The 144,179-nt window shown below is 44.8% G+C and overlaps 1 protein-coding gene across 1 annotated transcript; it reads right to left on the bottom strand.

Annotated features, from left to right (window-relative positions):
- Window positions 1-30,190: 30,190 nt before the first annotated feature.
- On the bottom strand, window positions 30,191-109,071 carry LOC146854032 (snaclec coagulation factor IX/factor X-binding protein subunit A-like). Its single transcript, XM_085650481.1, has 5 exons — window positions 108,922-109,071; window positions 69,851-69,991; window positions 63,105-63,219; window positions 53,173-53,248; window positions 30,191-30,343 (listed from the first exon to the last, which is right to left on the bottom strand). The coding sequence occupies exons 1-5, from the start codon at window positions 109,057-109,059 to the stop codon at window positions 30,319-30,321; spliced, it is 495 nt and encodes a 164-aa protein (XP_085506607.1). The 5' UTR covers window positions 109,060-109,071; the 3' UTR covers window positions 30,191-30,318.
- Between the last annotated feature and the right edge of the window lie 35,108 nt (window positions 109,072-144,179).

Genomic DNA, 144,179 nt, shown 5'->3' with positions numbered 1-144,179 from the left:
GATCTTCTGGTTGTTCACGGTTACATTTTTCCTGAAGGTTTTATGTGGGTTAACTGCCATATATTTCGTTTTGCCAGAGTTTATTTCTAGCCCCTTAGCTTTGCAGTATACCCCAAATAGATTTATTAAATTTTGCAAACCTTTCGGAGTTTGGGAGATTAAAATCGTATCGTCAGCAAAGAGGAGTGCCAGTACAGGCACCCCCCCCTAGCTTGGGAGAATCATGATCGCAACCCAGAAGATATTCAGGGATGTCATTGACATATAGTGACAATAAAGTGGGAGCTAAAACGCACCTGTCTTACACCCCTGTTAACCCTGATCGGTTCAATAAGTTCACCTAGTGGACCCCATCTGACCCTTGCCCAATTGTCTTCATGTGCTACAAGTAATTCTACCCAAATGTTATCCTCCCATTCTTTTCTGGTAGAGGCTAGTAGTTGCTTATTTTCAGCCCTTTTTTCCCTTAAGGCCACTATATTTTTGTTTTTTGAAGCCGAAATAAGCTCGTTTTCTACAGTACGGCATTCTTTGTTGTACCACCGGCTTTTCAACTCTGCAGCGGCTGTAATCCCATTTTTAGATTTCTTCGGGATTTTACTCAATATGGGTATCACGTCTTTGACTAGTTTGCAATGAATTTCCACAATCGGAATTTCTAAAGCAGGTCGGTCTACATACGGGGAGACCCTGTGTGCAAAAATATCATAGGTCTGCTTGATTGCCGCTACATTTCCCCTATCGAGGGCCATTTTCAAGTTCTCCGGTTATGACATAATAGTGGGGCTATGTTGTCGCTATTAAGTTATTTGGGCCTTCAGGTAACCAGCTGAAAAAGATGTACCGCCAATGTCAAGTGTAATGGGTAATGGTCACTCTCAATTCTGTCATCGACTACTTAGTCAAGAGCCATCAACCACAGCTCAATCGAAACTAATATATAATCTATGTGCCTCTCTAGATTACTTCTAGTAAATGTGGGGGCTTTTGGACTATCGGAGGGCAAACGGCCATTACAAGCTCGTAAGCAGTACCCCGAGATGAGTCTTGGCAAATGTGCAACTGCTATTGTACAGGGCACTACCGGGGTGCTTTCCAAGGGCGGGATATTATTAGCCAGATCTTCTTCCTCAAAGATATTTTGTAGTCCAACCGTAGGTTCATATTTACGGTTGAAATCGCCCCCCAAGATAATCAGGGCCCTTGAGTCAATCGAGCTTAGGAGATTATCTAACTGCTCAATGACCTTCGATTGCTTGCTTGTTGGATATGGCCTAGAGTATATATTCAGGGGCAGATTTACAATAACTGGCGCATCCCTGCATATCAGCAGGGATGCGCCAGTTATTGTGCGTTACGGGTCCGCCACCATGGATGCGCCGCATTGTAAATGCGGCGCACCATGGGGCAAAAATGGACAGATGCGTGACGCATCTGCTGCCGTAAAGGTGGCGCATTGCTGGAGTTGCGTCGCAAGCGCGACGCAGCTCCAGCAAGGCTCGGGGGTGCCCTGTCTTTAAAATGCTGCATCAATCCTTACGCCTGCTTCAAGCAGGCGCAGGGTTTTGACGCAGCATGGCCTTAAAAGTGGCTGAGTGAAATCTTGTAGATTACACTCAGCCACTTTTAGGAGGCGTTCCTGCACCGGAACGCCCCCCCCCCTGCGCCGGGACGCCTACATGTGGCGCAGGGCTTTACAACGTGACGCATCTCCCAGATGCGTCACATTGTAAGTACCCCGCACCATGGTGCTGGCTTTGTGCCGCCGCTGCGTCACAAAAGTGACGCAACGGCAGCGTAAAAGAGGCGCAAGGGGCTTGTTAATCTGCCCCTTAGTATGTAAACTTCCCTTTTGTCGAGTGAGAAGAATTTTACTCCCAAGATATCCTGCGAGCAAGTTTCAACTAGTTTGACATCAATGCCTAGAGTCACCTTTATCCAGATTGAGAGGCCTCCTGAGGGCCTCCCTGTAACTGAGGGGATAGCATATTTACTAAAGGTTTTGTAGCCTACTTTATAAGGAGATTCTAACGCCCAAGTTTCTTGAAACAAAATAATGTCATTCTGCCCAATATATTCCTGCCACACAACATTTTCTATGTGCCTTTTAAGCCCTGCAATATTCCAGGAGATCAGTTTTATCTCTCCTTGACAGTCCACCTCACTTTGTTCCTTATGCCCATCTTCTGTACCAAAATTATAATTAGTGTGGTGATTTCCGATGTCCCCTCTATTCCTCTTAGGTAGATTAGCTGCCTCAATATTCAACTTAGTGGCCTTGACCAGAACAAACCCCTTCTCGTCCGCCATATGTGGCCTCTGCTGGTCATTATTACCTTGTACTCTAGCTCTCTCTACATCAACTTGAGCCCTACTCGTTGGTAGCTTATTTTCATTTTCAGAAATCTTAAATATGGGAGCTTGTATTCCAACTACCTATAATCCTGGTACGTGGGGTGTAAATAATTGTCATTCTTGGGCATCCAAATCTGAAAGTGCGTGGTATCTATTTATCGATGGTACAGGGAATAACCTAGTGTTTGAATGCCATGGCTGCGGTCTATAGAAAAACCCCAACAGGAGTGTACAAATGTTAGTATTCGTCAAGTGAGCTGTCTCAGTTTTATTCAAAATATGGTGGACCAGCTGAGGCCTACGAAAATTAACCACTATGCAATCTCTATTTATATTTTTAATGGAGTGTCCAATCCAGCCTACCCTACGGACCATTAATATCTCCTTAGTATCTGCTAATTGGAAACTTTTGTGTTTAGCTAACCAATCTATGGTTTTGTTCCGTAGGTCTTCCCAGCTTTCTCTCTCGTTTACTCTAAGTGCGGGGACACCAGCTAGTATTAATGTATATGGGCATGAAGCAGGGGGCAGGTTTAGGATATCTACATTAGCCTTTGGTTGATCATTAGTTGAAGTTTTGCTAGGATTCAGGGTAGGGGTAGGGGTCAGGATATCTAGCCCTCTGTCTGCGTTGAGGCGTACTGTACAATTGCTCTGTGTGCCTAAAGGTTTAGGGCCAATTAATACCTCCTGGGGCCTATCTCCCGTGCTAACGTGCGTGGGTTTAGTGAAAATACCATCCGGAACTTCCCTATCGTGGTGTATAATTCTATCCGCCCTCTCATAATTTCCCCTGCTTAGCTCATCTATTATTCTGCCCTCCTTATTATGGCCTAAGTTTTTTATTGCTTTTTCTAAAAGATTCAATTTATCCCAAAGCTGTGTAAAGACCTTATTGAAAAGGTCTTGAACATTAACCATTACACCAGTGATTATACCATAAGTGGCAGTGTCAGTTCCTGTGGCAACTTCCTTGGTGTTGCTGCAGCTAGAATCAAGGAACGCATGGACCATATCTGTTTGTGTACCAACGGAAATGCTTTTAGATTGACGTAGTTATATCGTGTTCTATATTTGAGCCATCCGTTGCTTGGAGGCCCATCATAAGTTTAGATTTCTTTGTAGGTGCCCCCCATTTTCTTTTTGCAGGCAAAACTTCGGTTTTTCGTACTGTCACATTTTTCAATACCCTAGTCCTGGTGACTCTGCCCGCAGCCACCTTTGGCGTGGTTTCTAGGGTTGAAACAATGAGAGGAGCACAGGACGGGGATGAAGTATTAGTGGGGGAATTAGTAGTCAGGCCGTCGTCCACACTGACTCCTATGCCAGCTACCTGAGTGTCCACTAGATGGTTGTCTTGTTGGGTTGATGGATCCAGAGAGAGACGTTGCTCAGTTAATTCAATCTCGTGGATCAGTAATGATTCTGCCCTTACCAAGAAAGCGTCTAGTGTCCCCGCCACACCCTTGCGTTTCTCCATATTATAATAAGTCTCAGTAGGTCTCAGTTGATAATACGAACAGCAGGAAACAAAACAGGAAACAGAGCAACAATGTGTAAGGGATCCACAATAAACAGTACCTTCATTTGGCAGCAATTTTCCGATCTGTGGCTCTCAAAGGCAAGATGTTAGGAGTTTGTTATGTTAAAGATGGATGTGAGGTGTGTGGCTATCACCTCTGGAACCAAATGAATTATTCTGGCTTGACATGGGTCCAATGGGGAGCCTGATTTGATCTGGATTAATATCTTTTGTATCTGATCACTGTCAGAGGGCCAAAATGGGATAGAGTGCTAACATTGTGAGTGCAATTAGGCAATCTACTTTTTAAATCAACAGTTTGACTAGCATTTAGGAAGGACTCATAGACTGGCTTGACTTTCTCTTGGAAATGGAGTGCTATCTTGCTACAGAATTGTTGGTTAATATTAGGGTTTTGATTCGGGATGTTTTAATAATTTTTTAACTGTTGCAACTAATTCCTTGGCGGAATTCATAGTTGCCTCTATTTTCGCCCCATATAAGTTCTTTTTCTCAGTTTGAATAACTTTTTTGCAGGTCTGCAGATGGATTTTGTAAGTCTCTTTGTCTACTGATTTTACTTGAGTCTCGATTTGCGTTCTTATCTCCAAAATTCCTGTTTTTTCCATCTGAGATTGTCGTTGAATCAAGGTTCAGGAGGGTTAATTTTGCGACTATGAGAGTTTTTTGCTGGAGCTAACTGGGCTAGCGATGCTTCCAGCCTTTGACATAATTACGAGCAGCTGTGTCCAAATCTGGACAAACCGACTGAGTTGATTGAATAAGGGGTGATCTGAACTAACCTGCATCAATAGTGCTCTACAGGCGTCTGGGGGTACTTCCAATTCACGGGCAGAATTTAACTACCCCGGATAACCCATTTATCTCAAACATGATAGCTATGTAGTCAGACCATGTCAAGGGGAGAGAGGATGTCCAATCAAGTGGTAGACTGTCTGTAAAAATGCAATCGAAAAGATGACCAGCGTCATGTATCGGGCTCTGAACGATCTGTGTTAAACCTGCACTTCACATAAGAACCAGTAAATTTAGAGAATCTGGCTCAAGCAAGTTTTCCAAATGGATGTTAAAGTCACCTAGAACAGTGAAATTGAGTCAACTTTTAGTTCTATAAGACTACCAACAGATTGCATTAAAGCTGCTCTAGACCCGGGCGGTCGGATAATTAGAAGTCCGTTGAAAGAATAGTGACTGTTGAGTTCAATTTTAAAATGTATGGACTCACAAGAAAGCAAGTTAGGAAGAATATAAAAAACTGATTTAAAATGATCTCTGAATATAATTGCGAGGCCTCTGCCCTTTTTCAGTGGGCAGTCGTGTCTAAATATCCTGAAACCTGCAGGTCTGGGTCGGATGTTGAATCTGCCCAGGTTTCACTGATAAAGGCCAGGTCAATATTCTGGCTCTCCATAAAGGCCACAAACCCTAATGCATTTTTGAGAAGCGATCTGGCATTGATAAGTGTACAACTACATATTATGTTGGATTTGAGGTGGCCCATCGTAGTGCATCAACTGCAGCCACGCATGCAGGTGGAGCCGGATCACCGGGAGCTGGCCACTATGATATCTTCCCCCTCTTCGTGCCACGGGCTGCCAGGCATGTCCTGAGGACAACAGAAGCTGCCTGTTACCCCAGACAAAATGTACAATACCCCTGACATCAGACCCCGAGATCCCGCTCGCCTTTCTGCGCACTTTCCTGTGGCTGGGCTCCATTTAAGTTTCCCTGTCCTGGAGGACAAGCTCTGTTTTGTGACAAAGAAGTGGTGAACTGGGGAGACGAAGTTCTCTGGCCTCCCCATTGTTTGTTCTGGGGTGGGACCACTGTGGAGGACCACAGCGGAGGCGCGGGACTACCTCCAGAGACTAAATTGCCTTATGTGACTACTATTGTGGGTATTTCACAGAATTACCATGACGAATCTAATAAGAGCACAGGTGCTTCAGTTCCCTATTGTTAAATGATGCGATGTGATATGTCCTTTAAGCCTGCAAACTGCTTATTTGATTTATGTTGTTTTGGTTGTGGTAATATAGAAGCCTATTTTTATAAACCTTTTTGGAAACCTTATGTTGTGTATTAATTGTGTTACTGTGAGTGTGCTGCACAAATGCTTTACACATTACCTCTGTAGCTAAGACTGTCTGTTGTGCGCCAAGCTACCAAATGTTGACCACAGTTTATCTTTAGCGTGCATCTAGCTTACCCTGACTAGAGTGGTGGGTTCTGCCTTTCTTGGGTGCACACTTTAGCCAACCAGCAACCCCGTTTCTAACATGGTGAAGGTAGCAAAGAAGCATGGAATGTTCGTTCAGGTATGATGGCTCAATATAGCGGCAGGCGCCTCCCATCAAATAACATTTAGGAGTTAGTACTTTCTGGCTCCCAACCCACTGCTCAGGCAGTGGGACATTTGCTTCAGTTTGCTCGTGCCAGACAATAATTGTAACAGTGGATGTGGAAACTAAGGAATTCTTTGATCAGGAACATTCAGACAAGTTCTTGAACTTTCCTGAACCAACAGACATTAAAACTACCAAGAACATAAACATAACTCCACCCTGAGGTCAAGACCCCATTCAGAGCGACAGACAAAACATTTGCCTCCCCAAACCATAGAAGCGTCCTTCATGCCACAAATCCATCAAGGATTTCTCAGTAGTGGGCCATTGAGATGGTGTCAATTTTTGTTTCCGAATAAAGTAATGGTAAACATAGTGAATACCCTTTCATGGACATTGACCGGAGGAATGCCGATGATATATCTGAAACCGCTCCCAGGATGCTTGTTTCTGGTCCAGGGAGGACCTGGCTTGGCAGTGCGGGCTGGACTGTTACCAACAGGGTCAAGACTGATTCGCATATGGCTGGGTCCAAACTGGTGTGGTGTGGTGAGCAAAAGAATGATGTATTAAACCCAGATCCTTGTGACTGGGGGTGAATGTTTGCATTGTCCAGCATTCCGCCCATCAATTGTTTCTTTTGCATATGTTGCCCTAAGTGAGAAGGGTATGCCTGGATGTTGGTCCCGTGCTCACTGGACTCAAGCTAGCCTGGCTGATGAAGGGTGATGCCCTAAAACCGGTCCCAGGATGCTTGTCTCTGGTCCAGGGAGGTCCTGTCTTGGCAGTTCGGGCTGGACTGTTCCTATAGGGAACAGGCTCAAGACCAATTTGCATATGGCTGGGTCCAAACTGGGGTGGTATGGTGGGCAAAAGAATGATGGATTAAAGCCAGATCCTTGTGACTCGGGGTGAATGCTTGCATTGTCCAGCACCTGTCTATCAATTGTTTCTTTTGCATATATCAGTGACACGCTTCTACCTCCCGAGGCACAATTACTATATGAAATATTCTGTCTCATTCATTTCTACTTACTTGTGGGAAGTTTGCTTCAAAGACTATACATCTCAGCTATTACCTATCCCACCTCACACTACACTCCCAGCATGTTTCACCACATAGAGTTATAGTTGTTGATGTATCTGATTAAACCATGTTAGGAATGTTTCACACTGTCTCTGCTCTGCTCCACATTAATTACCCCTGTCAGCTGTAGAGCCAATTGCTGGTTGAGTTCACTATATGTGATCAACTCAAGACCCCTTCCTTCAGACCCCACTAGACTTAGTAATTATAAGTACACAAAATTCATGGGGTGCATTAGTTGCTGGTACCAAGTCTCCTACAGACTACAGACCTCATATCCCAAATGATTTTGCTTTCTATTTCATTGCTGCATGAAGATTGAAATGAGCATGAAGTCTAGGAGTATAGACCACCTCTGAAGGTATTTCAAGTGCCACATGGAATACTTATGTTTTCTTCTTCTACAGAGATTAATTTCCATCCTAACAGGAATTGAGACCACACAAATAACTACTTACCACCGATTCCATTCCGTATGTGCATTATTTCCATTCTATATACTATATTTACCCTCAAAATGCTGCCCACTTACTAACCATAGGACAGAGGTTACATCTTTTTGATTCAGTATGCATATTCCACTTGATTGTGCCTTCTGTGGTCATGCTTTTCTTCTCCTCTATTTATTCCCTCACTGTTAATTGTTCACAATTCGCACTTAGTATGTCTATCGTGACTTCTCTGGTGAGTTGCCCAAAGACTCTCAACATACTATCTATAAGTGTTAATTGACTATCACAATATATCACATGGAAAAAATATGTAACTACTTGACCACCATGAGCCCACTCACATAGCAACAATAAATACACAATACAGCACTGATGATAGGGATCAGCAGTAGCAGATCCTCTCTAACCCAAATCGGCCAATTTGGGAACTTCTTCTGGACACTATGAATGTCGGAGACCCTTGTTCTTCAGGATGTCCCCTCCTGTAAGAATGCTGACAACATAGACAAGCCCAGGAGGCAGATTTTGTATTTCCAGAAATCGACTCCTAGTGTTCTAAGCTGTTGATATGCAGCCCCAAAGTCAATATCCAAATATTTGTTGCGCTCTTAAGACTTCTTCTAGATTTTGGGAGATCCAACACAGAGTTGAAAGGGTACACAGAAAGAAATACTGGAGTTCCATCCATTGCTGGTACCCTGGAGACTAGCAGATTCGAGTTACAAGTCTTTCTCAGGTTCCATAGAACAGTTTCTCTTGGTTTTGGGTTCCCTAATACCTGACACTTCATATGCTTTATGCTTGAAGAGGTGCATTTCTTCAGAACCTTGGGTGGTGCTTTCTAATTATGAATGCAGTGGCCTTACTAAGATGCACTCATTAGAGATCGCAGAATCATTTGCCACTTCCTTTTATAACCTCAAGCCTTCTGATTGCCAAACACTACTGTCACCAAAGATTCTTATAGCACCTGTATATACCAAAGTTATCCAAAGAGGCTATGTAAACTCGCAACAATGACATTGTGGATGAAGTAACTGCAAAGGCCCTTGAGGATATGGTGCCAGGAAAGGATCCGGTTGGGAACTGAACAGGCGCTTCAATATGTGGTAGGTTAATTTTGTTGACCACGTGGCTCAGTGCAGGAAGCAGAAAGCAGCCACAGTTTGACAGCTAACCAGAAGGAAATGCGTTGTATTTTCTGGATAAAAACTTGCAAAGACTTTACATTTTGCACATGTTATATAAGATACAGGATCAACCTCATATGTGATTCATAATATTAAAAATGTATTAAGCAGACTTTATGCCTTAAATGATTACCAATTTCCCTGTTAAATCTATCAAAATGTGTGGTGGTCAGGTGTCTGTGAGTTAATCTGGTATAATTCCCCATCCAGGTGCATCCAGGAAGGGCTACCTCAGTCATGCTCACCCAGACGTACCAAATTTGGGCAATTGAGAACTATTCAGGTTTAGCACCTGCTATGGGTCTACACACATGTAAGCTACACACATGTGGCTTAGAAGTACTTAAGTCAAATGTCCAAGCCACAATCAACAAGAAGTCAATAGCTTAGACAGGTCCATCAAGATGTAAGATTCAGAGTCAGAGCAAAACACCAAATATCTTAGGTTAACGTAGATGATATATGCAGTGGTAGTGTAGAGTTACTCAGGTCGATTACTATATCCTTGTCCAGCCCAATAAAACATGTATATGTGGCAGAGAATGTCCCATGCCTAAAACCCATTTCTGGTAAAGGCATATGTAGTAAGCAGAAGACAAAATAATGGTCAAGCAAGCTGACAAAGGGGTGGGAGACATTGTTATAATGGATAAAAGAATTAAAATGAAATCATTCATCTTCTTCAATAGGAATCCCATTACATAAAAATCTCAGGGTGTCCTTCACTGTCTATTATGTATGAGGTAAAAATATATAATGAGACAAGATCAAATGGTGGCTGGCTCCAAAGAAAGAAAAAAACATTTCTTATATATAAACACCCAAGGACACCGGTATTATAAATACTACTGATGATTCTCAAAACTCCTTTATGTCCACGAGCAGTCCAATTATATCCAGTGTCAATTCAATATAAGAACCTCTATTAAAATATGTAGACATCTTCCTAAAACCTTCAATCCTCCAGAAACCCAGCTATCTAAAAGACACTATGGATATTTGAACAAAGTGGACCAAATGGAATTTGACGCTGCAAATGATTTGTTTGCCCCCTTAGACATTACTAGTCTCAAGTCAAGTCAAAAAGTCTTTATTTCGAATATTCCATCATAAAAGACATATTAACAATTCATCAAGTACAGTTGATTAAAAATTGGAATAAAAATTGGCACAATAAACATAGTGAACCAGTTAATAAATAACACATTAAGAACAGTAATAAAAAGATATTAAATATACAATTTTACAACGACTTGAATCTGATTAAGACCTACACCATAATAGACTCTGCATTATTTGGGGCCATGAAGTTTGTGGCTAATTCGCCGGTTCCGTAGAAGCCATGCCCAACTAATAAATTTGGCCACACCAATAACCACAAGTGTTGATGTGTCAGACTTTAATATTCTGCTGGCAGCCTGTGCTGATCTAACACCCAATTCACGGCATACAGGGCGCAACCACAATCGTCTAGGTTGGTGGTACTCTCGGCAAACAAATAAAAAATGGTCGACTGTTTCAATCTGATCCTCACATATGGGACATATATCATTACCAGTTGTATTCCAACTTTTTGTAAAGCAGCGTAACGGAAGGGTGCCAAGTCTGAATTGATTATATAATTTCCGATCTTGCTGCTTTGTTATTACGTCCCAATACACCTCAAGGGAGGAATCATCCTTGACAGCCAAGTATGTTATAGACAAAGAGCTGCCAGTCAGGGAAGCATGGCGCTTACCTTTGATCCATTGCCAATAGGTGTCCCTAAAGATCTTTTTTGGGGGGAAGACTGCCGTCACAGGATCAGTCCATAGTTCACCCATGCCCATGTCAATCAAAATAGATTTGATTTCAGACAGCCAGCTAATTCTATGGGAGCCCCCAAGGGCTTTAACTTTTAGCAGTGCCTTAGCATACAGGGACAGTTCTGGGGTAGTCCATAGGCGTCGCCAAAACGCCAGTGGCCTATACCGCACCATGTCCTCAACAGGCTGACAACCTAAGTCATATAGGAGGGGAATACGTGGAGATGATTGAGGTAGCCCTACTGTAGACCTAAGAAATTTATTTTGTGCCACCCTTAGGGAATCCAAATTGCTAAACCCCCATAGTTCAGCACCATACATTACAGCTGGGAGAATTTTAGACCCAGACATTTTGAACAGGGGAGCCATAGGTTTAGTTATAGATTGCCTATGTTCTTTAAGTAAGGCTCCACCTAATTATAAATGCTTAAGGCTGAAAAGGTCAATCTGGGGCTTCCAACTTAGATTGTCACTAAACGTGACCCCCAAGATGGTAAAGGTGGATGTCTGTTCCAGAGTAGCTCCACCCATTTCAACCCTGGCTTTTACTGGACGGGTGCCACGAAGGACCATAAACTTGGTCTTCCCCACATTTACCTCAAGCTCATGATCGCGGCAGAACAACTCAAACCGGGACAGTGCTACCTGTAGCCCCTGTCGTGTTTTCGAAATTAAGAGTGTCATCCGCGAACATGAGCAGGGGAACTTTCATACCAGCTATGGAGGGTGCATCTGTCGGGAAGTTTAGAAAATAGTTAATTACTCCATTAATAAACTAGGAAAACAGGGTGGGGGCCAATACACATCCTTGTCTAACCCCTTTGGACACCTCAAATCTTGCTGTCACCACCCCTGGTTTTCCCCAGCGAACCTGGGCGTATGTGTGTGCATGCAGATTGATCAACAACCGCAATAATTCTAGCAGCATAGCCATCTCCCTAAGAACTTCCCACAATTTGGACCTTGGCACCGAATCAAATGCAGACCGTAGGTCCACGAAGGCTGCAAAAAGCATGCCACCCCCAAGATAAACTTCCTTCCAGTATAAAAGCATATACCTGAAGGCTTGGTCAATAGTTCCGACATGCGTCCGAAAACCCGCCTGTAAGGGCGTTAATATATCAGATTCAGAAATCCAACTCGTAATACGACCCAATAACAAGCGAGCTGTAATTTTTTGAACAGCGTCTATGAGGCTAATCGGCCGATCGTTGGCCGGGGCAGAGCGATCACCTTTCTTGTAGATCGGCAATATCTCTGCCCCGAACCAAGAATCCGGAACCGATGCTCCACTAGCCAAAGCATTTGCTAGAGTGGTCAGATAAGGGACCCATAAGTCATGCTCCTGCTTAAATAAATCTGCGGGAATGCAGTCAGGTCCCGGAGCTTTGCCACTCGGGAGAGATTTCAGGATTGTCTCTACCTCACTGGGAGCAAACTGTAAAACTTCAGCGCCGCTATATGACCATGAATCAACTTCTAACCCGTCCCTGGACTTAAACTGGTTTTCAAAAAAGCTAACCCACTGTTCAGGTTCGACGTGGTTGACCGGGGTCATGTCCTGCGGATTCCTACCCCATTTGAGGAGGTGCCAAAATTGACACATATTTCTACCCTCACACGCCTCATATAACTCACTCCAACGTGTTTCATCCCAATTTTTCTTTGCTTTTCTTTGGGCAGATTTATACGCAGCTCTACAGTTCCTAATGGTTTCTGGTAGCCTAGTTTAATAGCTAATATTAAAGCGTTGCGAGACTATCTACAGCCTGCATCAAACCACAAATTTTCCCTCAAACATTTGATCTTACCAGTAGCAAGGATGCTTTTAGTAAAAAAGTTTTTGAGCCCGTCAAATAGTTCTCTATAGATACCCGGGATGCTGCGCTTAATCCCTTCCTCAGACTCACATCTGGTCAATTTGCACATAGCTGAATTGACCAAATTCCTAATATTAGCCCGAACGGGTGCATTGGAAACAATCTTTGGCCAACGAACCCTTCTCAGGTCATTAGTCAGGGTAACTTGCGCGTACACAGAACTACCATCATCAGTGCGGGGGCCAGTAAAACTACTATCAGATAAAGACAGCGTCAGAGGGTTATGGTCACTTTCTAACCTATCAGTCACCACCATATCTATAACGGCCGGCCACAGCTCACAATTAACCAGGATATAATCTATTCTACTCCCACTTCTACCGTTGTTAAAAGTCAACTTCCCAGACCTGTCCGATATCGTTCTGCCATTAACAGCCCTCAACCCCTTTTCAAGGCACAGGCCCTTTACATAAAGGGCTGCTTGGGTCCATTTCCTAATGGGATTTAATTCCAGTTGAGGAATTCCCCACACGGAATCCTCGGCCTCAGACAATTTTCCATCATCATCCCCCAGGGGTTCGAAACAAGTGTTAAAATCACCTGCCACCACCTTATGACCATCTCTGGGTGCAGTACAAAGTAGTTGTTCCAGAAGATAGACTGACGGGGAGCATTTGCCTCCTGGTAGACCCCTCACGTAGATATTAATAATGAGGATATTAAGGCCCCTTGTGGAGGTGACCCTGATGGCCAAAATGTCAGGGTTGTCAGTCGGGACTTCCACGACTGTAATGCCCCCACATTGGCGTACACAAGTAGACAGACCTCCCACCGGTCTACCTCTAGGGCCCTTAATGGCTGGTTTGGAATAATTCACAAACCTTACTCGAAGTTTAGGATCAACCGCCCAGGTCTCCTGGAAACACCATATATCCGCCTGGTCGGCAAAGGCCACCCAATCTGGTACAACCAATCTGGATTGCAAACCAGCTATGTTCCAGGAGGAGATCATTAGATTATGGCGATCAGATGTTTTATTCACCACCTGGTTGGCAAGTTTGGAATGGTAAACAGGGCAGGCACTAGGTGGACTTTCAAGTGCGGGATTTAAGGTTGTAGCGGATTCCTCTCCTTGGGCCAATTAATTCATTTGAACATGTAGCTCCCGACAGGATGGCAATAAACTCCCAGTTACTCCAGACCAGGGGAAGTCAATACCATCCCTCAGTCAGTCATTATCCTCCAGGGAAGATAAGACAGAAAAACGGTTGTGTGACATAATAGGCTGCAGACCCTGCTGGGGAGCACTGTGCAGGACACGGTGCTGCTTGTGGGTCAAGACCCTCGCTGGCCTGTAAAAGTAGCCTAGGGGTAAAATCATAATCTCATTTGGGGAGGGAGCATAATGGGAGGCCATCTCCAATATATGTTCTACCAATAGAGGGGACCTAATGCTCAGCACCACTCAATCCCCTACCATGGCCTTTTGGGAATGGCCAACCCAGGTTACCCGCCTAACCATTTTGAATTCCTCAAATAGTGTTTTACTAACCCCAAGTTTGTTCCCAAGATAGTACAGGGCTTTATTTTTAAGATTAGACCAGTGCTCTCTAGACCCTTCTGGCAGTGTTGGAACATTAGCTAAAATAACTGTGTAGGGTGTAGCTTCCGGGGGAAGATGTAAACTTATTAACGCATCAGAGACCTCTGTGTCTTGGGCGACAGGCCTTAATATATTCCCCATTGGCTGTTGTTTGGTCAGCGGTCTACTAACAGTATTAAGTGGGTTCATGGGCCGATTAGTGTGAGCCCTAGACACTATGGGAACATGGGGGTTATCTACATGAGATCTTCAGTCATAGTGACAAATAGTAGCCCCTTCACCAGCATGACTAACCGCTTCCTTGGAATTCTGCTCGGGTAGTGATGCGGCTAACAATTGTGTACTTTTCAGATTTGCTTCAATACAATTAAGCCTTACCACCACAGATTCTAACTTTTCCAGGACAGGTTGTATAAGAGACACTAGCTGTTCCCTAAGTAAAGAGCATAGAAGCTCAAAACTCTGCTGAGCCATAGGTTGCAAAGGGGTAATACTTGCAGAGGCAGTAGAGTTCCTATGGGTTTGAGCCCCTATGGTGCCGGGGACAACCCTAGGAGCATTTATCTTACTGGGTCCCCGACCTTTCCTTTTCTTACAGGGTGGTTCTCTGGCTTTGGTTCCAGTTACCCTTTGATTCGCCCGTGTGGTTACCATAGCTGGACTAGGGGGGCAACTTACAGTTAAAGAAGGATCTGTGAGCCCGGACCTAGATGTTAAACTTACAGGACCCACCAGGGAGCAATTACCAGACCGAGTGTTCTTTGGGTTGTCATGTACAGCTGTGGGCTGAACACAAGGTAAAACTGAGGCAGGTTCCAAAGATAGCCTACGTTCCACAGCTAATATCTTATCATTAATTACTGTTTCTGCCCTTGTTAGGTAGTCATCAAGGGTCCCCAGCAACCTACCCTCGGCCTTCCTCTTACTCATATTAATGAATATATTAACACCTAACAAACCTGTAATGAGAATCAATATGAACAGAAACAAATACCCCCCAGTTAATGCTAAATTGATCAGTGAGACCCTACAACGGCCAGACTAGTCATCAGGTCCAGAAGACAAGAGAGTGGGCCCAGCCCAGCCTCAACCGGCTACTGACGGGCAAGGACGGGCCCGCCCTTGGCCCGGGCTTAGCCCGGGCGCAGCCCGCGCGCGTCCCGCGCTGCCGGGCACAGTGGGCGACTTTATGCACCTCCGGCGCTGCCTGGTGTCGTCAGAGGCACACACAGTGGGGCAGCTGGGAGATGGAGTCTCGCTGGCCATTCCCCTCACGGCGAGAAGCGGAATGCGGGAGAGATGCTGGAGAGCCCCCTTGCTGGCCGTTCCCCTCACGGCTGTGAACAGGTAGGTGTACAGCAAAAGTATCAAGAACTAGCGTATCCCGCGCTGCGGGGCACAGTGGGCGACTTTATGCACCTCCGGCGCTGCTTGGTGTCGTCAGAGGCACGCGCCGTGGGGCAGCTGGGAGATGGAGTCTCGCTGGCCGTTCCCCTCACGGCGAGAAGCGGAATGCGGGAGAGATGCTGGAGAGCCCCCTTGCTGGCCGTTCCCCTCACGGCTGTGAACAGGTAGGTGTACAGCAAAAGTATCAAGAACTAGCGCGTCCCGCGCTGCGGGGCACAGTGGGCGACTTTATGCACCTCCGGCGCTGCCTGGTGTCGTCAGAGGCACGTGCCGTGGGGCAGCTGGGAGATGGAGTCTCGCTGGGCGTTCCCCTCACGGCGAGAAGCAGAATGCGGGAGAGATGCTGGAGAGCCCCGTTGCTGGCCGTTCCCCTCACGGCTGTGAACAGGTAGGTGTACAGCAAAAGTATCAAGAACTAGCGCGTCCATATCAATAAAACATCATACTGGCAATATGATATTGATTTGCTCTAACGGAAACTCCAGATTTTGAAGCAATATTCCGAATAAGCTCCGGCTCTAAAGGCCTAAAGCCGGGGCATTGCGTAAATGGCCTTCCCAGTAGAGTCGTCTCGGGATTACTAGTCTCTATACCAGCTTTCCACAAGATGCCGGCATCAAATCAAAGGAGTGTTTCTCGAGAACAGACAAAGACCAGAAGAATTGACACAAATCTGGTTGAAATAGAATTTGTTGTTTCAGTCTTGTGTGAGGCTGACCATGAACAGATTAAAGAAGTAAGGAGCATGTTTTAATCCTTCCACATTTTCTGTGATATTCTGTCTTCGACTGCCAAATTTTATTCTGTTTCATGTCCTTGTGTAGAGAACCTAGATTGTATTAAGAAGTGGCCTGGTATATCCCACTTGTACAACTTGGCCCAGAGGATGTTCCAAACAACTGTGTCAAACGCACAATTGTAGTCTTCCCCATATTTCGGCACACATTGATTTACCTTGTAAGGTTGATTGTCATGGCTGATCAGTGAAATCTGGTTTCTGAAAAATTAAATAATTACTGACAGACAAAAGGACATTTTGATTCACACCATTTTCTAAGGATGTATGTGTAGACCTTCCCATTTGACGTTTTTCAACTTCAGTAAAGCTTTCAATACTTGCAAGAGGGGCTTTTAAACAGCAGCCACCAACCCGGCAAAGAAAGGATTTCTTGTCCCAATGTAATGAATCTTCAGGAATATTGCTGCCACTGGTGGTATCGTCTTTGATGTTATTCTTCTTTGATTGTTAGTTTTGTTTGTATCATAACCACTTGCTTGACTGCTTTTGGGATTAAAGCTAAATCCAGCTCATCAAGTGGTTGCTTAGCGGCTAGCTGCTCAGATTCTAGGCTTTGGAGAGGTCAGGAAAATATCTCCTACAGTGTGCATGCTCTGTATGTAAGACCTGCTGTAATCACTATTCGGAGTGTAATCCCTCCTGCTACTTGCAATTGGTTCACTCCTCCGTCGATTTTATTTCCTCGCTCCTTATTGGTTGGTGCTCCCCATACATTGCTTGCGGATTTAGGTGAGGAGCACCAGGCAGCTACAGTTCTCTTACACTTCTATGTGTTAAGTGTTTCTTTGGAGACTATTTGTTTACTTTATTTACTGGTAGTGTTCCTGTGTGCCTGTTCGTAGTACCTTGCCCTGTTTATGTTTTCAATTCAGCGCACACTTTACGTGCCGCTATGCGCATAACTTGTATGCATTTGGGAGACGCGGTTTATATTTAGCACGGTGGCCGCTTTTATGTTTTTTATTAATTTGCAGCCCACTCGGGCTTCACAGGCTGCCATGCGCATACATTTTATGTAAACAGGAGCTGTGCTTTGTTTCACAACGGCACCTGTTTTCATGTTTATTGGCTCCATAGTCTTTCTTTGGCTGCAGCCTCCAGTCCTTGCACTCTCAGCACCCACGCTGTTGCGCGTTATGCATTGGCGCCGTGCTATAAGTTTTAGCACGGCGTCCTCTTCTATGGCTCAATCCTGCTCTCCCATGACCGCCTTCAGCTGCAACAATGGCAACAACGCCTCCGTGTCGGCTCCTCCAGTGATGCCTCCAGTGAGCAAGGTTGGATTCTGCAGTGCCAAATTGACAGATAATTTTACCATGCACGGGTGCCACGCTGCATGATTTAGCACAGCGCCCTCTTTTGTGCGACACCAGGCTCCATACTGGTGTCGGCCTGCGGCTACTCTCCCTTGGCCACGACTGCCCTGTCATCCAGGAACACTAGCGGAGACAGCTCCACGTAGGATGGACTCTGCCCGCGGCACTCCAGCCTCCTTCTCCTGTTCCTCAAGTTTCGCCTTTGATGGTGCAAGCTTGCATTCTGCATTGCCAAATTAGGGGAAGGCTAGTAGCATTTAGAGTGCTTTATCCCACATGGCACAACACATCAATCTGCTTGTAAGTAGCTTTATTTGTTTTTATTTTATAAGAATGTGTTGGCATAACGCACACCTCCGAATGGTATGTGTCCCAACACGGTATATGACATGTGCCTTAAACATCAATTTGAAACGAGTCCCACTTTCTTGGGCCTAGTTTGGTGGCATAGCAGCGTGCAATTATTGAAAACACACGCAGATTGGGCTTGTGCCTCGCCATGACATGCATTGTATGCAGAAAGCAATCCCGTTTCTGTTTTTTTCCTAGGGCAGCAGACTTTTTCAATGTTGGGAATTTATGTGCGTATTACAAATGCACGTACAGGTTGCCACAGGCATGCTTGCATGCATAAATCAGCAACTTAAAAAAAAAAACATTGGTAATAAGTCTAAGGCCTCTTTGTGAAGATGGATGGTTGAGAACAGATATCATAGTCAATTAGTCAGACATTAGGGCCTCTACAGCTGAGCAATGCAACTGTCTAAAAAGAAAGCTATGTCTAATGTTTTACCATCACCAGTTTGCAGTCCTAGTTACAGATGAGCTTCAAATGATCCTACCCACGTAACTGGTGCTGCTCAGGGTATGACCGCAGGTTGTATCCTGGTTGTGTCCGATTTATTTTCAGTACCCCAAACCAAGCCTTGAGTTTACTTTTACAGGAAATGAACCTATCTTCATTAGCACACTGTGATCTTGGACAACTTCATCAGTATCAGTTCTAGGGGAGCGATAAGTCATGGTGCGTGTCTGTGTGTCCAGGCTCACATTCTAGCTGTGCGGTTGACTGTGCAGCGGACATAGCTATTTCTGATCCTCTATGGCACAAATGCATTTCAATTTCAATTATAATCTTTATTCGGTTCTTAAAAAGACACCATAAAAGCGCAAATACAATATATATACACAAATTAAAAACACAGCAAGTGATATTCAGTTTAAAAAGTATAAATGTTAAGATTTTCTGTACTCAGGGAGAGGGCCAGGGGATTTAAAGAGTTTAAATGTTCAAATCACGTTAGGGGCCAATGTCTCTGGTGTTCCTCAGTCTTGTTGCAATTCGAATAAAGTTTATCGTGCAAAACAGGGTATAAGCGTCCTCCGCTTCCTGTAGGAATCTCAGCGCCAGTTTTGCGTGTTTAAATTTTAGCTCTTTCAGGATTCCCACCAGGAACTTGCGTCTTGGCATCGTGTAAAATGGACACAGTAAAACAAAGTGGAGGGTGCATTTGTTTATTGATGTTTGTGAAATTATAATAACCACATTTTCTTTCACAATATTAGTTGAATTATGGCACACGCATAACTATTTGACAAAAGCTGCATGATGATTAAATATTTTATAGGTTAAGATATGGTTTGAACCAGTGCTATGTTTAAGTGCAAAGTTAAGAACTGGAATAAAACCACATTTAACAGCAAATAATTTGTCAAGCAATGTGTGATAAAGCCTGCATTCCAACATTCATTCCATATATAATGGGGTTGCTGTAGGCCTTTATTTACTCCTTGCAAACTATACACTTCGTATGTGCTCTTCTGAAGTTTGAAAAAATGCACATTCTCCTGCAGAAACCTTTTGGCTCACTCCGTAAGGACTGCTGACCGGATTGTGTTCACCATGAAGCAATAGCGCTGTCTCATGCTGAATGAAGATTTAGCTTCGATTTCTGTGGTGGTTCTTACCCGCGCTACTGTTGCGCTTATTGACAAGCCCCTTGCACCACTGTTGCGTCATTTTTAACATGGGAAAAGTGTCATACGGGGCTTGTAAGGAAGCTCCTGTATGTTTATGACGCAGTCCCCAATCATAAACGCCATGAGGGCGTTTTTGGCGTACTTATGTGCATATCCCAGACCATCCTTTCTGTGTAAAGTACTTGCTGTAGAATGAGTCTTTCATTCTCTGTTCAGTTGACAAACCCAGGTTCGGAGTGGTTGCTCGAGTTGCAAAAAATGTTGCATCTGTTTTAGGTGGACATTCATAGTGATGGTGGAGCTGTGGATAGTGGTGTGAAAAATGGACAGTCTGCAGACAGATGTGAACATTGTGAGTTGGCAAGGAAGCCCCTATGAGGATTTCTGGTAGGATGAGAAGAAACTCTTCAAGTACTACGACAACCACTGCCTTTACCAGCTCACTGCCCAGCAGATTCTGGTGCAATAATTGCCCCGGGGGTTAAGAGATTAAAACCCTCCTAATAACATCGTTTTATTTTGCAGATTGATTCACGGCACACAAGACATGTTTCATGGGTTATTATAGCCTGTCTTGGTTTGCTATTATTTATTCTATCAATGAATTGGGTTACATCCCCTTTGGCAGAGCCATAAAGCTACATTTACAAGTTAGTAAGAGGCACTGGCCTCTTCGCAAGTTGCTATCTCCAGAGTTACTGAGACAAGTGCCTAACATATTCAGTACAGCTGTCAGCACTATCTGATCTGTAAACCACATAATTCCAGAACACAAATACCTTTAACACCACAAAATTCAACCTCACAACTAGTTATTACAATAAAACCAAAATAATACCTTTACCATCTATACCTCACATGCCCACCATCCCCTAACATCTCATAACTCCACTACCCCCTAACATCATGTACCGTCCTACAAATAGTAAAACGAAGTTCAAATCCATCTCTCACCTCCACCACTCTCTAGTTAACACTTACACTACTCCATCTCTGTCACACAACACTATCTAGCCTCACATACACTAATCCATCCTTCTCATATTTCTTCACTTCTTGTCATTCGGCACAGTCTCATAAACACACTTTTTATACAAATTAACACACACTAGCATACTCTGCTTTTTGTGTCTTTTACCTACACATACATGGCCTCTTTATAAGTCTTCAACATTCTCTACCCTTCTTTCATTCTTTACCATACAGTTTTTCTACTACTCTCTCGTGTTTACTCACCACTTCTAACATGCACTATCCATGTTACTTTCAATATATTCAATACAACGCTCACCAATATCTATTCACCGTACCACATAATTCCAAAACACAAATACACTAAATACCACACAATTATTATTATTATTATTGAAGCTTGTAGAGCACACGGCTACCTCCAACGGAAGTGTCCCGGCGCTAGCATCCTACCTTAAGGGAAGAAGAGACCAGAGAAGACCATCGTATCTAGGGCAGGCCAAAAAGCCATGTCTCCAATGCTCTCCTGAACAGGATTTCCGCATCTATTTTTCTCAGGTGATTGGGCATAGTATTCCACAGGGTAGCAGTTTTTACAGAAAATGCATGGCCACCGGTCATTGCCTTCACAAAACGAGGAATGACCAAAAAGTTACGACTATTAGATCTAAGTGCCCTAGCTTGGTTGTATTTCTGAAGTCTCCGCTTCAGATATTGAGGTCCAGTCCCTCTGATTGCTCTGTGTGCAAGTACTAGAGCTTTAAACTGCACTCTTCTCCTAACTGGGAGCCAATGTAGGCTGCGTAAATGGGGGGTAATATGATGTCGCAGTGGCACATTCCTGATCAACCTAGCTGCCGCATTTTGAATAAGCTGTAGTCTCCTCATCAAGTACTCAGGAAGACCAATATAAAGGCTATTGACATAGTCGAGTTGTGAAGTAATTAAAGCATGCACTATTGACTTCCTGCACTCCATCGGCAGGAAGTGAAGAAATCTGCGCAAAGCCTTAAGTTTCCAAAACCACCTCACACAATTCAACAATAAAAAATTCCAAAACAAACAACATATTACCATTATAAACAACATACATCCACTCCACTACAAACAAATAAACTTACGTAAAAAACATTATCGGTTGAAATACTAATAGCTCTAACTTTCACAAATGCGAGACCTACTGCATTGCAAATGCTTGTTTCTATCCCCATGGTCTTTTTGTTGCAGGATTTATGCTTTCTTTTCCTTTGTATTTTTGTTATTGCTTGACTCATAGTAGATTGGACCACAGACCACTCAGCTACATTCGCCGTATGTTGAGTATATTTTACTACAGAGAGCACAATATCACTTTTTTAAACTGTTCTCTAGAGGTTGTGACTGTGCATGTTCTCCCATTCGGTTATCCTATTAGCAGGTTTAGGTGCTGTAATTATAGGCGCCATGCATTGTTCCTCTAAAGATTGCAGGTTCTCTCACTGGTGCAGCTGTTTAGTATCCCCGGAGTTTGGCGAATAGAGCAATGCTGTATCCCTAGGTTCCATAACAATATCATTTTCAGTACCGTAGCGTGGATCTGAGGGAAGTAATTACAGTGGCGGTTGGTGACATACAAAAATGGTGTGTGCTATACGAACATACATTAAAATAAACATTTAACACAGAAAAAAATAAACGTTTCACTTACCTTAGCCTGCAGCATGTCCTCGATGTTCTTTAGTCTCTGGCTCCAGACTCCTTTGAGCGCGAGGTACCTCGGCCAACTACCTTATCCAATCCAGATGCTGCTCTCATGCTGTTAACAATGATAAGCAGCATGAGTAAAGCACCTGGATTAACTGGAGAAGGCTGGCTCACCACTCTGAAAGGCACTGGAGGCCTGTGCCTGCTCTGTTCAAGGCAGCTGGGTTGGAGAGGTTTGAATTGCACATGTCGGACTGGCCATAGCAAGACAGTCAGCCAAACTGACATGTGCACTTCAAACTGAAGTGGCCATTCCTCATTGCTGCGAATCAGCAGCAATGAAACACTAGCTCCGCCCTGATATTTTGGGGGATATTTACAAGAGAAGTGGCGGAGTGTGTCGTTAGCCTCCTTGGCTTAACGACACGCTCCGCCACTTCGGAAATGCAGGGCTGCACCATATCTAATAGGATATGCTGCAGCCCTGCGTTTCCCCCTGCGCTGGTGGTATGCTTAGCAGTGTAGCACCAACGCAGGCACCCTTGCACCAAAGTGCAAGGGTGTCTGTGTGCACATAAACAATCTTGTAATGCCATTTTGTCACTTCTGTGCAGCACACATGGAAGTTGCAAAGTGTCATTTTTTTAAAGATTGTTTATGTGCAGGAAGGATCACGTTCCTGAACATGAACAATACAAGGCGTTTTGCTTTTTCCATGTGTACTGCACAAGGCAGCACACATGGAAAAAAGCAAAAAAAAAAGGGGAAATAAAGGATTTCTCCTCATTTCACCAAGTTAAGACCAGGTTCTCCCTGGTCTTAATTTTGGCGCTGCCTCCTATTTACGCTGCCATTGTAAATAGGGGGCAGCGTCAAAATCAAAGGGTGTTGCTGTGGAACGTCCACAGCAACACCCACTGCCCACCCCTTTCACGCTAAGCATAGCGTGAAAGGGGGCCTTATTTACAAGCCAGTCTTAAGCCATGTTAATCGGCTTAATGCTGCCTTGTAAATAAGGTGAAGCCCCTATCGCCGTGGGAACATCGCAAAAAGTGAGGTTCCTGTGGCAATAGGGCTTGTAAAAATGCTGCTTTGTTCTGCAGCGAGGTGAAAAATACAATGGTAATAAAATATTTCTATTCTATTTTTCACGCTTTCTGAAGCGGTATGGGAGGGGCAATGCTCCTCTGCTCCTATGGAGGAACCACTGATGAGTAATTATCATATGAGACATGTGCATAACCAGCAACTGTAATGCGCCAAAAAAAAACTTATTTCACCATCAGGGAGAAGGAAACTACACTTCCCAAGAGCCCACAGATCTATCAAGTCCCGCACAATTTCTGTTGCCAGATAAATATGACCAGTGGGCGTCCCATCATCAATCGGTTTTCTGCAGCAGTCATCCCCAAGAAGGAAGACGACCGCCATCCTTTAAAAAAAAAGAAAAATCAAGCAGTAAGTGAGCAGCAATGAAATTGTCAGACCCCCGAAGTACAGAAAATATATCTTGGTAAAAAACAATCAAAAGGATACTTGCATCTGTTAGATCTGGGGGTCTCTAGTTGGCAGGGTACATACCACTGTCCAAGTAGGGACCCTTGCTTCTAGTCAGGCAAAGGGGGATACACTGTTAAGATAACCCCTGCTCACCCTCTAGGTAGCTTGGCCTGAGCAGTCTAGGCTATCAAAGGCAATGTGTAAAGTATTTGTACCAACACTCACAGTAACACAGTGAAAACACCACAGATTTACTCCACACCAGTTTTAGAAAAATAAGGTATCTTTACTAAAAACTTCACAAGACCAAATACTACAGACAAACCAACATACAATTCAAAAAGGTTACTTTAAAGATAGTTCAAGAGTTTGCAGAAAGTACTCCAGGATGTAAAAGTCAGTGTCCTGCACAATGCGACTCTCAATGCACAAAATGCGACACTTTCGTGCCCAACAGTACCTGTAGTTGCGATAAGGTTCCCAAAAGCTATAACAAGGAAGATGGCAAAGGCGATCCGATACTCCTGAGATCCTGGGGAGGCTTTGCAGCAGCCCTGCTTCACGCAGCAGAGGTGGATGCGCCGGCTCCGATCTGTAGGGGGAGGATGCGATGACTTTGGCTTTCGTTGCGTAGGTTTCTTAGGGGGAAGCTTCACGCACAGGTTCGATGCGACACGCTTCGATGTGGCACGATGCGCGGCGAAGTGTTGACTTCCGGCGCCGCAACTCTCGATGCGCTACGGAACGGGACTCTGCGTCGACGTACACGATGACTGGAGACTTTCACGCACCGGCAGTGGTGCGGCTCGCAAACTGGTTCTGCGACGACCCTCGCAATGTCAGGAATCTTCCCGCTTCGGGACGATGCTCGACGCACTCGGCGATGCGGGGACCCTGCGTGTTGCGATGGTGCCGCGATGAAATTTTCCACGCACTCTCGTTCTTGCGACACGCAATCGGATGATGCGTTGGGTACCAGTTACTCTTTTCACGCTTCTGCTTCCCAGCTCCCAAAACACAGCAAAACGACCTCCTGAGGCCCCAAGACTGGGCAAGCACTCAAAGGCAGGTCAGAACTCCTTCAGCAGAGTTCCAGGGGAGCTGGTGGTGAAGTCCTTTTGTTCCTGGGACTTCTTAACAGGGAGCCAGCTCTTCTCAGGCCCTTGGAGATCAGAATCAAAAGAAGGGGACACAGCAAAGTCCTTACCCTCTCCTTGGCAGCAAAGCAAAACAGCAAGCAGGCAGTCTTCTCCTCTTCAGTCCTTTTCAGCTTTCTCCTTGGCAGAGGTTTCTTCTTAGTTCCAAAGTGATCTAAAGTTTAGGTGTCTGGGGTCCTCTTCTTATACCCCTCCAAGTCTTTGTCTCTCTTTGTTCCAGTGGGGGGATTCCCCTGCTCAAACCGGTTCCTGGGTGTGCTCTGCTCTGGAGCACCTGGTTCCTTTCAGAGTGAGGGGCAGGGTCGTTAGACGCTCAGCAGGAGGTGGAGCCTTCTTTGTGCCAGCAGAGGCAGAGTCCTCAGCCTGGCCAGCAGGGGGTGGAGCCAGCATTGTGCTGGCAGGGGCAGCCCTATTCAAACCCAGGGACTACTCCTCCCACCCATCTAAAGCAGATCTCCCTATTCACCCTGCTGCTGACTCATCCAGGCTCCTGGAGCCACCTAGCCCATCACATGACACCAGTCAGCCAACCAGCACACAGGCACACAGGAAGGTTAAACAGGAGAATAGCTACTTTCTAAAAAGTGCTATTCTCACACAGTGAATTTAAAAACCATCTTGCTAAAAAGATGTATAATTAAATTCTGAACACAGAGATACCAAACTTGGATTTTCTATCTTGCCCTTATGGGAAGATAGGCATGTAAACAGCCTTCCCCATTCTATCCTATGGGCAAGATAGCCTCTCAGCAGTGAAAAACGAAAATGGCTGTAATTCACTACCAGGGCATGTTACACACCTCAGTACATGCCCTACCTTTCAGATACACTGCACCCAGCCCAGGGGGGTACCTAGGGCCACCATATTGATGCCTGACATGTACAGAAAGGGAAGGAGAAGGCCTGGTCAGTGGGTGCACTGGCCAGGTCGACATGGCAGTCCTGGACTGCACATAGGCACTGCAAGCAGGCCTAAGACATCATTTTAGCGCTACTCCTGTGGGTGGCACAATCAGTGCTGCAGCCAACTAGTAGCATTTGAATCACCAGCCCTGGCACACTCAGTGCACTTTACTAGGGGCTAACAGGTGAAACAAATATACCAATCATGGATAACCAATCAATATAACAATTTATACAGATTTATATGCACTTTAGCACTGATCAGCAGTGGTAAAGTGCTCAGAGTCCTATTGCCAACAACCAGAGGTCAGAAAAAATAAAGGAGGAAGAAGCAAAAAGTTTGGGGATAACCCTGCAAAAAGGGCCGTTTCCAACAGCATCTTTTAGAACCATGAGAATGCTACACTGGAGCAGTTGCCGAACATGACCCTAAAAGGCACTTTCCTTTTCTGCAAGACAACCCTTTATGAAAAAAAATGTGAGTACATGAGTTCCCTTTATTAACCCCTTGTATGCGCCCGATGGCTCCCGGCCGTCATGCATCACGGTGGGTGTGTGCGCACGACAGCCGGGAGCCGCCGTAATCCCGCCCACCGTTTATTTCTCCCGCACAGCGTGGGAAATAAACCCGCACCCAAGGGGTTAAACTGTCAATAGATTTCCTTCTTTTTGTCTTTCAGGTCAACTGCAAACTATTCCATTTTGTGTTAGCCCCCTGAAGTATATTTCCCAGGTGATGGGATACAATGGGTCAGTCTCTACATTTTACTTATGCACAACCATCTATATCCCTTCCCCCTCACACTCTGGCACATGCATCAAGCTAGGATTTTGCGAGTCCTTAATTGCGAATATTAAGGATTCGCAATTAAGGACTCGCAAAATCCTATGCATGTAGGAATCGCTATAATAATAGCGATTCCTACACATTCCTTATTTGCAACTCGCAAATTGCGAGTCACAAATAAGGAATAGCTTCCCATTCATTCCTATGGGCCTACAGGCCTATAGGAATGAATGTGAAATTGCAAGCACAATTTGCGAGTACCAATAGGTACTCGCAAATTGCTCAAGCAATTACCACCAACTTGAAGTTGGTGGTAATTTGCGATTTCTTAAGGAGAAATCGCACAACTTGGGTTCTTTTTACATCGCATTTAAGGAATCGCGATTTGCGATTCCTTAAATGCTTTTGCAAAATAAGGAATCGCAAATTTTGTGATTCCCTATTTTGCGAGGGCCTTTTTGGATGATACATCCCAAAAGGCTTTTTCCCATTCGCAAACGGGCCGATTCTGAGAATCGGCCTGTTAGCGAACGGGAAATGGACCTCATACATATGCCCTTTAGTCTTTGAAATACATGATTGTTTTTGGGCAATGACCCCTATTACTCGAGTGGGTATGTTCTAATTAACACATCAAAAAATCTCTTAAAGAGAAGATTATTGCAACTTCTTTTTTCAAATGTATTTGTTTTTGTCAATTTAGAGTCCAGTCTAAAATAGACTCTAAATTGACAATTATAAACAAACAAATTCATGAGGAGGAACAGAGATTGAATGAATTTATATATTTCTGAGGTCAAATCAGACTTTCTAATAAACCTCCGCCTCTCCGCCTGTGGGATACCATTGCCATGAAAATAAGGACACCAGCAAAACTCTCCTTTCTCCTTTATAGTCAATATTCTGGATGCATTTTGATTAGAATTGTAATTGTCTGTCACTTTGATATATTCAAGTGCATGGTCTTCTGTAAAGATTGTCTTTTTGTGTATTATTGTATAGAAATGTAGCATGTCATAATTGTGTGTCTTTTGTTTCAAAAGCCCTATCTTGAGAGCTTAAAACTCACTAAATATATTTGAATCTCTATAGATAATTTAAAGATACACATAACTTCGTGATGTGTTAAATTATTCATTATTGGATTCATGGCGAGTAAGGTTTCCCTTTGTTAATCGCTTTACTGGATTCCTCCCCATAAGCCTTATAGGATCAAATCCCGTGGCTATTAAGGATGTAGGAAGCATAAGGGGCTGAGAAATATATGAGTCTAATATTGCAATCAGGCCCTCTCTCATGCAAATCATAGACATCTCTAAGCATTACTGAGGCCTCATACCCCTGTTAGGATCATCCAAATATAAGGTGTAGAAATTGCTCAGATGTATTCTAGCCTAACCCCAGGCAAGTTCCCTGAATGGTGAATATCTCAGTCAGGCCCACCCTGATGTAGGTTGAAGATGGGGCTGAGAATTGCTCAGCCTAATACTCAGTTAAATACTACCATTCCAATGCTTTATTCGACAGTTTTGTCATAAAAGCAACACATACATACAATATTTTAAGACAATAAATATTCTGAATTCTAAAACATTAAAAACAAATTAAACATGATAGCTGTCGAATGTGTTCCACAGAATAAATAAAAGGAAACTTTCCCTTCCCAATTATTAGTTAAAAACCCAATATTCAATCAAGTAACCTGATCCAATTACAATAGAAGGTGACTTGCCCATGTTACCAGGGCCATGGCGGTCAAACAATCTGAGACAATGCCCTAGATCTAATGGACCAAGCCCAACCTAGGAACTTAGCCATGGCTATTGCAATAGGCTGTGATGGGTCCGTGGTGAGTATTCTTAGGGCCTCATCATGTTTCCTAAAACCCAAAATCTTACATATAGGTATAACCCACATAGCACGAGGTTTCTTGTATAGTGGGCAAAAGAACAGAAAATGGCTGATTGTTTCTTCTTTATCAGAGCATATTGGGCAAGCTTTCTTGTTGCCCCCAACCCAATTGCCATTAAATGATCTAACTGGTAGGGTGCTAATCCTCAGTTGGAAGTATAACTTCCTGTCAAATGGTTTCTCAATGAAGTCCCAATAGCTTTCTAAAGCAGGCTTAGACTTCAAATCAAGAAACCGACCAGACAGTTCTTTTAAAGCACCCTTAGTACGCATTGATGCCATTACCAAATCCCAATACAACTCTTTTAAAACCTTCTTAGGGGGAAAGGAAGCATTTTGGGGGTCCTCCCATAATTCACTCAAGCCTAAATTCCCCAGCAGTGACCTTATTTCCCCCAACCATTTGATCCTATGGTGGTGATCTAAGTCCATCACGTCTTTTAAACCTTTTGCATAGTGAGACAATTCGGCCGTGCACCACAATCTTCTCCAATATAAGAGAGGGCGGAGTTTGGCCAAGTCCCTTATAGGTTTCCTACCCATATCAAGTAGTAATGGGCATGTGGGAGTGCTTTGAGGGACACCAACAACCTTTTGCAGAAAAGAATTTTCAGCAACTGTTAAGGTGGATACATTCTGAAACCCCCAGAGTTCGGCACCATAAAGCGTAGAACTTAGAACTTTAAGACCATATATCTCCATTAGTGGGCTTATTGGCTTGGTGAGGGAGGTATTAAAATTAGCTGCAAGGATCCCGGCCTGTTGCTTATGCTTCAGAGTAGCTGTATTAATTTGCTTAGACCAGCTCATGTCTGCCTGAAGCACAACCCCCAGGTAAGTGAAAGCATCTACTTTCTCTAGAGGTACATTGTTCAAAAAAACCTTACCCCGAAAGGACTTATGTTCAATAAATGTCATAAATTTTGTCTTATCTGTGTTTATTATGAGACCACGAGATAGACAGAAGGCCTCAAATCTACTCAGGGCCTTTTGTAGTCCGCTAGGGGTTTTGGACACTAATAAGGTATCATCCGCAAACATGAGGACTGGCATGCGTTCATTAGCCAACACGGGAGCATCGGTGGGGAACTCCTGGAGGAAGTCGGCCACCCCATTCACAAAGAGCGAAAACAGGGTGGGTGCAAGCACACAACCCTGACGTACACTACTACCTAGAGGTAAGATCCAAAGGTGGCTAACACTTAGCCAGACTAGTGAATAGTCAATGACCCAGACTGTGAGAGTAATGTAGTGAGAGGGTAGGACTAGGAGGGATAGAGTAAGTAGAGTTGAGTATTAGGCTAGGTGGAGCAAGCTGGCAATGTGATAGAGAAATCGGTACAACTAGTGCAAGTGGTAGATAAAGAAGGCAGCATGCATGAGATTTTGTGATTTTTTTTAATATATTCAAATTTCCGAGAGAAGATATAAATATATTGACTATGATTATTTTAAGAAGGAGCTCACAGCATTTAGAACACGTTGAAATAAATAAGGTAAAAGATGTAATTACAGACTAGAGACACAACATTCGCTTAGCAAGGCTTTTCTTAGTGCTAAAGGTGTACCGAAAAGGAAACATGACATTTCTGAATACAGCATACATTTCATTTCCAGTTGCCTGCATATTTCAATAACAGATGTACTTCGAAGAGAATCTTGAGTGATTGTTACTTCGTTCTTTGATATGGATCATGGACATATCAACGCTTACCACTTCCGCAGGGTCTATAATAAAAAAAGAACATAGAAAGATGGATTATTTCTGTAGAACATCAAACAAGGGACCGTCATTTTCAAGCTATGGTGAAAATAAGACCTGTTACCCTCACCTAAAATGACTCAATTTAATAACTGTATTGGTATTATTATTTATTTTTACTTATTTGCAAAATGCCTTGAATGCAATGAGCCCTAAAGGTCAGTATGAATAGTGGACTACTTTCAGTAAATTATCTAAACCCTGTAAGATCCTTATGTAGGCAACTTCAGAAGCAGCCTTTCAGAAGCTAGGGAACTGCAGCCAAAAGGAAAAGTATTTCTCAACCTCCAGTCTCTTGCTTCGAAATAAATAGCTAAAACAGCTCATTGTAAAATATGGCTAATGGGGATGAGATAAGGGGATAACTTTTAACAGATGCTCCCTATAGGTTTTTTGAATGAATAATATTTCTGGGAGACTGGATTTAGCGAACAGAGACTTTTCATTTATTTGCATATTTAAACTGTGATTATGAAATGGTGAGAATTATTAAACTTTGAGAAATTGGCTTCATGATTGTATAAAACTTTCCATTGTTTCCCTATGAAATGTGGGCAAATTACTCATATCTCTTCAGCTGTTATCGTTCGATAAAATGGGGAATCACCCCTCCCTACCTGCTTTGTCAGATCTGAAAAACTGCTGCAAAGACGGTGTAATACTCCACTAAAGTGATGGAGACATTTTCTGAATTGAATTTTATATGAGTAAATCTTGCCATTTGAACCATCCACAAGGCATATGATAAGGTGGAACAAACCTCTCAAGCCAACAAACACAGAATTAGAGAAACAAATGAAATATACAGACATGTGTTGGAAGCATTGCAATTAACCTGAGCGCAGGACAGCCTATTTACGTGCAGCTGTTGAGATCCTCACTGTAGGCAAAATTAATAATAAATCCATAGGAACTGCTAAATATGTTGAGGTTACTCTCATGGTTTGTGGTGGATATTCTTATTGAAACTGATTTTTATTGTTTTTCCTAATTTTTCCAATTTAGTTTAGCTTTTTTATTTTAATATTTATTTTTTCAGTTATGCAAGCAATATCATAGTTGCTTCTGGAGGTGGAATCTTCAGAAATGAAATTACAGAGAAGCTTTAGTTGCTAGGGATGTAAATATATATATTTTTTACTGCTATTAACACACACCGAGGGCTATATTTATCATAGGTTGTATCACTTTTGTACAATTTTTGCACCATGGAATGGGGTGCGAATGTGATTGAACCCTTAAGATGCAATTTGTCAAGCCACGCAAGGCCACCTTGCGTGGCCCAGAGTGGCTTGAGAAATCCAGAGTAACGCAATGCAGCGCAAATCGCTGTGTTGTATTACTCTGCCATGAAGAGTTATTCCATGGGTGGTGTGTGGGAGCTCTCACGCAAAACCCATGGATTTTGGCGCAATTCCATATTTACCATAAATGGTAGACCTGGGATCGTACCAAGAAGAAGTATATTTATTTCTCCTCATTTTTCCTCTTTCTACGTGTGCTGCATTCTGCCACACACCTAGACAGAGGAAAATGCCTCCGAGGGTTGCTTTTTGTGCAGGAAGCAGCCCTTCCTGCACATAAACAATCCTGCTAAGAACACAGGTACCCTTGCACCATGGTGCAAGAGAGTCCAAGCGTTGGCTCTAGGAAAAACATCAGATGCCAGCACTGGGAGAAGGCGGGAATGTGCCGTAGAGTGTTAAGTAGAGTGCATTCCTGCCCTTTCCTAGTCACGCAGCCCAGACCTGCAAGGTGAATTGCTGCGCTGCATGATACAGTGATAAATATCCCCCCAAGTCTGCAAGCCACAGTAAAAGATGTCATAATTCATGTTGGACAGTTTTAAAACTGTCTGAAACAATATGCTACCATGCCCAACACCACTGGACTTTATTGATAGGCTCTTGTACAACAGGATTTATGGGATGCAGAAAAAGAATCAATAACCAGAGCGTTCAACAAATGGGTGTCAGACTGTACTAAAGGTGTCAGCTCAGTGACCATCTTAGATACAGAGTGAACACTATCAACTAAATATATTTTTAGGCTACATAAAGCGATTTCCTGCACCCAGAGACATAACAATACTTATGCTGATAACGTAACCATGTTAAAAGTGTCCTTATTATAACTTTTCATGACAAGTGCTTTGTAATAATAAACTCCTGGAGGTACTAGCCACATGGGCTTCATAGAAGAAATATCAGACCTTATCACATCGCACTCCACCTTCTTTGGAGAGTTCAATGTGCCCAGCACCTCCAGCACCAAAACCATAGAAGATGCCCCTAATTCTGTATTCAACATATTGGAAGCGAAACAGCACATTCTTGCCTCCCGAACTTCTGAAAACAGTAACCATGGCATTAGTTCTCTCAAGGATTGCCTGATAGTCTCTACCTCACTCTCGCATCAGGTCTCTGGAAGAGACTTCAGACACTGCAATATGCTGCTTCTCGTTTCCTTTTTAAAATTCCCAAATATAAGTCGGCCAGAGGATCCATCAAGAAGCTACACTGGCTGCTAGTGCTGCATATTCAAGGCCCTCTGTCTGGCGTTTAAATCTTTGCACGGACTTGGGCCAGACCACTTTAAGAATAATCTCAAATGATATGTCCCTGCAAGGACGCTTTGCTCTGGCTCTGCTAGGAATCTGACAGTCCCCCCATTCAGGAGGGCAACCTGGGGTAGAAAACTTTTTTCAGGACCACTGCGATGCCTTTGAACAAACTGCCCCCTCCTTACTCACCTTCAGAAAAAGCCTTAAAGATCTGGCTCTTCACTCAGGATTAGAAGGCACTTGCAGACCTGCTTGACCCGTTGCTGTCATTGCTGCTGCCCTAATCGGATTTCTATAGCGCCAAACGCCGTGGGCATGAGTTTCCACTTTAAAAATTACATTAACATCACATTACATCAGCAAGTCCTAATCCTCTCTATATCCATCCACTGCCAGTCCCCTCTACTCCTTGACTGAACTGATCATCTTGCTATCCCCTTGTCTGAGTCACTCAAAGCCACATCCTATAAAGATGATGGACTTCCATCCCCCATCATCAATTCACTAGAGGGAGAAGCTATCACTCTTACTTATATTGTTAACACCTCAATATCCAATCACACCTTCCCAGACAGCCTCAAGACCGGACAGATCCTCTTCTTGCTGAAAAAAGCCCACTCTTTATTCAGCCGACCTTGCCAACTTAAGTCGTACAACCCAACTCCTGTCTGTTAAGCAAATCTTTGAGAAGGCATTTGCCACCCAGCTACAGAAGCATATCAGAAAGAATAACCGAGTTCAAGACCACCAGTAGGGTCTCAGACCATGTTGCAGCATTAAAACAGCCATGCTCCAAGTAGTCAACAATGTCCTTTTCCTCTGAGTCCAAAGGATGTTCCTTGTCTCATTATCCTACTCAACCTTTCCACATCTTTTAACAATGCATGACCTTATACAGCATGATCATGCAATCATTTATATCGTACCTCACTGACCAGTAGCCAGTCATCTAAATAGACGCTGCCAAATGTCAGACTTCCCCCATTTCCTGCAGAGTCCCTCAACACTCAATCCTTTCACATGATCAACCTATATTGGGAACGCTTTGAGAGCCATCCTTCCAGACATCAACAACAGGATCCATCAGTGCTCTATCTCAAAATCTCATCAACTAATAACATACAAAGATTCATACTCTATCTCCATCTCATCCAGACCTGTATGTCAACAGACTACCTGATGGTAAGCTCTGCAAAGGCGACATTCCTCCTATTTGTCCACAGCTTCAAACATTCTCTGATAAACTCAGGACTCTCTAACTTAAACCTGATGGGCTTCACACCCTAACTGACAGAACAGGTCCCTTGGAGTCACATTTGACCGCTCACTCAAAGAACTCATTTGCAAGAATTCCAAAATAGTCTGGTCCCAACTCTCTCTCTCTTGAAAAAAGTGAAACATTTTCTCCCAGGTCCTCCCACTTCAGAATGACTGTTCAAGCCTTACTCCTCTCTCACCTAATTGATGACACACAACTGCTTCCCATTAACCACCCTCGCTCACCGGAAAGGCATCCTTCACAGTGCTTACTCATTGCGCTATGAAGAAACCAAGTCACTTCACCCCCAGCCTCGATCACCAATAGGATCATCTGCAACAAGTATACGACCATCTACATCAAGATGCTGTCTATCTAGTTAACAAGATGTATCTGGAGTTATATATGGAGAATATATGGAGGTCAACACCAGCACAGGATATCCCTCGACCATTTACATGCTAGAGCTGCAAAGTTTTGCCAATGTCACTGTTTTTTTTAAAACTTATGGTTCAGTATACTGCCAGTAACTATACTGTCCACTTTTAAATAATAATATATATTTTATAATAAAATGTATGCACATTTTAACACTGTATGGCTATCATTTCTAAATGATGTAAATTATGCTACTCAATTTATCTTCCTCTGAAGGATGGAGGTTGAATATGCCTTTCCTGATATTGGAGCTCATGGGCACACTAGGAACACAGCAGGGGTTAATTAGCAACATTTTGCACTGATGAGTCCATGGTGCAATGCAACACAACTAATTGCAATTATCATTGAAAAGGCCCACTGACTTCTTGGAAGTTGAATAAGCACAATTAATTTGAATGCCTTTGTAAATATTACATGCCCTTTTGTTGTGCCGGAGCTGATCTAGAGCTCTGTTCCACCGCCTTGCTGTACAAGCTTTCAAGGACTCTAACTTCTCAAGATTTTTTAAATTTGAAAATGCCATAAGAGTGGCTGCTCCCAATCCAAGGTTTTGCCCAGTCACATAAATGAGGAGTGTCCCTCTTGACCAGCTTCCTGGAGGACTAATTAAAAGAGCTTACTCTCAAACCATGAAACCAGGCAGTGGGGTAGAGGTGCAAGACAAAATGCTACAATGTGCTGTACTCCTGTGGTGCCGACTATGAAGATCGGGTCCAGAGTGTGTCCAGCTATGTGCGTGGGGTCGGTGACGATTTGGGTGAGGCCGAGGTTGTTTATGCTCTCTAATAAGTTAGTCATATTGGCATCACTTGGGTTGTTGATGTGGAAGTTAAGCTCTCTGAGGAAGGTGAAGTTCTCAGAGCAGATATCCAGGGGAGCTAGGAAGTCAGAGATGTCCTTGTAGAAGGCAGGGCATGTTGCTAGTGGTCTGTATGCCCGAGTGCCCCTGATGGTGGACTGTGATCAGTTTGAAATTGAGGTGTTCCATAATGGGGGTGGTGTCATTGATGGCTGCTGTGCATTTGAGGGACCCTTTGTGGATGATGGTTATACCACCTCCGTGTTTGTTGACTCTGTTTCAGTGTATGATCTTGTAGCCGCTGGGAGTTGGGGTGGCAATGTCCAGTGCAGAAGCACGGTTGAGCCATGTCTCGTTGAAAAGCTGAAGTTGGGGTGAGGAAGGTGATTATGACCCAGATTTCTGAGGCATGTTTGTGGAGTGATTGGGTGTTGATCAAGAGGCATTGGATTTCTCTGGATTCAGTGTGTATGGGCTGTGTTCTGAGGGTGGTTGGATCAATGCTGCAGGAGAGTTGGCAGTGTCAGCAGGAGAAGGGTCCTACCGTTGATCGAGGGGAGTTGAGGCTGCAGAGGTCGCTGTGAGGTCCTGGGATCAGGGCAGTTAACTCAGCTCTGGATTAGCTGTGGGTGGTTAGAGATCCAGGGGTACTGGCGCAGGGTGCAGTCCAGGCGCTTATGCGCACAGACTGGCTTGCCTTTGGTACACCTTCAACACACATGTAGAAGCTGAGGGCAGCAGCGAGGTGTCTGGCTGACTCCAAGTACAGGCTTGAGCAGGAGCTCAGCCTGCAGCAGCAGTGGGGGGAGCTGTCCCAGGGACCTGCTCAATGGGGTCGTGAAGGTGATTCTAGCCTCGATGGGGAGCCAGTGGAGTGTGTGCAGGTGCTCAGGGATATGGCAGTGTCTTTGCAGATTGAGGACCAGTCTTGTGGCGGAGTTCTGGACATTTTGTAGTTTGCGGGTGAGGTTTTCGTTTATTCCGGCGTACAGTGCGTTGCCGTAGTTGAGTCTCCTGGTGACGAGGGCATGAGTGACGGTCTTTCTGCGCTCGACAGGGATCCATTTGAAGGTCTTACTTAGGAGGTGGAGGGAGTGGAAGCAGGAGGATGATATGAAGTTGATCTGGCGGTCCATTTTGAGTTCGGAGTCCCGGATGATTCCAAGGTTGCGTGCGTGATCCGTGGGGGTGGGTGGGCTTCTGAGGGCAGGGGGCCACCAGGTGTTGTTCTAGTAGTCGGGGTGTGGGCCCATGATGAGTACTTCTGTTTTGTCAGTGTTTAGTTGGAGGCAGCTGCTTTTCATCCATTTGGCAACAGCTTCCATGCCTTCTTGATAGTTGTGTTTAGCTGCGTTGGGTTTGTTGGATAGGGAGAGGATGAGTTGGGTGTCGTCTGCTTATGAAACAATGTTGAGTTTGTGGGTTCTGATGAAGGGGGCGAGCGGAGCCATGTAGATGTTGAAGAGCATGGGGCTGAGGGAGGATCCCTGGGGGACACCGAAGGTGGTTGGTTTAGGGTCCGAGAGGAAAGGAGGGAGTTTGACCTGCTGCGTTCTGCCAGGGAGGCAAAAGATTACGTTTAAATGAGGAGGCAACAAGGTTATGTGGAGAAGCTGAGAGAAGTGGCAAGGTGTCTGACTGACAGCAGTTCTAGGCTTGAGCGGGAGCTGGCCCAGGACCTCCTCAATTGGGTTGCACTGCGGCCTCCATTAAGTGGGTTTCTAGGAGGGGCAAGGTGCTGGGAGGAGTTAAGAGAAGGCGGGAAGTGGGAGGGTAAGGAGGTTACTTTAGGCTGAAATCAGGAAAAACACAATTTGGAAAAAGATGCAATGATTCAAAACAGGGGAAAAAGAGTCACAATTGGTGGGAGAGAAGGTCACGAATAGGTGGGTGAAAAAGAAGGGAATTGAGGCAAAATGGAGGCAAACGTTTTATTAGGAGGGAGAAAAACAAGGTTGAAGGAGGCAAAAAGGTCATGTTTAGACTGGAAAAAAGACTATTTATAGAGGCAAAAAGGGAGGCAAAAGGTTAAATTTAGGCAGGAAAAAATAATATTTCTGGAGATGAAAAGGAGGCAAAAGGTTGCGTTTAGGCTGGAAAAGAGTGTTTATGAGGGCAAAAACGAGGCAAAAGGTTCATGTCTGAGCCGGAAAAAAGACTGTTTATGGAGGCAAAAAGGTTAAAGTTAGGTGGAAGGATAACATTGTTATGGGGAAAGGCTGAGAGCAGTGGTGAGGTAACTAGCTGACAACAGTTACAGGCTTTAGAGGGAGCTCAGCCTGCAGCACAAGGAGCTGGCCCAGGGACCTGCTCAATGGGGAAGTGTGTCGCCTCAATTAGGCCAGTTCCTGGGAGGGGTGTGGTACTGGGCAGAGTTAGGAGAAGGTGGGAAGTGTGTGGGGGAAGAAGTTACGTTAAGGTGGAAATCAGAAAATTATTAGGAAAAAGATGCAATGTTACAAAGCAGGGGAGAAAGAGTCACAATTTGCTGGAGAGAAGTTCACAAATAGAAGGGAGAAAAAGAGGTTTATGGAGGGAAAAGCAAGGCATAATGTTTTAATAGCCGGGAGGAAGACAAGGCTTATAGAGGCAAAAAGGAGTCAGAAAGATTGCATTTAGGTGGAAAACAAAGCATCAGTATTAGTGACTGCATTCATTCCTTTGTAGTACACACAGAACCTTAACCCTTCTTTATCCCCGGTGATTAGATTTGGGCACCAGCACTACTGGGCTGGCCCATGGACTGTCAGAAGGCTCAATTATCCCCAACTCCAGCATCCCAGCCACCTTTGAATAGATGCTGGTTCTAACCTGGTTACACAACATCTACAATTAATTTTTGACAGGTAGACTGTCACCAGTGGCAATGTGGTGCACACACCAATCATTGATGCCTGGGTTCAAAAAGAACAGACCAGCAAACTGCCCCAGAAGCCTGAATGTAGTCTCTGTGCTGCAGGCCTGTCAATTTGGGGGAGAGTTCAAAACCCTCCACTGACCGATCTTGCACATTTTTGGAAAGGAGGTCAGGCACTGGTTCAATCTCATCTTCTTCTCTCTCATCTCTGACCAATAACATGGTCATGTCTGCCCTGTCATGGTAGGGTTTCAATTTATTGACATGCAGGACCCTAAGAGGGTTCCTGGGGTTGTGTAAGTCTACCAGATAGGTAACCTCACACTTATTTTTAAAGATTGCATATGGCCCAGTCCACTTGTCAAGGAGGGCCCTAGAAGCTACAGGTTCCAACACTCACAAAAACTGTCCTGAAGTTTACTCAGGCATTGCAGCTTTTTGATCATACCAGTGCTTCATGAGCTCCTAGCTGGCCTCCAGTTTACTGCCTGCCATGTTCCAGTACTCTGACATGCCTAGAACATAGTCAAGTACATTTTCCTTTACTTTCTTGAGAGGCTTTTCCAAAGACTCTCCCAGCAGGCACAATGGCGCCCTCAAAGGGTACCCAAACAACAGCTCAAAGGGACTTAAACAACCCCTATTTGTGTGACCTCCCTTTAGGCAAATAGTAGGCATGGGATGATAACATCCCATCTCCTCCTGAGTTTATTAGATAACCCATTGATCATGCCCCTCAGTGGCTTGTTGAACCTTTCCTCCAGATAATTATTCTGGGGGCGATATGATGTGGTGAACTTGTATTTATTTATTTATTTTTGGCATTTATAGAGCGCGAACGAATACCCGTAGGCGTCTCGGCGCTTGACTGGGCAGCTGACTCTCCCCAACATTGGAGAGACCGAAAAGATTTACTGGTTAAACAGCCAGGTTTTCAGGCTCTTGCGAAACTGGAGTAGTGATTTACTGGATCTGATTTGTTGTGGCAGAGTATTCCAGATCTTGGGTGCTGCTACCGCAAAATGGCGATCACCCCAGGAAACTGTTTTATTGCGTGGAACCACTAGTTGATTGAGGGTCGTGGATCTAAGTTGTCTAGTCGGTCTTTAGAGTTTGATCTGGTCCTTAAGAGGGCGTGGACCTTGATCATGTAGTACCTTATAGACAATACAGAGAGATTTAAACTTGATCCTATTTTTGATCGTTAACCAGTGGAATGTCCTGATGGTATCAGCAATGGGTGCAAACTTGGGTGTTCTGGACAGAAGACGGGCTGCCGCATTCTGTATAGTTTGTAGTTTCTTTGTAACTCTGGTTTGGCTATTTAGGAAAAGCGCGTTACAGTAATCCAAGGATGAAAGGACCAAGGAATTAACCAATGTTTTGGCAGCCGCATTTGGGAGGAATGGGATGATTTTCCTTATCATCTTGAATTTGTAGTGGGCTGTCGCTGCTACTTTATTAGCATGTGCCATGAAGTTGAGATGATCATCAAAGATAACTCCCAGATTCCTGACCTTTGAAGTCGGGCTGGGTGGAGTGCCGAAAGCTGGAGGCCACCAAGGAGCGGGCCAAGTCGGAGAAAGGGATCCAAAGATGACCACCTCCGTTTTATCGGAGTTAAGCTTTAGACAGTTACCTGCCATCCACTCTCCTATCAAGCTCATGGCATTTTGGAAGCGCTCTGCCACTTCCGTCCCTTCACCCTTGATGGCCAGCACCAGTTGCGTGTCGTCTGCGTTTGAGATTAGGCACATCCCAAATGCCTTGATTAAACCAGGAAGGTCCGACACATATATATTGAATAGCGTCGGACTCAGGGACGAGCCTTGAGGAACGCCACACTGGAGTGACAGCTTGGCTGATTGATATGGCCCCAAAGTGACCACCTGTGTTCTGTTGGCCAGGAAGGAGGAGAGTAAATCTCTTGCCGTATGGTCAATACCCATCTTCCCGACATGGTCCACAAAGATCTTATGGTCGACCGTGTCGAAGGCTGTCGAGAGATCAAGCAATACAAGCAGCGCTGTCATGCCCTGATCACAAATGATTCTAATATCATCGGCTGCCTTGAGGAGGGCAGTTTCCGTGCCATGGTATTTGCGGAAGCCATACTGTATCGTCCAGGAGCTGATATGTCTCTAAATGCTCTGAAAGCAGCTGGTTCATCGCTTTTTTTGCCACTTTAGCTAGGAAAGGAAGACTAGCTATGGGCCTGTAGTTCTTAAGCTCTTCTTTGTTTAAGCAAGGTTTCTTTAGCAAGAGTTTAATCAGAGTATTTTTGAGACAGTCTGGGTAGCTCCCGGAGGTCAGTATGGTGTTACAGACATGTGTGATGACTGGGACAGTAGTGGCCATGACCATGGAAAATACTGAAGAGGGGCAAGGGTCCAAAGCCAAACCTGATTTAATATATTTCATGATAGTTGTTATTTGGTCAGTAGAGAGGGTCCTAAAGCTGGTCAAAGTATTACTGGAGACAGTGTGGGCAGGGGAGACTTTGCTGATGTTGTTTTTAGAGGAGAAAGCTTGGTAGATGTCGTTAACCTTTGAATAGAAGAATTCAGACAACGCGTCACAGAGTAATTCAGACGGGGGGGATTTAGGTCTGGCGCATTTCCAGTCAGTGTTTTAGTTATGGTGAATAATTGTCTACTGGAGTTTTAGGCGGTTTCAATTTGCTCCGAAAAATATATTTTTTTGGTTGCGACAATCATTGATTTATAGGTGGCCAGTGATTCTTTGTATATGGTCTTAATTTTGGCGTCATAACTTCTGCGCCATTGCCTTTCTTTTTTCCTGCTTATTTGTTTTTGGGCTCTTAGTTCTTCAGTAAACCATGGAGCAGTAGGTGTGCTTCTATTCCTAGAATAGCGCTTGGTGGGTACCAGGAGATTTGAGGCCTTGCCGAACCAATCATGAAATTTGTTGGTGGCGGTAATGGGGTCATCAGATAAGATAGGGCAAGTTTTATCCAGTAGAGTTTAGAATTTATTCAGGTCTAAACTCTTCCATACTTTGAAGGGATGTGGCTTCGTAGATATAACCTTATTCCTCAGTGGTTCCTTAATTTTCAGACCGCTGAGTATGGCAAAATGATCTGTCCAAGGCATGGGCAAAATATTTAATATATGCAGGCCCTCTACGTTGGAGAAAATTCCATCCAGCGTATGTCCTGCCTTGTGAGTGGAGACGGTGACCAGTTGTCTAAGACCCATTATTTCTAGGTCTGAGATGAGGGCAACGGTGTCCCTGTCATTCAATTGTTCTAAATGAAAGTTCACATCACCCATCATTGTGGCTGACTCTTCGGTGGCTATACATTCAGTAATTGCGCTAAGGTTGGTTAGGAAGCCTGCTTTAGTCCCAGGGGAACGATATAGAAGCACTCCCTTGAAGTTAAAGAGGGCTGTAAACTTTATATTAAAGTGCATGGCTTCACATGCGGTGGCAGGGATAAGTGCTGTTCGAACTTCGAACCGCTCTCTAATTATGATAGCTAAGCCCCCTCCCTTTTTACCAACCCTATCCTGGCGATAGGCTTTGTAACCAGGAGGGACTGCCACAGCAAGGTCGGGGCCCGAAGAGTCATCTGTCCAGGTTTCCGTGATGTACAGTACATCTAAGTTGTTGTCGGTGATGAGGTCCGCAATTTCTTGGCTGTGTTTGCCCAAAGAGCGCGCATTAATGAGGGCCATAAGGATGACCACTTCGTTAGGATCATTTTGCAAATTAAGGAGCACCTTAGTGTTGTTAATCCGAATCATGGTGTTGCAGTGTGGACAGATCAGGTTGGCAGCCTTAGTTAGCTGTACAAAATCGTGTTTGATGCATTGAGGGGAGTGGGTGGGTTGAAGCCTCATTAGAGTCGAACGTGAATAAGTTTGCTTGAGTTGTGAGACGGATGAATCAGGGGTCATGGCCCTGGGCACGGGCCAGGCGCAGACGGGCTTGCCTTTGGCGCGCCGCTGGCGCGCCCGCCGCGCTCGCCCGCTGCGCTCACCCGCTACGCTCGCCCGCTGCGCTCGCCCGCTGCGCGGACGGATGTACATTCTCTTATATCCGCGTGAGGAGGGCGTGAGGCGTCGAGCAGCTGCAGCGCTACCCCTCCCTCACCCAAGATGGCCGAACCCTTCCTCCACAGCGCGAGGATGTAACAGAACGCGCGAGGATTGAGGGCAAGAAGGCGTGCAAGTGAGTAGCAGCAATATGTGGTTTAAAAGGTTTAAAAAGAAAAGTATAAAACAATGTTTCAAAAACAAAGCCTTAAAATTGCAAGCAACTAAATAAAACCCCCGGCTTCCGCCTCAGGGGAGAGACCAGTGCAAAGTCAGCGCGCTGCGCTACTTGGCTAGTTAAGTACTCTGGGAGGGCGGGAGGCGTCGAGCAGCTGCAGCGCTACCCCTCCCTCACCCAAGATGGCCGGACCCTTCCTCCACAGCGCGAGGATGTAACAGAACACGCGAGGATTGAGGGCAAGAAGGCGTGCAAGTGAGTAGCAGCAATATGTGGTTTAAAAGGTTTAAAAAGCAAAGTATAAAACAATGTTTCAAAAACAAAGCCTTAAAATAGGTACACCACATTCATCCCACATCGCTTTCAGATTGCTGGAGAGTAAGTGTGTGCCCCTATCTGCAACAACCTTCTTTGGGAAGCCCACTCTGGTGAATACACCAAGTAGGGCCCTAGCAACTGACTGTTCTGAGGGGTATTGCCTCAGAGTATCTTGTGGCATGGTCCACTACCACCAGAATATGCTTATTGAGGGTTTTGGGGGAGCAGCAATGTTAACCCCACCCTCTCAAAGGGAGTCCCAACCACTGGCAGTGGTATCAATGGAGCCTTTGACATGCCCTCTGTCTTGCTACTGGCCTGACAGGTGACATAGGAGCTACAAAACTCCTTAACCTTCTCAGACATATGGGACCAGTAGAACTGATTTACCAACCAGTTCCATGTCTTGTTCTGCCCCAAATGTCCTGCCAAGGGGATATCATGACTTAAAGTCAGGATGAACTCTCTGTGCTTCTTGGACACCACCAACCTCCTTTTGGACCCTTTCTTGAGGTTTCTTGCCTCAGCGTAGAGCAGTCCATCTTCCCAGTAGATTCTGTGGAACTCACTGTCATCTCCTTATTCTTGCTTTAAGGCGATCTACCTCAAGCCCTCAAGCGTGGGACAGTCTTTCTGACCCTGCCAAAACTCCTCTTGGGAGGGTCCACCTACTCCTGTCAGGTCTGCCAAGTCTGCCATCTCAGGCAGGAATGGAGACCCATCATCAGAGGCCAGATCCTCTACTCAGGGCCAGATTTCTGCTGTACCTCTGGAGTTCCATAGGCTGGCTTACCAGACCCAGTGCCCTTGTCCATTGAAGCTTGGCCCATTGTTCCATGGTCCAAGCAGGGGCGGCTCCTCTATTATGGCAGAAGAGCATTGCCCCACTGCTGGAAGCAGCAGGTAAATAGGTAAAATACAATGATAAAAAAGCAATTATTACAACTGCTTTATTATCATTTTGTTTTACCTGTAGGAGCTGGTTAGAACACCGCAAACATCATCCAAGTCCTGGGGGCAGGGCCATCAGCAGCTAAAGTGGTGTGCACTGGGCACTGCTGTCAGTGCGCACTGACCTCCCCCTAACCCAATCTGCATTGCTGCGTGGTGAGAACAGCAGGCGCAGGTTTCCGGTCCCCTTTGGAGCAGAAAGCAAGCATGTTCAGGCCAATCACAGCACTTCTCGAGAAGTGCTAGGATTGGCCATAGAGGAGTCTGGGACAACAAACATGGGAACTGCAGTTTGCAGTTCCTGGAGCAGAGAGAGCACGAGATGAGGTGTGGGAGAAGAGGATCCTAGAGGCCATGGACAGCAGCAGGTAGGTAGGTGTACTTTTTTTTTTCTTTTTTTTCTTGTTCTTTTCCTGTCTGCCCCTCTCCCCTGCCCCCGCCCCCACCCTTTTCATGTCAACTGCAGCCGCCACTGGGTCAAAGTGTCCATCATTTCCCTTCTGGCTATCCTTTGACTGGATTACAGCACATGCCAACTCAGGAAGCCCCAATATTTTCATATGGATCCCTCTGTCCACCTCTGAACATTCAGATGCTTTGAGATCATTTCCCAGTAAACACTGTACTGTTAGTTCAAGAGACACAACTACCTTCATAGGGCCTGTCACGCCTCGCCATTCCAAATCAACCATAGCCATTGCATGGAGTTTGGTCCTACTGTCTGCATAGGTCACCTGGTGACACTCAGCAGGTAAGATCTGCTCTTTAGACACCATTGTGTCCATAACCATAGTCATCCTGGCTCCTGTGTCTCCCAGAGTCTCAACCTCAGTTCTATTGATGGTAGGCGTCTGCCTGTACTTATTTATTCTTGTAGGTAAGGCTGTCAGGGTTGCAATATCCATCCCACCCAGGGACACCAAGGTTGGCTCTGTCACTTCCTTACCCTTCTCTAGGGCACTCTACACCTCCACACTTACACTAGCAATCCTTGCGGATTGCCCACCCATCGGGGGGCTTCTTGTGCCCTGGTTCTTTCCAGTCAAAGTGCTTTTCCACCTTTGAGGGATCAAAGAACCTACCATTCTTTCCTTGTTTCCTTGATACCCCTTCCCATTGAACTTGGATTGGCTCGCCCCCCCTCCCCTCCTGGTTAAGGTTTTCATAGGTCTCCGGATGGCTCCTTCTGTTTTTGACCTTCTTTCCCCTGGGCTTTTCCCTTGGGGAGACCTGTCCTCCCTTCTCCTGATTACCCCCTGGTACTGATTGGAAACCCGGGTTCTCACCCACTCATCGGTTAACTCCCCCAGCCTTTTAGGGCTAGTCAGTTTAGAGTCTATTGGATACTGGCGCAACTTCTCAATGAGTTAAAATGTGTTCTTTCAAAAACAACATACGCAATCCCTCATATGGTTTTACTTGGTTACCACCAATTCAGCCTTCTAGTGCCTTCACTGAGATGTCAACATAGTCCACCCAGGACTGGGTGTTTACCTTCTGGGTTTCCCTGGACTTTACCCTGTATTGTTCTGGGGTCAGACCAAACGTCTTAACTAAGCATTGTCTCATGCGGGAGTAAGATTTCGCCTCATCCTCCTGCAGGGTCAGGATCCCTCTTAGCGACTGGGAACAGTTCCCACAAAAATAAGCCCCAGTGCTTGGGGTGAACCTCCCTCATCTTAAAGGGACCTTTCAAATGCAGTCAGCTCCAAAGCTATTAAAGCTAGTTGAGCCTTCAGCGGCCTCTCTGCATGGGACAGCAGTAGTTCCTGTGTGGGGTAACCTGCCCTCCTCTCACCATCTAGAATTATGTACCTAGTGTTGTATGCAATGGAGGTGACATCATTATCACCCTCCTCCTGGGTGACGTTGGGGAGGAGGTCAGCCTCCCCCTGCCATTCAAGTTCTTGGGCTGACCCAGGCCCTGGATTTCTGTGACCTAACCAACTCTGCCTTCTTCATTTTGTTAATAGCAGGTAGTCCCCTAGCCTTACATAGAACCCTATGTTCCGCCACTTTGAACGTAGTAAGTAAAGCCAGATCCAGCTCTATGGTATCCCTTGTTTTGGGTCTCAGCAACTACAATCAGAATAAGACAAAACGTAGAAAAAGCATAACAATGGATTAAAAATCAATTTAGTCGCCCATGATTAGGGGAACAGACATTAGCTATCGCACAGGGGAGAAATAGAATTGCCTGACACAGATACGGTACCTGGAGGACCGTCAGATCCATCTGCAATCTCGAGTGGTGGAGGGCTCGGACCCCACTGCCCGTCGTAATATGCTGCATGTTCAGCAGCAGCTCCATCAGCTGCTTACGGATAGTGCTAAAGAGGGCTGGTTGGCAACCCAATACAGACTATATCAATGGGGCGATAAGTTCAGCCAGATGCTCCATAGGCTTTGCCAGGCCAGGGCGTCCCCGACTCTGGTCCCCCTACTGAGGTCTCCGGACGGCGACATGTGCGCCTCCCCTGAGGCTGTGGTTCAGGCCTTTGCCGACTTTTACGTGGCGCTTTATGAGGAACGCGAGGTAATTGTTGAATCCCATATAGATGATTTTTTTACAGCTATTCCTCCCAGTCGCCTTTCAGATGCGCAGCGCGACGCCCAGGACGCACCCATATCCCTCGACGAGCTGCGGGCGGCATTATCCAATACCCACCCCAGGCCCCAACGGGTTCCCGTGTGACTTCTTGCGCCCACACGTGGGTACTCTTGGACCTTATTTGCTTAAGGCGCTACACAAGGCCGCGGAGCAGTGTATCCTGCCCCCAAACTGGCGACACACCGAAATCATAGTCTTCCTCAAACCGGGCCACCCTCTGGAAGACCCAGGTTCGTATCGCCCCATCTCCTTGTTGAATTTTGAGCCTAAACTGCTAGGGAAGGTTCTGGCCGACCGCCTCTGCACGTGTATCCAAGATCTGGCGCATCCAGATCAGGCTGGCTTTATGCCACAACGCTCCACCAGACACAATATCAGACGGACAGTGGCGGAAGCTCATCGTCTGAGACGTCCAGCAGCGGTCCTGCTGGCGGACATAGATAAGGCATTTGACTCGTTGAGCTGGACCTATCTTTTTAAACTCTTGGAGGTTGTCAACCTGGGACCCCGCTTCAGGGCCTATGTGAAGTTAATATATACAGACCTAAGTGCATCGGTTCATACAGATGTACACTGCTCGCCCCCTTTCCCCACTTGCCTTGGCGATCGAGCCATTAGCCACGTGGGTGCGCCTAGATGCTGTCCTCCGGGGACTGGACTGGTCATCGGAGTGTTCGGACAGAATTGCGCTATATGCTAACAACGTCCTGTTCTTTATCTCGGATCCCTGGGCCTCCGGGCCCCGTGTGCTCCAAATCCTGTGGATTTCTGGTTAGACTTCCGGGCTCTGCGCTAACCTGTCCAAATCTATTCTGTTCCCCATATATGGTGAGCAGAGGAGTCAGGCTTGGGCCTCACAACTAATCATTGTGGATGCGAGCTTCAAGTACCTCGGGGTCTATATCACACGATGTCCTAACGAGGCTTGGTCACGCAATGTCGCCCCGCTGCTCCCTGCTTTCCATGACGAGACGACCGTGTGGTCCCATCTACCCCTAACGCTATACAGTAGGTCCGCAATTTTCAAAATGGTGTCTTTACTGCGCATATTACATCGGCTGCAGAATTATCCGTATCCTATCTCCCTGTCGTGGTTCCTCCAAATGAAGGCACTCCTGAATAGGTTCCTCTGGCAGGGAGGTGCTATCCGGGTGGCGCTTGCGACGTGTGTCCAGTCTACATACTGCGGTGGGATTGCAGCGGCCGATGTAAGGACATATTACTGGGCTTCGCAGCTCCTGGTCATTAATGAATGGTGGTATGGTTCCCAAGGTGACCCAGCCTATTCCGTGGAGCGGCTCTTCATGGCGGACACCCTGCTGCTCCACCTCCTGTACAGCAGCTCGTCCTTAGAGGCGCTTCCCAGTTATGGAGGCGGGTTGTCCGGTCTATGGGATGGTGGGATATGCTGACCCGGGCTACTCCCCTCTGGCAGGGATCACACCTCCGGCCTGTCTCGTCACTAGTGGGCTTTCGTAGGTGAGACGATTTTGGGATATCCACACTTTGGGATGTTGTGCAGGGGTCCACACCTATGTCCTTCCAGAGGTTGCAGGAAGATTACGACCTTCACAAATCACAGTTCCATAGGTATTCACAGCTTCGCCATGCTCTGTTCCCCCTGATACGGCATCTCACTTCTATACCTGAGTTTCTTCCGTTGCAGGGTCAACTGTTGATGGGTGGTTTGGGGGCCCACAAATTTCGGCAAATATATCAAACGCTCACCACACACTCCAAGACCACTATACATTAGACCCGAGCCGCATGGGAGGCTGACTTGCCGGCTCTGACAGATGACAAATGGGTTGATGCGCTGGCTAGCCCCAGGTACTATGCAGTCTCCACTAGATACAGGCTGATCCAATTTAAATATCTCCACAGGATATATTACACATGCCTCTGCCTCTGGAAGATGGGGTCTATTCAGTTCCCCGGCTGCCTCTGCTGTGACTCATATCTTCATACGGTATGGAGCTGTGGGGCACTGCAACACTTCTGGTCGGGCGTCCTGTCTTGCATGGGGTGGGCATTGGTATGGGACATTCCTGCAGACCCTAGCCTGACACTCCTTCACAGTACGGAAGACATTGAGGGGAACAGATATAAAAGACACCTTCTGTTCTTGGGCCTTACATTGATAAAGCGGGACATTGCACAACACTGGAAGGATACATCCCCACCATGTGTAGCGAATTGGAAAAAGGCCATGGATAGGTGCCTGTCTGCGCAGATTGCTGTTTTTCAGACGAGGGGCTGTCCACAAAAACATGAGAAGATCTGGGCCAGGTGGGCCAAATTTCGGGTATCGATTTGTCCTTACTAACGCAGCTGGTAATCCGCGATCCTCTTGAACAGCTTGTGGTAAATGATTTACCGATTTAATGTGCTAGAAGCATTCAGACGTGGACGGGAACTCCTTCAAGGTGTTTGTATTACATTTTGGATGGTATGTATGGTGCGTGGTTGGGGGAGGGGGGCGGGGGGCTGTTTCGGGTCTGATGTTCTGCAGACCTGCTGGGGTGAAAATTTTCAGTACCTAAAGTCTATGCATTTCAACTGTATGTTGCTGGTCGGGTCTCGTCCATTTGGTACTACGAAAAATCAATAAAATCTGTAGTTAAAAAAAAATCAATTAGGTCCAAATTTCAAGAATTCAAAAATCAAACATTTTGTTCTGAGACAATTTAGATGACTTTTAAAGATCTTATCTAATTACTGTATGGTGTACTTTAAACACATGTCTGTATCCACACCTCTGAACACCAAATGTTGGAAAGTGGGTTTTTGGTAGGGGTAAGTATGCACCCACCACTAGAAATAAGGACACCAGCACGGTATAGGGTCCAGTAATGGTCTCAGTAAATTAGCCCCTGCTCAACCTTTGGGATCTCACAATTAGCAGCCATGCCTAACTTAAGGGACAGGAGTGTAAAGCATTTAAAAACGACAACACATCAAATAAGTAAGGTGCAATGCACAAAAAAAAAAACACATACCAATTTACGAAAATAGAAAATATTTTTATGAACAAATAGACACCAAAAAGGCAAACATCTAATGTTGCAAACCGGAGATATAAATTTCTAAATATTAACCATGTTATAGTGCTTAAAAACATTTAGCTCCATTCTGGGACATCTGGTTGCACTTGACAAGGACAAAGTCAAAGTTTGTGGTTGGCCGCAATGGTGCCCAGGTCAAATACACTACGCGGAGGCCCCGGTCGGAATGTAGAAACTTTTCTGGTGCTTTTCCTTCCGACGTCGCTTGACCCTCCACAGCAGGCCGGATTCAAAGAGTATTCGCCAGCTTGACTTGTCGCGAGGCCCCAGTCATATCCTGGAAGTCTGGAGCTCCGGAGCTTTCAGTGGGATGAACCTGAAATCCAGGTCCCTGTTGAAGGTAGTCAGCTTGACCGTTGAGGTCAGGCCGGTCACCTCATGAAGCTTTTTCACAAAAGTTCTCCAAACATCAGCAGGTGCTTCCTGAAGGCCTCCTTGTAGGTTCAAAGTGTCCAAATCACCAATACAAAGGTCTAGAATCTCCTAGAAAGTCTCTGGGTTGTCTGGATCCCAATTCTCATAGTGCACCTGGCCAAATCCTAACAAGTCCACTGGACGCACTCCAAGATAGGGAAAATTAATGGAGATGATGCAAATGGGCTCTGTTAACCTGTAGCTTGCAGGGAGTCCATTCCTTGATCATTCTTGAAGCAAAGCATAGTTCCCCGGTTGTAGTACCAGATTGTGCAGCAGGCGCAGCCATTGAGTTTAAATCCAGATTCCAGCAGCACAGTCCCTCTTTTCCTTAAAGTTTCAGGCAGCAGATCTGAGAGACTATGCAGCTCTAACACATTGATTCAGTGTTCTGTGGCATAAAGCAGGTGGGCACCTCCGCCCAATAAAATACTGAGCGCCACCCAAAAGCATGACAACTTCCTTCATAGTATAGCAACTTGTTGTCCCAAAAAGAACTGAACTTCCAAAATCCAACATGGATTATTTCTCTCCAGAGGAGTAAGGGCTATCTAAATCAACCCACTGTGTGGCTTATTTCTAGTAGCACTCCTCCCCCTGACCTCTACACATTTCTGTCCTAAACCTGCCATCTGGCTGGGGCACAGGTTGTGGGGGTAGGTACACCTGGCATTCCTTACTGGTCTGGTCTCTCTTTGAGCTCAGTTTGATTTACCAAGCCCCCTCTGCCAGACCTATCCTCCCCAGCTGCAGAGTTCTCTCCTTCACATAACTTTTTCTTATTGCCTTGATAATGTCCAGATTGGACTATTGTAATGCCCTTTATTTGGGCATTAATAAAGGTCTGGTGCAATGTCTGCAGTTGGTGCAGAATGCTGTGGCCAGGCTGGTGATGAGCCTACAGAAATACCATTCAGTCACAGCCTCTATATGACGCTGCACTGGCTTTCTCTGGACTCTAGGATCCTTTTCAAAACACTGTGCCTAACTCATAATGCCTATTATGGCTCAGGCCCTGATGGTATTAAGGCAATTTTCCATGCTCCCACCAGACAGCTCCGGTCCGCAGATAAAAATCTGTTAACAGTACTGAGGTTTAACAATGCAAAATTGGGAGGTAGAGCCTTCTCAACTGCTGCTGCTAAGTTGTGGAACTCCCTCCCGGAAGAGCTCTCTGGTCAGGTGTCACATCCTCTCTTCCGTAAAGTCTTGAAGACCTGGCTTTTTCACAGATTTCAGTTTGAGCATGTCATCTTGTCTGCACATTCAGTTCCGCAATAGCGCCTTGACGCCCTTGAGCAAAGTTTAGCGCTCTATAAGTTCAATATTCATTCATTCATTCTGTACTAGTTATGATAAATTCAACAGTGACAAATAGTTTCATTTATCAACACCAATCCTTGCTTATTTCCATTCCTTTCCTAGCAGTAGTTATATAGACATAAAGTATTGCTATGTGAGCCTATTGAGCTCGGAATCTACAGTGGGGAAAACATGAAATGGTTTTCCTCACCAGGGCATAAAAACATATTTTATAAGGTCCCTGATTAGTTACATGGCCTCTCACTCCTAGGACCGGTAGGGGAGACCCGGGGGTGCATAATATGTACACATAACGTAGATTATCACTCTTTAAGTGCCCATACAACCAAAGTCGAGTTTGCACAAAGTGTACTTTTAAAAACAGTCTGCTAAGCCAGGCTGCCTTTGAAATGACATCAAGCACACAGCAGTGCACACAAGCAAGTTCAGGATATCTGTTGGGCCTCTAACCTTCCATGCCCTATTACATGCTAGGGACTTATAGGAAGTTTTAACCCCATAGTCCTATTATATATTAAAAATGTATAGGGTCTGTCAATACCAATTGTAAGAATTTCCTTTTAAAGACAGGCTGCAAGGTAGGACTGCCTTTAAAAGGGCAGCAGGCACACAGCAGTGCACACATGTAAGCAAAGGAAATCTGCTGGGCCTCTAAACCTCCATGCCGCAATTTTTACGAGGGACTAATAGGTAGATTGCAGCCCTGGCCCTATTATCCACTAGGGACATATAGGGTCTGTCATTATCAATTGTAAGTGTACCCTATTACATGTACTTGTTTACACATAGCACTGACCCTGGGCCTGGTCGGCAGAGTACAGGATACAGTCAGAGTCAGTTTACATCAGTACAATTCAGCTGAAAATGGGGGTGACAGGGCAAAATGATACCTTTCGAACACTCCTCTATCATCAATTCATAGAGCTGCACTATTTCCATCATTACTAAGTGAAGCAACAAGCTTATCAGTGCTGATCCTAATGATTAAAGAATCCATAAGCTGGAGGGAGTGTTACAATTCAGTAAGAAAGATTTAAACTCGGTTTTAAGGGAGAAAAGGATAACTGACTGAGAAAAGATAGAATGTTCTAAATCAACTGTGTCTATGTAACTCTCAGGCCATATACAATTAAATGCTCAGAGCTACTTCATTTTAGTAACAAATATTCAACAAAGATTTTGGGCACATTGCACTTTTTGGTGGTTTTTCCGGAGATGGGTTGTTCCCAAAAGCTACCCAAATGTCTATTTTATTCCAATCGGACTACAACATATGTTTTACTTTTTTGTAACTTTTATATAGGGATTTTAGTAAACAAATGTAATGGCTATCATTTTTAAAATAGAAAATGATGTATAACAAAGATGCTTTTAATTTTTTTAGTAATCTGAATGATGTGAATTTATGTCAGTGAGTGTCATATGTCATTCAAAGAAGGAAATATCTGCTATATCTGGACATTTTAAGATATGAGAATGAATAGCCCTTTAATTATCCCTCATCTGATGCTTTTATAATGCCTTATAACCTGATGACCATTGAGTTATTGCCAGCTTGGTATCCGGCATCTTGCTTCAGTATAACTAACTGTCCATGATTCGTGATCACTTTTATGGATTTATATAGACTTTTAAGATCCTTTTGTCATTTTATCTGTGCGATTCGTTCATGAATATTTTTTTTTCAAATAAAGATTAATTTGATTTGATTTGATTACAGAATCCAAATCTTTATTGCAGAGGGTATACTCTTACCTATTAAATCCTCACTTGATATCAAATAATAAACCTTAAGTGAAACAGACCCCACAGCAGTTGATTTGAGTGTTGATTGTATTGCATTAGAGAAACATGATAAATTGCTATTGTAATGTAGAATGTTTTAATGTATTGGAAGTCCTATGCATTATAAGATTTAGCTTTTTTCCCAGAAAATGTTAGAATGTAGGGGAGCCTTACCGATTTTCCAGATAATATTTGCAGGGAAAAGGGAATACATATGGAGTCAGAGGGTAATCATTCCAGGTAACATGTCCTATTGAAAGGGAAAAATATGTTATTGAAATTGCAACCAAAAGCATGAAAAGTCCTGCATTGACACTTGCATTCATTTACTAAATTATTATGCTCAAGCTATATATTTTTGTTTATACAAGCTTGTTTGTTTTAAATACTTTTACATTTGCCTGTGTCATTATTAACCCTTTCACCGCGGCGGGAATTCCGCCGCGGTGCTGGGGGGTGCGGGGGGCAGCGCGGTGGCGCTGTGCTCATGACGGAGCCGCTCCGTCATGAGCCACGGTTGGGCTGTGCTCATGACGGAACGGTTCCGTCATGACTCCGCCCAGTTGCGTTGTCCCCCCGCACAGGCGGGGAAACAGCGCCGCGTAGGCGGAGCAGCCGCCAACGGGCGTGTCATGACGGAACCGTTCCGTCATGAGCACACGGCAACCGTGGCTCATGACGGAGCGGCTCCGTCATGAGCAGGGAAGGGGTTAAATTAATTTGTTTGTTTTCTACCACCATATATCCAATGTTTTAAAAAACCTTGCTAATGATAGATAGATAGATAGATAGATAGATAGATAGATAGATAGATAGATAGATAGATAGATAGATAGATAGATAGATAGATAGATAGATAGATAGATAGATAGATAGATAGATAGATAGAATGAATTTTGGACAGGCAAAGACACGGCAGGCAAAGACACAAGTGAGTCATATTGCCCCACCCCCTTCCTCAATAATGGTTAAAATTACATATTATACTGTTAAAATCACATTGAAGAGACCTTGTGAATATTAGTGGAGCTGTTTCCAAGGGTAAAGTCATTGTTACCTACAATCTGTGAAGAAGTAAAAAGTGATCTGTTTGTGTCAGTTTGCTGTACTGTGGTAATAAACCTCAAATGTGTTTTTTGCAGTGCAATAAAAACAAGTGAGTGCACATTTATTAGTGCAGTTTCTCAAGATAACATGGTATATATTCCATATGGATTTACACCGCCATGACACAAATATGTACATCTTGGTGCTTTTATTACATATGGCCTTGAGCAATTTCGCGTGCTTGCGTACCTAATACTCAATCGCTACACTGCGGCTATGGGCGCAGCACTGAAACAAGCAAACCTTATCTCACCTAAAGTTGGAAGCACCAAGGTCACAATATTACAATGTGCTGATGTCACCATCCTCCTGGACCATTCCAGAACTGGGCTACGGAGAGCCCTCAACACCATGCACAATTACAGCTTGGCCAACAGAAGAGTGGCAAATGACTTAAGACTAAGGAAGACTAAAGTGCTAGTCTTCAGGAATACAGTAAAAAAAAAAACATTATCTGGAGACTGGCTCCATTATAAATCGAATCTGCTGATGCGTATAATTACCTGGGTGCTTGGATAACAGCAAAAGGAGGAGCAAAAAAGTACATGCTGCACACTGTGGCAAAGGCAGAATCAATATTAATTTGACTGTGAAAACTAAGCTGCACCTGGGAAAGCCGGTTCTACCATCCTTCGAGTACTAGCAGCAACCTTCCTACCAAGGATTACGAGCATGGCCATGAAGCCTACCGTGGACAATGAGTTAACATCATGGATCAATACCAGCGCGAGGCATGCACAATAGCCTTCAGGCTACCATCACAAGCCTCGGAACAGCCTTGTAAGGCTGGTTCTGTCTGGAGGGCCAAACATGGGAAAGCCTGGCATCCTCTGTAAACAACTACTATGGGATTGGAAAAGCTCTGCTCAACACCATGAAAGCTGTCCTCCAGAAGATCTGTGCCCTACAAGGGAATTCCTGGTCGCAATACCTCAAAGATCAATCGCCGCTCCCCAAATTGATCAGATTGATACTGAATAACCTGCAGCTTTCGTGAGCCGCTATTAAAACCACCGCTAAAAAAACTAACAAAAACACTATAAAAGGCAAATTAAATGGATAATCTCATGAAATCAAAACAACTACAAGCGGTGGGGCTTTAGACCTCAACCTCGTCTCTGCTGTGCACTTCGCAAAGGCTGCCTTAAACAAATCATGCTTGCATGGCTAATAGGGCTGTAATACAAAGAAGTAAACCCCAAGTGTCAGTCTTTAATCAAAACAGTCAACTGTAGACTCAGATCCTCAAAGTATGAGTCTTTTAATAATGTATTATGCTGTTGCCCAGCACTTTTACTCCCACGCCGCACACTGCTAGAACCACTCTTGCTCACCAATGGCATACAGACGTGCAACAAGGCCACAAACTTGGGGCCAGGTGTATTGCTTACTCAGACAACTCAGTGCAGCAGCCACCAATGCAGCACTGCGCTGCAGGGGAAGAAGAGAGCAGGAGAGCGCCACATTTACTGAAATATGGCATTCTGTCCTCCACTCTCCCTAGCGCCGGCTCTGAGATCAGCTGCCGTGCGCCATGGAGACACCTTTGCGCCACAGTGCAAGGGGGCTCTCCTGAGTCTAGCATAGGTTTTTAATGGAAAGAGAGCCCTCCAGTAAACAGTACCATGCCTAGACTCATTTTAACCCTTTTGCCACCTTGCACGTGTGTTGTAAAGTGAAGAACACGTACAAAGTTGTAAAAAGAAGGAAAAATGTAAGCAGTTGTCCTTCATTGCATCTACTTCAAAAGGGCGCAGTTTTCTGATGCTAAACCCTGTCTGGTCTATTTAGTAAATAGGGTTTAGCATCAGAAACCTTGGGTGGCTGCATGCGAATGCCCATGCAGCACCCATGGTACGCTCCCTTGGCGCTAAGTAATGCAAGGCAGCACTATGCGATGATTCGTGTTACTTTTAGGTTATTTCCAGCGCAAAGTAAATTGGAAAAAACTAATGTTCCCCGATTTGCATCACTTTTATTGGGTAAACTCAGCGTAAAATCTTAGTAACTCTCTCCCCAGGTGTTCACTCTTACAGCACAGATTAAATTTGACAAATACATTAGCCTCTTGCATGTACCATAGTACCCAGCTTATTAAATAACTTTTTTACTACTGCCACTAGAGGTGAACGTTGCATCTCCAGAGCCAGTTCCCAGTCTAAGAACAAGCACTTCAAGCACTTGATTTCCCTGCAATGCAGAAGGCTCTGTGCCTCTAACCATGGTGGTCTACTCCAGTGTGCATGTACCATAGCAGCACAGTCTTGAAAGTATTGCACTACCCTGCCAGTGACTATGGTTCTGGATGCACTTAACTTTATACTGCTGTATGTTTTCTTTTTCTTCTGGCTACAGATTTTAACTTTGCATGGAATTACTTTATTTGTCTTAATGAGCCCTTTAGCACATGTTCACCTATGTTTTATTGAATTGTTGCCTCACTGATTTTATGTATTAGTGCTTGATATGTCAAATACTGCAAAGTTTTTTATATTTGTAAAGATTTTAATTAATTTGGTCAATAAAGTATAATTCAATTAATGAGCTACACATAAACAACCCCACTTTGAGGGTTTTAATATAAATGAAATACAAGCCCTTTGTGTATATTTTAATGACCTAACCACCTGACATATCCACAAATATCAGTGTTCCCTGCATCGCAAAGGCACCTTTCTTTCCATGTGTCAATGCTGTGACTTTTAACTACATCCCAGCCTTAGCACCCTAGTGGTCCTGGAAGCAATATATTCTTTTTCTAAATATCAATGTGATGTAATTACACAGTGCAGCCACAAATGACCTTAATGACCAGAAATAGCTTCTCCCCCAGATATAGCACATTTAGATTATTAATGCCTGCACAATAGCTTTTCAGATCTCAGACGGTAGTAGCCATAGCATTTTTTTAGAAGTATCTGAGCAGGACCAAATAACATGCAACTACCTTAGTGATTTGTTGATCAATAGTCAGCCTATCATTCAACCAAAAACTCAGATCCTTAATCACCTGCCTAGGGAAGGAAGGGCAAGTACCTAACTCCTCCTGCCAACAATAGAGACCCCACAACTGTGGAGAAGTGTGGCTCAATGATTAGAGCGGCAGAGGTCTATCCCGGGACCAGGGTTCAATTCCCCGCCTCGGTGGGTCTTGGGCTCAAAAATTCCACGGACCTGATAATTCTTGCCTCAGTGCCATTCCAATCATGGAGTCCCACTCTGCAACTCTGGGCAATAGCTTGCTTAATCTCCACAACGGCCAGAAGTGGACGCCTCACAGGGAAAGCGAGGATGGGTTCCACAGCGGTATTTGTACAAGCGCCTTGAGACCCTTGCGGGTGAGTAGTGCGCTATACAAGTATCAATTTACATTTAATTTACATTTACAACTGGGGCTCTCCACCCATTCATTGTACATCCGTCTTGTTTCCATTTAAATTCATGCAGTCAGGCCGCATCCAGTTCGCCACATTCTCCAGACAGCGAGCCATGTTGTGAAGTGCTGTTCTCCATCCTGGAAAGTGTTATAATGATTTGCCTGTCATCCACATAGGAGTTCAATGTGCAGACATATATGTTAAATATTATCGGCCTCAGAGAGGAGTCTTATGGAACTCCATTGGGTAACCTACACACAGAAGATTCCTGAAGTTTAGCAATAACCTGAAAGAAACACTCTTCCAAGAATGACTGAAGCCAGGAAAGAGAAAATCCACTAACACCAGCATCTGGTGTCAAACGCAACACTTAAATCCAAAAGAGTAAGAGCCTCAGTTCCTCCGCTGTCCAGAACTTGAGGCGCCTAAGACATCCTGTAATGCCTAACATACCAGTTTCAGTGCTGTCTCTTGATCAAAATCCAAATTGGGAAAAATGCAGCCCAATGTATGATTCCAAGAATGCAGACAGCTGGACATTATTGTGCTTCTCAAGTATCTTAGCATAAAAAGGCAACAGGGAAATAGGGAGCTAAATGGCCCATGTCGATACCTCCAAGTAAGGTTTTTTTAAATAGCGGTAGTACCAAAACATGTTTCCATCCCCTTGGGATAATGCCACAATATAAAGAGGTATTCACCAGGTCAACTAGGATGGGGAAGAGTGTAGTGATCATTATTTGTAGCTTGTCCAGTTGGCAGAATGTCTGAGGGAGAACATGACTTAATGGCATTTAATAAAGTCAGAAAGTAGGCAGTCTTCAAAGGCTGAAAGAATGTCAATCTTTCTTCAAGGACAATAGCTGCAGTAATTGTTTTACCTGGAAAGGCAGAATTGTCAAAGGGGGAATAGATGGTAGCTCCCTTATGCCAGAAAAATTCCACCAATTTGTTCCAATCAGTTTGTGAGGGAGAGGGATGGTGCAATACATTGGCACGATCTCATTAAAACTTTACAATCTGAAATATTTATTTGGGGGCGCTACTGGCTGTGGAATTGTGTACTTAATAATAAGTAGCACATGCCGGCCTACAAGCCCTATATTGGATTCCAGTATCCTCCTTCAGCATCATTTTATCTTCTGCTGAATTACGCTTATGCCAAGCACACTTCAGTTGCTTGCAGCTTTTCTTTAGGTTGAACACCACATTAGTTAACCATGGGTGCACAAAGGTGCTAGTTGACTTTACTGCTGGGTTGCAGCTAAAGTGATAGATCCAAATTGGATAGAAGCCACTGATCCCTAGTGCTAGTGCGGGAGTTCAGAGATTCCACTAACTTAAGCATAGCGTTTTGAAGACAAAGACAGAAGTCTGTGGGATCGAACTTCACACAGCATCTATAAAGGCTCATAGAGACCCATTGCCTTTCTTGCAATGCAGCATCCTTGACTATGATGATTAAAAATAAGAGCATCAGATATGTTTAAGGCAAAAACCTCTGATGGACAGCAGGAAGTAGGTCTAAAGAAGCTCTACAGGCGGGATTTCAATTGTCCTCTGGCTGGATGCAGAATATGTAGTGGTTTAGAGATGCAAGATGGTCAAATACCCTTTCACTTGAACCCAATTATAGTGCTGCGGTTTACAGATACCTCTACTAACTACTCTTGACCTTCTTATCTTACAGCATCTGTTATTTCAGAGTCAGGTTGTTAAGATGGCAGGATGGTACTAGGAAATGTCTTTGGGGGTAGGTCAGGCAACTAGCTCTACAGTTTGTATTCCTCTGATGGCATGCAACGCTTGAGCCAGACAGCTCTATGTTCTTCTGGAAGGCAACAGGGATTCCAGCTCTGAAGGCACAAATGTCATTGTCTTACTTTTTCATTTCATGACTGGTACTGATGTTCCAGACTTCATGAGGATTTACAAGAAAGCCATTGGTGGTTGTACCTAGACCATTCTTAAAAACAATACTACAGTTGTAGTTCCCTTTCCCTCTGTCTGAAGTATTTACTTATTTCCAGCTCTTGGAGAGTGGTTAGTGATTTGAAAAATGTCACTGAGACATTGGCCTTACAAATTTAGTAGTATGGATCTCTTTCTCATATGGGACATTCACAGATAAAGACTTGATAGATCTAGGGTGGACCTCAAACTGAAAAGAGAAATGTGTTACCAAGCAGCCTGGTGTTGGATTTTGGAGCTTAAAAAACATGCTTAATATTTCTATCCAAATAGGCATGATACAGGCTATTTTTCAATAGTTGGCACTAATTTGTTTTGAACAATTGTTTCTCGGTCTCCTTTCTTTAGAATTGCAAACATTCTTGATAGTTACACAGTGGATACAGATAAATATAATGTGTAGGAAATTGGGTTTTTGATTGAGGGGGGTGGAAGGTGCACTCAGGCAACCGCCACAATCCTTGTTGGGCAAACCACAAAAGTCACTAAATTGACCTATATTTAACCCTCTGATAGCTTGGCACAAATGCAGTTAGGGTAAACCTAAATGCAATGTGTGAAGTATTTATGCAGCACACAAACAGAAATAAAGAGAAAAAACACAATAAATATCCTCAAAACAGTTCCGAAATTAGAGTAAATGTCAATGATACTATAGCACCAAATATCCCGTCAGTAGAACTGAAGATATTGACTTTTAACATTTGAAGCAAAAATATTATCAAGAAGCTGGAAGCACAAACAATGGGTAAATAGTAGCGCTGAACTGGGACAATGTCCTAAGTTCAGGCTGACAACAATAGGGCGCAGGCCAGGCACAGGACCAAGTTTGGCCCACTGTGAGTTGCACATTATGTCATAGGTGTGAGGTCTGCACGGTGGGCCTTTTTTGAGGCTTTGCATTGGTCTGCGTCAGATCCGATGAAGCGCTCAGTCTAGTGGCGAGGCTTTGCAAAGTTTCATATTACTCTTTGTCACTTCAGAGAAAGCTCTCAGCTGTGTGAAGAGGCTTTGCAGAGCTTTGTGTCACTTTGTATCAGGTCAGAAGAAGCTCTCAGCTGTACGGCAAGGTATTGCAGGGCTTCACGTTGCTCTGTGCTGGTTCCAATGAAGCACTTAGCTGTATAGTGAGGCTTTGCATTGCTCTGCATTGGACGCGATGAAGCTCTTAGCTGTATGACAAGACTTTGTTGGGTTTCATGTCCCTCTGCTTTGTTTCTGATGAAGCTTTCAGCTGTGCTGCGAGGCGCGGCGAGGTACGTTGGCAGTCGACCAGCTGGAACCTTCAGCTAGGCAAGGAGGAGTTTTGTCTCATGCCAGCCAGGGTTACCTGAGGGACACCTATTAGGGATAAGAAACTCACTCCAGCAGAGGTTAGCAACAGGGTTCAGGCAGGTTCATTTGCAGGTCCAGGCAGGCCCGTTGCAGCAGGTCAGCTGGGCAGTTGCAGAGAGGCATTTGAAGCTTGCTGTGTCCCTTTAGCTCATAGAAGAGGTCATCCAACTGACCCTTGGAGTCACTTTGGGTAGCCTGGGATAAAGGCAGGCAGGTCCAATCTTCTTTCTTCAGCAGCAAGGCAGTCCTTCAAGCACCAGGGCTGTCTTCTGCCAACATGGTAGGCCTTTTTCTGTAACTTAAACAAGTCCAGGAGTGTTCTTAAGAGGGGCTTTGGAGGTCCAATATTTATACTAAGGGCCAGCCTTTGTGTAGGGGACTCCCTGGCCCACCCCTATATCTGGTAATGGACAGTTCTCTCACTCCTCTGTAAGGCTCTAAACCATCTGGGGTGACAACAGGCAGATGTCAGGTTATTTTTCGTGTGCAGTAGGAAATGCCCTTTGGAAGCTCTTTTGTCTTGAAGAAATACACAAAGCCCAACAGCAAGGCTGCTCAGATCTATATTACCCAGGACAGTGGCAGAATTCAAGGACAAATGGGTCAAGAAAATGCCACCTTTCTTCATTTTCAAGTGACTTTTTTGAAATCGTAACTTAAAATCCGGCTTCATCATTGAGAAGAGTTTTAAATTGCAATCCATTTGAAATTACTTTCATACACACAATGGCTGGGCTTGGAATTAAATTACAACAAAACAAGGGTAATCAGTTTTTCCGCAAATACCAGCCTTCTTACATTAAATTCGAGTGGAAAGCAGCAGGGAACAAACTAGATATAGTCAGATCTTATAAATGCCTAGGAGTGGTAATTGACTCCAGATTACCATACAAGGAGCACTTAGTTTAATGACGGGCTTTGGCAAAGAAAATGATTTTTGTTTTCAATATACTTCAGAAAAACCTTTGTTGTTTGTCTCACTCCTACCTGCTAAAAGTTATAGGAGCTAAGTTCCTCCCTTCACTTACATATGCCTCGGAACACATAAAGTGGAGGGATGCGACCATCCTAAACGAACTGCAGTTTATCATGTTTAACCGCATCTTTCGACTTCCACAACATACTGAAAATGATATCTGCTCCACCTGACTCACTAGCGTCCATGTGATGGTTAGAAATTAAGATCCAGTACACACATAAAATGACTGGGCTCCAGTGCTCCAGCAAGCATTAAAAAATTGTTATCAGAGCAGCCAAACTACATGCCTGGACAAGCGACAAATCCATTTGAGGGTATATCTCTATCTGCCCCCAGTCTAAAGTTAGCGCTTATTAAATATAATAAGGTAACTAAGTGTTATTCAATGGAGAGATAGGGCTTACAGTAGTGAAACGAAAACGTTAGAAGTTTTTCACTGCCAGGAAATGTAAAACATAGCTATACATGTCCTACTTTATAAATACAATGACCCTTGTCATAAGAGCCTTTAGGACCTACCTTAGGGATTAACTACAATTATTAGAAAGGAAAGGTTTAGGTCTGGTAAAAGTTTATTTTGCTAGGTCGAAATAGCAGTTTCCAAACTTTACTACAGGCTGCATTGAGAGTTCTGAGACATGTTTAAAAGTACTACTTTAATGGCACAAGAAGTACTGCAGGCCCACTGGTAGCATTTAATTTATAAGCCTCGGGTACATATAGTACAATATAGAAGGAACTTTCAAGTAAATTAAATGTACCAAATGTACTGCTACTTGTACCCCATTTTATGTAGAGACCACAAGCACATTCACACTGGTTGGCAGTGTTAAAGTGCTCAGAGTGCTAAATGTTAACAGAAAATGGCTTCAGCAAAGGAAGTGAGTGAAGGCATAACGTTTGGGGTGACCCTTCAGAGAGGACATGGTCCAAAATAGCTACATAAATAGAATCATGCAATTGTCTGTCGGTTAAACTTTCTGGTTTTGAAGTTGAAAATGACACTGATTAGGTGCACTGATTTCATGCAAACAATATTGCAAATTAAATCAGATCAGCATTTTCTCATGAATAATTTGTTGAACCTATTAACATTCCACTTTAAAAAAATCTCGGATCACAAAACATGATTTTTGAGGAGGCTTAGCCAACAGGCAAACACAATTCACAACGCTACATTAAATCAGTCTGATGTCCACACATAAAAAACATAGTTTATTTGAACTTATAACACTATATAACTAGAAAGTTTATTGAATTACCTCTTGCAGCCTTCACATGTTAAGCCTTGTCCATGTCTATCTGCGAATTTGAAAAAATATTAGGAACCTGCTTACCATTCTCAACAAACCAGGAACCAATGTAGTCTTCATTGTCAAGGTTGTCAGGTTGGCCTTTACCGAAAGACTGAATTGTCATTTTAGATCCATCGGAATTCATGTACTCTCCCTCCTTCAGGTAACAGAAAACTCAGAGTGATCAATCAAAAACATTGTAGCTAAAGACGTATAATACTGACTCAACTTCCCAAGTTAAAACAAGCTTGGTGGTATTATATTCCAGTAAACCCAGAGAGATGAAAAATTATATCAGACAGGGAAGATTCAATATAGCCTTATAGCCCACTGCTGCGGGCTACACCGGTTGTTAAAGGCCCTGAACCCGAGTTGTAGCCCGAGTCACAGGCAATGGCCTATAATAAGGGTGAGGGCCTTTAACAACAGATATTGCCCAAGGCTGACGGTCTATAAGGTTATTAGAACATTTCACCCACTAGAGGGTGGAAAATTCTAAATTATATTATGAGAACTAGAAAGAAAACCATTTGAATGTTGGAGCTCCAGGCTTACAGCAGCCATTATATGCTCACAGCCATGTCATTGTCTTTAATGGAGCTCTTAACATTCCACTGTTCTAATTATACATACAAGTTTATTCATGACATACATAATTTTAATATATTTAGTTGCATTACATTTTATGTTAGGCTTATTTCCTAAATTAGCTAACCATATTGAAAGAAATGGGTTTTCTGGGTGCAAGAGGTATGCACCCTGTCCAATCACAATCCTAGTCAGAGTATGTCAGTGAAATATTTGTGCAACACTTCAAACAATAACACAGTGAAAACTGACACAAAACAACTCCATACCAGTTTAGAAAAATAGATGATGATTATATAATACAACAAGACAAACATCCAATAAGTAGTGGTCAAGATAGGAATTTTTATAGAATAAATGCAAACATAGGGCTTAAAAGCTGTACGCGCCTAAAGAGTTAATTGGTTGTGCAGAACCTGGACAAAGTCAAGAGTTCAAGCTGACAGCAATAAAGCGCGGGCTGGATACAGAGCCCCTGATGCTGGCCCTCCTTTTGTGAGAAACCCTGCAAGTTTTATTCTTCACAGGGAGGCTTTCTGCTGCATCCACACCATGGATGTACAGGTGGGTGGTTTCAGAAGTGAAAGAAAAGAAAAGGAGAACCATCCTTCTCGTTGGAGGCCAAGAGGTCATGAAGAGGTTCACTGTCCTCTTCCGCACCTCCATCCGTTACCAGCAGCATGGTGACCTCAGACTCCTCGAAGTGTGGTTTGAGACAGTTGATAGGGAGTACCCTGTGAGGGGTTCTGGGGGACTTCAGGACCAACAGGTAGTTGACTTCCCCTTCCTCTCAACAATCTCATAAAGCCCATTCTAAGGGAATTGGGGGGCCCAGGGCTCTACAGGTTCCAACACCCATGCTGTTTTTCCAGGATGCAATTCCACAGGCGTAAACATCTGGTCGTACCACTGCTTCATCACCTCCTGACTGGCCTGTAAGTTATCAGAAGTTTGCTTCCACAACTTGACTATCTGGCTCCTCAAGGCCAGAATGTAGATAACTACATCTTGGGGAGGTTTCCTTGGCATTTGCTCCCACCCTCCTTTCACCAGACTAAGATGTCTCCTTACACAATGACCTTTCAGAAGTTCAAAGAGACTAAACCCAACTCCCTTCTGTGGTACCTCTCTGTAAGCAAAGAGAAGGCATGGCGAGAGGTTGTCCCACTGATACCTCAGGGCCTCAGGCAGGCCCTTGATCATGCCTTTGTGGGTTTTGTTGAATCTCTCAAAAAGCCCATTTGTTTGTGGATCAAGAGGGAGTGGAGAACTTGTAAGTAACTCCACACTGACTGCATAAAAGCAGACTTGAAGTTGGTGCCTCTGTCAGACACCACTTCTTTGGGGAAACCCACTCGGGTAAACATCCTCATGCAGGTGCAGGTGCAGCCCTCAGGGGCATTGCCTCTGGGTATCTTGTGGGTTGGTCCACCAGGAACAGGAAAAACCTGCAGCCAGAGGCTGTCTGGGGATCTATAAGCCCTAAAGTGAAATGCCCACCCTTTCAAAGGGGGTGCCAATGGATTAAGGAGGGATTTCAGCCTCTGCCCTGTCTTCCCGCTGGCCAGGCAAGTCAAGCAAGTCCTGCAGAAGGCATCTAAGGAAATCTTCATCTTAGGCTAATAAATGTGGGGGACAATCCTAGCAAAGGTCTTGTCTTGACTCAGATGTTCTTCAAGATGTATTTCGTGAGCCAGCTCCAGTAGGAAGGCCCCGTAGCATTGGGGGACCACTAGGGCCCTTGTTGCTCCAGGCACAGGTACCTTAGACTCAATACCAAGGAGATTGTCCTCCCAGTAAATGTGGTGCATCACCTGCCTCCTAGGCTTCAGCCTGTTGCCACATGCCCTCCAGGGTTGGGCACTCCTTCTGTTGTCACATGGGGACATTATTGTCTTCTCTAAGTTAGCATGAGCATGCTGCAAATAATTTACTGCTTTGCAAATGTTAAAACACAATTTTATTTTGCAAAGGCCTCTTTTGCCATTTTCACATGAGAACCTGTTGCTGTGTTCACACTCTGCAGGTCCCTGAGATTTAGTCTGAACACTGTGAGTAAGGTCGATCAACAATGTCCTTTGTTCGTAATTACTTGATGTGATATATGTTGAAACTATTTAATCAAAAGAATTATAAAAAGCAACAATGTCCTTTGTTATTTTGTTCCGGATAGGCCCTAGCACCTAGACAAAACATACCAATGCACCTGTTGTTTGAGAATAGGTACTTTGGTCTTAATGGAATACATAAATAGGTAGCACACACTTGGAGAGAGATCTTTCCAGGGAGAAGAGCCAGACAGCACCTGTGATGTGATCTACCATCTATAGACTGAGGTACGGAGTCTGCAGGTAGTGCCCAGAGATCTTCTGATATATAACCATTCTTCTTCTATACAAGGGGAGGCTACATTGTTGTTTTTAAATAACGATAGCTCCTTTCATGATTTACAGACTAGTTGCTATGCTTACCATATTTGTGCTATATATTTTCCTGCTTATTGTGGCACGTATACTGTATATTCGAGCACATTAGTTAAAATAAATATTTTAAACTGGTTCATGTCTCCGTCAGATCTTGTGGTGGACAAGTACAAGAGTGTGAGTGAAAGGGTATGTCTTGCAACAGTGATTTCTGGTAGAGTCAGGAGTGTTGTGTTCTGGGGTGTCTAATCATATGTCTCTCTGTGAGTGAGTAGGAGAGCAAGTGAGAAACTATAGCTAGTCAGTCCTGGGCTCATGGGTACTAAGGTGGTAGGATGACTCGTAATCCCATGCATAATTCTGTGCTTGTGCAGAATCCCTATAACACTGTACCTTGCAGAACTCCTTTCTGGTGGGTCTCCCTTCTAATTGCCATTCAGCAAGTTAAGTCAGGTTACCAAGGAAGGCAATGCCCTTTTCAGTGAGCTCCAGAGTGGACTCCTCTGGCACCCCATCCACCTCAGCTAGGAGGCATTCAGAGGCTGGTTTTCAACACCCCTTGTCCTTCTTTCTCTTTGCTGCTATCTGGGCAACTCTTCTAGGCTCCAGACCTTTTTTACACCTTTTCTAGGCAGCCATGGACTTGGTTGTAACACATATCCACTCAGGCAACCCTAACATCTCTAGGTGTGCCTTAAACTTTACATCCTTCTAGGTAATATGTTCAAGGTAATTCCCTAACTAACAGTCCACAGGCACGGCAGTGCTGATAGCAACTTTTAGACAACCTGAGACCCCCCCACTCATTCAAATGGAACATGGTTGAATGTATTGGGTATAACTTACTCTGGGGCCACCAGCTAACCCCTAATGACAGTCATACTGGTGCCTGTTTCCCTCTGAGCCTCAACACCTTGCCCATTGATGGCATCCCATTGCCTATTCTCTGCATTGTTAGATGGCACATATATTTTTGCAACTATCTCCATGTCATCCAGGGACACTTACTGGGACAAACTCCTCCTAAAGCACTATACTTGCCACCCCTGGAGGAAGGTGGTGCTCTAGGGCACTTGGGGCCCCCTTGTAGTGTGCATACTCAAAACATGAATAGCATTTGGGAGTTTTTGTTTTACTCTTCTCAGGAAAACTATGTTTCTGTTGGCCAGATTGTGAATGTGACCCTTTCCCTTGTGAATTATTTTGAAGGCCATGAGAAAACTCCCTTCTTTTTATCTCCACCCTCTTTCTTCCATTGGGAACCTTAACCACCCTTTTGGGAGCCCCTACAAAATACCTTCTTGGACACTGTGGTCCTGACCCAGATGTCTGCCTCCTAAGTAAGCTTCCTGGAGTCAGTCAACCAGGTGTTGGTGCAGATTTGGAAAACAATTATCAAACTTGTGCTCCTTCAAAATTAAGTTGTACAGCCCTGAATCATCAACCGTGCTGCCTCTCGCCTAGCCATTCAGTGCCTTGATGGCATAGTCAAGGAAATCTACCCAGGTATGTGATGAAGAGTTGTGGCTGCCCCTGAATCTCTGCCTATACCTCTCAGGGGTCAGCCCAAATTTGCTGACAATAATGGCCTTCATTGTAGTATAGTGTGTTTGCTCCTCTACTTCTAGTTTTAACAGTGTGCCCCTCCCCATTGTTGGCATGTATCGCCACAAGCTACCCCCAAGACTCCTCAGGAACCTTGTACACCCTTACAGCCTCTTCATAGGCTGAGCACCATTTATCTATATCATCCCTCACCACAGGTCTGGGCACCAAGTCTTTTGATATGCACACCCGTACTTCACCAGTGGACACTGTAGCTATGCTGCAACTATTACTGCTAGACTCTACCCATAAGTCGCTAATGTCCAGCTCTCTGAGGCTTACTTAGCTCATGCGCCATCTTCCATTCCTCCATGGCTACTCTCTTCTGCTCTACCAAATGTGCAAGCTGTTACATTTGCTCCAATTTTGAAAGCCTGTATTCTTGAAGACATAGATAGCATGAGAAGAGGTAGGTCGTAAAGAAGCACAGCCCAAATAGTATATATGCGCATGTGCATGACCTTGTTAGCCCATTAAAGCCATACCCGTTTGCTTTGCTAGTGTTATTTGTGTATTTGATGGGGAGGGGATACAGGCGTGCAAAGCTTAGTTTTATAAATAAGAAAGGCAATAAAGCAACATAGCATTTGAGAAAGAGAAATAATTTGTGTGTATGTTTGTATGAGAGAAAGATAATGAGAGTAAAACAATGATATAGGAATGGGGAAACCAAGTCAAGCAAGAGAGAGAGTCACAGTAACTGGGAGAACTGGAATGGCCCACAGTGTCAAATATAGTCTGTGAATTAATCTAGTAAAATATATGGAAATCCTAATGTGTCAGCCCATCCTTTCACAAAATTATATAACCTCCTTAGAAAAGAGTCACCTGATGCTTTAAGTATATATTCATGACATTCAATAAAGGCACGGTAGGCAAGAAGTTGATTGGCTCACGGTTATTTTAGGGGTACATCTGACGTAAACAAAATAAGAGTTTGGACCAGATGTACAACATTATGGTTGAGAAAAGAAGTCACAATTTTCAACCATTGACCCAAAATTTATTTTGCAAACTGATCCATGTACCTATATGTATGTTTACTAAATAAACAAGTGGAGTTGGCTGCAGTCCGAACCACCTAATTATATTTATATTTATAAGGTAGTTTGCAAATTTCAACTCACTCCGATTGTTGGCCTGCAAGGTTCAGCAGACCCCCAAGCAGCAGGATTCACTTCAGGGAAGCAAGGATGCTTTACTATGGGAGTTAGTAGTACAGATCCGCGATTGTAAAGAACATGCCCAACATGTTCCTTTCAAATGGTGAATTGCTATCCAGTCTCAAACCCATTACATGAATTGGTAAAACCTGGTCCTAAAATGAGTAAAGTATATATGAAATACCCTTTAGTGTTCAAGTGCTGGTGACTGCAAAATAGGTTAGCATATCTGGCCTCCTGTGCTATGGCTTTCACTGTAAGACTGGGCACCTCCTTCTGCTTGAGAACACTGATCAAAGATGCCATTAGATATTGCTGCTGTATTTACAATCTAAGAGATGCACACAGTCCAAGCAGTCTAAAGAGAGAGTGAACTTGTAGACCAAGAGACTCAATTAGCTATAGGGATGAAGTATCAAACATACAATAAAAAAACACATATTCAATACATGTGAAATGGGCAGCAACATGGGCACACACCAGACCAGGGGTCCTCACCCATTTGATTAACAAGAGATACTAATGTTCAATAAAAATCATCCCGCTCTACTAATATTAATAGTGCGTTACACATCATACAAAGTTACATAAGTGGCTACTGTATGAAAGATTATTAGCTGTAATCAGTTCAGTGCAGCATTGCTTTTTTGATTTGGAATGCCTCTACAAAGGTAATACATTACACCCACAGCTACAATGCCCCCAGTACCAGCATAATAACATTAGTAATAAGTGTACAGTGCTGCATGATTTATGATTCAGCTTTCAATATATTTTGGATACTATCAGTTCTGAAAATGCACATATTTTCATCTTTAACACACACTATTCAATGTTGGAATACATATACTAATTCAACAAAGCAGAAGCTTCTAATTTAGTAGGCTGGACTGCACACAAAAGAGCTAATTACAGGTAGCTGGAGAGCTACCAGTAGGTCACGAGCCACTCGTTGGAAAATCCTGCACCAGACTAATATTTATATTAGGTAAGAATGAAAGTCACTCACCTTGAAGGTGTCATGTCCTCCTATCCAGTAGGCGCCTCTATGAAGAGGATCCACTGGTTTCCCCATGAGAACAAATACAAAATCATTCTCTTCTTTACTGTGAATGGAGGCCAAGTGAGAATTTTGGGAGACACAAGTGGACTTGGAAAGACAAACAAAATGTATATCAGATTAGATACTAGGAATATCACCTGATTCTGTGACATGGTCTTTTATTATAATACAATAATAATTCTTGTCCATGGCTTCAATATTCAGCCAGAAAGACAGGTGAGCTGTGCTGAGTAGGAGAGCAAGAGAAGAGGCATCATCATATTGATGAAGATATAGTGCTCTCTTCCAAAGTTCTGATGAACCTTTAGACAGTCAAGTGCCACATATACACCTTTGCATCAAGGGTAACCTTCCAACACAAATACTATGCTTAGATGTATGTTATATGTGTGCTATACAGTACAGCGCACACAGAAAATTTGAAAAGTGTAGAGTAAAAAACAACATTTCTACTACTTTGTATCAAGAACCATGAGCGGTTGCCTGGGAATGCTCATATGGCAGCCATAGGATGCCTCCTTGATGTAAAGTAATGCAAGGTAGTTGAAAGTGCTATTTGATGTTACTTTTAGGCACATTTCCAGCACAAAATAAGTTTTGCACTGAAAAGTAAATTCCACATCAACACTTTGCCCTGGTTTGCTTTACTTTTGGTTACTTTGCACGAGTACAAAGTGTTAATATTAATAGCCTACACAAAAACACCTTTCAGGACAAAGTCAATACAATAAAGAATATGGAAGCATATAACCACATACAAACATAACACAATGATACAAGAGGCCTGGAGGTCCTTCTTAAACATAGGGTTGGTATATGAATTAGTAGACAGTCAGGTAGGATACTTACAGTAAATTACAATGATTTTATTTAGCTAATGTGGTTTTCAATATCTTTACGAATGACACAGAGTTGAGCGTGCACAGTGCAACATACGCTATTGTTGTGTATCAATACATATATCTGCTGGATTTTATTGATAAGCATCCCGTCAATGGATTTCGTTGTAAACCCATGCATGGTAAGGGCATATTCTTGCTAAAGGTTATCTCAGACCCCTGCCCCAAGTCCATCACTGGTCCTTTGCGCCCTCCCACCTCCAGCCCTCAGTTTGTTTTATTTTTTAAATACCCCTCCCCTGTTCCCCCGTGGAACCCCCCACATCTGGCTCCCAACCCTTCTAACAAGCACCCCTCCCCTGCTCTGAACCCTAAAAACAGCCCCCTGTGTGACCGAACCACCCCCAGCCCTTTATTTTGTCAATTTTGTTTTATCTATACAGTAAAATACCCCTTCCTCTCCACGATGTCCCCTCTCCAAGTTCTTTTGAGGTGCAGTGCACGTTGTAAAGAGGAAGTGGAATGGTCTTTCCGTTTCCTCTAATGACGCCGATAGCCTCCACCACCCTTATCACACACACCTTTATCATACATGCCTTTACTATGTTTCTCGTTGTAATGGCATGCATGATAAAGGCTGTGCAAAGCAACGGTTTTTACCCGTTGCGCACATACCTTTACCATAGATACCTTTGCAAATTAATTTGTTGTAAAGTTATGCGTGGTAAATGCTATGCGTGTTAACCACGCATGCATTGTAACGCATGCATGGTTAAAATTAGTCGAGGAAACAGACGCGTTGTAGGGGCTGTTTCCCCAATAAAACACAAATTAGCATTGCATGGTACTGTGTGGTGGAAAAAACTTATTACATCCATCGAGATAGAGATAATCTGAGAGAGCCATCTTATTCTGTAGAAAAATGACACATCAAATTGCAAAATCAACTGTACCGGCATGATGTAAGCAACTGAGTCCGAGGTAGTTATCTTGGCTATATAGAGATGGTCAGAGCTTATTGCATGCACCCCATAAGGTAATTTGCAATACTGGGGAATAACAGGAGATAAACAGGGTAGTTGAAGGGAGAAGAGAGGGAAGTAAAATCAGGAGAGGGAGTTAAAAAATAGAGGCAAAGGAGAGAGCAAGTACAAAAAAAGGTGAAATTGGAAGAGAGCCTTGCTAAATTAAGGGGGACTTGCCATAAACACTTCAATATAGAGATATTGGTCAGAAAACATATCCAGAGGGGCCAACAAGCTTTCTACCTAGTGCGTATAAAGGCGGCTAATCTTTCCCATACACACTGTGATGTGATGGGGTTGCCAGAGTACTTTGATTGGGCTGAGTGCATACTCCTTAGGTAGGTGACCCATCCCCACCATGTGTGATAGGATGCATTGTTAGTGGCCTACCAGACTAGAATAATTATTTTAAGTGCACATTAGTAAAACGAGACGGGCTGGGTCCCATTTTTGGAGATTAATTGGGGTAAGGGATGCAAATAGTCCTAGAATGATCATTGGAAAGTTTAGTGAGATGGGAGTTTTTAATATTTTACATAGTTGATATTGCCCCTGTTAGAGGACTGCAGGAACGTGGATAATGATGTGTTGATGCCGGCTAAGCTTCACCGTGCGATACTTTCACAATGCCCCAAAGATGATCCTTGGTTTCACAATAAAAAATCCCTAACTCTGTCCTGGTAGAGTGGCAAAGAGCAGTCAGGCTTTACTAGAAATATGTGTTAAGCATTTCAGAGTACCAACATAGAAAATAAGTAATTGACAAAACTCAATAGAAATCCAACACTAATTTACAAGCATAAAGTGTATATTTTTATCTTAATTTAGACAACAAATTGAAAAAAAATTACAAAATAGAATACATATAACTGGAGTTATTTATTTGAAAGGAAAAGATTAATCACAGCAATTCACCACTACAGAACATTTGGATTGCGGTCAATGTGAAAAAGTGGCAGTGACAATCAGTCACTTGCAGGTCGAGTTGTGTGGAACCCAAGGAGGGTAAAGGTGATGTGGGTCCCAGGACCAAGCCACAATGGTCCATTCAATTTTACCTGACCCGTAGAGTCAGGTGCAGAAGTGTCTTGGCTGTCTGTTGCTAAATGGGAGCCGCGGGAGAGCTGCTTTCACAGCTCACACGGTGCTGTGGTGGAACGGGGGGCAAAATATCCACAATGGAGCTGCAGCTGGCGACAGACGAATGTTGTATGGCGTCCCTCTAGATGCAGCGTTGAGTGAAGGAATCAGTTGCTGGACTGATGACCAACAACCTTTGGCAGCGGTAAGCACAGCAAATGATTACTTCGACATCTGAAGGTTCCGGGGAACATGGTAGCTGCCTGAAACTTCATAGGCTTGGCAGTTCAGGCTGGACTGTTCCCATGAGGCACAGGGTCAGACTGATTTGCATATGGCCATGTCTCAACTGGGGTGGCAGAGTGGGCTAAAGAACGGTGATGGATCAAACCCAGATCTGTTGACTGGGTGTGAGTGTTTGATTGGTTCTGATGCTCCGTCCATCACCCCCCTTTTGTACTGCTTTGTTTGCCATAAGTTGGCAGGGTATGCTCAGACGTTGATTCCCTTGCTCACTTTGCCACTGGATTCAAGCAAGCCTGGCTGAAGATGGCTGAAATGCCAGAAACCAGTCCTAGGAAGCCTGTTTCCGGTCCAGGGAAGGTATGGCTTGGTAGTTCGGGCTGGACTGTTTCCATGAGGCACAGGGTGAGACTGATTTGCATATGGCCATGTCTGAACTGGGGTGGCAGAGTGGGCTAAAGAACGGTGATGGATCAAACCCAGATCTGTTGACTGGGTGTGAGTGTTTGACTGGTTTTGATGCTCCGTCCATCACCACCCCCTTTTGTACCGCTTTGTTCGCCATAAGTTGGCAGGGTATGCTCAGACGTTGAGTCCCTTGCTCACTTTGCCACTGGATTCAAGCAAGCCAGGCTGAAGACGGCTGAAATGCCAGAAACCGGTCTTAGGAAGCTTGTTTCCGGTCCAGGGAAGGCATGGCTTGGCAATTCGGGCTGGACTGTTCCCATGAGGCACAGGGTCAGACTGATTTGCATATTGCCATGTCTGAACTGGGGTGGCAGAGTGGGCTAAAGAACGGTGATGGATCAAACCCAGATCTGTTGACTGGGTGTGAGTGTTTGATTGGTTCTGATGCTCCATCCATCACCACCCTCTTTTGTACCGCTTTGTTTGCCATAAGTTGGCAGGGTATGCTCAGACGTTGAGTCCCTTGCTGACTTTGCCACTGGATTCAAGCAAGCCTGGCTGAAGACGGCTGAAATGCCAGAAACCGGTCCTAGGAAGCTAGTTTCCAGTCCCGGGAAGGCATGGCTTGGCAGTTCGAGCTGGACTGTTCCCATGAGGCACAGGGTCAGACTGATTTGCATATGGCCATGTCTGAACTGGGGTGGCAGAGTGGGTTAAAGAACGGTGATGGATCAAACCCAGATCTGTTGACTGGGTGTGAGTGTTTGATTGGTTCTGATGCTCCGTCCATCACCACCCCCTTTTGTACCGCTTTGCTTGCCATAAGTTGGCAGGATATGCTCAGACGTTGAGTCCCTTGCTCACTTTGCCACTGGATTCAAGCAAGCCTGGCTGGAGACGGCTGAAATGCCAGAAACCGGTCCGAGAAAGCTTGTTTCTGGTCCAGGGAAGGCATGGCTTGGCAGTTCGGGCTGGACTGTTCCCATGAGGCACAGGGTCAGACTGATTTGCATATGGCCATGTCTGAGCTGGGGTGGCAGAGTGGGCTAAAGAACGGTGATGGATCAAACCCAGATCTGTTGACTGGGTGTGAGTGTTTGATTGGTTCTGATGCTCCGTCCATCACCACCCCCTTTTGTACCGCTGTGAAACTTCATAGAGGGCAGGACTACAGTTCCCACAATGCACTACACTATCTGGATTTGGGCGAATCCTTGGGGGGTTCGATGGTCATTGATTCTTCGAATCCAGTGCGTTGTTTTATCTGCAGTTTGTAGGGTACTAGTGCTGCTAGTTCTCATAGCAGTCCCTTTGTCTAGATGGACCTAGTTTTAACTTAGGACGACTCTTGATCGTTCAGTTCCAGGACTAATTCCACAGATTCAGAGTATCTCACTTTTGGTTTGTAAAAGTCCTGTTGTCGCAGACTCTGGTCTCCTCTTTGTCCTCCTTGATGCAAATTAGTTCAGAAGTGATGTTCTGGTGTCAGGGGCAGCTACTTCGTTAAGGCGAAGGAGCATCGACCCACTGCTCCCTCAGCACCAAAAACATGAAAAATTAAATGATAATAACACAGGTTATCATTTAATTTTTTCACGCTGAGCCGAGTCAAGGGCAGGGCGGGCCGGGCTATGCTAATAGCCAGCATCTGCAACAGGGGGAGGAGTGGTGGGAACTGCTGCAAGTGCGAATGACAGTTTGTCTGCCAGTCTTGGGACGGCCTAACCGTTATGCGCACTTAGATCTCTCCAACACAAGCTTTGCTGCACAACCCGGTGGAGAACAAGCTGAGGATCCCAGTCCCTAACTGCATTACCAGCATGAGAGCAACGCCATGATTGGCATAGAGGACTGGGCAATAGGCTGCTTGCCCAGCGGCTAATCTGCCCCTGAGGTGACAACATCCTGGGGTGAAGGTCACCTTTTCCACCCAGAACCCACTACTTCTGCCACTTTAAAAAATGGCAGAAGTGTTCCTTAGCTGTACAGAAGGCTGCCAACCCTAGAGGTGTGGCTACCCTTCTGGGGATGTACACCTCTTGCATAACAAATTTCCTTCCTGTTCGGTGCAAATGTGTCTGGGGCAGGTTGAGGGATGTTTCCACCTTTGAGAGGCAGCCCAGATGCATATCAGGAGTGGTGTAGCCTTTGAAGCTCACTGCCTTGATGTCCCACTTTACTAGTCATCCTGAACGGGAGGACATATGACTTTGTTCCTGCTCAGGCCTTTGTTCATGGCTCCTGGGAGTGATCACACTTCATGCAGTGGGTCAGAATCCTGTCTTTGGGGCAGCAGCCGTGGACTAGCAGCCAGAGCACAGAGAAGCTGGGGAAACCTCTAAGGTAGCCACCTGGGGACATGCCACATTGTCCTCAACACATGATTCATGTCAGGGGTGACAAGGCACATAGTTTGATACCAAAAATTACCTATTTCGGCATTACCATAATGGAGCTAGCGACCTCGGGTTTGCCTGGGTGCCAGCCCATGTTATCCTATGGACAACCTCTCACATATACTTGCCTTTAATGGTAAATACCGCTATAGGGTCATATAAGCTTGCTCTTACATGTCTTCTCCTTTAATATAAGGCATGCTACCTATTGAGCTCAGGAGGTCTTCCTTAGGGGTGACATATAATAAAAATAGTGCACTTACTTTGCCACACATGATGAGGGAAAAGTCAAAATGGAACAGTTTACACTATTCCTGCAATCTGTACTGCTTTCAGTAGTTTACTTTTGTCACTCAGGGTGGCACAAACAGTGCTGCAAACCCTGGAGACCCCTTTGCCCCTATGCACTGGGTACCACTGGTACCCTATATTAGGGACTTATAAGGGGGGTAAAGTAATTGGGATTGCCAAAATACACATATCAGTTTGAGAGAGAGAGTGAGCATTGGCACCAGAGTCTGGTTAGCAGGCTTCAGTGCACTGTCAGAGTTGAAAACCAGCATCTAGGAGTTCAACTGCAGGCAAAAAGTGGGAGGACATCTGCAAAAAGACATTTCTTACAGGGACAAAGATGCACAAGAGAAAAATATATATTTCAAGCCACTGCATTTGATTTGTATGACCAGTAGTTGTCTGAATCTATTACAATAAGTTCAAAAAGTCTGGCCGGGGCTAAATATATAAAGTGAGGTGTAAAACACTTTTTTGAGTTAATGAAGGGATATGTTTGTTTTGGAGTAGCAGGGTCAGATTTTGCCGAATGTCTCATGTGGTATGTCATCACTTTGAGGTCTGTGCCTGCACGTATGTGAATCCGCCTGCCTTCAAACACACGCCACTGTTTTGTTGAAAATGCAATCTCTTTTTTGAAAAGAGACCAGGAACTGCCACAGATTCATCAAGTTTGAATGCCTCTGTATTAACACATGTCCACCCCCTGCCTACCAGTGACCAGAGGTGGATCTCCTCCTGTCATGATGGTGGACCTTGAAGATATACATCCCTGATAAGTCAAACATATTCCTGGAGATTTGAACCCTGGAGTCATGTTAGATCTTCATAATTATTTATACATAGGAGTGCATTTAATTGTTAGATACTGGTTATACTAGGTTGTATGTCAAAAATTGTGAACACAAGTAAATATTTACCATAACTCCTCATTCACCTACCTCCAGGATGTACAGATCATTGAGCTACATATATTTGGAGATGTGTATAATGAATATAAGTTTACCTAAACATGCTTGCATTCACAATATTTTGATAATTGATATTTTAGCCACCATGTTTTCGTAGGACGATATATCGTCGGTGATATTCCGGTAGTATACCATCATACTGACCTCCTTGCACTCTACTAAAAGGCCCATGGGCCATGAGCCCAGCACTGAAAGGCTAAAAGCCCATTATGTCAGGCTTTCGTATAGTTCTAAAAGTCCCTCCTAGCGAGAAAGAGAATTTCTCTCTGCTGAATGTTACAGATTAACTACAATGTGTGTCCCATGTACCTGCATCTTCCATTTCCCTGACTGCCTTATGTACTCTCCTACATATCCCAGAGTCTTTGCCACACCTTAGACTGTGACTTATTATGAGGAGACACACCAGTCTTTCTCATGGACTGTTGCCATTCTTCCTAGTTTACAATACTGACCCTGTTTTGGCCTCTATTGACTACATCCTTGGAGCATATACAACACAACTAAATGTACCTGTCTGATACCATCACACATAATAGTCCTCATGCTGAGCACTGAGCCAGAATGAACACTAAATATGGTATCATTTTAGGATGGCCAGCCTGGGCTGACTAGTCGCAGGGTGTTGGACTAGTAGACCTGAGCTTGGTGACTGGTCTTACCCAGCAGATCTTGTGGAACTCAACCAGATGGACCAGGTCCTGCAGGTCTGTCTTTTGGTAACTCTCCATGGACTTCTAACTTTGGGGTTTATACTTGGGAAACTCTTTAATTAAATGAAAATGGGCTATCGGCAATGGACAACTGCTTTTGAGAGATTAATCTAGAGTAAGTGGTAATAATTCCTGATGGGCTGGCAATGGAATATAAGGTACTTTGAGGACACATCTTGGATGACTTTATTGAGGGATGATCCGTCGCCCATGAGTTACATATTTGGGTAATTGCTCATGAAAGGTTGCTCATTGGGTTTGCCTTCAACATATTGATCCTTGGACACTATATTATATATAGTCTTTGAGCACAGCAACAGATTTTTTCCAGATGTTACGCTATCAGGGGACCTGTGTTCTATGATTTTTAGTTGTATACATTTTAAGTCATTTGCTAAGAATTTTGTATAGGATTTTATTTTGTATTTTGTCTGTACTGGTACACTGATGAGTAGCTGTTGGATCACTGGCATTGAAAAATGCACTTAGGAGGCCATACTTGCTGACATCCCTGGAAGACGGGTTTAAGACTAGTTGAATTTGTTGAATTCCCTTGGCCGCCTTGGAGTCCCTTGTGAGGACTGACCTTGATCAGTCTCCAATCTCAAGTAGTTGTCCTTGTGTCACCAGGTGAGTGTCACTGATTTTACGCGACTAACACTGGGCCTTAGGGAAAACCATCTTGCATGAACGCCATCGTGGGACAGGGATTGGGTCACGTTCGACCATGGACTGCACTTTAGCGAATACATGTGGGTCACTGGCCTTGAATCACAAGCCTAGAGTTGGGATATTACATTGTTTGGGGAAGTGACCCTTGTGGGTTGGCCATGTGACTACCTTTTTCTTATTAACTTTATGAGAGATGGGTCTTAGATTGCCTAGCTTTTTGAAAAGTACCTTCTTGTCCCATCTGTGGAAATCAAACTTGCTCTCTACAAAGAGCAGTAACTCAAAAGACAACACAACACAACAAGTATAAGCCAATGGTCCTTTATTCATCAAAAATTGAACAAAGTAACAAAAACAAAATAAAAAACAAAGTTTTGTATATCACAATATCAAGCGGCTAAAGAAAAGATTAAAAATAAACAAAAAGGTAAACACAATTTAAAATGAATAGCAAAAAGTACTGATTAAGCAAGATGTTAGTAGGCTACTCTGCTACATTATTTTGTATTGAATTAGTGCATTTACATTCACAAGCAAACAAATATGGGTCAAGGATGAGACAAATGACACATTTGACCACAATATTTAAAAACTTAGGAGTTTGCGAAGGTTGCACAGTTTTGTAAACTTCAAAAACCTTTTTCTGTAGGTTGTTGGAATAAAAAGTTTTTGGATGAAGGCATTTTTATGACAGCATTCTCGCAAAATGGTTTTGAGCGATGTTTGATACACACCCTTGTTTGCATGATGTTTTCTTCAGATACACATTTTGCAATACTTGTAAACACATCACAAAGTTTGAGAGGAAAAATGTTTGCTGCTAATTAGCAACCATTTGGCCTCTATGCAGGCCTCAGGAATTTCAGACCAGCAGAGCCCATAAACGTTTCAATAAACTGTGGAGAAGGGATAAACTTTGGGTCTATGGCATCATTTACAAGGCGATCGTGCCTCCAGTGTGTTACTATTTTAAATGCACAGACGGCACAGTGTTACTGTCCATATTTTCCTGGCTACTTTCATGGCCTTATAACTATGGCTCCCTTTCACGCATTACTCTGCATGAAACAGGCATCCCATGGGTGTTTCTGCAGGTGTTCCTACACAACATCCATGGAACCTGACACATTCCTAGATTCACAAAGTTGTGTAAAGCTGGGAATGCGCCAGAATCCTGCGCCTCCCTAGGAGAGGCATAGGAGGGTCACAACAAGGAGAAATAATTGTAATTCTCCTCTTTTTTCCTTTCAATGCATGCGGCATTCTGCAGCACGCATAGAAAGAGGAAAATGCTATCACGTTCCTTCCTGCTCAAAAACAATCTTCCCTGCAACGCAGGTACCTTTGCAACATGACGCAAGCATGGCAGATAATTGTCTGCCAGTTGGGGGGAAAGCACAGGGATGAGTCATGTTGTTGTTAATACAACGCATCTCGGGGCTTTTAAAATTACACAGCTTGGCACAGCAAATTGGTTGGCGGCACCGCACTGCATCATTTTCTTGTTAATTAGACCATATATATTTAAACAGACTGATGCACACAACATGCAGAGGCTGCTCAGAGAACTTTTTCCAGGGGTCTCCAACCTTTTATGTAATAAGAGATACTTATGTTCAATGCAAATCCACCTAAGCTACTAATATTTTTCATGATGTAATAGAAACGACATCAGAAAGATTACATTAGTGGCCACCATATAATAGATTACGAGCAGTGATCACCTCGGAACACCAGGCATGATTGCCATCATTAGCATAGCAATAGCAGAAATACCCTATGTACCAAGTTACTAATATAAGTAGCAGTCTCTCCAATACCATTTGTCACTAAAATATCAGCTTCAGATATATTTTGGAGAGGCAGTATAGTCTGGGAGACAGAGGCTCATTTGTAGATACTGTGAGTCTTATTGGTATCTACTGGACTGCTACAACAGGAGAGTGCTGCAAAGTCTGTTCGGATGAAGTTCAAAGCTCAATACTTCACTGCATCTGTTAGAAATGGGGTTTCTGCTTTGCTAGGGTATGCACGGAAGCCATGCAGAACCCAACACTTTAGTGGTAAGGGAGTCACACACCCAAGATAGCCCCTGGTGACCCCTTTGGTAGCTTGGCATGAGCAGTCAGGCTTATACCAGAGTCAATGCGTTAAATGTTTGCAAAACACACACACACCAGTGGCACAATAAATACTTCATGAAGGAAATACGTTTATGTATTGTAAAGGAACATAGACCAAAACAGCATGATCCAATATTTGCTTTGCCAACTAGACAATGTGCGATAAGATAAAGCCTTATATGCCGCACATTCCATGAAAACACTAACACGGCGCATGCAAATGCAAATCCTTAAATTATACTGATTATCTTGGCACTGCAAGGCAAAAATGCCCCAAATCATAAAGCAGGGCCTGCAATGCAACAGAATGTATAAATCATATGAATCAACACATTTCACCACAAAACCATAGACACTTTGCCCGTAATGCAGTTATAAACTGTAGGCCACAGGAACACCTGAGAACCTACTATTTGTATTACAGTAATTTGCTTTTGAGCAACCCTTACGCAAAGTACAGAATCTCCTGGGGTTCTTTTCATGGTAATACAGGGAATGACGGCGTCAGCAGGAATGGGCCTGTGTCGAGGATTCCTTCCTTTCCTGAGAGTTGAAGTCCAAATGCCCCCAAAGTTATGCCACACAGATGGGTGGGTGGCGCCCACACCAATTCAGCAGGGCGAACTTGCTGGGTTGCCCGCTTGTCAAATGGCAAAGTAGCCACTGCCTGCAAATGTGCAGTGCAGATGTGGAAAATTGCCACACAGACTCCTCTGGGCTGGTTCAAGAAAGCACAATGCCTATGTGGCTACTTATATGTTGGCATGACAACCAGGAGAGTTAAAATCAGGATCCTGGAACATATGAGTAATTTTAGATGTGGTAGGTTGACAACGAAATTGACAACCCACGTTATGGAAATGCAACACTGCGAAAAAGATCTTAAGTATACATTATTAGACCAACCATACATTCTACCCACAACCTGGGATGTTGCTCAGCTGCTTTTCCAACGTGAACAAAGATGTGTTCAACATCTACATGGCAATGCTCGCCCACGTCGCCAGACTGCACAACCTCAACATCATCTCCTACGCCGACGATACACAGCTAATCCTCTCCCTCACCAAGGACCCCCTCACTGCCAAAACCAACCTCCATGAAGGAATGAAAGCCGTCGCCGAATGGATGAAGAACAGCTGTCTGAAGCTGAACTCGGACAAGACGGAGGTCCTCATCCTCAACTCCACTCCCTCAGCCTGGGACGACTCCTGGTGGCCGACCTCCCTGGGAGCAGCACCGACACCCACCGACCATGCACGCAACCTGGGTTTCACCCTCGACTCAATGCTCTCCACGACTAAGCAAGTCAACGTCATCTCATCCTCCTGCTTCAACACCCTCCGCATGCTCCGCAAGATCTACAGGTGGATCCCCACTGACACAAGAAGAACGGTCACCCAGGCCCTCATCAGCAGCAGACTGGACTACGGAAACACCCTCTATGCTGAAACGAATGCAACGCATACAGAATGCCTCCGGCCACCTGATCCTCGACATCCCGTGACACAGCCACATCACACCCCACCTGCGAGACCTGTACTGGCTGCCCATCAACAAGAGGATCACCTTCAAACTCCTCACCCACGCACACAAGGCACTCCACGACACCGGACCAGCATACCTCAACAGACGACTCACCTTCTACACCCCGAACCACCAGCTCCGCTCCCCCGACCGTGTCCTCGCTACCATCCCCCACATCCGAAGAGTGACCTCTGGAGGCAGATTGTTCTCCTACCTCGCTGACAAGACCTGGAACACCCTCCCCATCCTCCTACGGCAGACTCAAGACCTACTAACCTTCAGGAGGCTACTCAAGACCTGGCTATTTAAGCAGTAGCAGCACCGTCCCCCCCAGCGCCTTGAGACCATCACGGGTAAGTAGTGCGCTTTACAAATTTCCTGATTGATTGATTGACTGATTGATTGATTGATTGATTCATAGGTTAAAAAGCAGTGACCAGGGATTGAATGATGCCATCCCTTGGTAGCATCTGAACTCCAGTAGGTAAAACAGGAGCGGTGGTACACATCTAAGAAGATTAAAGGGTTTTTCTAAAAAAATATCTTTCTGAGGGTGTTCATTAACAACAATACATAATAGATATACAAATATAACAAGAGGGAAGTCTGTGATATATTGTGGTGTCCCACACACAACTAGTAGGGAGACGTTATAAAGATTCTTTTGCTTTACTTAGGCATAGCTGATACAGGAATCCTGAATTGGCGGATACACATACTAGAACCTTTTTGCAAATACGTCGGCATGCCCAGAAGTTCCATGTCAATCATGGCTTATTATAATATTGCCAACCAGGTTTCTGTAATTCAATATTGGCTGGGTTGGAACTTTGGGATTTGACGAAACCCTTGACATACGAGGAGGTTCGAGTGGTTTTAGTAAGATAGCAACCATTCAAAGATGGCAGCCACTCCCGAGACTATTGAGATTGTTATATTATTAATATTATTAGTCAGATTTGTATTGCGCATAGCTGCCCTAGCAACGGGGCGTCCCAGCGCCACCAAAGACCAAAAGTCATGAACCCAGGAGAGAAAATGCAGAGTTAACCATGAAAAACAGGAAAAAGCCAGGTCTTTATGGCTTTACGAAAAGCCAGATGATTCTGGATTGCTCTGATAGAAGTAGGGAGCGAATTCCAGAGTTTTGCCGCCAAACTACGAAATGAGCGACCGCCCGCTCTGGCTTTTAAAACACGATGAACGCAGACCAGCGCTTGATCAGCGGATCTCAGAGGGCGCCCTGGCACATAGAACTCTAGCAAGTTGGACAGCCCCGCGGGAGCCTCAAGGGTCAAGATTTTATGTGACACGCAGAGAGCCTTAAACTGAATGCGCTTTCCAACAGGCAGCCAGTGAAGATATACTGCTCAGAACTATGTTATGTTATTTATTTCTTGCATTTGTTCTGAAACCGTTTTTTGTATTCCCTTATAAAAGAAGATGTCTTATACTGCTGCTCAGCCTGGGTGTCTGTGTGAGAGAATATTGGTGAATGGAATGTTCATGTGTGGGAGAGTCAGTTGCTGAATGGGCTGACCAGCAGTGAGGCTGCTCCAGGTGGGGCTCTCTACTTGTAACATTTTACTCAAATAAATCTTCATAAGAAATTACCTGGACTGGATATGTATTTATTTACAACAGAGATCCAATCCGAACTCTAGCTCGGGATCGGCCACGTGACCAGATACAGTTGAGTATGAGATGCTGGAAATGTATACTTAATGAGACCGCGCACAGTCACCATTACCATCAGAGGGTTTAGAGTGGCTTTATGGAAGAAGCCGAACCCTTGATGAAGTAAGCAACGAGGACTGCAAATGAGGGGGCTTGTTTTAAAATCAAAGAAGGGAACATTAGACTTGCATATGTTTCTCGGTGAAGTTAATGCACGTACTACTACATCGGTACCTTATCTACAATGGAGATACCTATAACCAGGTACCTGACAAGGTGTCCATATTCAGTTTAACGGCGAGACATATCTTTGGTGGGGTATTTACTCATGAATAAGACAGAATACAATAGGGGAAGTTGTAATGGCTGGAATTAAGCGCAACCTGTGTTCTACATTGCCATGTATATTCACAGTGTTTGACTACAGGGCAGTGTCCCCACTCCGGCCCCGAGTTGAGAGACATACTAATACAACTCGGGTTAGAGTGACTATGGAAACTTTCATTTTTTGTGAGTAATGTGTGATTGATTTTTAATAGAGAGTTTGTATGTCCAATTGGTGTTGGGTACATTCTCATTGGTGGTTTTTGAAGGACTGATAGCCTATTGTCTCCCATGGGTATACTGTACCTGGTGCTTTACCATGACATAGGAAAAGCGACAGATGTATATAGGGTGTTTTTGATGTTGTCACTTTTGTCTTGATTAGGTAAGAAAGACAAGTGTAGTTACATTACAAGAACCAAGTAAGGCAAAAATGTATTGTTTGAATTGCCAACTAATGCCAAATTATTTAAAAGTTCAAGAAACCTAGAGGGATCATGACCCTGAGGAAGGTCAGAGATCCATTAGGGCTAGGATGATTGGCTGAAACATGTCGGTAGGAGCAGACGGTGTGTTGGAGAGGTAACTTCTCCTACACACCCAAATTTTATTTTTAACTCTGTTAAGAGGGACCACGATAAAAATGAGTATAATGGTTATTACTTAGGCAGTTTTATTACTCTCTTTTTTTCTGCATTTTGGGATCCCTCATTAGGAGTACTATCTCCTTTATTTCTGAAAAAAAATAAGCGCTCCACCCTGAGTGTTGGTCTGCACCAGGGTGTCTGTAGTGGCCAAATGATGAAGCATGCTCCAAGTGAGCGTCCGGACAAGCTAGACAAATTCTCTTTTTTTCACGGAGAAAATTCCAGTACGAGATTTGCAGGGTAGATTTTTAAAAAAAATTGTATTTGTGACTAGTTATTAAAGATCAGAGTCAATTTGTAAGAGAGAAGTGACAGCCAACACGTGTTTCGCCACCTTTACACGGCCATCTGGCCTGGGGCTTCCTCAGGGCATGAAAGGTTTCTGGACAGGACTGGGTAGTCCTGTATTATCGGCTTATGATATAATCCTTGTAGTAATTTCTGGCATGGTACCTCGCATCGGAAGTTTCAGTCGGCATCAGCTCTACTCTGCAAATCTTGTACTGGAATTTTCTCTGTGAAAAAAATAAAATTTGTCTAGCTTGTCCGGACGTTCACTTCGAACCTCTTTCTGGATTAGGTGGTTAGGGTCCTCCCCCTGTCAAGGACAAGCACTATCACCAACACTTGCTCAATTAAATCCGGCCAGTAATGGTTTGGGACCGATCACCCCTCCTCATCCTACAATGATGAAGCATGCCACTATTTAGTGGGTGAGGGCAGTCTTTAACAAGCCGGCGGGCTTGCTCCTAGACTCTGGTTTGCAACTGCTCTTCACCATTCTCTGTCCTTTTTTCTTAAAGAACCTAGTTCTAGGTAGGCGATGATAGGACAGAGTCTTTTAGGGCCCTGAGACTCTAGGTAAACGGGGGGCAAGTCGGCAGCCCCTTGAGAACACTGGGGGCACACGAGGAGCAACAGGCAGGCAGGCATGCACACAGTCACTTGGCAGAGTGGCAGTACCTTCAGCAACCTAGCAAGCTAACATACAGCAAGCCGTCCAAGATGACAGTTTCCTCCAGCACAGCAGTTCTCTCTAGTGCAGCATATAGAGACAGAAGCGTCTGGTTTCAAGTTCCACACAGTATCTAAAAACATGGGGTCAGTGCTTTTGTACTTATTCTCAAAATGTCTTTGATCTGGATGTAACTTCAAAAGGAAATTAGAAGTGCACAACACCTTCATTCAATCCCAGCTCTTGCTTTAGATATTAGTAGGGGGTGAATGAGGGGGTAAACAAGCCCTTTGTGTGAGGGTAGGGCCGGGCCTATACAATGTAATTGCGGCCTACCCCTCTCTTTTCCAGCCCAGAAGGCCATTCAGTATGCAGATGAATGCAGATGCATCTCTGTTACACCCAACCCTTCCTGTGTGATAACTGTCAGGAAAGAATGCACAAATACCATCTATCACTCTAGCTAGACGTGGATTGGAGCCAATCTGCAAAGCTCACAGAGTCATAAGCACATGGGGGGAGTACTGCTCCACTCCCAGAAGTCCTGGCTTGCCAGGCACAGGTCCAGTCTGAGTGAACAGACCAAAGTTGGATGCCAGGTTCAGGGTGTCTCCATGACATGGACGAAGGGGTGACTGCTAACAGTGCCTGCTCAGTTTGTCTTCTGGGGGTACCTCTCCAGGTGGAAGGGTCGAGAGCTCCTGGAGGAATGGTAGTGAGAGGGCAGCTGGACTCTAGGTGGGTGTACCAGTTGCCGGATAGCACTACTGAAATGGTGGGAGAATTGTGCAGTACACCTGCCACAGGTGCCCAGACAATTCTGGGGTCTAGGGGCACTGCTCCAGGAAGGATGGTACAGAGCCCCATGGAGGAGGACAGGGAGTGGGAGAGCCCACCCCAGTCTCTTGACCAGCGCAGGGTACAGACCCTGTGCTGATGGGCCAGAGTCAAGATGCCAGATCTGGCGGGCAGGGGAGTGGACAAAGGGTGGCGGGCATCTGGGGGTACAGCCCCCACTCTCTGGCACTATAGAGGTTAGAGCGCCCTGAGAGGCATTAGGCCTGGCTCTCATCACTGATAGCTGTCAGTGGTCACTGTGGCTTACTGTCCTGGTGGACAGAGTTGCCACTGGGGTGGGAGGAGCCAGAACCCGGGGGTAGACTGGGTCACACCACTCTATTAGCCATGTTGGTACTGTCTGCCTGCTGGGACACATCTGTGAGCAAAGTAAATATAGGGGCTGCACAGGTGTGAAGAAGGGTTCCCCATGGGCTAGCTTAGTGTAGCCTGACAGTATGGATAGAGGGATCCAACTGGATTCAAGGATGTGCAAAACAGGAATAGACCCCTGCTGTTGCAGGCCAGGTTCCATGTTCAATCGCACCAAGCAGGGAATCCCATTGAGATATTGATTGGAGTACCCTGGCTTCTGTCTGAAAAGGGGTTGTGTTGGAAATGGCCTTTTTGCAGGGTTATTCCCTAGTTTTTTTGCTTTGTCCCTCCTATTTTTGTTGGTTTTAGGACTCTGGGCCCTTTACCACTCTTAATCAGTGCTAAAGTGCATATGGTCTATGTGTAAATTGTTATTCTAATTGGTTATCCGTGATTGGCAGATTTGATTTACTGGTAAGTCCCTAGTCACTAGTAAATTGCACTGTGTGTGCCAAGGGTCTGTAAATCAAATGATACTAGTCGGCATGCAGCACTGGGTGGGCCACCAACACAAGTAGCCCTGTAAAAATATCTCAGGCCTGCCACTGCAGTGTCTGCGAGCGCAGTTTTAAACTGCCATGTCGACTTGGCAAGTGCACCCACTTTCCAGGCCCTAACCTTCCCTTTTCTATCATTTAAGGCACCCCTCAGGTGGGCTCAATGTACTCCTGTGGGCAGGGTGCAGTGTATGTGAAAAGTAGGACATGTACTGGTGTGTTTTATATGCCCTGATAGTGAAATACTGCCAATTTCGTTTTTCATTATTGAAAGGCTATCTGTCCAATAGGCTAACATGGGAGTATAACTTTCCATTGGGACAAGATAGCGAAACTTGCAAGATGGCCACCGCGTGGGAGCCCCAAAATGGAGCTCTCGGATTAGGATCCCAAATCTATGAGATAGCCTGGTTGGATCGGGCTCTCAGTCGCAGGCCCGCTGATGCATGATCTATCTCCCCGTTCTGGCTGGCAGGCTGCGGGATCGGCAAGTGTTAGTTGGGGCCCCCTTAGCCCCATGGACATGGAGCAGTGTGCTGGGATGGGGTGATATTGATAATCTCTATGGCCGAGTCGTGAGGTCAGCTCCTTGCTGTAGGCCGTTAGATGCGGCCTGACTTGGCGAGCGCACCTGTGCAAGCTAGCTGCCCGCACTGGGCTGTGCATGGAGAGCCTTTTGGTCCTGTGTGTACTGGTTTGTGCACGGAAGACCGAGCTGTGCAAGAAGAGCCTTTCGGTTCTGCGAGGACTGGGTTGTGCACCGAAGAATGGGCTGTGCAAGGAGAGCCTTCTGGTCCTGCGAGGACTGGGTTGTGCACGGAAGACTGAGCTGTGCAAGGAGAGCCTTCCGGTCCTACGAGGACTGGGTTGTGCACGGAAGACCGGGTTGCGCAAGGTGAGCCTTCCGGTCCTGCGAGGACTGGGTTACCTGGGCTGCTCTTGCAATGTGTCTGAGCCCCGGAGGGCTGCCCACGCACTTTTGCTGAACCCTGGAGGTTTGGCTAGCGCTGGATGCTTGGGCCCGGTGCCGGATCACTGAAGCTGCCTGGATTGTTTCAGCCCGCTTCTCGCCGTGACTGCGCAATGGAGCAGTTCGCTGGGGTGAGGTGAAAGGTGCAATTTGCAGGTCAATATCGTGAGATCAGCTCCCTGCTATGGACCGTTGGGGGCGGACTGATATGCCCAAGTTAGTTCGCGGCCCTGGCCCTGCTATAGTGGGAGAGCCTTCCCGGTCCCTTGAGGGCTGTGTTAAGTGTGATGTTTATACTTGGGGTGAGCCCTGGAGGTTGGGCTCGTGCTCATTGCTTGGACCCTGAGACGGATCTCCAATTGTTTGTGACCGCCGCCCCCTGCTGGGAAGACACCACGCGAAGAAGCAAAGTTCCCCGGCTTACTGCCCAGAGGAGGTTTTGGGGCTGACTACTTCTCAAACTATCAGCGCAATGCTCTGAAGCTGATGATGTTAATCTACTTGCGGTTTGTCTGGAGCTGCAACCATTACATGGGGAGGAGCATACTCACTGTACCGTAGGTCTTTTCACCGGGCTCCTGTTAGGGGATTTGTGATGGGTCACCACTTTTTCTCTTCTGTGTTCACTTGGAAAACTGCTATGTATGGGGCTTGAAAGTGTTGGCTTCCTAAGTAGCTCAAGGACCCTTTGCTTCAAGACTTATTCTAGTCTATGGTCAGAAAGGTAGGACATTTCACAGGCTGGCATATGGTGAGGCCATCTTGGATCAGTCAAGCTGCATTAAGACATTTTTTGTCTACTTTCAGTCTTGGTTGAGTAAGAAAGGTTGGTATGTCCCACCAGGCACACTTGGGACTCAGCTTGCTTGCAATCTACCTGGCCGCTATATGGTTCTAGGCTTCTGTTTGGCATTATAGATTCAACTAGCTAGATCAGGTTCTTACTTTACTCGGCCAAAGCTGATTCCCAGTGGAGGGCCAATACCCCTTTTAAACTGAAGCCTAATAGAGGGCTATTGCAATTTGCGATCTAGTACCTGGAAACCATAAGTCGTACCTTTATTGAGCTGCAACAAGGACTGTGTAGCCGCTGGTGTATTCGCAACATGGTATTAGAGCCTCCAAGTATACAGCTCTCTAGATCAGATAACGTAAGGGAAGTATATTGCACTTTACGTGGCTGATCCTGTAACTCAAGAGTGACACCTTTTTCTCTATACCATGGCGCAACCTTCTACTCGATCCTCTAATGGGCTGACACGGTTAGGCACTAATGCTTGCAAGATTGTTTACCCTCCCAACCTCTCAAAGAAGGTAGCTAATATTTTAAACACAATCTACTCAAACGCTATCCTGAAACCCTCATCTCTGATACTAACCTATGTGCATCCAAGGGCGTAGTGGTGACAGACCTCATCTTCTACACAACCAGAAGAGCCCAGTGGAGAAGAGTTTTTACGGATACGCTTCATTCCAAAGCTCTTTGTAACACTCCACAAGGTTTTCGTATTAACATAACTCCATCTCATTTCCTCAATGCGGAACTGACCATCTCTCTCTACAATAACGGCAACATCCTTATTCAAGCCTCTGACTGAAAATTTACTTAATAACCCTAATCCTGCCAATTTAGATCATCCCAATCTACCCATTACGGCACTACCTTCCGCGATATCCCTTCCTGTCTCCCCTCCAAACATCCTGAGCATCAACCCTAAACTTCCCAGGCCAAAACATATTACTCTCCCCATTACTACGGTGGGCATCCCCTCCACCTCCACTTCTATCATGTTGATCGGTTCTGATTCAGCCCGCAACACCTACGAGACCTCCACTGGCTCCCCGTCGAGAAGAGGGTCACCTTCAAACTCCTCACCCATGCCTACAAATCCTTCAACAACATCGGACCCAAATACCTCAATGAGAGAGTATCCTTCCACATACCCAAGAGGAACCTCCGCTCCGCTGACCTCGCCCTGCCAGAGGTCCCCTGCATCTGCAGAAACAGAACAGGCGGGAGATCCTTCTCCTACATCGCAGCAAAAACCGTCACAGCTGATCCGGATAGACAACCTAGCGATAACTTTAGATCCATGAATAAAGATCTTACTTCAGGTCGCCACGTCGCACCTAGTGGAAACAACCACAAACTCTCATATCAAATCAATGCCTCTAAACTGCAGATCAGCAGTGAAACACGCAGCGGATATCTCCGAACTCATCATTTCACAAGAATTAGACCTCTTGATTCTTACGGAGACGTGGCTTAATGACTCCTCCTCCCCAATACTCGACATCTTAATTCCTCCTGACTATGACATAATCAGATGCGATAGATCTATTGAATCTGGGGGGGCATTGCCTGCATCCATCGTTCTACCTTAGTATTGAAGCAGACTCATAAGGATCTGATGTCCTCCTGTGAGCTCCTAGTCACTGAAATTTGGAACAAGGGCAAGATTGTTTGTGTGCTTCACTCGATCTATCATCCCATAGGGATAACTTGCATTTCGTTGAACAATTGATGAAATCCATCTTTGTCTGTTCGGCCCTCCACCCTAACCTAATTTTCCTTGGCGACTTCAACCTTTACTGGAATTACACAAACGATCTACTAGTTTGCTCTTTTAAGGCTTTCTTCTCCGACCTCATTTCTATGCAGGACTGCAACGGACCCACCCACTACAAGGGGACTACCCTTGACCTTATCATAGCTTGAGATCACATCATTCAACTGTACCATGTGATTGGTCGGATCATCACCAAATCTCCTTTCACATTCAGGAAACGGTATTACTCAGGCAAGGTCAACCGCTCAAAAAACAAGCAACTGAGAGACATCAACATCAACATCTCTAACCTTTCCAACTTGAGCAAGAATCTGCTGTAACCTCACACTAACATGAATAATTTGGAAGAGTTGACGGATCATTACATCAATGCCATGTCAAATATTCTCGACACTGCCGCCCGAAGCAACTCAAAAGGATTCCTTTCAAACAATCCAAACCTTGGTTCAATGGTGCCCTTAATGATGAACGTCGCAAACTCAGGCTCTCTGAGAGACGTTGGAGAATTGCCTCCTCCACCTCTAGTCTCAACAGTTAAGGAAGATGAGAAGATCTTATAACAAACACATTCACATTGCTAAATCAGAACACTTCAGGGCTCAGCTAGACAGTGCTAAAAACTGACCCAAGAAACTGTTTAATATCATCAAACAACAGGCTAATCAATATACCAATCCTATTCCAGCAATCAAAACCTCCTGAGGACTTCTCGGCAAACTTTTCTCAAAAGGCTAGGAGCATTGATCGGGAGCTTCAATATGCCGCTGCTAACCTGATGTCTATGAGCCTGTTGGGTTCGGCAGTACCTGCGGCAGTGTGTGCTTCGCTGTACCCCACAGAGTACACTCCCAAAAACAATGCTTGCTGGAATTCCTTCCTGCTCCCGGATATGGAGGAGTTGCCACATTCCTTGGCGTCTCTTGAATCATCAAACCATTTCAGTGATCCACTTCACGCTAAGTTGATCAAAGACCTCAACGTGGCCATTCTACTTCTCTGGTCCAGGATCATCCAACAATCTCTCTAACAGGGGAGGATTCCCAACTGCCTTAAAATGGGGCAAGTCACACCCATCCTCAGGAAGCCTAATGCAGACCTAACAGATCCCAATAATTTAATGCCGATCACCAGCATCATGTCTTCAGGTAAAATTGCTCGAGAAATACATTCATACACAGCTCTGCGAGAAATTTCAGCCCCTAGGCCGACACCAGTCAGGCTTTAGATCAGGTCATAGTACAGAAACAGCTCTAACTCACATTGTTGATGACGCCTTGAGGGCTCTTGACCAAGATGTGCCTGGTCTTCTAATTCTTCTGGACTTGTCCTCTGCTTTTGACACTATCAAACATGATAACTTGATTACACTTCTTCAATATAGGATAGGGTTATCAGGCCCTTTCTTAAATTGGTTCACTTCTTTCCTGCATAACCGAACCCAAATAATCAAAGTCAACCAATCTTTGGCTGCCAGCACCACGGTCTCTATTGGGGTACCTCAAGGATCTGCACTCTTGCCCACGCTCTCCAATCACTTCTTGGAACCTCTAACATTCTGCACCATATGCACACGGATGACACTCAACTTTCTTTGAAAATCTCCTCTCCAGATGACATTAAAACTCTTAATGGGGTTCTTCAAAGAGCTCAACAATGGCTAGCACATAACCATCTGTTACTAAATACCCTCAAAACAGAATTTCTCCTGATTACCCCCACAACCATGCGGCCTGTGTGCAAAACTGGATCAAAAAAATCTCAGCACTCAACTGCACCCCTCACATGGTGAACTCCGCTTGTTCTTTGGGTGTCACCCTGGACAAATTCCTATACATGCAAGGTCACATCAGTGCCACTATTAAGAGTGCCAATCATCAGCTCAACACCCTTAGGAAAATCAAACCTTCCCTACCTTCCCAGGACATCCGTAAGCAGTCCAATCCCTAGTTAACACACGAGTAGAGTATGGCTACGGTGACCCTAGTTGGGCTTCCTAAATCTAGGTTAGGTCTGCTAAGAGCTACTCTGAACGCCTCTGCCAGACTAATCACAGGCTCCAGAAAGCATGATCATATTACACCTGACTTAATTCAACTTAACGGGCTTCCCATTGAAGCAAGCATCCGCTTCAAGATAGCCTGTCTGACACATAAAGCTATACACTTCAATAGCCCCGTTTACCTGGCAAAAAAAAACTCGAGCTCTACGGTTCTAGTCAAAACTTAAGAAGCTCCAATACCCTACTACTGAAACCACCTAAATTCAACAAAAAAAGAACTTACAATCGCACCTTCTCTGGGCTGGCTCCAAGAATTTGGAATGCTTTTCCAACGGAGAGCAGAGCCAACCGATCGACTGCTTCATTAAAAAAACAGGTCAAATGGCTACTTTTGGGTGAACTCATCAGCAATAGCCTCTATGTCATCTGCTAGACACTTCCTTCTCTTGCATGACAATCATATTTACTTTGTGTAATGAAATGTATGCTTGACAATCATTTTTACTTTATGTCTTGGAATATATTTTGTCGGTCTTTTGCTTAGTGAGCTGCTGAAACTGCACGGCCCCATCTAGTAGGGCTATTACCTCTTTAATCATGTGCTACCTCATCTTCCCCTAACACCCACATTTACTTTTTATGTTTCAGGTTCCTCTTAAGGTGCCTTATGGTATTGTACTGTTTCTTCATTTTGTACTGCACTCTGATACCCGTCTGGGTCTTGTTCGCACTTTATAAAACTTTTCAAATAAATAAATAAATAAGAAATGGTGTTTAGGCTCTCTGAACTCAGAATTTAATAACACACCTTTTAGTAAAGATAGATACTTCTACCAAATAAAGACCCCCATGTCTAACACCTGCAAATGCACGCTTAGCTTACGTCATGGTGCCCTAGCAACGTAGACTCCAAACAATGGCTGCCACATTGTGGGCTCTTACAGTAAATGAATCCTGACTTCGGCAGTACCCTGCATCCAAGCGGAGACCAGCAAGCACGACCAGGCATATTTCAGCAATGCAATTCATGTTACTCTTTGTTAGCACTTTACCCTAGTGCCTTAGTCTTTGATGCAGATAATTATTATTGTTGAAGAGTGCTTCTATACTGGAGCCTGTCAGACTTTGATTTCTTTTTTTGCGCATGGACCACGTCTTGTGGTGATAGCATTAAACTAATGGTCGGGTGTCTTGGTGATTGGCTTAAGCTTTGATACACCACAATATACACCTGAAATTAAGGTGGCTAGGGTGTGATCATTAATCTTAAGCTTGGCTGAGAGACTTTGATGTGACCAAGCCCAGTTTAAGGAATACGAACAATAACTCTTTGGTTTATTGTAATCTGGGCTCATTCTTCAATGGTGAACCTTGAGTCATATCAAGCTGAGTTCTACAAGTAGTGAACCTTACTAAGTCTTATTACTGCATGCAGATTGAGTGCATGGAACATGACCTAAGTAAATATGTCACAACTCGTCATGTTTGAGCTCTGAAAGTTGAAATATAAACCAGTTGGCCGAAACTCAGGACTCATAGATTTTCTTGCAGGTAAGAGTCCATAGAGAATATTGAGTACATCCCCTTACAAGACAAGTGTACAGTTAGTGCCTCCATCCAGAGGTTCTATGTATCCCTTCCAGCAGTAGCCGCCCTAACACAATTCCCCTCGTCTAATTTGATTTGATTTGATTTTTGGTTTTGTATAGCACTCGAATTCCCGGAGGCGTCTTGGCGCTGCTGCTGACGAGTGCAGTGCTGCAGGTAGAATAGTTGCTACTGATTAATGGCGTGTGAACAGATGCATTTTTATTTGCTTCCGAAAAATCATGAAGTTGGAACATTTCCTTATCGCCATGGGTAGGCTTTTCCAGAGTGTTGCTGCTTTCAGTAGATATCTCCTACCACCCAAGGCAGTGCGCTTTGTTCTGGGGGGTGGGGGGAATAGTAGAATTGTGTCTGAGGATCTGAGCTTTCTGCCTAGGTAGTACCAGGCCAACGTTTCATGAAAATAGCTTGGTCCTGAGTTATGCAGTGCTTTAAAGGTTATGCACAATGTCTTAGATTCCAGATGTTTTACTATTGGTAACCAGTGCAGATTGACCAGCGTTTGCACTGCTGACTTACGTTTGGGAATTCCGGCAAGAATTCAGGCTGCCGTGTTTTGTAGTGTTTGAAGTTTTTGCACCGACTTTTTTCGGATACCAATAAAGAGAGCATTTCCATATTCACAATTTCCATAGTCACACATGGTCAGGATCAGGGAGGTGACAACTATTTTTTGAAGTTCGTTCGGGATATATGGACAGATTTTCTTTATTAGTATTAGTGTATAAAACAAAGAAGAAGAGAGTACTTTTACTTAGTGGTCACAGTGGAGCTTATCATCAAAGATAACTCCCAGGTTCCTTCCTTTCTGAACTGGCCTTGGTAAGGGTCCCATATTCTGGGGTCACCAGATTGGCGACCAAAAGGATCTGTGGTTTCGGAATAGTAGCACCTCTGTTTTGCGGGTGTTTAACTTTAGGCAATTTTTTTCATCCAGTGATCGATTTGAACCATGCAGTAGCTGAATCTATGACCCACTTCTTCCTGCTCTTTGGAGATTGACACCACAATTTGAGGTGTCATCGGCGTAGGACACAACTGAGAAACCTAAGGGCTTTATCAGTTTAACCAGGGGGGCGAAATACAAATTGAAGAGGGTGTGGCTTAGTGAAGAGCACTGCGGCATCCCACATGGCAAACTGAATTGTTTTGACGTAAAATTGCCCAAGGCTACACGGTTTCTTCTGTTCATTAGAAAGTTTTTTAGTATATCAGAGCCACACCTCTTTTTCCAGTGTCAAAGGTTGCCGAGAGATCAAGTAAGATCAGGGTGGCTTGATTACCTTTATCCATGGTCCATCTGAGTTCTTCAGAGGTGGCAAGCAAGGCGGTTTCCGTGCTATGAGCCTTTCCAAAACTGTATTGGGGGGGGGGGGGGGGTCCAGCAAATTGTTACTGTTGATGCAGGCCATCAGTTCATTATTTAATGATGTTTCAAGTAGTTTGGCTGGGAAAGGGAGTCTGGAGATGGGCGTATTACTACTTGGTTCCTGGGGGTAAAAAGTACTTTGCTTCAGTATGGGCAGGATGGATGCCGCCTTCCATTCAATGGGAAAATGTCCTGTACTGAGCACTTTGTTGAAGATTTGTGTGAGTTATTCTTCAAAAACCCTCAGAGCTAAATGTATAATTTTTGGGGGGCAGGGGTCTAGTGGAGACTCTGATTTGCATGCCATTATAAGTTTCTAAACCTGCTCTTTGTTAAAGGGAGAGAACCTATCAAGAATTGTAGGGGAGTTGTTCACAGGAGGTGTGGACTCTTCTTTGTGATTTAATGTGAAGGAATCGAAGACCTTAGTGACTTTACTTTGTAAGAAACTGGCAACAGTGTCGCACAAGGTTTTATTTGCTGTGCCATCATTTTGTATTATCATTTTTGATGATTTAGTTATCGTACTAAAAGTTATTTGGCTGAATTTCCAGCCAGGAGAATTTTTTCAGCGAAGAATTTAGTTTTCTCTCTATGAATCAGGATTTTATATTAGCAATGGCTTTTTTGTAGGTCACTATATCTAGAGGATTGTATTTGGACCTCCCTATTTGCACTCGGAGAACCAGGGTTCAGACGGGGTGCTGCTATGGTGTTTCTGCACTTTTTCGGGTGCTAAAATGTCCATGACCTTTTTAACCCAGATGGTGTATCTATGTGTCAACATCGTCATCAGCTACACTTATTAAGGGAAGTGTATCTAGCAGGGTCTTTTCGAGCTCGTATGTGTTTATTTTGCTCCATGGTCTGAAATTTTGAGTCCCTGAGGATGACTCCATGGCTACTTTTAGTGATTGTGGTAGGCTGATGAAAAAAGACACAGCCCTATGTCTATTACTGCCGGGAGTGTATTGTTTGTAAAAATCCCGTACAGTGTATGACCCACTGAGAGGGTGGGGCCTTCAATTCTCTTGTCAAGATCTAGAGTCTCCATGAGTTCTACCAACTGGATGGTGTCACTATCCTTGCCGTTTTCTAGGTGGAAATTGAAGTCTCCCAGTACGAGATAATCAGAACTAGTGACACTGTGCTCTATTAAGGTGCTTATATTAGAAAGAAAAGTTTCTCTTTGCCCTGGGGAGCGATACAATGGTGTTCCATTTAACAAGTCATTTTTAGTTAATTCCATTTGAAAGAAGATGTTTTCGCAATTTGCGACATTCGAGCCTGGAGTATACTTTATAGCCATTGAGTCTCTAATAATAATGGCTAGCCCCCATCCTCTATTTTCTATTTCCTGTCAACATGCACCATTTTGTATCCTGAGGGTATGGCTTCTATCAGGTCTGGGCCTGACACTTCATTCGCCAAGGTTTCTGTAATAAAAACAATGTCTGTCTTATAGGTGTCAGCACGGAGAGCGAGTTTGTGTCTGTTCTTGACTAGGGACCTTGTGTATTTTAATGAGCATTTAAAAAGCTTGTCTTTCTTTTGTCTTAGGTACCCTAATCTTAAAATACCTGATTGGTAGCTCTGTGAGGGATAACTTGCAATTGGGGTAAGTAGCTAAGTTTAGGCCACTCTGACTCTGGTCGTTTTAAACAAAGAGTTGGTGCTGATTAAAGATGGGCTTTGAGTTGATATCAATGTGCACAGTGATACATTCCTATATACGAACAAAACTGCGTCACTTTTTTTTACCTCACCCATTATGACCTCTCCATCACCCCGATTCAGAATACCTGATCGGGCGGGCTCTGCGACCTAGGCCTGAGGTTACTTATTGATAGGTCACAGGTATGTGGCACGTAGCCGGCAGACAAATGCACGAAGATGAAACTCAGATCAATCCCACAGATAGGCACAGCGACGCCACAATGCAACAAATTGATCTTGGCTAGTAGTGGTCTATGATATATTACCTATTTATACATTCTCTTTTAGGATATACTTTTAATTGGGCCTTCTCTGGAAACTATAAATGTACAGTGTCTGGATATACTCAACCTCAAATTAATTGGTCAAATATGATGGAAATGGATATTTGAAAAACAGACAAAGTCTATACTGTGAGGTATGTGTATATATTTTAGGGTATGGTCAAAGATGAAGTAACACACTTAAAGCTTTGGATTGACCCTTTTTTTGTAACTATATGGAAGAATGAGAATTAAATATGATGACAAAATCTAGAAGTTATGTTTATATAGGATTGCTCCTCCTCTTCTCAAATAATGAAACATGGTATTGGGATTCTTTGTACACCTTTTACATGATATGAGTTTTCCCAGTTTAATAACTACTAACTAAGTAATGTTGATATCTTGCTTTGAAAAAAGCGATATGGTTTTTATAATTTTTAATTGTTTGTAAATTCAATTTTGTAAATAGTGTCTTTTTATGTACTTTTGTAGCCCTGAAGAAGTCCGATTGTGGACGAAATGCGTTGGCGGTTGCAAAAAATATGTGAATAAAGGATGAATTTCAATATCAACAGAAAATATCGACTCCTTTTTGGGAAAACAATTGTATTATAGACACATTTTTTGTGGATTGTCCATATCTAATATTTACAAGTGCGCTGAGCTATTTTGTTGTATGGTACTGGTGGAACCAGTTAGTTCTCTTCTGGCTTCTCTATATTGGGACCTAGGGGATTGTGCCCCAGGCTCTTTGCACCTTGTTTTATGTTTAAACTATAGGGATGTTAGGACTGGTGCGGACTTTTACACTTTGATCCCAATTATTTTGTGATATATGAATGAAATTGGACAACTTTTAAAATGCTGCTTTACCACTACTGTCTTCGGCGACCACACAACAAAGAGGTTTGGAAAGATGTGCTTGTTCACACTCTCAGATGAAAGAAATTGGCCGGAGCAACATCAGTGAAAAAGAAGCATGTGAAACTCGTTCACTTAGGATATATTTTGACCACCAGAGTGACTTCAAGGGCTAGTTAGCTGGCCTCCTGATTAGAGCCTCTGGGAGAGAAAAGGCTTCAACCAGCTTGAACTCTACACCTGAAGACTGCCTGCTGTAAGTCTTACCCCCCAAGTGGGGCCACCCTAGTTCTGGATCCTTGGAGAAGGGGCTGAAAGTGCTCTGTCAGCCCAGCACTGGTCCCAGCAAAACCGAAGCAGCATGATGCATTACCTCGTAGACCCGCATTTGAACCACTGCACAATGCATCCCGGATGTTGGACCTCCACACCTCATCTAAACCATCTCTCATTGATGCATGACTTCGCATAACAGCCCGCAGTGCCTTGGAACTCTCACTGCACAATGCCTCCTCAATACTGGACTCTTCATCTAACTCCGCAGCTCCTCAAAACACCACTGCGTGGCGCATCCTCGACGCCAGATCTTACAATGGTCTCCAACCAGGATTTAACATACTTCATGACCAGATAACCACAGTTGGCACTTTGTGATTTGGACGCTATTTTCACTTCAAAGTGAATATCTATGGTTCTTCTGATTGGGTATTTGTCATTTTGGTCTTACTTTATCTGTAAAATTCTTCTCTATATTTCTAAGTTGGTGTGGGATTTTTCTTCTGTTTCACTTCATTACTGTTTTAAGTGCTGCGCAAATACATTACACATTGCCCATAAGTTAAGCCTGACTGCTATTGTGCGAAGCTACCAGAGGGTTAAGCACAGGTTAATTTAGTATGTACTTGCGGCTTCACCCTGAAAAGGATTGTGGTTGATTCTTCAGTAGGGTTTAACCCCCCTGAAACATTAACCCAATTTCTTACAGGGGCTACTTCGAATTGTATTATGCATAGTGTATATTTTTCTAATGCTTCAAGAGGGCCAACACATGCTTCTAAATGTGGCATCAATGTTGTAACTTTGAAACAATTATACATTATATACAATGTTATGTTATACAGATTTGTAGCGAGCACTATCACCCGGGAGGATATCCTGACCCCGAGCAGGACTGGACAGACCATTTTTTGGTCCCATCTTCATTGCGGCTGCAGGGAAAGACGGACCCGAATCGTCCTGTTCCAGTCTTAAAACGTCCCTGACATAAACTGGACATCGGTTGTTTTTCTACTTCCCTATCCAGCCACAGGCCTCAGTTGCCATTGGATGTGGAGCTGGCTAACTCGCGCTTTCATGAGTGGCTGACGCTATTTCTGGATAATTGTATCCCAGCCAAATTGGGGGGGAAGAACCGTGGGCCATCTAACCCTTGGTTTAATGACTCGCTAACTACAGCAAAAAACAGCTTGAGCGTGCCTGGAGACTTATGATGTGGCTGCAAAAAGTAAATACAGAGCGGCCCTCAAGAAGTACCACAAACTTATCCAGAGAGCTCGAGCGGAGTACGTGGCCGATAAAATTTCAGTTAGTTCGAACTCTGCCAAAACGATCTTCTCTCTGCTTAAGGGCATGAAGAGCGTGGGCTCCTCTGGGGTCTCCCCGATTGCCTCGCACCATCAGTGTAATGAGCTGGCGAGGCACTTTGTGAACAAAGTAGAGAAGATTTGTCTTGGACTGCCTACAGTCTCTCGGTGGGGAATACTCTGTCATATTTTTCTCTCCTTTCCCCCATGGAATTTGAGTCCCTTTGTTCGAAAATCAAATCGGGCTCGCCGGCTGACCCTTTGACACCTGCCCTTTTTCGACAGTTTCATGATCTTATCTTTCCTGTGAACATTGATCTGGTTAATTGGAGTAAGAGCAGGATTCGCTTATCAAGGCGACTGATTGATATCACTCTGGAATTAAAATGAGCACCGACCAATGCAAATTAGGACTTCTATACATAAATTCTTGAAGATACTTCACAGATTCTATCACAAATCTGAAAGCCTTCTTTATATTTGGTCATCTTTTCACCTTTCGATTGATTGACTCTTCATATAATTCTACACCTACTGCTACCGACTGAGACATCTTGGGTTTCCTACATATTAAGTGGAACTCGCAGTCTTTCATTTCTATTCACCTGATCAGTTATAACAGTTGGAATCTGACCTGCTGTCAGTTTGAGCCCTGAAGAAGTTCCGTTAGAATTGTCTGTAAAGGAACGAAACGCGTTGGCTGTCTTTTTGTATTCATCAAGCTATGAAATAAAAGCTAAACAAAGAAAAAGAGAAATATCTTGGACTCTCTATTCTATGTTCAGTGCACCTCTATTTGTTGTTAATAAATTGTCAGTTTTCTTTCTGAGGCTCCATTAGGTGAAGGGTGCCAGAGCTATTGTGCACTAACAGCCAGATAAGGCAGCAGCATTACAAAAAGTGAAGTGCTACCATTTAAGTCCGTCACCTTCTAGTTGTTTTTTGATATTAACATTGATCTGGTAAACCTCTCATTGTCTTTAGCATTCATACCCGGGGCGTGGAAACACGCCATAGTTATTCCACTGCTAAAGAAACCTTCCTTGGATCCTGCCGATCTGGGCAACTATCGCCCCATTTCCCAGCTGCCTTTTCTGGCGAAGCTGGTGGAATCTCATGTGAATTCCACTCTTTCTGAGTTTATCGAGCAGAATGCCATCCTGGACCGGTCACAGAACGGCTTCCGAGTGCGTCACAGTACCGAGTCTGCCCTGCTGGCAGTGACGGAAGTGATCCGGGGGAGTCTGGATATCGGTGATTCTGCGGCCTTAGTCCTTTTGGACTTAAGTGCCACGTTCGATACCGTCTCTCACATGATACTTTTAAAGCGCCTTCAGGAGATCAGTATCAGGGGTGTGGCCTTGTATTGGCTCCGGTCCTTTCTGGAGGGGAGGTTGTTTCAGGTCTCCGTGCCACCCTTTCACTCGCAGGAGTTTGCTTTGCAACAGGGGGTGCCGCAGGGCTCAATTTTGAGCCCCTTATTGTTCAACATCTATGTCCATCCCCTGGCTTCGGTAGCCAAAGGTAGGGGATTGTCACTGGTGTCATATGCCGACGACACCCAATTGGTGATCGCCTTCTCTCAGAAATGTAGCGCCAATCTGGACAAGTTTAAAGAGGACCTTTTAGTGGTTGCGGACTGGATGGCAGCAAACTGCTTGCAGTTGAACGCCAGTAAGTCGGAGGTCCTTTTGTTCAGGAAGGATCGGGAGGTGTGGTCCGAGCAGTGTTTGCCGGATCGTCTTAAACCCGCCCCCATGCCTAAGGAGCCTGTGAAGAACTTGGGTGTGTGGTTTGACAGTGGCCTGATATTCGACATTCAGTCAAAGGCTGTGGCAGGGGTTTGTTTTGGGCTTTTGCGAGGTTTGAAACCTCTGTTGGGTTTCTTTCCTCCCAAGGTGCGTCAGACCATTGTCCAGGCGACTATTCTCTCTAGGCTGGACTATGGCAATTCCCTCTATTTGTGCGCCAATAAGTCCAGCATCAAGCATCTGCAGAGAATACAGAATGCAGTGGCTCGCATCTTGGTGGCACTTCAGAAATCTTGCTTGGTTACCCATGTGCTTCCCAAACTTCACTGGTTGCCTGTGGAAAAGCGCATTCAGTTCAAGTCGCTTTGTGTGTCGCATAGGATTTTGACCTTACAGGCACCTCTAGGGCTGGCTAATTTGCTAGAGTTCTATGTGCCGCGGCGTTCCCTTAGATCTGCTGACCAAGCATTGGTCAGCATTCCTCGAGTTCTGAAAGCTAGAGCTGGTGGCCGCTCTTTTGGTAGTCTTGCTGCGAGACTCTGGAATTTGCTCCCTTTTTCCATCAGAGCCATCCAGAACCACCTTGCCATAAAGACCTGGCTCTTCTCTGTTTAATTTTAAGTCTCCTCCTAGGCTCATGGCCTCGGTCTTTGGTGTCGCTGGGACGTCCCGTTGCTGGGGCAGCTATGCGCAACACAAATCCGACTAAATAAAATGTAGCCCAGCCTAGAGCCTAGTGGAACTAGTTGAAAATCCAGGTCTTCAGCTTCTTAAAGAATTCAAGAAGTGAGGAGCGTGGTCTTATGTGTAGCAAAATGTAATTCCTTGTTTTAAAAGCAGTGTAAGAAGAGGATCAATTGTGAGAATTGTTTTTCAGTATGTGTGGGATGTCTGCAAGTAAGAGTCTGGGCAAGTGGACATGTCAGGAAGTTTTGTCAAAGCAGAAGCAATTGTTGAGGTATGCCAATGTCATCTAGTGCCTGGAAAGTGAGGAGTTTGAATTGTGCTCAGCTGAGTGTAAGGAGCTAGTGGAGCTGCTTCAGATGTGATGTGATGTGACTGTGGCGTGGGAGGTTGCGTTTGATTCTGGCGTATGAATTCCTAATGGTGTGCAGCCTTCAAGTGAGTTTTTAGTTGTTTCCTGCATAGAGTGTTCCCGCAGGCCAGCTTGCATGTGTGAACTTTTTCCAGGTACTGATTGGAAGTCATTTCAAATTCATCTGCAGCATCCCAGGGCATGGAAGCATGAGCTGGTGATGGAGTTGACTTAGACGGTCATGTTGAGTTTGCTGTTGATGATGATCCTAATGTTTTTGGCATGAGTGGTGAAAGTGGGTGTCGGTCCTAGGTCAGCTAGCAGAGGCCCACAGTGGAGTGCTGTTCCTAAAGATCATGATTTCAGTCTTGTTAGTGTTCAGCTTCAGACAATTGGTCTCCATCCAGTGGGCGATTTCAGTCTGGGTACTGGCATCTTGTCCATTAGGGACAGAATGAGTTGCGTGTCATTGGCATAGGAGAGGACATTGATGTTGTGAGAGAAGGTGATGCCCTCTAGAGGGTTCCTGTGTGTGTTGAAGGGGCTCAGTAAGGATCTTCGTGGAACCCGGCAGATGAGGTCACAAGCATCCCAGGTTTACTATGCTAGGCCTAATGACAGGGTCCTTTCAATCAGGAAGAAGCAGATACATCTGAGTGCATGTCCTTGGATTCTAATGCCATATATGCAATGGGTAAGGATGGGTTGGGAGACTGTGTCAAATGCTGTGGAGAAGTCCAGTAGGATGAGTGCTGCCGTGTCACCTCCATCCAGAGTCATGTGGATGCCATTCAGGGTGGCGATGATGGTAATTTCCATGATCTGGTTGGGTCTGAAACCAGATTGTGCGGTGTTAAGGAGTTGATGGTCATTGAGGTATTTAGTGAGGCATCTATTGTTGATTTTCTCCAAGTCCTTGGCCATTGAAAGATGGCCACTGACTTCTTAATTTTCTTTTTCCTACTTTTATAAAATTAATTTGCGTTCCATTTGCTTTTGGAAGTGTGTGTGCATGTTTTATTGCGCATGAGTAAATTGGTGAATGCAAGCATGAGGCAATAAGTAGATAAATTAATGTACATGTGCACGGAACAGTAACATGGTGCATGCGATCTGATACACTGATGCCCGGTATTTCAAGCTGCAGGAAGGACAAACATGCACCCATCTACATTCACACTAAGATCTCCATGAATTCACAAGCGTGCACTCATACACCCACCATTCACAAGCTCACATGCACACACCACACATTCACAAATGCACATACATTCATACATACACACATGCACACACACATTAAATATTAAAATGAAAGTAACTTACCAGTTGCAGCAAAGATCTCTGCCTGGACATTCCTATAGGATTGCTACTGCCGTCGCCTCTCATTGGCTGTCCTCACCCCCTACCTCGTCACAGAGTGGGATAGGCTCAGTGGGACTTGCTGACCCCACACTACTTTGTGACAATGTGTCAATGATAGATGCTCACTTTGGCCAATTCAGGGCTTAAAACCGAAGTGCCCAAGTACGAGCCAATTAGTAAGGCTCTCTCTTGACAGGAGGGGAGGCCCTCCCAGCACTTTGTCAGGCTGAAGAGGTCACAGCCACAGAGCTGTGATATCTTCAGCCTGGCAACATTTCTTAGGTGACTGCGCATTTAGAGCATGTCTAGCGCCTGGCTGCCTGAACTGATCATGAAGAGTATTTATCAAGCTAAAATTTGTCCTGCCTGACAGACACTCTTCCTGTCGGCCAACAGTTTGGGCGTTGTGATCCTCCAGCTCTTAAGGATGGGCCACTCCTGATCTTAATATTGACTCAAGATGCACTCTGTAATAAGCGAAAAGCTATTGTCTTTGCAAATGCCTGTTTACTGAAGGTGGTATTGTCATCCTGATGTGTAGTGTGAACAGTAACATGAGAACATGTACAGTAACTAAACCTATACACTGGACATGTTGAATTGATCTCATAAATCCTACCATTTTAATGGCAGTGGTGGACATCACTAATATCATTTGCGGGATACAGATAGAACATAGATACACTGTCATCATGATTAATGAATAAGTATAGCCGTGTGTTATATCCTCTTAAGTGACATTGTATGTAATCCATCCTAGCTGTCTCCTAGCAGCTCAACTAGAGTGAGAGATGGTAACGGAATGTCGGTGTGACTGTGATGCGTGGGATGCCTGGGTGTCTCTGTGGATGAGTGGTGACAGTTGGAGATGGGCTGAGCAGCAGGGAGGCTGTGCCTGGTGGGGCTGGAGAGATGGCTGGTAACGTGAATAAGGACTGATGTACATATTTACCTGGAACTAATAAAGAAGTCTACAAACTCCACCTGGCTACCTGTGTCAACCTGTGTGTAAGGGCACAACATATTTTGGTGAAGACCGGACCTGGACTCAAGCATCTATAAAGATTTAATAGCTGTCTACATTTGGTTCAGAAACCAAGAGCCTACAAGAAACAAGAGAACCAAGACAGAAGAAATCAAGCATCTTGTTTGGAGCAACAGGCAAGCCAGCCTCACCAGTGTCCTTGTCAACGGACGGCCCCAATCACCATTGCCCAGCCTGGGCATGCTCCATTGGACTTACAATAAGGATTAGTGAGTAGGTGGTGTAAGGTACACCACTGCCACATGTTGGTGATCCAGCAACTTTGTTTTCCTGAGGTCTACAATGAGTGTATTGACCTGATGAAATTGGCACCATAAGTTCTCTAAAGTCAACTGAATGGATACTTATGCTGTGCTGTTTCATTTACATTACGACTGCCCTGGATTGAGAAATCACTACAATCTGTGAGGAGTGGCTGCACAGATGGAGAATTCTTTTGTGCCTGTCATTTCTTGGTGTAAGAGGGAGTAACAAAACATGTGCTGAGATAATACTTGGCACTTATTTACAAGTGGTGCTGTTGGATGCGGAGGCAAGGGCTCATATGCTGTCTATGGGGGCCAAGGGAGGTGAGGCAGCTTTTATCTATTATTTGGTATGTCAGCTGAGACTTCATGACAGTGGGCGTTAGTAAACCGCCATGCTGAGGTTTAAAAACTGTGGCACGAGCTCTCCATAGCGCGTACTCACTCAGCATTAAAGGGACAGTGCGCACAGTCTTACCTGCATCTGATTGTCCTGCAATGTCACCACGGTGCCCCTCTGACGTCCTGGCTGTTCGCAGTGGATTCCTGCTTCTGGATGCCTGCATGCACGTACGTACCATGAGCCATCTGGCTCAGCATCACATACGTGCAGCCATTTTGGGATTCTATGCTGCAGTATACACAGATTTGGATCGTGGTTCCTGGTTGCTTTTGCCAACCACCTGTGGTGTACATGCATATTAAGCGTGTTTCCTTTCATAATGCAGCCAACCACGTTTGGTTAAGCATTTTCTTCTTTTTTTTTTAAATCTCTTGTGAGCAATCAGAGCATGATGCAAGTGTGGGAGCAAGCAGCAATCGTATATTGGTGAACTGGACTTATCGATGTTGGAGATCGAAATGTGACCGCAAGTACCTTTAAATGAGTCTAATTCAATAGGGATTTTCTCTTGTTCACAGTATTCTGCTGCTCTGGTCTGATTTATGAACAAAAGGCACATTTCTTAAAATGTGTGACTGGCACCATGCCTTCTACATTGTTAATTATCCATTTCTGTACTTGATTGATATATGTGTCAAGTTTCTACGAGATGTGAGTTGTAAGTCTAAAAATGGGTACACAACTTTTTTTTTATCTTCTTCTGCAGTTAAATTAATTTGATCTGAGCATTCATCATTTGTAGTTTTCATATGCGCACATGGTTTCTGTGCTTGCAAAGAGAGTTACCACTTTATTGGTCATCCTCTTACCTTGCTACAGTGTGGTTATTTTTATTCTTAGAAGAAAATGTTTTGATTACCAGTTTTGGCATTTGAATTTTCTTAAAGAAAATGTACATTTTATAACAGTGTGTTTCAGCATATCTGTGGGACATTGTTCTCAAGGGGTCAAATAGTGGTTACAGTTAGGCTATTAACAATGGTCAGTGAAAATGTCTTTGCCTGTCCTACTTTAATTTTAATGCCGTTACAGCTAGTCATCTTTTACGCAACATGGGTTTCTACAGTTGCTTTCAAAGGTTCCCTTACGCAAGGGTATTTATTGCCTAGTGGTAATCGGGTGAGAAGTCGCTCACCGGCATGGGTCACAGTTTATAAACGTACAATTGGAATTGTTTTTGCATGATTGATGGAACGTTTTCGTGTTTGGTGATACCACAGTTTATGCTTTAGAGATGGGTGGCCCATGTATTTCAGTGTGTGGTAGCCACAGTTTACTCCTTAACATGAGGGATGGGTTTTGGTACTAGGCCCATTTCTTTACCTTTTACATTAAGTGACATCTACATGGGGGTAGGTACATGGGTTAGTTCCCATATACATATGTTCATGATGTTAACCCTTAAACAGGGTTGGGTTATGGGTTTTGGCCCCATTTAAATGTTGTACAGTACAAGGATACATCCCCACATAGTGTGTGTGCTTATGGGTGTTAGCTCCATTTTCACTTTGTATGTATGTCATCTTGCGCTGCACGTTTGGTCTGTTCTTTGGGTCTGATGTGTCTGTAAGTCGCATTACGCTGCATGTCTTTTCATGTTGTGTGTAAGTCGCCCTGCGCCTCACGTTTTGTGTCTTGTTTGTAAGTCGCCCTGCGCCTCACATGTTGCTCTATGTAAGTCGCCCTGCGCTTCAGGTGTTGTTGTGTGTAAGTCGCCCTGCACCTCACTGTGTGTATCTTCTCTGTTGTTCACCTGGTGATACACGTGTATTTTTTGTGTTGGTTTCACCCTTGTTGCCTGTTTTTGGCCTTGGGTGTTTGTCCTGGGGTGTGGTCCACCCTTCTCTACTTTTTGAATGTGTTTATTGGGAAGGATGGGGATATTGCTTGCTTTTGATTTAATCTTGCTTGTCAATATTTTTCCTTCCTTCAGTTCACGCAGTGTTCCTACTCTTGTGAAGTGGTATTTAGCTTTGCTTTCCTGAGTTAGAACTTTTTTCTTCTTCTGTATATTTTCATGTTTATAGTTATTCCTATGTTTGCTCATACTTTCATTTTTCTTTCAAAAGGAAGTGGATAATGTTAAATCCTCTTAAGTGTCATTGTATGTAATCCAGCTTAGCTGCCTCCTGGCTGCTCAGCCAGAGTGAGAGATGGTAACGGAATGTTGGTGTGACTGTGATGAATGGAATGCCTGGGTGTCTGTGTGGATGAGTGGTGACAGTTGGAGATGGGCTGAGCAGCAGGGAGGCTGCGCCTGGTGGGGCTGGAGAGATGGCTGGTACCATGAATAAGGACTGATGTACATATTTACCTGGAACCAATAAAGAAGTCTACAAACTCCACCTGGCTACCTGTGTCAACTTGTGTGTAAGGGCACAGCACAATGTAATAGCTTACATGGCATTATGTAAAGAAAATGGAGATGTGATGAGCACTGATCATATATCCTCAACAGTTTGTGGCCCATTTTCTACTAATGTTTGCCCCTTTAGGTAATTTAGCACGACGTCTGCAGGCCTTAATCATGCTTAGTAAATTCATGGTGAATATTGTGTCGTGCAAGAACCCTTTTAAAACCTTAGTAAGTAAGTGCTTTGTATTAATTAGAGCATGAATTGAACTCTTACCTCTGCTTCCGGCCAAGACACTATATCATTGATTCGCTTGTAGCAAGCATCCTCATACTGCACCCATCCGGGATCACATAAGCCTCGAGCACAGAGACAGGTTTCCATGGTATTTATTTCTGAAACTGGTGTCGGCATAGACGAATTCTGACAGTTACCTAATAATATTCAAAAGACAAAGCAGAGAGGGAAGGTATTATGTCATAGAAAACACTCTACAACATTGAATATTTTCATCCAATAATAGAAAAATATAAAATACCCACCCAAACCTTTCCCTTAAATCTGAATAATTGTTGTAGTCTAACCATTTAAATACACAGAATCAGCATTCATCCACACTTCAAATATATAAACAATTCATATTTAATTCAATCTGTTAAAAACCAAAGCAACATTTTGCCATCTCCCAAGTCTTCCTCCAAGCATTACAAACAAGCATTGGTAAATGAATTAGGTTTCACCTATGTGATTAATAATAAGCTGTTTTTGTTTCTACGTTGTAGCTTGGTGAGCAGTTGTGCCATATAAGTTACTGAAATTCCATTGACATGTTATGACCGGTGCAGTCGCATCTGGTGCTCACTTTGGTGCGGGGCACCTTGTTTAAAAATAATTATTGGTTTAAAAGCATGGAACTTCCTTGTGCATCCAGCAGTTTTCAGGCAATAATAAAAAGGTCAAGATAACTCTGGTGATTAATGTTCCTACTGGTGAGAGATCAGAATTTTGTCTAGAGGCAGTTTTGACTCTTCCTAAGGTAGTGCAAATGGTTAATGTGCCTGTTGCAAAGAACGTGTACCATGCAGATCACAGACTGAGTGTGCTATAAAAAAATGAAATGTAAGTTAGAGAGGGGCTATGGAGAGATGAGGTGAGCTGTTTGAGCATGGTGGTGAGAGGAACTCATAGAGAGGGGTGTGTTCACTGGGGAACCAGGTTCAAGTCCCAGCCCCCGGTTCATTACCTCCTCGTTATTCATCTGTTGGAGATAAAACGATGTCCAAAACAGCTTTCTTTACAGGTTGCTTTATTTAGTTACACGGGAAACACAAGAGCGGACTCTCCAGAAGCAGGAGACACAGAGCTAGAATCGTGAAGGTGTAGAGATGTTCCGCTCTTGTGCTGAAGACTTAAAAGCAGTAGTGCCAAGCGTGGGCTGATGAAAGATCGTCGCCAAAATTGTTGTAGATAAAACGATGTCCAAAACAGCTTTCTTTACAGGTTGCTTTATTTAGTTACACGGGAAACACAAGAGCGGACTCTCCACAGCAGAAGCCAAACGCAACTGCCAAAGGAGAGAACACAGAACCATGAAGCAACCTAGAACATAGTAACAGGAACATTCCACAAGCCCAGAGAATGCACAACGAGGAGAAAAACCCAGCACATGTACTACATCATCCTCGCCACATGACTAACAAAGTGAGCTTCAGCTCCATCACAGAACCCTCCAAAGCAAAAGTTAGCCTCCCATGCCTCCCATCCCTTCCCAATATGGCCGACCCTTACCCCTATGACACTATAAGAGAAGGGCGGGCACCAACCCCAAAGCCTGAAACTACCAAGCAAAACATGAAGCCGATAGCCAGACAGGGAGGGAGGGACGGGAACTCATGTGGCGAGGAAGACTAACTCGGAGTAATGAAGATTACCGGTAAGTAATCGGGGCAATATCTTGCAAACCTGGGCACCTCAATGAATCTCCATGTACCTAACAACAACGAATGTGTGCGTATGTAACCTAACTGGTGATCATGTAAAGAGCTCTAATACCTTTGGTCCGAGTTCGCACTATGTTACCATTATGATTCCACCCAAGCACGATCGTTACTGTGTAATAATAATCGACAAACACTTGGCACTCCAAACTGTATATTGTTTAATGTCGAAGGCAAAGAAAATCCAAGTTTGCTCATTCAAAACAAGAAGCACTGGCAAAAGAATTGTTTTGAAACTACCAAAACGTTGAATAGTTTTAGCACAATAAGAGCAATTGTTGAAATAGCTTTAGCTGAAAGGGCTGGAATGGAGTTTTCTTTTGTGAAACGGGGTGTGTTAAACGCGGTGTGTTTTAAAGTGAGGCATGAGAGTTCCAAAAAGGACGGCATTTTGCTGGAGGACAGCCATGGAAAGTATTTACAGCTTTACTGAACTGCGTGCTGCTGCATCCAGGAAGGCGCATAAGAAGTGAGGGGAGAGGGCTGTGCAGTCCCCTTTACACATGTAAATTGGAAATGAGATGCACTTGTAATAAAAAAAAACTATTGCAAACTTTTTTTATGGAAAAGGAAGTGTTTTTGCAGAAATGCTCCTTGATTGGGATTGTATCTGTGAGCGAGAGCTGTCTCCCCTAATGTCATCTTCATTTTCAGGTCGAGCTTCGATCGACCTGTTCTTATCTCTTCTGTGGGGTTTGGCACACCCACCCATTGCCATTGGTTCTTTCTTGTGGCATTTAGAAATTTTGCCTTTCTATTGGTCCATTCCACTTAATTGTCTCGCCTTTGGCTGCTTGTTTCCGCCGAGGTGATTTCACTCAGTGATTGCTTTTGTTGGCCATCCCACCTTTCACTTTACACAGCATGCGATGGACCCACCCCCCTCCCGCCCTCTAGAACACTGCTTGCCTTCCGTTGCACCATTTCTTGTTTAATCAATGTGCTCGGGCCCGCACTGCGTACCACGGTGCCCAGTTTTATGTTGTTTTTTTTTTGTTGACGTAACCTCGGACTCTCCCCGCACCTTTCCATCTCCCCGGAAACCACATGACACACTCTGCTCTTCTGCAAGCCCCCTCTCCCGACGGTGAGCTGCCGATGAGCAGGCAGGAGACATCATATGAACGAGACCCTTTATCTGGAGAAAGAAAGGATATTTGTCATTAACGCACCTTGGTGTAATCCTACTTGTTTGTTTGCATTAGGTGCGAATTGAGCAATAAATTCAAATATTTTTATTCTCGCCTGCTTTGTATTGCTGTTTAAACAGAAAGCAAACAAGAAGTACTGTTTCCAAATATAATCCTTTGCAAACGTCTCTCTCCTCACATCTCACTACAGACAGGTCATCACGAAAGCTAATGCTTCAATTAAAATATTGCTCTCCCTCGCAGAAGATAAATCTGAAACTGCGTCCTCCTTCGTGTACACATGTGCCCCGCCTCTAGTTCCTCCCGCTGCTCGTGCTAGAGATCTCTTGGTAGTCTTATCCTAACATGGCTGCTACACTCTGCACGGTACTGCCTGCCTCTCTCCCAGTGTTTAATTTGTAAAATAAGAAGTGCCGGGGCTCTCTTCAGGAGGCAGCGCTAACAGGAGAAATGTGCTGGTGCAAACTGCCTCCTGACTGGAGCCCCGGCACTTATTATTCAGGAGAGGACTTGGCCTAATTGCTAGAGCTGCTGATTTCAGAGTTGGGGAACAGGATTCAAGTCTCTGCGTGGTTCAACATCCTCTGATTTGGTGGGAAATCACATGCCTTCCAAATGAGTGTGTCCTTATCTGGTGCTATAAGCACAGTGCTGAGGATTAAGGTGCCGGAAAGCACCTGCTCAAATTAAGCACTGCTCTCTCCAATCCATGCATCCCTCCCCTTACACAGGCTCCGGTTTCCGAACACGCCTCAATGAGACAAAAGTAAGTGGCATCACGTCGGTTGAACAAAGCGCTGCACCCCATGCGAGTCTGTGGAATTAGGAAATGGAGGCACCAGATATACGTTCAGTTGTCTAAAGGAATAAATGTAAAATGCATTGTTCGGCGTTGGTTTCTCTTATGTCTTGTAATCAGATCTGTAGCAAGGGTTGTAGCTAGCACACACCAACTGTGAGTACAGGCCCTGGCTCAATTCAACGGTACATGTGAAAAATGCTTCAAATATCATGTTGCAACTGTGCGGGTGTATGCTACAATCACGCACTCCCAACACCCAGGTAGGAAAAGCGTACAAGTAGTGGAGACACACTAAGGGACCAGCGTGTATGTGGGGGGGCTTTGTGGACAATGTGGTGTTGCAGCTGTCCGTGTGCACTTGAGCTGAATATCCTTTCATGACGAGCCATTCAAACAGAACAGCGTCCGGCAAATCATTTCTCTGATGCGTATGCCCATTACCTCCTTGTCCTGTCTTCCCATCCCATACCTGAACAGTAAGCAGCCAGTCTGCTCTCCATAAACCTAAAACCTAGCAGAGCTTTCAGCACTTTCCCCAATATGGTGCCACCAATCCGGTTAGGATAAAGGGGGAAGTGCGTAACATCACATCCTGTTCCTTTTTTTCTGGCTTCGTCAGTTGCCTTTATCCCCAGCAGAGCTGCTGGTCGGGTAAGTGCACCTTCTGTGTTTATTGTAATGTGTTTTTAGCGGCCTGCTGTAATGGCCGGACCGCTCTTTTTTTGTGTTTGGTGTGGGGGCTGGGCAAAGGTTGCTACCTTGCATTTTTGATTTGTGCCTTCATGCGGCCCGCTCTAGCGGCCGCTTGTGCTTGTCCCTTGCCCAGCTCCTCACCTTCTTGTGCGGACTGCTTTGGCAGCCACTCCTCTCCTGGGGTGTCCCGTCACACCCTGCTTTAGCGAGTGGGGGTCCTCTGTATTTTCCCTGTGGTGCGGAGCGTCCTTTGGGTTTCCTACATCCACTGGGGTTTTTATGGGCGACCGGTTGATTTTTTATGCGTCCGCCCCCTTGCCTGATAGCGTGAGAGGTCAGGAGCCTCGGGACTTTGTTTCTTTGAAAACGGGTCCGTTTTCTGTTGGTTCCCGCCCTGCTGGTTGTGTTTGGTGCCCCTTTCACTTTGCCTGCGCTGCCATGGAATAGAGTGCTTCTAGTGCTGTCGCTCCTTCTTTGGATGCCCTGCGCTCCTGATTAATGAGGCGGTTGCTAATGCTTTCCGGGCTCCGGAAGTGGCCGGCCCTCCAGCCAAGGTGCCTCGTGGGTCTCTTGTTCAGCCTGACCCTTCAGCTGACGGTGTGGGGACCGAGGAGGATGATTGTGTGCATGGTCGCTTTGTTCAGGGTGCGGAGCTCTCTGACTTGTTTGACCATTTGCGTGGCAATTTGGGTTTCACGCCTCCTGTGCCGGATGTCCTGGAGGATAACTTTTTTACTCAATATCGCCAGCCGGATCCTGAGTCTTTATCCTTGCATGGCGCTGTGCGCAAGGTTCTTGCATATGAGTGGAAGAATGTGGATAAGTCCGTCTTCCCTCGCTTTTTGGGTAAGCGATATCAATTGGAAGGGTTTGCTACTGAGTTCCCCCAGTCTGTCAAGGTGGACAATTTGATGGCTGGTCTTTCCACGCAGGGTTTGGTTCTGTCTGATGATGCCCTTCCTTCTGATGCTGTGGATAAGCGGGTGGAAGGTTTGGTGAAGCATTCCTACACTGCTTCCAACTTTGCAGTCAGAGCAACGACCTACTCCAACTACGTGGTCAAGTCCCTGCTGAAAGATTTCCAGGCCCTGAATCTTCTTTTGCAGGATGGGGATGATGCCTCCTCTCTCTTGGCCCTCATGGAGCTCCAGGTGCACTATTTGTCAGACTTGTCTTTTGACAATTTGGGTGCCGCATCGGCTGCTTCTGGGGCTTTGCTGCTTGGCGTCATATCTGGATGCATTCTTGGAAGGTTGAGTCCTGCTTAAGTTGCCCTTTGTAGGGTCCACGGTGTTCGGGCCCCAGCTGGAGGATTTGGTCAAACAGTAGGCAGAGAACCGGAAGCTTGTGGCTCCTGTTCGCCCTCCTTCTCGGGGGAGGGGGTTCGGCTACTGCCTTGCCTTTGGTTTTTCTACTACACAGGGTGTTCCACAGCCCTTTCGTGGCAGGCGTCATGGCCGAGGGGCCCCTGGTGGTGCCAAGTCCCGGGCCCCCACCTGTGGTACTGTCTCAGCCCCTTCTCCTACGCAATGACTGTCTGCCTTTTCCGGTTGAGGGTCACCTTCGCTTTTTTCTGCATCAGTGGTTGACTCTTCCGGATACCCGGGCGGTGCAGACTGTGTCGGCAGGTTATCAGATCAAGTTCTCCTCTGCTCTTCCTCTGGTCTTCCGGGAGACTCCCCTTCCCTGTCACCCTGTGAGGCGGGCGGCCTTGCTAGAGGGTGTTCGCCTTCTGTTGGAAAAAGCGGATATCGTGTTGGTTCCTCCTCTGGAGCGGGCAGGGGTTATTAGTCCATCCTCTTCCTGGTCTCCAAGAAGGATACGGCAGATCTGCGCCCTGTCTTGGATCTGAAGAAAGTAAATTTCTATGTTGCCAAGCGTACTTTCAAGATGGTGACTTTGCTGCCTGTCCTGCATCTGGTGCTGCCAGGGTGTTTCCTTGCTTCCCTGGATCTCATGGACGCTTATCTTCATGTCCCTGTCCATCCTGCGGATCAGCAGTATCTACGCTTTGCTGTGGACTCCCGGCATTTTCCGTTCCAAGTGCTTCTTTTCGGCCTTTCATTGGCGCCAAGGGTTTTCACGAAGCTCATGGCCCCTCTGGTGGGTATTCTCCATTCCAGGGGTCATCAGGTTTTCCCCTACCTGGATGATTGGTTCATAGTCTCTCCTTCTTTCTCTCAGGCTCTGTCGGATGTGGACCAGGTGTGTCATCTTCTGGAGGCCTTTGGGTTCCTCATCAATCACCAGAAGTCCTCCCTGCTGCCCTCCCAGACTCTGAAGTTCCTGGGGGCTCTCTACCGCATGGATCTGGGGATGGTGTTCCTCTCCCAGGAGAGGCAGTTGAATTTGTTCCGTCACCTTTCGTGGGTTCTGTCCCAGTCCCAAGTGTCTTCCCGGCTCTGGTTGCGGAGTCATGGGGAGATGGCTTTCACTCTGCATCTCCTCCCTTGCGCCCATCTGCATTTGTATCCCCTCCTGCATCATGTCTTGGCCCACTGGGATCCTGCCTCTCAGGATTACGACACTCCTATTACCATCACGCCGGGGATTCGGGCTGCTCTACAATGGTGGTTGTCCCCTCGGCCTCTTTCCCAGGGGTTCGACCTTCTTCCTTCTCTGGCTGTGGCAGTGTTGTCCACTGATGCCAGTGCCGTGGGTTGGGGTGTGGTCCTGGGTGCTTCCAAGGCTCAGGGTCATTGGTCCCGGTTCGAGTCTCTCCAGTCCTCGAACTGGAAGGAGCTGCGGGTGGTTTGGTTGGCTCTGCTGTGGTTTGCTCCTCTCCAATCTGGGCCGTACTGTCTCTGTTCAGACTGACAACCAGGTTGTTCGGGCGTATGTGAATCATCAAGGGGACATGTGCTGGTCTCTGTTTCTCCTTTCCAGGAAGATCGGTCTTTGGGCCTAGAGGAGTCTCTTGTCTCTGACGGCTGTCTATCTTCCAGGGAGGGAAAATGGGCCTGCAGACTCCCTGAGCAGGGTGTTCCCTTCCTCTTTGACCATGTGTCTGTCCCCGGTTCTGTTCCATCAGATTGTCCTCCGGTTCCACTTTCCCTGGCTGGATCTGTTTGCCTCAGAGGAGTAGGCCCTTCTTCCTCATTTTTGCAGCCTCGTTTCGTCTCGGCTGGCCTGGGCGATCGACGCTTTCTCCGTTCCGTAGTCGCTGGGTCTCCTGTATGCCTTCCCGACGTTTGCCTTAATCCCAGGGGTCCTCCGGAAGATTCGATTGGACCGGGCGGAGGTTTTTCTGATGGTGCCGGAGTGTTCCCCATCGGCCTTGGTTTCCCCTTCCTCTGACTTTGTCTGTGTGTCCCCATTGGCAGTTTCCCCTGTGTCCCTCCCCTCTGAGGGCTCCTCTTCTCCGCCTGTCCTTCCTGCGTCACCTCCGGCTGGGGGTTTGGCACTTGAAAGGCTAAGTTTGTTGGGTCAGGGTTGTTCTGTTGAGATTGCCCAGTGCATCCAGTTGTCTAGGTGCCCTTCCACCTTGAAGTCCTACGAACGTCAATGGAAGAACTTTTCCTCCTGGTGCCTTGATAAGGGTCTGTCTTCCTCCTCCTGTGCGGCTGTACGGGTGCTGGACTTCTTTCGGGATGGGTTTGTCCTGGGGCTTGCTGCCATTCTTGCATTTCGGGGTTCTTCTGTATCTTCTGTCTCCCCTTTGGTGGCTCGCCTCTTGCGGAGTTTTTTGATTCAGCGGCCTGTCTCTCACTCTCCTGTGCCGGCCTGGGATCTTCCTCTGGTTCTCCCGGCCTTGACGGGGTCACTTTTTGAGCCTCTGCTCTCGGTGGACCTTAAGTTCCCTTCTGCTAAGGGTCTTTTCCTCGTGGCCATTACTTCTGGGCGGCGGGTTGGTGAGCTTGGTGCTTTGATGGCTTCCCCCCCTTTTTGCGTTTCTACTCAGACAAGGTCGTTCTTCGTCCTAATCAGTTTTTTCTGCCCAAGGTTTTTTCTTCTTTGCACTGTCAGGAGGATATTGTCCTTCCTGTCTTTTTTCCGGACCCCTCCTCCCCAAAGGAGGTGGTTCTCCATTCTTTGGATGTGCACCATATTGGGGAAAGTGCTGAAAGCTCTGCTAGGTTTTAGGTTTCTGGGGAGCAGACTAGCTGCTCACTTTGCTGGAATGGGACAGGAAGACCAGGACTCAGAGTAATGAATATTACCGGTGAGTAACCGGGCAATAATGCAGGCTTTTGAAATTCCGTGTCCTTTGACCAGACATGCAGAATCACTGGCTCACGAGTTGACAGTCTAATAAACTAACGTGGACCAAAACACGGATTGGTGCTTGCTTCGGGGCCGAGCTTAATGATATTAGACACGCTACATGTACCATTACAGCCTGCACACCAAAGAAATCATTTTGGTGCCTCGAAGTCATATACGCTACATCCCGGACAGTTGCTAATTTAAAGCATTTGCGTTTACCGATATATCTAATAAACTGCAAGGGTACTCATGAGCATGGCTCAGAGCCACAATGCTTAAAATATGTGCCTTTCAAAACTGCACTTTAATTAGTGTTCTTCCTAAAATAAGTAAATTCAAATAACAAATACAATGCACTTCCTCCTGGTTTACATCCTTCTGGAAATGTAACTTTATATTTTGCTTTTTCAATGTTTCCCGTTAGATCTGCAGAAAAGTATCAGGAGGGAGCGTTGTTTGGAGTGGACACATTGGGCGATTTGGTGAGGGCAGAAAAGGTATATGGGGGGAGTCACACGCACCGCGACCCAAGATAGCCGCCTGACGACGGAGCTCCGCATCGCGCCGGACTTCGTGGTTTCTTTAAGAGCGGTTCCAGCACCTTTCTCCCTACTATGTCGGCATATTCCTAAATCGGAATGGTGGCTCTTCCAGGGGATGCCTTTTTCCTCCTTCGCTTTCATGGAAAAGTGATGTTATTTAACAGGTGACTGTTTTTGCTCCTTAGCGGCCGCCATTTTGTTTTTTCTTACTGTGGTTTTCATCATGTTTTCTCACATGGCGCCCTCAACCTAAGTTTTTTGACGTTTCCTGTGTATCACCCATATTTTCTTTGAAGAAGCTTCTTTCAATGCTGGAGGACAACGCTATTTGACTATATTATTGTGTTTTCTGAGGTAACTTTTACTTTTTCGCCTATCTGAGGCCAGCTTATCCCTGGGTTTTTTATACCTCACCTTATGGGTAGGAGCAAACGCCTACTCCATCACACTAAAAGATTGAAATCAAACGCTCCTGCTGCTTGTGATATAAAGGACATTACCCCTAGCAATCCCTTATACTTACCTGAAGTATCAACGCACAGGGTTTGTTCTACTAACGCAAGTAATACTGCGACCATGGCATCTAAAGCTCAAATACCTGCAGTTACTGGCAAGAGACTTAAAGGAGATCCTCCCTCTCCTCCTAAATCTGCCTCTCCGGTCTCTTTAGACATCGTTTTGGAGGAAATTCACGCTCTGCGACCCTTTATAGAGGAAACTAACTCTCGTCTACAAATCTTGGACAATAAATGGTCATCGATGGAGTCTTGCCTCCCTGTGGTGGAACAACAACTCAACGAGGTACAAGATTCTTCTTCTAGGATTTCCTCTTTGGAAAAGGAAGTTTTACAATTGAGAAGAGCCTCTGAAGACTTCGAAAATAGAAATCGCTGTAATAACTTACGCATCTATGGTCTTCCTGAGGGCCTTGAAGGTGAAGACCCTGTTGCGTACTTTACTTCCTTCTTGCCACAGTTTTTGGGTCTACCTCCTACAACCAAACTGAATATATAAAAAGCGCATAGACTGGGCCCATGTCTTTCTTCTTCAGCTGCTCCGTCTAAGTCTTGTGGAGTAATTATTTTATTCCTACAATTCACTGACCTGTTGCTGGTTTGGAATACTGCCAAATCCAAAAAGCAGCTCATCTGGCATGGTACAAAAATGTTTATCCCAGGATGTCTCTTCGATAACTGCCAAGCGACGAAAAGAATTCCTGGATCTGCGTCCGGCTTTTCGTTCCTTAGGTGCAAGGTATGGTCTGTTCCATCCATGACTATTTAAGGTCACCTTTCTCAACAAGACTTCCACTTTTGAAGATCCTGCTGACCTCAGAAGATTAATTCACTCTCAATCTACTGCCTCAATGGAAACTACTTCTCCTCCCTCTGGTTCTTGACTGTAGTACTCCTTTTGTTATATTGCTACATTGAATCTCCTGTTATGGTTAACACTATTTAGCCACTATAGTTCCTCATGTCCTTCATGCATTATTCTTTATCTCCCTTTATAGGCTCAATGAAGGTTCACTGTATTCTTATCCATGTTCCCGCTCCTGTTCTTGTCTATTTAATGTCCTGGTGTGGTGTGTTGCCCCTTGTTGGGTGTGCTGTTTCCATTGTCCGTTGCCGCCTCTCATCCTTCCCTGTTGTTCCCTGTAAGGTACATGTTACAGTCGTCACTTGACATGTACTGTCTCTTCTCATTCCTACTCTCTCTCCCCTTCCCTTCTTTCCTCTTCCTTGTATTTTTCCTCTCTTCTTTCTTGACTGGCTTGCATAGCTCTTCCTTTATGTTTTCTTTCTCAGATGACTTCTCCTTATTTCCCTCTTTTTTCTTTGCCTACCTCTTACTTCATAATTTTACTATTGCACATATTGTTCTTTATGTATTTTTGATGATGTCCCATTCAGGGTTATTTCCTGGAATGTGAAAGGTTTCATTAACCCAATTAAGAGACAGAGAATACTATCCCATTTTGCATTTTATAATCCTGATTTGGTTCTCTTACAAGAAACCCATCTTACAGAACCTGAAGCATTAAAATTAAAAAGAGGTTGGGTGGGTTCAGTTTTAGTCTCCCCTACTTACAATAAGAAAAATTGTGTTATTATTTTATGCCACAAGAAGCTGAACTGTAAAGTTGTATCAGAAGAGACTGATACAGAAGGAAGATGGTTGTTAGTGAAGTTGTTAATTAATAACATTTCTTTGACTATACTTAATGTTTATGGTCCTACCCAACCTGCTTCTTCCTTTTAGCCTCTAATTACACAGAAATGTATTCAGTTTAGAGATGATTACTTTATACTAGGAGGTGACTGCAACAAAGTAGTTGACCCCTTTCTTGATTGCCGATCTCAAATACGCTTTGTTCCTAATAAATCGCACAAACAATTTCTTGACACAATTTCCCAAACACATCTAGTAGATGCTTGGAGACTCTCTCACCCTGATACTCTTGACTTTTGTTTTTTCTCTCCTCCACACAATTCTCTCTCTTGTTGAGACTATATTTTCTTTCTCAATCTCTATCTCAAAATCTATTATCCTCCGCTATCGAGCCTATTGTTATTTCTGACCATGCCCCAATTGTAGCTGATCTTGATCTTACCCCTCCACATCCCAGGTCCTCTCGTTGGCGCTTTAATAACTCTCTTCTTCTTGACCCGCTTTTCTCTTCCTCTTTCATTACTTTCACTAATTAATTTTTTGACCTGAACAGTGATCCCACCTCCCCTCCCCATATATTATGAGATTCCTTTAAGGCCAGAGCATGAGGCTTTATTATAGGCTTTGTCATAAAAAAAATCGAAGCTCATTCTACAACAACAAAAAGCTACCCTTGCACACATTAAAGCCCTAGGACACAAATTCTATACCTCTTCTGCGGATTCAGTTTTACCAGATCTTATTTGTGCCAAATTAGCCTCTGACAACGCTTCTTCCATCCTTCTCCGTAGCAGTGCTAGAGACTATGGTGGGCGTAATAAAACGGGTAAATTATTAGCGAATTACCTCAAATCGCGTAAGGACCGCACTCTCATCGATACTATCTATACCTCAGAGGGTACCCCCATTCATAGAGATTAGGATATTCTTAATTAATTAATGCTGTTCTACAAAGATCTCTGCACCCCAGAATCTCCTCCTTCTACTCCCCTCATTCAATCCTATCTCAACAAACTCCCATCCCCCTCTAACGGTCACCTTAATCTTTCTGATCTTGAAATAGATTTATCCCTTAATGAGTTATCTACCGCTTTATCCATTCTAAAGAAAGGGAAAACCCCCGGTCCAGATGGTTTTTCAGTTGAATTTTATTTACACTTTTCTAACTTATTACTCCCTGAACTTTTAAACCTCTTTCATTCTGTCAAGAATTCCTGTCATACGAGGGGAGGAAAACGGTAACCAGCGAAAACGGACTACATCTCCCAGGATGCTTAGCGGTTGAGAGGTTATGTAAACAGGAGAGCTGTTACATAACTCAAGGGAAACACGCCCTTATGTAAACAGGAGAGCTGTTACATAACTCAAGGGAAACACGCCCTTATGTAAACAGGAGAGCTGTTACATAACTCAAGGAAAACACGCCCTATAAAGGGAGGAACCGGGAGGTACAAGGCTGTCGGATATTGTGTTTACACCGACGTACCTGCTTCGTGAAGAGCAGTGTTCCGGAGTGGTGCTCCAGTAAGGCAAGAACGGAGGTAGGTCGAGTCGTTACTCCCTGGGCCGTGTCTTGCCCCATCGTCACCTGTGAAGGACCCGGAAGCTCTACCGGTCAACCATTGAGCTTCGCTTTTTGACTCGGCTGAGTCCAAGCGCAGTGGCGCTTTTGCTGGTTGGAGTCGTAACTCCCAGCCCGACCAGAGACACAGGGACTGCCAGCTGTAACGCACACCAGGAGGTGTTTGCCGCGTTACAGACTCGGAAGTCCACAGGATCGATCGAGCGGCTGCTCTCGGTTCAGTCTTCTTGCTTGTGATTGGGGTATCGGTGACGCATCACCAGGAGGTGACTCCGCGTCCCGGTGCAGTCTGAGGAAGAGGTTGAGCGGCTGCTCCCTTCAGGTAGAGACCCCGGCTGGGTATTTCCCTGACTCCTCGATTCTCCCCAACACTCTTCGTGCCCCTCACAGCCTACCGATTGGCATTGTCGGCCATTTCATTTCTGCCCTCTGTTGGCATACGCCGGGATCGGCGTATATGCAGAGGACGGTTAGGACCATCCGTGCTGTGGGCTGGTAACGTACTTAGCCTGGAGGATTCCAGTGACTATAACTTTTGTTTGTTCTTTGTATTTTATTTGCCTTCATTAAAAGAACTAACCCTTCACAAGTGGTTGCGTCCTCATTGTCGTGTCTGTTAAACGATCCTGAGACGTTCAGGGCGTTACAAAATATCCGACCTTAATAACACTAACTGTCTCCCGGTCGATAACAGACATGGCAACACTTGATGATGTGCTGGCTGCTTTAGCGGCCATGCAAGTTGAAGTGGCTGCCTCTAGGCAAGAAACAGCCGATGTAAAAGCCAGACTGGATGCTATCCAATTGGACCCGCTCACGCCCAGCACCTCCCTCACGAACCAGACCCCTGCGGTAGTAGTGGAAATGCCGGTAGCCATCCCCTTGGCAACACCAGAGAGGTACAGTGGGGATCCTAACACAGTGCAGGTATTCCTCACACAAGTGGCGCTACATTTATCGTGCAAACCAAAGGCGTTCCCCACGAGTCAGGCTCGTGTGGCTTTCCTTATATCCTATTTGGCTGGAAACGCGGCACAATGGGCCGTACCTCTGGTGAGCAGGGACGACCCCCTCTTATGTGATTGGGGTGCTTTTCGCGAGGAATTCCTGAAGGTATTCGACAGAAGGGCTGACTCGTACACGGCGGACCGTGAAATGCTTGAGTTGAGACAGGGATCCAACGACCTGGTGCAGTATCTCAACGCGTTCCGAAGGCTGGTTGCGGAAACCAAGTGGCCTGTTGCTAAACAGACGGCGCTCTTCCATCAAGGGCTGTGCGATGAGCTCAAGGACGCCGTGGCTCATATTGACCCTCAACCCAAGACATGTGAGGGCCTTATCAACCTGGTATTACGGCTGGAACATAGGCTAAGTGAAAGAAAGTGGGATCATGGGAGAAAAGGAAAATCCCTTCCATCCTATGTGACGGTGGGAAGTCCTGAAACTTCCACCGCATCCAAGGGAGAACCCATGGACATCAGCGCAATACGAGCGAGCCTCACAGCCACGGAGAAAGAGTCACGCCGTAAACAAGGATTGTGCCTATATTGTGGCAAAAAAGGCCACAACGTACATGAATGCCCTGCCAAACCGAAGACGTCACGTTATCGGGCCAACCGGTCGGTAACAGCTGTGGTGGACATACCGGCGGAAAACTAGAGGACTCCAAGACCAGAGAAGGGGCATCTCGGAGTCACTCATCCATCCCTTCACTTTCCAACTCGGTCACTAAGGGACAACGACACCTGTTTATCACGGTGCACGTGGGAGTGCATGACCAGTGGATACCCGTTGTGGCCATGGTGGATTCAGGGGCCACTGGCATGTTTATGGACCACAACGAGGCATGCAGGCTAGGGCTAGTGCTTCTTCCCAAAGCAGTACCCGAAGACGTCTATGCGGTAGACCGAAGGCGATTGGTGACGGGGCCCATCGGACAGCACACGGGGGTCCTTCCGATGAGATATGGGAGGAACCATTTGGAACAAATCGATTTTAACATCATCCGAGCGCCCCAATATGGCGTCATATTGGGATTGCCGTGGCTACAGAAACACAACCCCTTTGTGGATTGGCCAACACATCGCATCGAAATGACGTCACCGTATTGCATCCTGCATTGTGGAATAAGAACGGAATCCCTTGACGCAGATGAGAGCGGGAGTCAGACGGTGGCTACAGCGGCAGAAAAAGATGTGGCTCTCCCCCAGGCTTATCACAGTTTTGAGGATGTATTTGATGAGGTGAAGGCGGAAGTGCTACCACCACATAGACAGTTTGACTGCCAGATCGACCTGGTGCCAGGGGCCAGCGTTCCCAGCGGCAGGCTGTATGCCCTGACGGAGCCTGAAAACGTGCATCTCCGGGGGTACCTGGATAAACTCCTCAAGCTAGGATTCATCCGCCCGTCCAAGTCTCCGGCCGCCTCGCCACTCTTCTTCATCCCGAAGGCTAATGGGGAGCTGAGAGCCTGTGTGGACTTTAGGGCATTGAATGCGATAACCATAAAAAATCGGTACCCCTTGCCTCTCATCAGTGTACTTCTGGAACAGGTCAAGAAAGCTCGTATCTACACCAAGTTGGATTTGAAAGGGGCATACCATCTGGTGCGCATGAGGGACGGAGACGAGTGGAAGACCGCCTTTAAGACCAGGTTCGGCCTTTTTGAGTACCTCGTCATGCCGTTCGGTCTGTGCAACGCCCCGGCAGCCTTTCAGTACTTTTTGAATGAGATATTCAGAGAGGAGTTGGATATCTACGTGGTCGTATATATCGACGACATCCTCATCTATTCGTCCAGTGTGGAGGAGCACGTACACCACGTCAAAGCTGTGCTCCAAAAGCTGAGGGAAAACATGCTGTTTTGTAAACTCAGCAAGTGTGACTTCCACGTCACATCCGTGGAATTCCTCGGAGTGATGCTGAGTCCAGAGGGACAGGAGATGGCAGAACGAAAGATCAAGGCGGTGAAAGAATAGCCGGTGCCCCAAAGCGTGAAGGACGTCCAAAGTTTCATTGGCTTCGCCAACTTTTACAGGCGGTTTATAGATGGATTTTCAGGAGTGGTGGCCCCAATCACACAGCTACTGAGGAAGTCCAAGGAGTTTGTCTGGTCCCCTGAAGCGAACAAAGCCTTTGAGGCCCTGAAAAGCGCCTTTGGTAAGGCGCCGGTGTTGGCTCACCCCGATCCGGATCTCCCCTACGTGGTGGAAGCGGACGCGTCGGATGTGGCGCTGGGGGCTATCTTGTCCCAACGCAACCACGACACAGGGGTGCTTCATCCCGTTGCGTACATGTCCCGCAAACTCAACGACGCCGAACGCAACTACCATATTGCGGAGAAGGAGCTTCTCGCAATCAAGGACGCCTTCACCGAATGGAGGCATTGGTTGATGGGGGCAAGACATGTGGTATCGGTGTACACGGACCATCGGAACCTACAGTTCATGACGGCCACTAGACACCTTTCTCCCAGGCAGCTGCGGTGGATGATCTTCTTTGCGGGGTTCAACTTCCGCATCACATATCGGCCGGGGACGGAAAACCGGAAGGCGGACGCCCTGTCCCGTCAATCTGCAGTTAAGGAACCATTGCCTGCAACCGAGCGTTCCATCATTTCCCCGAGGATGGTATTGGGGGTTATCCAACCGGATACTTTCCTGAGGGGAATAAAGAGAGGGATCAAGTCATTCGCATGGCGGAGGTGGCTCCTCAGTCACAGAGAATGGCAGCTGAAGGACGGGATACCCCTGAAGGGCAGGTGCCTATTGATACCCACGCCTAGGCTAAGGAAACAAGCATTCATCTGGTGCCATGACTCTCCATGCGCAGGTCATTTGGGCTTTGAAAAAACGGTGGCTAGCATGGGACGGCATTTCTGGTGGCCAACCATGAGAGTGGATGTCAGGAGGTGGGGACAGGAGTGTCCTACGTGTGCTACCATGAAGGCCGACCATGGCCGAACCCAAGGGCTCTTACATCCACTTCCGACCCCGGATAGACCATGGGATAGCATATCACTGGACTTCGTGGTGGGCCTACCGGTAGACCAGGGGATGACGGCAATACTGGTGGTGGTGGATTACTTGACGAAAATGGGGCACTTCATCCCCTGCAAGAGAGTCCCTACGGCTGGGGAATTGGCGTCACTACTCCTAAAGAATGTGGTACGACTGCATGGATTACCTGGGGTGATTGTGTCGGACCGGGGGTCGCAGTTTACTGCGCAATTCTGGAAGACTTGGTGCACTGCGCTGCATGTTAAGACCGCCCTGTCCACCAGCTACCACCCTCAAACGGACGGCCAAACCGAGCGCCTGAACCAAACGCTCAAACAGTATCTGCGATGTTTTGTGGACCAGGGCAGGGAAGAATGGGTCGACTTGCTATGGGTTGCAGAGATAGCCTATAACAACGCCACTCACAGCTCCACACAGTCATCTCCGTTCTATAGCAACTATGGCCAACATCCCAGGTTCTTGCCATTTCTACATCCGTTCAGAGAGGACAGGATTCCCGCCACAGGGTGGCACACATAAAAGACACGTTGATGCGCTCAAGGGCTGTCCTAATAGAGGCCAAGAGAAGATACAAGGCTGCGGCAGATAGGAAGAGAAGGCCCGGGCCACTGTACCGCACTGGAGACTACGTCTGGATATCCACAAGAAACATGAGGTTTCGAAAGAACAGTGTGTTCCATCCCAAGTACATGGGCCCCTATCGAATTACCAAGTGTATGGGTCCCGTGAACGTGAAGGTGTGCTTGCCCCAGTCATTGCGGATACACCCTGTCTTTCATGTATCATTGCTCAAACCAGCACCCTCCAAGCCGTCTGGGACACCTAGGCCGGTATGCGTGGAGTCGGAGGTGGAGTATGAAGTGTCGGGCATACAGGCGTCCAAATGGCGCAGGGGGAAGCTGTGGTACCTGGTTGCGTGGAAAGGCTATGGCCCGGAGGAGCATTCATGGGAACCGGCTGAAGGGGTTCATGCTCCGCGCTTGGTCTCCTTGTTCCATCGGCGTTTTCCTGCCAGCGCTGGACCCGTGGGGAGCCGCTGAGAGGGAGGATGTACTGTCAAGAATTCCTGTCATACGAGGGGAGGAAAACGGTAACCAGCGAAAACGGACTACATCTCCCAGGATGCTTAGCGGTTGAGAGGTTATGTAAACAGGAGAGCTGTTACATAACTCAAGGGAAACACGCCCTTATGTAAACAGGAGAGCTGTTACATAACTCAAGGGAAACACGCCCTTATGTAAACAGGAGAGCTGTTACATAACTCAAGGAAAACACGCCCTATAAAGGGAGGAACCGGGAGGTACAAGGCTGTCGGATATTGTGTTTACACCGACGTACCTGCTTCGTGAAGAGCAGTGTTCCGGAGTGGTGCTCCAGTAAGGCAAGAACGGAGGTAGGTCGAGTCGTTACTCCCTGGGCCGTGTCTTGCCCCATCGTCACCTGTGAAGGACCCGGAAGCTCTACCGGTCAACCATTGAGCTTCGCTTTTTGACTCGGCTGAGTCCAAGCGCAGTGGCGCTTTTGCTGGTTGGAGTCGTAACTCCCAGCCCGACCAGAGACACAGGGACTGCCAGCTGTAACGCACACCAGGAGGTGTTTGCCGCGTTACAGACTCGGAAGTCCACAGGATCGATCGAGCGGCTGCTCTCGGTTCAGTCTTCTTGCTTGTGATTGGGGTATCGGTGACGCATCACCAGGAGGTGACTCCGCGTCCCGGTGCAGTCTGAGGAAGAGGTTGAGCGGCTGCTCCCTTCAGGTAGAGACCCCGGCTGGGTGTTTCCCTGACTCCTCGATTCTCCCCAACACTCTTCGTGCCCCTCACAGCCTACCGATTGGCATTGTCGGCCATTTCATTTCTGCCCTCTGTTGGCATACGCCGGGATCGGCGTATATGCAGAGGACGGTTAGGACCATCCGTGCTGTGGGCTGGTAACGTACTTAGCCTGGAGGATTCCAGTGACTATAACTTTTGTTTGTTCTTTGTATTTTATTTGCCTTCATTAAAAGAACTAACCCTTCACAAGTGGTTGCGTCCTCATTGTCGTGTCTGTTAAACGATCCTGAGACGTTCAGGGCGTTACACATTCATTCTTTCTCTCTGTTAAGACAAAAGGCACTTTTCAGGAGGCCACGAGCTGCCTTATATATATAAGGAAGGTCGAGATCCTATGTTTTGTAAAAAGTATCGCCCGATTTCCCTAGTCAATATAGACTACAAATTGTTTGCCAAAGTACTTGCTTTGCGACTTTGATCCTCTTATGCCTCATTTGGTGGGTAAAGAGCAGTGTGGCTTTGTCAAGGGCAGACTGACTTCGGATAATTCTCGTCTTTTTCTTAATGTTTTGAACAAAATCCCTTCCCTTTCCACAGCCTTGGCTGCCATTTCTGTCGATGCTGAAAAACATTTGATAGGATTGATTGGTCCTTTTTATTTGCATCCTTGAAATGACATGGTTTCGGTCTTAAGTTGATTTCACTTATTTCTTTATTATATTCTGCTCCCAGAGCCTCAGCACTAGTTAATGGTTGTCTTTCTTCATATTTTCCCCTTCGTCGTGGTGTTCACCAGGGTTACCCTCTCTCCCCCCTTCTTTTTATTTTAGCTCTCGAACCCTTCTTATCCTCAATTCGTAATAATGATTCTATATCTGGGTTTTCTTATAGCGAACAACATCTAAAAATATCCGCTTATGCAGATGACATCCTTCTTTTCATTTCTGATCCTGAAAAAGCTATCCCTCCTTTATTTACGAATTTACTTCTTTGTCCCTTGTTTCTGGCTATAAAATCAATTCAGATAAAACAGAAATTCTCCCTCTTACCAAATTATGTCTTCCACATTCCTTCTCTTCCACCGGTTTTGCATGGAATAGTTCCAAAATCAAATATTTAGGTATGTGGTTCTCCAATTCCATTGCCGCTTCTGGTAAATTAAATACGACTGCGGTCCTATCACGAATTGACAAACTATTTTCCTCTTGGAACCCTCTCTTCCTTTCATGGTGGGGCCGGGTCAATTCTATTAGGATGATGATCACTCCTATATCGATTTATGCTCTTTCCATGCTCCCTGTCCATCTACCTGCCTGTTATTTAGAAAACATTGATTCTCGCCTTTCTAAGTTTCTTTGGAAAAACAAAAAAGCCAGGATTTTCTTATCCCTTCTTCGCAAGTCAAAATCTAATGGGGGTGTGAATTTCCCTGATATTTGTATTTATCATAAATCCTTTTGCCTCAGTCAAGCTTCCAAATGGCTACTTTCCGACCCTTCTCCTTTAACCCCCCTGTGGTTGTCCATTGAACAAACATTACTATTACCTTATGCTTTAGAGGATGTTCTAGCTTTCTCTGCTAAACCCCCCATACCTCCCTCCCCTTGTTTAAACACACTTGCTCCCTGCTGAAACCTTTGACCCAACCTAAACATGTTGCTAGAGAATCCTTTTTAGAATCCCCAATTTGGCACAATTCCCTGGAAGTCTTGGAGATTAAGGGGGATCATTTGGGTTAAGAACCTAGTTGATGGTTTATCTCCATGCTCATTCCCCCGATTTCAAGCTACTTTCCAATGTCCTTGCTCCTTCCTCCAGAAATTCTCAACACTAATGGTTGTTATCCTTGATACCTTCTACTCCCTTCCCTCTCTTCCTTCTGTCTCTGACCAAAACCCTTTACTTAAGATTCTCCTTTCTCGACCCAAAGCTTTCCTCATTTATAAACTCTCCTTAGCTCCTAATCTTGATCGTACTAAAACCAAATTGGAACGTTCATGGGAATCTGACCTGGGATGTGAATGGACTATCAATTTTTGGGACAAATTCTGGTCCCGCTCTCTCAAAATCTCTTGTTCTGCTTCTCTTACTCAATCTCTGTTTTTCCTTTACCATAGACTTTACTTCACTCCTATTTCTATTGCTAGATTTACCCACTTTACTGATGCAAGCTGCTGGCCCTGTGGCTCTCCTAATGCTGATCTCATGCACCTTCTCTTTCTTTGCCCTTCAGTATCTCTTTTCTGGGGGAAAGTATGGACCTATATTTCTCGTTTGTTTAACATCCTCATTCCCTATTCTATTCCTCTTCTTTTCTCTGGGAGTTTGTCAGACTCCCTAGACCTTCCCTCTCATCAACACGGTCTTTTTGACCTTATGTTAGCTTTGGCTTTTCAACACATAACACATAACTCTTAATTAGAAAACCCTTACAAAGCTCACTGTTCAACATTGGTGGAATAGCCTCTGCCATTTTCACCGACAGGATATTGCCTTTGCCTCCTCTTGCAAACAGATGGTTAATAGGGAGCTCACTACTTATTTAGACAAACTAGCATTGGCAAATGATTCTCGATTAAATACGGAAAATTTTAAGCCTCCTTAAACATTGATTTTCTCTGTCTTTTTCTTCTAACCCATGTTGGCTTATTGTTTTAATTAACTATATTATAATTCTTGTTCACATTCCTCTGTAAATATGCAATATTATATTTTACTATGTTGTAAACTTTTTCCCCTTCCTCCTCCTTCCCCTCTCCCTTTTCTCTCCCCCCCTCCCCCCTTCCTTCCATATAAAAATTTAAACAGCTTTCATTTCTTTTCTGTTGCTAGCCATTTTATCTCTTTGTATTCAACTTTACTGTGTTATTCTCTGAATTGCTGGCCATTTGTATTCTCTGTTATTATTCAAATAAAGCTTTTTAAACACAAAAAAGAAAAGGTATATGGGAGGAGGATTAAGAGGTGTGTATTCAAAGGTCTTGTTTGCTGCTGATTAACACATGGTGTAGTGAGGTTACCAGCAGTTCACATTCTTGCAAGTCAGCATATTATATAAGTATTTAAAACTTTTTAAGACTGCTACATTCACCTCCTATTTACTTTGGGGCACAAGATGAAGAACAGAAAGGAAAGAGGGGAGCTACATTCATCACTACCTATTCCTTCCTTGAGTGTGGAGTTTAGTTCGCTCAAAGCTACTAATCCTCTCCCACTTACCTGGACTGACCACTTTGCTTTTTCTCTCTCCTAGTCTTCTTCCAAGGAAATACTTATTGGTGGACAGAACACACTTTTCAAAAGGAAATGAAAAAGGCTCAGTAAAGAAACCTTATCCCAGGACTTGAAATATTGCAAGTGGACAGTTAATGAGGAAGCTGAATTAGAAACCCCTCTTTAACAGGGACATTTTAAGGATTTTGGAGGCCCGTGTTTGGAAGAGCTTTGAATTTAAGATCCTATTTCATGTCATCTTTGGCCAGGTCACTGACAGTGCACAGGTGCACTCATATTATATTTGCAGTATATGTGTAGCACAGATGTAGCCATGTAAAACGGGGAACAACCTTTACAACGCAACTTTTACAACGCACTACCATTACAACGCATTTTTTACAACGCATAATCCATTACAACGCATGACATTACAACGCATGACACTACAACGCATTTTTAAAAACTACCTTTACAACGCATTCCATTACAACGCATACTACCATTACAACGCATACCATTACAACGCATAATATTACACTATAGTATCCAACACTTACCCTACTGATGCACCCCCTGGAGTTAGAATAGTAATTTTTACCCCTATACTATCCAACACTTACCCTACTGATGCCACCCCCTGGAGTTAGAATAGTAATTTTTACCCCTATACTATCCAACACTTACCCTACTGATGCACCCCCTGGAGTTAGAATAGTAATTTTTACCCCTATACTATCCAACACTTACCCTACTGATGCACCCCCTGGAGTTAGAATAGTAATTTTTACCCCTATACTATCCAACACTTACCCTACTGATGCACCCCCTGGAGTTAGAATAGTAATTTTTACCCCTATACTATCCAACACTTACCCTACTGATGCACCCCCTGGAGTTAGAATAGTAATTTTTACCCCTATACTATCCAACACTTACCCTACTGTTGCACCCCCTGGAGTTAGAATAGTAATTTTTACCCCTATACTATCCAACACTTACCCTACTGATGCACCCCCTGGAGTTAGAATAGTAATTTTTACCCCTATACCATCCAACACTTACCCTACTGTTGCACCCCCTGGAGTTAGAATAGTAATTTTTACCCCTATACTATCCAACACTTACCCTACTGTTGCACCCCCTGGAGTTAGAATAGTAATTTTTACCCCTACACTATCCAACACTTACCCTACTGTTGCACCCCCTGGAGTTAGAATAGTAATTTTTACCCCTACACTATCCAACACTTACCCTACTGTTGCACCCCCTGGAGTTAGAATAGTAATTTTTACCCCTATACTATCCAACACTTACCCTACTGTTGCACCCCCTGGAGTTAGAATAGTAATTTTTACCCCTATACTATCTAATACTTACCTTAAATGTAATTTAATATTATGCGTTGTAATGGTATGCGTTGTAAAGGTAGTATGCGTTGTAATGGTAATGCGTTGTAAAGGTATTTTTTAAAAATGCGTTGTAGTGTCATGCGTTGTAATGTCATGCGTTGTAATGGATTATGCGTTGTAAAAAATGCGTTGTAAGTGCATGCGTTGTAAAAGTGTGCGTTGTAACGTCATACATCCATGTAAAACAGTGGAGTGCACAGCACAATAAACCTGCCATATCATGGTGTGTGTGGTAAAAAATAACGATCATATGTTTTTATTTAAACAATTTATTTTCAACTTTTTGATTTGCCACCATCCTATTTAAAAGCGTTTATCAGCACCGCTGCCTACCAGCAGCACAAGAGCACAGTGAGCTTAAGAGGTTGCCATAATTTCAAGACCACGTCACACACGCATGGACTTCTTTATAGTCTTCACCTTTCCCTTGCTTTCTCCATTTCTCTTTGTACCTGTTTGTAAAAGTCTCAATGTCTCTGCCCTTGTCTCTCCTTCCACTTCGTTTTATTCTGTGCGTATCTCAGTCCCTCCTTGCATTTCAGTCTCTCTAAATCTCAGTGCCTCTTTCTCCCCCTCGCTTCCATTCTCTTTTCATCTGTTTCTCTTTATTCCTCCTGTTTCTCCGTTTCTGTGCCATTGTCCTTTTCTTTCTTTGTCAGTCTTTTTACTGTGTCTCTCCTACTCTCTCTTTATGTTTCAGTCTTTGGACATGTTTGCTTTCTTTACTTCTCTTTTTCATCATTCTATCTTTATCATGCTGTTTCCATTTTCCCCTCTATTTTCATTTCACCCCAGTTGTCTGATTTCCTCTAATTTATTCCATCTCCATTTCATTTTTCTCCTTTCTCTAGCATCCTTTCTGTTTCCATATTATTTCCTCTTACATTCCTTTGGTAGGTAAAAGACATTGTTATTTACAACGCCAATACTTCTAACTCTCACAAATGCGAGACCAATTTGCATTGCAAATGCTTGTTCTTTAAAGTACGTAAATCAGAGGTCTTCCCCACTATGGATAGCACACATTCTCTGGATGTTTGCCACATGCCTGGAAAGTACAGGAACACTAAGCTCCAGACTTTCAGATGAAAAAGAACAAAACCAGTACACTCTGCATTGGAATACAAACACACAGTGCATGCACCTATAAACAAATACATACACTGGCAGTGTGTACAGCACTTGTACTGAAGCACACACACGCCACACAATGTAATACACACATCATTGTACAAATAACATTATCCCACGTTAACTTCCCAGCCTCACTCCTTCTCTCCTGCTAGGAAGGAGCAGCAGCAGTTTCCTCTGCGCTCATGAGCTCCGACCTTCTCTTCCCTTAAAAAACAGTTGTATCTGCATGTTTTTAATTTATTTCACAGTTTCCTAGTCGAGCTCTGCCTTGCATGTCTCTAATAAAACACAAGAGTGAACGAGACAGTCACCATCACCATCTGTCTCCGGAGTCATGCATAATTAAGGTGCCTGTTTCACAAAAACCGGAAAGAAAGAAGGGGCGATCAAGGGAGAAAAGTAGGACACAAAGTTTGGGGTGAATGGCAGAGGTGTCAACAGCAGTGAGGAAGGCAGAAGGAGGGCACAGGAAGGAAGAAAAGGGGGGGAAAGGGAAGAGAGAGAGAAAGAAGGGATTAAGTTCAATGCCGGAGAGTGCAGTCTTGCAGAGTAGAGTGTTAGAGTGCAGTGGTATAGAGTACTCTGGTGTAAAACAGAGTGGAGCATAGTAGAGTGAGGTAGAGTGCACAGGCTTAGAGCAGAGTGGTGTAGAGTAGAACAGAGAGGTATAGACAGAAGTGGTGTAGTGTGCAGTGTCACAGAGTACAGTGATGCAGAGTTGACAGGAGTGGTGTAGAGTGTGGTGGCTTAGAGTCAAGTCAAGTCCAAGAAATGTATTGATCGCACATATCACCTGGAGGTCTCAAGGTGCTAGCGTACAACTCCACTGGAGCTGAAGGTCAGATAAAGGAACGTTATAGATGATCAAATAGCCAGGTTTTTAATTCCTTGCTGAATCGCTTGTGATCTGTAAGGGAGAATAACTGTAATGGAAGTTTATTCCAAAGAGCAGGTGCAAGAAAAGAAAAAGATCTACCGCCATTTCTGGCGGTGCAAATTTTACGTGGGGTAAGGAGAGATTTGGTGCTTGACCTGAGCGTCCAGTTTGGCTGGTACCAGCTGAGTTTTTTTGCGAAGTAGCTTGGCCCGTTTCCGTACATGTTCTTGTGCACCAGACAGAGGATCTTGAAGCAAAACCGCTTCCTAATAGGGAGCCAATGGAGAGTCTCCAGACTAGGTGCTGATGGAGACCTCGAAGGGAGGTTTAGTACAAGTCTGGCAGCAGTATTTTGCAAAACTTGAAGCCTAGAGTAGAGCTCTTCACTGATGGAGACTAACAGGGCATTTCCATAGTCGATTCGACTTATGATTAGTTCCTGGACAAGTAGTTTCCTCGATTCAGTTGGGATCCATTGAAAGATTTTACGCAGATTGGGCATTATTTTATATGGTTTATATGGTTTTTCATTGATAACTGTTTATCAATCATGACTCCAAGGTTCCGCACCACAGGTTTTGGAGATGGACAGGGACCCAGATTTTAGGGCCACCAGTCATTCGACCAAAAGTTGTGTTCCCTGCCAAAGAGAATGACCTCTATCTTGCTACCATTAAGCTGAAGGGGGTTGGTACGCATCCAGTTATCGATGTGGGTCATGCAGTTTTTAGTGTTGGTGGGATCAGGGCCTAGGATGATTTATAGCTGGGTGTCATCAGCATATGACACCACATCAAAACCGTAGGACCTGATCACTTTGGCCGGAGGTGTCACATGGAGGTTAAAGAGCATGGGACTTAAAATGGAGCACTGAGGGACTCCCATTTTTACCGGCTGACTGCAGGAGATCAGGGTGCCGATCTGTACGGCGGTAGTTTGGTCGGTTAGATAACTTCTGAGCCAGTCCAGTGCGGCACCCCTGACACCCATCTCCCGAAGCTGTTGTTCTAAAATGCTATGGGAGCTGACAGATCCAACAGGATAAGCATGATTGACTGCTCGTTGTCCTGGGCTAGTCTTATGTTGTCAACGATGTCCACTAACGAGGTTTCAGGGCTGTGGGCGGCCTGAACCCCGACTGTGAAGGATCCAACAATCCGTGACACTCCAGGTGGGCGGTGACCTGCTTGTTGACCAAGGACTCAAGTACCTTTCCCAAAATAAGGAAGCAAGGAAATTGGATGGTAATTGCTAGGTACCTTGGGTTCAGCAGTAGGTTGTTTTAGAATGAGTTTAACCCTTGCTGCCTTCCATCTGCTACTGCTTGTGATAGTAACATATTAAAAAAATTGAAAAAAAGCGGGATGAAATCGGGTTTACTGGGGAGCCCGATTTGATCTTAGCCAGAGCAGTTGAAACTTCATCTGAAGTAAGTGTAGTGAACTCTTCTAAAAGAGGGAAGGTGGGGTTGAGGTTGATGTCAGAATCATTGGCAACATTTTTAGCGTCATGATGCGGAATGGAACTATGAATCGTGCTGATCTTTTTCTTCGAAAAAAGTAGAGAGTGTATCTGCCCATTCTTGGGAAGAAGGATTACACGGCTGGGCAGGAGAAGGGGTAAATTCCTTTAGTATTTTGTAGAGCTCCTTATTGGAGTTGGCAATCCTGTTAATAAGATACCATTTTTTAGCCTGTCTGATGTTATCTAAATAGCTTTGTTGGATAGGTTTATACTTTTTCCGATCTTCGATACGTTTGGTTTTTCTCCATTTAGGTTGAGCGTACCTACTGGTTTTTCAGTTTTCAATGATTCTGTGAAGAGTGCATTGGCTTTGAGTTCAGTAGAGTGGAGGAGAGCAGAATGGTGTAGAGTAGAGTGCAGTGGGACAGAGTAGATTGGCATAGAGTTGAGTGGCAGAGAGTGCAATGTTGCAGAGTAGAGTGGCGTAGAGTACAGTGATGTAGAGTAGAGTGGCATAGAGTGCATTGATGTAGAGTGCAGTGGCGTAGAGTGGTGCAGAGTAAAGTGATGTAGAGTGCAACTGTTTAGAATAGATTGATAGAGTGCAGTTGTGTAGAGTGCACTGGCATAGAGTGCATTGATGTAGAGTAGAGTGGTGCAGAGAACAGTGGTGCTGTGGTCCAAACTGCATTGGTGCATAGTACAGTGGGGTAGAGTGCACTGGCACGAGTAGACTGGTGTAGAGTAGAGAGGCGTAGAATGAAGTGGTGTAGCATGCAGTGTCAGAGTGCAGTGGTGCACAGTAGAATAAAGTGGTGTATAGTGTAGTGTTGTAGAGTCCATTGGCTTAGAGTGCAATGGAGTGGAGGAGACTAGAGTGGTGCAGAGTAGAGTGCAGTGGTGCAGAGTAGAGTGGGTAGAGTTCAGTGGCAGAGAGTGTAGGTTTTGCAGCGTACAGTGTCGTAGAGTACATTGGTGGAGAGTAGATTGTCCTAGAGTGCATTGGTGTAGAGTGAAGCAACGCAGAATACAGTGATGTAGGGTGCAGTGGGGTGGAGTGGAGTGGTGTGGAGTGGCATAGAGTGGAATGGTGCAGAGTGGAATAGAGTGGTGTAGAGTGCAGTGGCGTACAGTAGATATTTTCAGAGTAGAGTGGAGCGGCATACAGTGCAGTGGCAAAGAGTGCAGTGGTGCATAGTAAAGTAGAGTGGGGCAGAGTGAATTGGTGTAGAGAGGCAGCAAGTAAAGGGCGTAGAGTGGAGTGGTTGAGGGTACTGTGTGGTTGCGCAGTATGGAGTGGCGTAGTGTGGAGTAGTGCAGAGTAGAGCACAGTGACATGGAGTGCTGCAGAGTAGAGTGGAGTATGCATGACATTTTAGCACACTGCTATTACAGACAGCACATCTTCTATTGGAAAAAAAACATTACATTTGCACCTACATACAGTTTTCTGATGAAAGTATACAGCGCACAAACAATATTGTGTGGAGATGTCATCACCTAGTGTATTGATTTGCTTAGATCATATTAAAATATTTGTTTCCATCACACTTCAGAATTACCCTAAAATGTTTCATTTGTCCTTTCCATTTTCTGAAATATCTGCACAGTTAATTTACAGACATTTAAATTTTGTTTGTGCTAGGAAAAAAAATTAACACCATACAGCACACCCCGAATAGCCAGCATGATTGTAGCATAAATTCGCTCACTTTATAGTCAGAGATAGAAATAAACACCAAGCTCCCTATAAGACAGTGCCTGATATTTGACATCTGTATTTGAATGCACAGCAAATGTGACATGATAAGAACAAGATGTAAAGGTCTGTTTTCACAAATTCGTTACTGGTGGAAGAATACAGAAGATAGGGTTTGGGCAAGGGGAGGGAGGAACTAAAGCTGGACAGCATAAAAAAGTCAGAAAATTGAAAGCAACCAAATGTGAGTTACAAACCACAAAGCCAGTGGTAAGCAATGGGCGGAATGCATTCCCAGAGAAGCTTTACTGAATGTCCCCAAGATGTAGTTAGCAAACCGGAAAGCTGCACTGTCTGGTAGGCTTCAACCTAAAAAGGGTCAGGCCACCTTGCCTATCTACGATACACTAGGCCTGTCATTTTCATCTTCCGGATTTAGATGAACAAGTTAGAGGACAAATATGATTTGACTGTAGATCATTGAAGATAATTTTTGGGTCAGTGAAGAAAGAATAAAAGGAAATAAATATCTGAAAGTCGTAAGAAACGATGGTAAAGGCAAGAGCGTTGTGTTAACTACGCATGAGACATCCTGAAGTACACCATCCTGAAGACAAAAGTAAGACAAGGATGCCCTGCTCAGGAGAGAGATGGAAATGGTGATGTGATTAGGACATGAAACAAGGACAAAACTTCTACGATATAAAACCTTGTTTTTAATTACATTAAATGAGATGAAGCCTTTGATGTGAACAGCTCAGCATGGTTCAAAGCGCGCAGGACTCACAGATCTTGTCAGGAAACACTGGCTCTGACGATCAACACTCTCATTTTCAAAGATATTTTTATGATGTGAAACTCTGCTGGGGTATAACAGACACAAAAGGCTCCAAGTGGATCTCTGCTTCCTGCTGAACATACACAGTAAGAATTGCAAACATGGTAGAATAAAAATCTAAGTGGTGCAGGCAGGCAAAAGTTGGTAATCTTGTACCTTTCTGTGTTTTTTTCTACCACATTTTTGTATTTGTCGTACAAATGCTTTTTCCTTTTAACATTCATTTGCAAGTGGCAATTTCTTGTCTCAATAGTAAAAAGCTATTAAAAAAAGAAGTCTGAATGTTCTTCTCCCACCTGTCAGTTATTCAGATGCATGGTGCAAAGAGAGCATTCGGAGACCTTTACAGTCCATGTCTCTGGGGCATCGCCACTGGGCAATCAAGTCATCTGCTCCATCTTTTTCTGAGCTACCTATTGCGTATACTAGTAAGTCAGCTGAAGCCCTAAGCCATTAGCATCCGCACACCTGTGGCACTATATTATCACCTTCGAGTTTTTAGATCGAATACGTGCATGTATGACTGCCTTTCATTTCAAGCACTGCCCTGTGAGTGAGTCACTCTCAATTAAGCCTGTTCTGGGCCTCTGGTCCCTCACACCAGTGCTAGAGGCAGACAGGGCTTTTTACAATTTCCACTCTATATGGAATTGCAGGGGCCCAGGCATGTGCTCAATTTTCGCAGCAATTCTGAGAGCCCCAGAGCTTAGGTTGCGTGTGAGATCAATCAATCAATCAGGGGTTTGTAAAGTGGGGCTACTCGCACATGAGGGTCTCAAGTTGCTGAGGTGGGGGCTGCTGATCTATTTGGATTTGGTGGTTCAGTCACAGAGCCAGGTTTTGAGGTCCTTCCTGAACGGGGTCAATGATGTGGATTGCCTGAGGTGGAGTGGCAGGGTCTTCCAGGTCTTGGCGGTGAGGTAGGAGATGGATCTTCCTCCAGTTCTGGTCTTGTGGACTGTGGGATTGAGGCCAGTCGAGTTGAGTGGAGTGGAGTTGTCTGGGGGGTGTGTGGAATGTGAAGCAGTGGCTCAGGTATTCTGATCCTGCATCATGTAGAACCTTGTAGGCATGTGTGAGGAGCCTGAAGGTGATTCTCATGTTGATAGGGAGCCAGTGGAGTTGTCTTAGATGTAGTATTATGTAGCTGCAGCGGGGGTTATCGAAGACCAGTCTGGCTGCGGCGTCCTGTTTGTGTTGCACTTTTAGGGTACATATATGTGCAAAGTAATTAAGGAATCTCACAATACAGAAAAAAAAGAAGACAAGGATGGTAACTTGAACGAGGTTTGAGGAAATAATAGGGGTTAGTTGCTAACCAGGAGAGGCGAGTTCCAATTTAATGGACCAACTGTTTGATCTTGGTCAAGTCATTAGGTCACCGAAATAAAAAACACAGGTACTGTAAAAACATAACAAAATAGCACCAAATAAACTACAAGTGTAACATGTTCACAGTGATTGTGTGAGCACTCTGTGTAGCAGATATGAAGAGAAGTGAAATAAAAATTACCTTGCAAATACACCCGGAGTCACTCGTTACGTTCCTCAAGACATGAGTAGCTCAGGTCCAAACGTGAGGCTTGAAGACAAACGCGTTCCAAGCTTTGTGTAAAACAATTCTTTGCTGATAACATTTAAAATCAAATATGTATCTGCATTGTATAAGCATCAGACAGTAACAACGTTGGAGCCAAAGCTTACAAGATGGCCGAAGCTAAACTACAAGGGAAACATGTTCATCCTGATCTGTGTAGCAGAAATAAAGAAGTGGAAGTGAAACTAAGCTTACCTGGTAAAAAAACCCGGAGTCATGTGTCATATGTCTGTCTGTAACAGGTAAAGCACTCTGAATTCTCAGTTCAGAGTCGAATTTGCGCTATTTAAAACTTAAAACAAACAAAAATGGTAAATGACTGATAAGAGGGCTAAAAGCGAGGCTTAGAGCAGGATCTGTTCTAAGTCTCGTGTAGTAATAAACTAAAGAGAAAAAAAACAGCTGGCATGCAGACATGAAATGCTAGGTAGAAAATAATAAGGTAAACACGAATGCGCTGAAAAAGATTGATATAGAAGTGGTAGAAAGAAAAATAAGTGATAGAGGAAAGGGAATGATGGCTTTATGGCAAAGAAAATAATTCAAGAAAGAGGATGGAAACAGTACTTTGATGACGGTAAACTGATAAGAGAAACACAAGAGAAACAAGCATTGGTAAGTGCAGGAAACAGCATGCTACAGCCAATAGAAATGGAGGAAAAGTAAGTAGCAAGCACAGGAGCCAATGAAAAGCAAGCAAAGCAACGAGGTGGGATATAAGACTCTTTTTAGATACTATATTAAATACAATAGATTTCACAATCACAGCGAAAGCGCTGTGTAAACAAAACCTAAAAATGGCCCACTTGGGCAACAAGAATCTTTTGCATCCATTTAAATAACTAACAGCAAACTTTGACAAAAGCCCTACATAATATTAACCGAAGGAGGATATAATTGATGCAATGGATAGACAGCCAGCTAGAATAGATTTTAATCCCTATTACTTCCTTACTTTAATGCTTGCCTTGTCTTGCATTGTGTTAGGTTATGTTAGCAGCAAGATTAGTGCCATAATTTCATGTGCTGGACAACCATCCAACTCAACTAATAATCCACTTCCTCACAGACAGGCAAATGATGCATTGATGTATTGGAAAGTTGAATGGATCTATGGATGGTAAAAAGATTAGTGAGTAAAATGACTAATGCTACAGAGGATTAAAGGTTGAAAGGAACTCTTTAGGAAACGTCGAGCCACACAAACATAAATTAACTAATTGGAAAAAAAAATCAAAGTGGGGGAGGGGCTTGCATTTTCTAACAATTCCCTTCAGAATGGTTGACATGGAGCTGATTTCTACTGTAGACAAAAAGAATCAATAGAGAAGGTGAGTCAGCAGGAGCTCAAGAGGGATCAAGGTGTTCAGGACAGGATCATAACTAGCGGGTCTCAGGACTAGTCTGATTTAGTGGTAGGCGAAGTTGGAAACTTTGCAATTTTATTTTTTAACTATTGGAGATTTGGAGAGTAAGAACGTCCCTGTAGTTTTAAAAAGTGATGGCAGGGGCGACTCCACTACTTGAATGGAGGAGTGTCGCCCCACAGCTGAAAAATAAAACGGTAATAGAGTTTATTTATTACCTTTATTTTTAAGTAACCCATCCAGAACTAAGTGTCAGGAAGGGGCGGGGCCAGCGCTGCCGAGTGGCAGCAGCAGAGAGTTGTGCACTTTAAATTGTACAGGTCTCTTTGACCAGTCGTCTTCGGCAGGCTGAGCAGACAATCGCATTTTAAAGTTCTCTAATCCAGCTGTCTTAGACAGTTGGGTTAGAGAAATGGCACGCCTCCAGTGCCCTTAGGAGAGAAAAGAGAGAGGCCACTCTATCCAATCCTCACACTGCTTTCATGCTGTGTAGGGCAGTATCTTCCCTCGAGGGCTTCTAGAAGATGCCGGAGGGAGGAGGACATTGCGCTGGGAAGAACGGAAAAAGGTACGTTTATTTATTTATTTATTTCATGCCCCCCTAACCACGCACCTTCTGTACATGCTAGCCCCCACTGAGTGAGGGCCAGCGTCAAATCCACTCTGCCACAACAGGAAATTGTTCCCAGTGCTTAGAGGGGCTCTAAAATCTCTTCACATCCAGCTCAGACCCCGGAAGGGAACAAGGCAGCAGTAGGGACTATCAAAATCTGTCATGATTGACAACATATGATTATCGGGCCTTGATGCCTACTTCCTCTATTCATGTCTGAGACTGGTAGATTGACTCAGGCAATGCTTAATTTGAGTGGGTGGTTTGGGTCCAGGGTACCTGCACCTATTTTTGGGGACCAGCACTTATTTTCCCACATCACATAATTACCTGAGAGAGAAAACCCCACAAATCGGAAAGGCAGAGGAAGAGCAAGATGTAAAAATATATCATGAAGGGAGGAAGCAGGAACCTGCAATGGTAGACAAAAGGGGCGGGGGAGTCTAGTAGTGCATTAAAAAGGGAAGAGGTGGATTGAAGACCACAGAGCCTTGATATTCAGTACACCAACGCTTAATTGCACTGGTTGCAGGCTTCTAGGCAGAGCTTTTGGCACCAGGCACTCAATCTTTTGCAAATTATGTACCGGTCTCAGGCATTAAGCAGTTGAGAGAGTGCTCTGGGGAAATACTTAACTGTGCAAGTGTGAGAGAAAACCTACACACTTTTCACTGGTCATGATGCCATCTTTCTCAATTAGATTCACACTGCATGTGGAAGTACAGTGATTGCTCATCCTCCCTCCAACAATATGACGTGTGCATGTCTGCCATTAGCTAATGTGAGAGCCTGAATTTCGGACCTGACTGCATGAGCAAACATTTGCATGACTGACCAGTGGCTCCCCCAGACAGAGAGGAGGAGGTGAGGTTATGAGAATGCATCCTTTCCCAGAACAAACTCAGTATAGAGGGCTGGAGGTCAATTACCCATAATGCCTCATTTACTTTCCAAGCATTTTTTCTAAGATTTCTGAAGCCATGCAAAGCCACAGGTGGCTTTGCTTGGCTTAAAACATCTGGAGTAAAGCAACTCATTGCATTGCTTTACTCTGCCCTAGGGAGGCATTACAGGGGCATTGCATGGGTGTTCCAATGCTACTCTCATGGATTTCGGTGCATACCCTGATCCTCACATATGCCTACAAAGCGCTCCACAAGGCATGACCAGCATATCTGAACCACCGCCTCTCTTTCCACGTACCCGTCAGACGAACTCAGTATAGAGGGCTGGAGGTAAATTACCCATAATGCCTCATTTACTTTCCAAGCATTTTTTCAAGATTATTGAAGCCACTTTGCGTGGCTTAAAACATCTGGAGTAAAGCAACTCAGAGCAAATCATTGCATTGCTTTACTCTGCCCTAGGGAGGCATTACATGGGCATTGCATGGGTGTTCCAGTGCTACTCTCATGGATTTCGATGCATCCCCTGATCCTCACATATGCCTACAAAGTGCTCCACAAGGCATGACCAGCATATCTGAACCACCGCCTCTTTTCCATGTACCCATTAGACACCTTCGCTCTGCCCAACTGGACCTGGCCACCATTGTACGGATCAACAAGACCTGAACCGGAGGGAGATACTTCTTCCACCTCACCACCAAGACCTGGAACACCCTGCCTTTCACCTCAGGCAATCACTGTCGCTGCCCCAATCCAGGAAGGATCTCAAGACGTGGCTCTTCGACTGAACCCCTGCGCCCAGATGGATCAGCAGCCCTCCCATCAGCACCTTGAGACCCTTGTGGGTGAGTAGCTGTGCTATATAGACTGAATGAATTGATTGATTGATTGATTGATTAGAAAATACCTTGTAAACCTTGGTATGCGCAAATATTTTACACCTTTACAGGAGATACGTAATATCTCTATTTCTCCTTCTTTCTTCCAAGGAATATACCTCCCAGGATGGTTTTTGTGCAGGAAGGTACTGTTTCCTGCACAAAAGCTACCCTGCATGCAACACAGACACCCATGCACCATGGTGCATGGTTGCCTGTGTTGGCATTAGACTGCCAAAAGGGCACCAGCGCAAGGGAAAAAACAGGAACGCACTGCATTGCCTTAAATACATCTCATTCCTGTCCTTTCCCAGTCACGCAGAGGTGCACAGCGTAGCAAGGTGATTTGCAGCTCTTCATAAATAAGGCCCATAGTCCTTAATATCTAAATGCCAGTGCACTTTGTAGAATGTAATACTTCAGTTCCAAGTGCAAGATACGTCTGTTACAGATAAGACAAGTGCATGTCTACAAAAGCCCCATCTTAAGCTTACACCTGTCACAGTTTCCCCTCAGGTCCCACTGATCAATTGCATAAAGGGAAATTATAGGGACCCCTACATAAAGTGATGTGTGGCCCCTAAGGTTTCCATACC

Source organism: Triturus cristatus, chromosome 4_1, assembly GCF_964204655.1.
Source record: "Triturus cristatus chromosome 4_1, aTriCri1.1, whole genome shotgun sequence".
Lineage (NCBI taxonomy): Eukaryota > Metazoa > Chordata > Amphibia > Caudata > Salamandridae > Triturus > Triturus cristatus.
The sequence above is the reverse complement of the archived record's forward strand: the minus strand, read 5'-3'. Positions and strand labels throughout refer to the sequence as shown.

Bases quoted from the DNA above. Each gene is read 5' to 3' on its own strand.
- LOC146854032 (XM_085650481.1), bottom strand. From the start codon at position 109,059: ATGCCGACACCAGTTTCAGAAATAAATACCATGGAAACCTGTCTCTGT. The intron at 53,249-63,104 runs GTAAGCAGGTTC...CCCTTTCAATAG, and splicing joins TTCCTGGTTTGTTGAGAATG to GACATGTTACCTGGAATGAT. The intron at 30,344-53,172 runs GTAAGGCTCCCC...TTTTTATTATAG, and splicing joins AAATATTATCTGGAAAATCG to ACCCTGCGGAAGTGGTAAGC.